The sequence below is a fragment of the Miniopterus schreibersii genome, assembly GCF_964146895.1.
Source record: "Miniopterus schreibersii genome assembly, chromosome: X".
In the NCBI taxonomy this organism is placed as follows: domain Eukaryota; kingdom Metazoa; phylum Chordata; class Mammalia; order Chiroptera; family Miniopteridae; genus Miniopterus; species Miniopterus schreibersii.
In genome coordinates, this window is record NC_138104.1 from 83,873,002 (window position 1) to 84,017,180 (window position 144,179).

At 37.2% G+C, this 144,179-nt stretch overlaps 1 protein-coding gene across 1 annotated transcript; it reads right to left on the reverse strand.

Moving 5' to 3' along the window:
* Nucleotides 1-5,707: 5,707 nt before the first annotated feature.
* On the reverse strand, nucleotides 5,708-107,170 carry PRRG1 (proline rich and Gla domain 1). The gene is given in 7 exon segments (XM_081125711.1): nucleotides 5,708-9,803; nucleotides 35,355-35,360; nucleotides 35,362-35,445; nucleotides 35,448-35,518; nucleotides 60,790-60,840; nucleotides 64,963-65,139; nucleotides 107,083-107,170. Coding segments are annotated over 5 exon segments (657 nt in total). The 5' UTR covers nucleotides 60,800-60,840; nucleotides 64,963-65,139; nucleotides 107,083-107,170; the 3' UTR covers nucleotides 5,708-9,317.
* Between the last annotated feature and the right edge of the window lie 37,009 nt (nucleotides 107,171-144,179).

Consider the following 144,179-nt stretch of genomic DNA (forward strand, 5'->3'; position numbering starts at 1 on the left):
GTCCCAACCTCGTCATGTAAGCTGTTGTATGGGTGCTGGCAAGGTAGGATAATATACAACTAAACTTCAAAGAAACAAGGGATATCTTACAAAATATCTTGACAGTCACAATGAAAACAACCCAAGTGAATATAGAACTGGGAGAGTGAAGGGAGAACACAAATTCTAGAGAAAAGAAAAAAAAAAAAAGCTTAAAAAAAAGAAAGGAAACGAAAGGAAAGCTTAGAGAGAGAGAAGTACATTGTCAATAGTGGCTAAAATTTAGAAAATAATAATAATAAACTACAATGTAAAAAATAGAGAAGATGCTGAAAGATAATAGAGGCAGAGAAAAGATTCTGAAAGAAGGGCCAGCAAACAATTAAGGGAGAGAATAAGAATAGGATAATAGTTGAAAATGAAAAACTAAAAATACATTAAACAGTATAAGAGAAACTAACAATCGAACAAAAAGACAGGAAGACAGAAGGGAGGAAAACCAAAGAAAGAAAAGAAGAAGAAAGAAAAAAAAAGTTATGCCAATGGATCAAGAGGAGAGAGAGACATAAAGCCTGAGCAGGGAGGGAGTCCAATAAGAGATTTGGGGGAAACTATAGAGAAAAGCAGTAAACTTGTTGGTTATAATGATAATGTCCCAGCCATTAAGCAGGAATATTGAGAAAGTCTTGATATTAGAGCCAAGGCTAAAACAAAACAAAGCAAAAAAACAAAACCAATCAGAGAAACAAAACAAAAAACAAGCTAAGCAAAACAAAATTCTTTAAAAAGTATAAAATATGAAAAAAAAATTATTTTTTTTTAATTTTTAAATTATTATAAAATTGAAAAAGAAGAAAAAACATACTTTTTCCCTTTCTCTTCTTCCTAAGGGAAAAAGAGAAACAAACAAACAAACAAAAAAGACATCCAATCAGGTGGGTTTCTTCTGGGCCACTTGTGTTGTCTGCTGCTTACTGTTTTGTATGCTGATTTCCGTTCTCCTGGGAGGTACTTGTGTATCAGCCAATGTGAGGAGCCGTCTAGGTTTGGCTCTGGTGTCCTTGGGTAGATGGTTGATCTGAGGCTCTCCGTGGACCACCTCCTCTTGTCAGCTATTTTGCAACTTTGTAGTTGCCTGGTCTTACTCCAGAGTCTTCTGTAGAGTCTTTAGGGTGCAGGACGGCTAGTGTAGCTCAGGGTATCACTCCCCTTAGAGGTTTCGGTGTCAGGCTCTCACTGTGAGGGAGTTAGTCTCTGCTCCACAGGGTCCCTACCCTGTCCTCTGATTCTAGTTCCCCATGCACTGGCCTGCTGCAGCTTCAGATTGATTTCAGTCTGTTGCCTTTTCTGTATGGGTCGTTTCAGCCGTTTGGGTTTAGTGGGTTCGATTAAAAAACATTCCAGTGAACCCTTTGCCTGCCCAGCCCCCAGCACGGGTTTTCAGCTTTTCCTCCAGTTCCCAAAAAATAGTCCCTTAGAGTCTTATTTTTGTAATATCCTCCTATGAGCTATTCTCCCTTCCCCTTCAGGACTGCGCCCTGCTGGGGATATCTGGGGCTTCAGTGAGCTGAACTAGCCGTTTTCCTGTTGGGGGTGGTGTTCCTCGGCTGCAGGAGAGGCAGACGTGCTCTCCCTCTCCCTTCCCAGATCTGGTTGGCTGGTTGCACCAGGCCGGCGCCTCAAACACTCTGCAGTGTAGACACAAGTCCCAGCTTTTGCTCGTTTGTCTCCCCAATGCAAGCCAGGAAGGTGGCAGCCAGTTCAGCGATAACTCAAAACTGCACAAAACAACACACAAGCAGAGAGTTAGCCCTGCAAGGTGCTGCCTTCCCCACACCAAGGCACCCAGCAGGAGGGGACACAAAGTCAGCTCCATGCAGCTCCCCAGCACAGCTGATCTCAGTAAAGCTGGGGTGGCTCCACAGCACCCCTCAGGGATGGTCAAAAATCCCAGACTCTCCTCCCCCAGCCCCGCCGAGAGGTCAGGGCGGGAGGCCTCTCTTCCCCTTCCCTGCATCACACAGATTAAATGCTTTCTGGGGCTCAACACAATGCCTTACAGTAAGGCAGAGGGTCTCTGTATGTGGCTGCTCAGTGCAGACCTCTGGTCCCTTACTACTTGGGTGCCACGTACTTTGGGACAGCCTTTCCTAAGGTCAGCATCCTGAGCATTAGACACTGGTCGCGGCCACCATTAGAAGCTTTGTTTCGCTATGAAGGCGCCATCCCCTCCTTACGGGAACACCCTTCCCTGGATCCCTCTGCTCTCCGCATGGGGAACTCCTTCCCTTCTCCACTCAGGGTTTGAGATTCCCGCTTTTGGATGCTGGTCTGCAGTCCCAAGGGGAGGGAACTTTGCAGCCTCTAAGCTTCAGGGCTTGGAGCCCAGCACAGGCTTCAGGGGGACTCGCCCTTTCTACACCCTCCTCTCTTGCCAGACTCTATGATGTTTCTTCAGTGATCCCTACTTGCAGTATGTCCACTCAGGTATGTCTCTCTGGTTTTTCCAAGCTGGTTACATAGTATTTTAGGAGTAAATCGAGTCCGTGGCTGGGAGCAGTGGTGCTCTGCTTCTTCTCACAGTGCCACCATCCTCCCTCCCCTCTCTCTGATTTTTTTCTACTGTCTTCTTATTCACTGATTTGATCCTCGTCTTCCTCTAATCTTTTGTTTATCCCTTCCAATGTGTACTTTATTTCTGCTATGTCGTTCTTCATTTCTAACTGGTCATTTTTCGTAGTTACTATATCTTTTCACATGCTGTTGATCATCCTTGTAATCATTGTCCTGAACTCTACATCTGATAGATTACTTATTTCCATTTCATTTAGCTCTTCTTCTGGAGTATTCTTTTTCTTTCATTTGGGGCTTTTTTGTTTCCCCATTTTGGCTCCCTGTTTGGGTTTGTTTCTATGTATTGGCTAGATCTGCTATGATTCCCTCTTTTTCAAGGGTCTCTGGTGCAGGGCAATGTCCTGTGCTGTTTGTGACTGGCCCTGAGTGCCCTGCTTGGAGCTATCAGCAATCCACAGCTTGTGACTCCCTGGGCTGTGGCTGGGTGTGTTTGGAAAGGACCAAGCTGCACACCAGGGTCTGCTTTTCCTAGCCCAGGGTACAGAAGCAGATCAGGCAGACTCAAAGCATCCAGAGATATGCCTCTTCCTGCAGGCTAATAGTTATTCTCAGTCTGTTAATGAATCATCTCACGCTATAAACCACAGCAAGGCATAATCTCCATAGGGTGGCCAAGAGGTTTTCCAACAGCATGGGGCAATTGCTTCCCCTATCCCCAGGCAAAAGCTGCCTGGATGGTAAAGGTCTGCCTGAGAAATATGTCCTCTGCAGTATGGGGGAATGACTCAGAACAGGAATTCAGGTGGCTGCCTTCTGTGCTCTATCCCCAGAGCCCCCAAACTTGGATTCTCCTCACACAGCTCTAGTCCACTCTGCCCTCCCTTTGCCAGAGCCCAAGGTGAGTGGCTTCACATGAAATTTTGTGCATTGGCTCTTTAAGAAGGTGCCTGCTTTTTCAGCCATCTCTCCCTGGCAGACAGAAACCCCACTGCTCTTTTCACAATCAGATGTTATGTGGGCACCTTTCTCAGTTCTGGTGCTCTGGGATGGGGAGCCCAGCTTGGGGTTTAGACCCAATAGTTCTCAGTGGGAACCCCCCACAGCTGAGATATCCCTCCAGAACTTCATCTGTGATCTGTGGGACCCTGGCCAGCCCTCTCGCGCCTTTGCAATTCCTACCAGTCTCTATGCGCTCTCTACTTTTCATCCTTGGTTATGAGGGTTCTCTCCGGCTGGTCTTCAGTTGATTTTTCAGGATGGTTTTTCTATATTTTAGTTGTAATTCCAGTTTGGTCTGGGAGAGTATCAGTGTAGCTTCCACTTAATCTACTGCCATCTTGGAATTAGAAAAATTTTTTGAAAATAGGTTTCCACCACCAAAATATTATAAAAATCACAACATACCCTAATATACATGAATTATTGTAAATACCATAGGACTTTGGGTAAAACAGAATCTTTGTAAACTGGAGTAGAATTAGGGTTTCACTAAATTAGATTAGAAGGTTATCCCAGTCTTAATCTGATTGCAAAATCCACAGGGACAAGGGCTGTAGGCACCATTACTTTCTAATCCTGTTAGTCTCTCACACAAGGTAAGCACTTTATAAATAGCTATCATCTGATCTATGGAGGGATATATGGTCTGATAAGCCTGTGGGACCACTTTATAATGAGTTTTGAAGTCTAAAAAAGGATAGAATGAAGTAATTAAAATTACTGTGAACAAAATGTCATCATACAAAGTTTAAGGAAATAGCAGGTGGTATGAATTATAGCAGAAAGACAAGGATTAAGAATACCAGCCAGGCTCTTGCCAGTTTTGCTCAGTGGTTAGAGCACTGGCCTGCAACTTAAGGGTCTCAGGTTCGATTCTTGTCAAGGGTATGAATCTCAATTCTAGGCTCAATCCCTGGCCCTGGTTGTGGTGTGTGTGGGAGGCAACCAATTGTTGTGATCCTCTTACATCGATGTTTCTCTCTCTCCCTTTGCCTTCTACTTTCTATGAAAAGCAATGGAAAAAATATCCTTTCTGTGTGTGTGTGTGTGTGGTGAGGATTAAAAAAAAATAAAGAATACTAACCAGAAAGCCACTGATGTTTTGGTCAATTCATAGTCTTTAAAAGCCCTCAATTTTAAGTATTTGGGCCAGTTAAAAGGATTAAACATAATTCTTGCCCTCAAAGAGCTTCAAGTGTGTACAAAAGACTTAGAGAGAATGAGTAGGTGATTTCAAGAAGGGCCAAGAGATGGAAGAACAGCTCTGGAACTTCTAGCTTGAACTTTCCTGAAATACCTTAAGAACTTAAAAAAGGAAAAGAGGCAAGTCCACATGGCCACATCCAAGTATAAAATTTTAAAAACTCAGTTACTGTATGCGAGAATAGTGTTATCTTTAAAGAAGGGGAATGAGGAAGCCTTCTTGGAGTGTCAGAAATGTCTTGATCTAGGTGTTGGGTTTCATAGATGTATTAATCAATATGTAATTTATATGTTTTAGAAATTGCTGTATGTTTTTAAAAGTACCCTGTTGTGATATTTGGGACAACTCTTTAGGGACTGACGCTTACAAAATGGATACTTAGACTTATAATTTACACTTAAAATTCCTCCTCAAATAATTGAAAAAAATTATACCATAAAAAAATCAAGTCATATTTACATTTGCTTGGTTAATGACATCACACCAGCTTTTAGTTTTTGAGGTAACTATACTTAAGCTTCCTTGTGGTTACAAATGTTTCCATCTTGTGATTTCCTTTCTCATTTTCTAAATGGCAAGTGCAAGCTGTTCTGCCAAGGAGGAAAAAAACCCCAGCTCCTTGATATCTTCAGACAACCCTATTCCCAGTACTTGACAAACTACAATCCTGCATGGAGTTCAGTCTATCCTTATGAAGCAAGTGTTCCCATTTTGTGTCATGCCAGCATCATTCAAAAGGGGAACAGAAAGTTCTTTCATGCTGAGACTACCTTGAGATTGTCAACAGGTAATTTCTGATTTCCTTACTGAGCAATATTCCCTAAATTTCTAAGAGAAAAAAAGACATGATTTTACCTTGTTAAAGAGACCATAATTAATAAGAAGTTATGCAGCGTGTTTATTAACTAATCATAATATAATTAACACAAGGTAGAAGAAATCTCTTGGGTTTAAAAATAGCTTTATTTAGCATACCAAAAACATAGAAACATAAGAAAAACCTTACCTAGTATAAACATAAAAATAGTTAAATACCATAATTTAATGTAAACCAAGTGTTTAAAAATGTGAAATATTATAATAAAATACATGCTATTTACACAGAACCAAGTTAAAGCAACCTCCACAGTTATATCAGGTCACCAATCTTGAAATCATAACTAACAATGAATCAAATACAGCATCAGTATTTGTATTGTTTAATAGGAAAAAAGAAATGTAATTTAAACAGATACTATTCATTGTGACATTCAAAGCAGAGAGGCAGATAGTGCCAGTTCTAGGATTCCAGGCACAACTACTGCATGTGGAGGTTTGGAAACTATTCCACTGGAAGACCTACCATTAAGCCCATTTGTTCATTTAAATGGAAACTGGTTGATTCAATTTAGTTTCTGCTTAAGAAAGGTACTAAATATATCTGCAAAAATAAACCTTTATTAAAAATGAACAAAGGTAAATGTAGTATCAATCAGGTAAGAAAGGCAAAAGCATAAAAATATATATTATTCCAGACAAGCCCCTTTAAGTATAACAAATGTTAAGAAACTCAGTTTATAAAACCAGATGGGGTAGCAAAAGGGTTTTTTAAAATGTAAAACCCAGAGCAAAATCAAACCAAATAAAATAAAAAAAACCCTAAGAGAATGCTACTTGAAGAAAGCAGTATTTTGTTTTTCCTGTCATCATGATGCCAATGCTGCCAGGAGATCTGTGGCTGATGCCAGTTATCACTATGGATTAGGAGTGCTTTCTTTAGCCAACAGTCTAGAAAGCTGTGGTCATTGATCAGTTTAAGTATTTGACTTTTGTTTCAATGATCAACATTCATTCATATACTGCAATTCAGGTGTCACTAAAAGGAAGCACTAAATCCTGTATCAGGAGTTTGAACTGTAAAATAAAGTTGCAAGAATATATACTTAGTAATAACATTCTGCTCCTTTGTCTAATCTTGTAATTTTGAAACTTTTGGTCTCCAAACTTCTTTATACTCTTAAAATTTATTGGGGATTTGGATTCCAAAGAGCTTTTGTTTATGGAGTTGACATCTATCATATTTCCCATATTAGAAAATGAAACTAAAAAAATAAAAAGTATTCATTTAAAAATTAAAAAGTCCATATATGTTAACATAAGTAACATTTTTAAGAAAATAACTATGTTTTCTAAAACAGAAAAAAGATCTGTGGGAAGATGGAATTATTTGACATTTTCAACTGTTTTGAGAGAGAGTGAAAAAACAAATAATGTCTTTGTATTATTATGAAAATAGTTTTGATCTCACAGATCCTCTGAAAGACTCTCAAGGAAACCCCACGGAGCTCATGGGTCACACTTTTGAAAACTGATGGGTTAATCTAAGGCCTGATATTAATGACCTAAAAATTCTACACAAAAGGAGCCTTAATTTTCATTTTAAAATAACCCAAAATATCCACACATATCCACACAAGTCACTGTATCAAAGACTTCAACTTTCAACTTCAACTTCAAAGACTTTTTACTCATGGCCAAATTCAAAACAATATTGTCATTTCTGCTGAGACCATGGTGAAGATTTATTCATTTGTAGCTCACAAAAGCTACAAAACCTATTAACTAAACACACATATTTTAGTTCTAACATTTGCTTAATCCTATTTGTGCTGAGCTGGCTGTCATCTTTAATTTGGCACAGCCTTGGTATAGACCAGAGAATGACAGGAGTTTAACAAATATCCTTCACACTTACATTAGGAACATGTTAGCCATTTATGGAGCACCCTACTCTATTTCTCACTATGTGAGAACTCTGATAAATTTTAGGGAAGCAGGGAAAAAATTCTCCCTTGAGGACAATAAGAACAATGCTATGATCTCTTCACATCTTACAAATTACTTTCATGCACACCATCTCATTAGATCCTTTGAAGCCACTAGAGAAGAACAGGACAAATGATTTCACTGCCATTTCAGAGTTAAGGAATTTGAGGGTCAGATATGGGACTTTCCCAAGGTACCATGGCAAGTATATTGCAGAAAGGGGTTAGAATTCATGTCATCTCACTCCTAGTTCAGGATTCTCCCCAGCATTCCCTCTTCCTCTGGTTCCAGGGCAGGATTAAAGGAGGGGTCAGTGGGGATGGAGATCGAGGCAGCAGTGTGTGACACTTCCGAAACCTCCATTCCATTGCCTCACCCACCATTTACCCAACACCAAGGAAGCTTGGGAGTGGCGGACATCTCTTTGACTGTTATAATGAATTTCCCACCAGTGCATACATTATGGAACTGCATACAAAAACAACTGTCTCACTTTTTCTTTTTGAGCCAGTTTATGTTGGCAGTTCATTCATAGTCTCTTCACTCTGATCCAAGGGAAAAGTAAAAATTCTGCAGTTAAAAATATCTGATTAAAATACAAAATGAAATAACAATAATGAGATCTCTGTGAAGCTATTATAACTAGATTTACTGTGCACCTGGCACAAGAGACTTTGCAATCTTCCTCCACCAACTGGAGAGCAATATAAAAATCATAGTTCTTAATTTAATGGGAAATTTCCTCAATCATCCTGAGGCAAATACTTCAGTCTATGCAGAAACATTAAGAAAATAATTTTAAGAATTTTATTTTAAATTCTTAGATGCTTGAAGATTCTGTGGTGGTAGGAGAAGGAGTAAACAGCAGAATAAAAGGCAATGAAACACGAGAAGAAAATAATTATTGTCACCAAAGAGCAAAGGAGTAATCTTTATTCACTGTCATTAATACATATATCTACTTTAAAAATTATTTTGTTGGCAGGAAATCCTCTCCACCAAGATGTTAATACAAATAGCATGAGACATTCAAAGAGAGTACGCAAACACTGTTTAATGGGGAGGGGGTAGTCAAGAACAACAAAACAACTCCCTCCTACAAAACTAGCCAAATGTCACACCAATGACCAATAATTTCTTTCTATACACTATAAGCGAGTTGCTGTTTACTGTGCTTTCCCTCTGTCTTTCTGAGATGTTCCAAAAATCAAGATGGACTACATGCATTTTTTTCCTTTTAAGGTAGTTGAAGAAAAAGGTTAACAACAGCCAGTAAGAATTAGAAAACATACTAAGTTCTTATTTACAAAATTGAACAGCATATTGCTATTACACCACTTGATGGTGTCTCCTCCTCCCCAATTTTGGTGAGTAATGTTCTCTTTACAGGTGATTTAGACATAAGTTAATGACTTTTTAAAAGTTTCACGTATGTTGGGCTGATGTACATACATGTATATATGTATATATGTATATGTGCATGAATACACACACACACGTATGTATAACTCATCACATCACATGAAGACCTGCACTGTTTTCCCCTCTTCACATGTTTTCATTACCTAAAATGAGCATGGATAATGATTTTATAGTAGGAAACAAAACTAATTAAAATCAAATCAGAAAATGTGAAGTGGTATGCCATCAAGAGTCCAATAAAATAAGTCAATGCACATTTATGTGGTGGTAAAGTGCTAGAAAGTTCTTTCATTAGTATTCTAAAAACGATTATAATAAAAAGAAGTTTGCAGTTTCACTTGATGGTGGTGACCACAGGCACCATAGCAATGGCACTGGCTGAGTTAGAGTTGATGATGTCCTCATACTCCGGGGGTGGGTCTAAATGAGGGTCTGTTTCACTGCTCTGAAGGTTCACCTGGCCAGTGGCTTCCTCATAGGTTGGTGGAGGATCACAGTTGGACAGGCGAGTGGAGACGGAATCTGAGCGCCCAACTACATATTCCAGAAAGCCTGGCGACATTCCACTGCTATCAAACACTTCGTCTGGTGGGGGAGGCGGAGTGATAATATTAAGGTGCTGAGGGAAAGGCATGTGACCTTCAGTCACTGTCTGTCTGCGAGTTTTGTTTCTTAAGAAGCATCTCCAGATTAGGAAAATGACAAGGAGGATAATAAACAGGCCAAAGATTAATGGAAAGGTAAGGTAAAATTGAAACCAGTCACTTCCTCTGTTACTCTCCCCTTGTTGTGCCTTTGTATAGGTGTTCCAAAACTCTTTCTGAAAGTAAAAGACAAAATAAATTGAAAATCAGTATGATCAAAAGATACAAGATACCAAACAAAGAAATGTCTGGGGTCTATTAAACACCTTGCTGACCAAGCCAGAACTTGCCCATGTGGCCGGCTACTTTTCCACACTTGAACACTTGTGACCGGTCAGCAAGGTGTTAAAAATTACTTATATTAATGTAAGTGCAGACACAAGTTAACTTGTGACCAGTCAGCAATATTCAGATATGGAAACACATGTATACTTGTGACTGGTCAGCAATTTGTTAACATAATGAAAAAAACCAAAACCAGATTTGTTGGTTTAAATGACCTTATAGCCTACATTTTCCATGACAAGAAATTACAAATAAATCATGGTGCTCACTCTGGATCCTTCCTAAAATAGAACATGAGTCTTCTTCAACACTTGGAGTAATTTATATTTTCAGCTATAACATTTTTTTTTCCACTTATAGAATTTTTTAAAATCTTTCAGTTAGAGTTGACATACACTATTTTATTAATTTCAGGAGTAGTGATTAGACATTTATATAACTTAAAAAGTGATCACCCCAATAAGTCTATTACCTATCTGACAACATACATAGTTATTACAATATTACTGGCTATATTCCCTATCCTATACTTTACACCCCTGTAACTGTTTTTTATAACTGGAAATTTGTACTTCTTAATCTCTTCACCTTTTTCACCCATCCTCTCCAAACCCGCTCCCATCTGGCAATCATCAATTTTTTTTCTCTGTATCCATGAGTTTGTTTCTGTTTTATTTGTTCATTTATTTTGTTTTTTTAGATTCCACGTGTAAGTGAAATCATGTGGTATTCGTCTTTCTCCATCTGACTTATTTCACTTAACATAATACTGTCTAGGTCCATACATACTGTAAAAGACAAGATTTATTTCTTTTTTATGGCCAAGTAATATTCCACTGTATATGTATACCAACTCTTCTTTACCCATTCATCCATCAATGGACATTTAAGTTTGCTTCCATATCTTAACTATTGTAAATAATTGTGAATATATCATTTTAAATTAGTGTTTTTGTATTTCTTCAGATAAATACCCAGAATTAGATTTGCTATGCCATATGGTAGTTCTATTCTTAATTTTTTGAGGTTTCTTCATACTGTTTTCCATAGTGGCTGTAATAATTTACATTCCCACCATCATTGTGTGAGGTTTCCCTTTTCTACACATCCTCTCCAACACTTGTCATTTCTTGTCATTTTGATGAGAGATTCTAACAGGTGTATTACATTGTGCTTTTCATTTGCATTTCCTAGTAACTGACGATATTGACTAGATTTTCACATGCCTGTTGGCCATGTGTATGTCTTCCTCAAAAAATGTCTATTCAGATCCTCTGATCATTTTTTAAAAACCCTTACCCAACAATATATTTTTCATTGATTTTAGAGAGATGAATGGGGGGAAAGGAGAGGGAGAGAAGGAAGGAGGGAGAGAGAGGGAGGGGGAGGGGGGGGGAGGGAGGGAGGGAGGGAGGGAGGGAGGGAGGGAGGGAGGGAGGGAGGAACACTGATCAGTTGCATCCCACACGTGCCTCAACTGGGGATCAAGCCCACAACCCAGGCATGTGCCCTGACTGGGAATCCAATTATGAGCTCTTGGTTCCTGGGTCGACACTCAACCACTGAGCCACACCGGCTAAGCAAAACACAACAGATTTTTGTATACTGATTTGGTGCCTAATAACTTGACTCTATTTGTTTATTATTTCTAATATTTTTTTTGGTGGTTTTTAGGGTTTTCTATAAGTAAAATCATGTCATCTGCAAATAGTGACAGCTTTACTTCTTCCTTTCCAATTTGGATGCCTTTTATTTCTATTTCTGCCTGACTACTCTCTCTACAACTTCCAATACTATGTTGCATAACAGTGATAAGAGTGGGCATCCTTGTTTTGTTCCTGATATTAAATGAAAAGCTTTGTTTTTCACTGTTGAGTATGATACTAGCTGTGGGTTTGTCACATATGGCATTTATTTTGTTTAGGTACTTTCCTCTATACCCATTTATTGAGATTTATTTTTATCATAAACTAATGTTGAATTGTTTAAATGCTTTTACTACATCTCCTGAGATGATCATATGATTTTTTATACTTCATTTTGTTAAAGTGATGTGTCACATTGACTGATTTGCAGATGTTAAACCATCCTTACACATCATTGAACTAAATTCCACAAGATCATGGTATATGATCCTTTTAATATATTGCTGCATTTGGTTTGCTAATATTTTGTTGAGAATTTTTACATGTTCATCAATGATATTGGCCAGGATTTTCCTTTCTTGTGTGTGTTTTGTCCTAGTCTGGTTTTAGTATTAGGGCAATGTGGTGCTCCTGAAATGAATTGGGAAGCAGTCCTTCCTCTTAAGTTTTTTGGAAGAGTTTCAGGAAGACAGATATTAAATCTTTGAATGCCTGGTAGAATTCACCACTGAAGCCATGTGGTCCTGAACTGTTGGTTTTTAGGCATTTTTTGATGTAGTTTCAACTCTGGAAGGTGGTACGATTCTAGAAATTTATCCATTTCCTCTAGATTTATAATATGTTGGTGCATATGTGTTTATAGTAGTCTCTTATGATCCTTTGCATTTCTGTGGTAGCTACTGTAACTTCTCTTTTGTTTCTGATTTTAGTTATTTGAGCCTTCTCTTTTGTTTTTTTCTTTAGAGAGTCTAGGTAAAGGTTTATCAAATTCATTTATCTTTTCAGAATAACACCTCTTAGTTTCATTGATTTTTTTCTATTGTGATTTTTTGTGTCTGTTTTATTTATTTCCACTGTGATTTTTATTATTTCTTTCCTTCTACTGACTTTGAGCTTCGTTTGTTCTTTTATTCTAGTTCTTAAGGTGTAAGATTAGAGTGTTTGAAATTTTTCATGTTTTTTGAGGTAGGCCTGTATTGCTATAAGCTTCCCTCTTGGTATTGCTTTTCCTGCATCTCATACATTTTGGTATTTTGTAATTTCATTTTCATTTGTCTCCATGTACTTTTTAGAATTTCTTCTTTTTTTGTTGAGCCAATAAATTGTTCAGTAGCATGTTCTTTAATCTCTAGATATTCTTTATTTTTCCAGGTTTCTTCTCATAGTTGGCTTCTAGTTTCATACCATTATGGTCAGAAAATATGATTTCATTTTTCTTAAATTTGTTGAGACTTGTTTTCTGTCCTAAAATCTGGTCTATCCTTGAGAATGTTCTGTATACACTTAAGAAGGATGTATATTCTGTTGCTTTTGGAGGGACTGTTTTGTATATCTATTAGGTACCTCTATTCTAACTGCCACTTAAGCTCGCTGTTTCCTTGTTGACTTTCTGCCTACATGATCTACCTACTGACATAAATGGGGTGTTAAAGTCCCCCTACTATTATTGTGTTGCTGTGAATTTCTCCCTTTAGGTATGTTAATAGTTGCTTTATGTATTTTGGTGTTCCTATGCTGGGTACATACATAAACCGTGGGTATTGCCACAGTTCCTAGAACCACAGGTCACAGGTGCTGCTGCTGCCAAGGGTACCAGGTTCTTAGATGCAGCCCCTGCTACTAGGAAGGGCTGAGGTTGCAGTCACCACCACTGGTGGAGGGCGGCATGGATCTTGGGTGTGGACGTGGTCCCTGGAGCCTCCAGTTATGGGCTCTACCACTGCTGTTCCTCTTGTTCCATGCCCTCCATGAGGTCCAATCTACCCACCTTCATATGTATGGATCTCTTGGGCATCCTGGTGTGTTGTGCAGAGGATCCTATGTTGGGCTATGGATGTCCTACTGGTTGTAATTGAAAGGGGAGAGACAAAGGAAATGACTCACTTCTCCAGATGCTGACATCACTCCAGGAAATAAAATTTTAATCATGTACTTACAGAGACCTACCAAATATCTCATTTGTGCTCAATTTTTTTTTTATCTTCAGATGAGAATTTCCTCTACCACTTCCTAATCTCTCAGATTATCGTCCCTTTTTCTCTCATTTAATCCTATCCATGAAAATAAACAAGTATGTGATTTCAAACAATTTTATAATTCTAACCTTAGATAAACACATTAAAAAGTGGCACTTTTAGCCCTAGCTGGTTTGGCTCAGTGGTTAGAGCACTGGCCTGTGGACTGAGGGGTCCCGATTTGATTCCAGCCAAGGGCACATACCTCAGTTGCAGGCTCGATCCCCGGCCCTGGTCGGGGCACATGCAGGAAGCAACCAGTCGATGTGTCTCTTTCACATAGATGTTTCTCTCTCTCTCTCCCTTCCATTCTCTCTGAAAAGCAATGGAAAAAATATCGTCGGATAAGGATTAAAAAAAAAAGTGGCTTTTTTATATTATCTACATCACCTTGGTATAATCAAGCATCAGTAATGCACATGAAAATGGGTTTTTTTCATGGTTGGCTGTGTAATTAAATTTCTCTGGTTTCTTTGACATGCTGGAAATAAAATATATACGACTAAAAGAAAATAAACAGATTTTTATTTTGAATGGTTAAAAAGAAAGCCTAGACAAAAATGGAATCATAAAACCAGATTTTTACTTTACCTGTAGTAATTCAATCCACATTCAGTAATGAATGTATAATTACCATCTCCATTTGCAGATGAGGAAATGGAGGCTCACAGAAGTTAACTGATAATATACTCAAGGTCATTTAACATGAAACGTTGGAGCTGGAATTTGAAACCAAGAGGCCTGGCATTCGAGCAAACCAAAAAGCAATCTGCCTTAATGTATAAGGCATTTTGGCCATATCTGGCTACTTTCCTAGAAAATTCAATCCATCATGTTAAATTTTAGTCAAAAGCTCAGTTTATAAATTAAATATTTTCAATTAAAGTAACATTGATTGGACAGAAAGGTACTTACTGACAGATTTCTTTGGGAACTAGACTTACTTTATTCTTTAGGCCAGAGAATCATATGAAAATGCACTTAAAATCAACCCTAATATAATTGTCATTCAAAAAAAAATTAAACTCAGCTTATGTCTCTGTATGCTATTTTTTAAAAATGTCTTTATCTTAGTGAAAGCAGCCAAAGATATTCAGGAAGAGAAAATAATTCTAAGACTAGGAAAGCAGTGTTTTAGAGGGAATGAAAATTTGTTGAAGAAAAATATCATTAAAGGTTCTCAGTAATTTTAGATCAGGCTAACAGTATACAAATAATAAATGTGATCTGAATGTTCTAGAGAGGTCTGAACCATCTGAGAGGGAATAAGCCAAGAGGTAGGTGTTTCATCACAGAAAATGAGTTTTAGGATGAAATTCAGTATGTACAGGATTCTATCAAGCGATATTAGCTGCTCTTTTATAAAATATGTTTTTCTGATTTGAATTTTCTCACTGGCATTTATTAGAATTTGAGTGACCTACTCCTAATTCAAAGTAGAGCTAAGAATGTTTTATAATCTGATTAATTAGCTCAGAACCTACCCTGTGAAGTTTGGAAATGGGTGATGCTGCCCAATAGCATTTATATACAGCACTCACATGGCTTCTCTCTTTCCTTGAACAAGTATGACAGGAAAGGGAAGGAAAGATTATCAGAGATGAGGGACAAAAGCCACAATCCTAACTCAAAAAGCTGCCTAACTGAGAACAAGTTGGGGCATTTCAGCAAGAGGTTTTCTAAAAATTTTAAGATTCTTTATCAAGATGGATGTTCTGGGGAAAATGGCTGGAGTGAAACAAGTCAACATTTTTGAGTTAATTTTTGTCTAGAGGATAGGAATATGTAGATATAACTTCTGAGAAAATAGAAAAAACATTTGTAAATTACTATATAAAAAGTAAGGGATTATTTTGAAAACTGCCACTAGGGTATAGACAAGTTGACAAGAAACAATATTTATGCTGACTACAGTGCCAATTCAGTTTATTTTATGATAAAGTTGAAAATGATACAGCTAGAAGATGAAGAAGAGGGTATGGTTTTGTGTGTTTTTAAAAGTAAGTATGAGGACTATTATTTTTGCAAGGTAGCAAACAGCTTACATAAAGTAAAACTTCTATAAGTTAGATATAATTTTTTAGAAAATGTTAATGTTTGGATTGGCATAGTTGAGGGGGAAATGGATATCTGTACTGGTATAAAAGGCAGCAGGAGGAATTTCAAGTCCCAAAATATCCCCCATGACCAGTATTCAAAACTGACTGCTAAAAATTCACTCTTTCAGGGTTCTAGTATAAGACAGCAATATACAAAGATCCTGAACATAACTCCTCCCAAGGACATACCAAATCTACAGTTACATATGGAACAAATTCCTGTGAAAAAAACTAAGAACTACCTGAGCAACTCCTACACATTGGGTGAAAGGAAAAAAAAAACATCTAAGCAGGCAGGAGAGACTGAGACAAGTTCTCACCATAAATCCAAACTCTGGTGCATGGACCCGTAATCAGGAGGGAACTCAAAACTATGAGCTTTTCCCTGAGGAGCAAAGAGCCACATCAGGCACCCCAAATTTTAAGATATGCACCAGAAAGATGAACCCCTAAAGCATCTAGCTTTGAAAGCCAATGAGGCTCACTTCCAGGAGACCCACAAGGCTATAGCAAACTGAGAAATGGTTCTTAAAGTGTTCATGAGAGCAGACTCATCTAGCACTAGGAACCAACTGAAAGGCACCCAGACTCTGAGTGAAAGACATTTACTTGCTTACCTTAAAGATTTGGCCTGCGGGTCAGGCATTTAACTTAACACACGTACAGGGGTCTACTGAGGTACTCTCTGGAGATAGAGGACAGCAGCGTCAACTTTGCACTCTCCCTCTGCCTTGCTTCAGCTTACTGGTCTCTCCCAGAGAGGAGCCTGTACCCTCCTCTGACACCCTGATTTTTGCAGCTATCATCCAGAAGTCATCTGGCTCTGGTGGCGAGCAGGGCTTATGCTCATAGGTCCCACAAGACTGTAACTAATGAGAGAAATAACTCTTAACCAGCTACCACCCCCAGGACACAGCAAGACTCAACAGACTGAGGTGCTAAGTCTTTCTGTGAAATAGGCCAATTAGCTTATCTTCACAGTTGCAGCCTGAGGGGCAAGATTCTAATTAAACACACATCTGAGGGCTGACTGTAACCAAGTAAAAGGTAGGAAAATATAAAGAAAGGAGAATTCAGGAAAAAAAAAAAAATAATAGGCAATGTAAATAAAACCAAACATAGATTCTTTGAGACTAAAAAGAAGACAGATCAAGACTGGAAGATATGGCACTGTGACAAGAAGCACAGCGCCCTTACTCCCAGCCACGAACTTGATTTACCACCAAAATACTGTGTAAGCAGTTTGGAAAAAACAGAAAAATATATCTGAGGGGACGTATTTTGAGTAGGGAGCACTAAAGAAACATCATACAGTCTGAATCTTTTCTCTGCCCCTTCTACCTCCCAGAAACTTCTCTATTTTTTACTTTTTATTTTATTATTATTTATTTTTCAATACTATTAGCAATAATGTCCTTTCCTCTCATTCTATTTTTTCATTCTCTCCGTTTTATTTTTTGTTTTGTTTTTTGCTTTAGCATTTGTGTTCTCCCTTCATTCTCCCAATTCTTCTTTCACTTGGGATGTTTTCATTGTGATTGGCAGGATATTTTGTAAGATACTGCCTGTTTCCTGGCAGTTTTGTTGTGTACTGTCTTGTCTTGCTAGCACCCGTACAACAGCTCACATGATGTGGTTGGGGCTGAGTCACACAGCTAGCTAACCTGAGAGGAGAGTCCTCCCAAGAACAGGTCAACAATAATCTAGACTCAGCCACAACAGGGGAGCCCAAAGAACCCACAAAAGAGTCACACACAAAAGAGACACTCTAGAGCAAATGGCTCAGAAGCATAAGGAAAACACACCTCTGGGCTCCACTGGATGTACACTACAAAATCCCACCCCACAAGACTGGGGGACAGCAAATATATCTAACATACAGATACAAACACTAAGAGCCACCAAAATGGAGACAAAGAAACCCATAAACTAAAGAAAAGGAAAAATCGCCAGAAAAAGTCCTTAATGAGATGGAGTTAAGCAAGCTATGAGAAATAGAGTTGAGAGTAATGGTTATAAAGATGCTCAAGGAAATTAATGAGAACAACAAGACAATGGAAAGGTCGAAAAACTTATTTTTGATATTTAGCTCTTTTTTTCATGTTTTCAATAAGAACCAAGCAGAAATGAAGAATACTATATCTGCTATCAAGAATACACTGGAAGGAATTAAAAACAGGCTCAATGAAGCAGAGGATAGAATAAGTGACTTAGAAGATAAGGTAGGAAAAAACCCTCAACCAGAGCAGCAGAAAGAAAACACACTTAAAAAGCATGAGGACAGTCTAAGGGAGCTTTGGGACAACATGAAGAGAAACAACATTCACATCATAGGGGAAGCAGAGGGGGAGGAAAGAAAGCAAGGGATAGAGAACTTGGTGGAGGAAATAATGACAGAAAACTTCCCTAGGATGGCACGGGAGAAAGCCACACAAGCTCAGGAAGCACAGAGGGTTCCAAGCAAGAAGAACCCAAAAAGACCCACTCCAGGACACATCATAATTAAATGGCAAATGGCAAGGACAAAGAGAATACTAAGGGCTGCAAGAGACAGACAAGCAGTGACCTACAAGGGAACCCACATAATGCTGACAGCTGATTTCTCAACAGAAACACTTCAGGCCAAAAGGCAGTGGCATGACGTTCTCAAAGTAATGAAAAGCAAGAACCTGCAACCAAGATTGCTTTATCCAGCAAGGCTATCATTTAAAATTGAAGGTGAAACAAAAAGCTTCCCAGACAAAAGAAGGCTAAAGGAGTTCAGTACCACTAATCCAGCATTGCAAGAAATGCTAAAAGGACTGCTTTAAGAAAAAGAAGAAATATTGAGAGAAAGGTACGTCAGAATAAAGGGGAAAAATGGCATTAATTAAGTATATATCAATAACCTTAAATTTAAATGGAATAAATGGTCCAATCAAGAGACATAGGGTAGTTGAATGGAAAAGAAAACAGGACCCAAATATATGCTGTCTACAAGAGACCCACCTGACAGCAAAAGATTCACACAAGCTAAAAGTACAGGGATGGAAAAAAATATTCTATGCAAATGGAACCGAAAAAAAAAAAGCTGGAGGAGCAATACTTATTTCTGACAAAATAGACTTCAAAATAAAGACCATAACAAGAGACAAAGATGGTCACTACATAATACTAAAGGGATCAATCCAACAGGAGCAAATAACCCTTATAAATATATATGCACCCAATAGACGAGCACCTAAATACATAAAAAATGTTTTGGTGGACTTTAAGGGGGAGACTGACAGCAACACAATCATACTGGGGGACTTTAACACCCCACTATCTTCACTGGACAGATCATCAAGACAAAAAAATCAACAGGGAAGCACAGACCTTAAATGACACACAAGATCTAATGGATTTAATTGACATTTACAGAACATTGCATTGCAAAGCAGCAGAATACACATTCTTCTCGAGTGCACATGGAACATTCTCAAAAATGTTCCATGTTAGGGCACAAGGCAAGTATCTACAAATACGAGGAAACTGAAATCATATAAAGCACCTTCTCGGATCACAATGCCTTGAAACAAGAAATCAACCACAATAAAAAAACTCAAAAATATTCAAACGCATGGAGGCTAAATAGCATGTTATTCAACAATGAATGGGTTACCAATGAGAGCAAGGAAGAAATCAAACACTTTATGGAAAAAAATGAAAATGAACAGACAACAACCCAAAATCTATGGGACACAGCGAAAGCAGTCCTGAGAGGAAAGTTCACAGCAATACAGGTATACCTCAAGAAACAGGAAAAAGCTCTACTAAACCATCTAACACAACAACTAAAAAAACTGGAATGAGAACAGCAAAAGCCCTGAGGAGTAGAAGGAAGGAAATAATAAAGATCAGAGCAGAAATTAATGACATAGAGACTAAAAAAACAATATATAAAATCAATGAAACCAAGAGCTGGTTCTTTGAAAACATCAATAAGATTGGTGAACTTTTAGCCAGACTCACTAACAAAGAAAGAGGACCCAAATAAATAAAATCAGAAATGAAAGATGTGATATAACAACTGTCCCAACAGAAATGCAAAGGATTGTAAGAAAATACTATGAACAACAATACACCAACAAACTGGAAAACATGGGTGAAATGGACAAATTCCTAGAAGCACACAATCTTCCAAAGCTGAATCAGGAAGAGGCAGAAAACCTGAATAAGCTGATAACATCTAATGAAATTGAAGCAGTAATCAAAAAACTCCCAGCAAACAAAAGTCCCGGACCAAATGGATTTACAGGCGAGTTTTACCAAACATTCAAAAAAGAATTAACACCTATTCTACTAAAACTATTCCAGAAAATTCAAGAGGAGGGAAAATTTCCGAACACTTTTTATGAGGCCAGCATCATCCTAATCCCGACACCAAATAAAGACACTACAAAGTAAGAAAATTACAGGCCAATATTCCTGATGAACATAGATGTTAAAATCCTCAACAAGATACTAGCAAACCAGATCCAGCAATATATTAAAGGATCACACAACACAACCAAGTGGGAATTATTCCAGGGATGCAAGGCTAGTATAATATTAGCAAATCAATAAACGTGATATATCACATAAACAAATTGGACAAAAATCATATGATCATATCAATAGATGCAGAAAAAGCATTAGACAAAATCCAGCATACCGATTTCTGATAAAAACTCTCAGCAAAGTGGGAATAGAGCGATCATACCTCATCATAATAAAGGCCATATATGACAAACCTACAGCCAACATCATACTCAATGGGCAAAAACTAAAACCACTTCCCTTAACCTTTATCCGATGTTTAGTTCCCGGCAAGGAGTGGGTCCCGCTGGCCGAATTTAAATGCTGATGGAATTTAAATGCCGTCTTTTAAAGGTTAAATACTCAGAAACCTAAGCACATACGTTCTTTTTTACTGGCAAAAGGAAAGAAACAATTATTTGTACAGTTGATCCTGGAAAATATATGGAGTTTGCATGATGCTGTCTTTTAAATGCCGTCTCTTAAAGGTTAAAAACAGGAAGAAGACAGGGATGTCCGTTTTCACCACTCTTTTTCTACATAGTATTGGAAATCCTAGCCACAGCCATCAGACAGGAAGAAAATATAAAAGGTATCCAAATTGGAAAGGAGGAATTAAAACTGTCATTATTTGCAGATGTCATGATATTGTACATAGAAAGCCCTAAAGACTCCATCAAAGTACTACTAGATTTGATAAATGAATTTGGCAAGGTAGCTGGATACAAAATTAACATCCATAAATCAATGGCATTTTTATACAACAAAAATGAACTCTCAGAAAGATAAACTAAATAAGCAATATCATTTACCACTGCACCTAAAAAAATAAGATACCTAGGAATAAACTTATCCAAAGATGTAACAGACCTGTACTCGAAAAACTCCAGGACACTGAAAAAAGAAACAGAGGAACATATAAACAAGTGGAAGAATATACCATGTTCACGGATTGGAAGAATGAATATCATTAAAATGCCCATACTACCCAAAGCAATTTATAGATTCAATGCAATTCCTATTAAAATACCAACAACATATTTCGCAGAACTAGAACAAATATTCCAAAAATTTATATGGAATCAAAAATGACCCCAAATAGCTGCAGCCATGTTGACAAAGAAGAACAGAGTGTGTGTGGGGGGTCATTTTACTGGATATCAAACTGTACTACAAAGCTACTGTAATCAAAACAGCCTGGTATTGGTACAATAACAAACATATATAGATCAATGGAACAGAACAGAGACCCCAGAAATGGACCCACGCCATGATGGTCAGTTAATATTTGACAGTGGAGGCAAGAGCATACAGTGGAATAAAGACAGTCTCTTCAATAAATGGTGCTGGGAAAATTGGACAGCTACATGCAAAAAAATGAAGCTAGACCACCAACTTTCACCATACACAAAAATAAACTCAAAATGGATAAAAGACTTAAATGTAAGTTGCAAAACAATAAAAATCCTCGAAGAAAACATAGGCAGTAAAGTCACAGACATTTCATGTAGTGGAATTTTCAGTGATACATCTCCTAGGGCAAGAGAAACAAAAGAAAAAATAAACGGGACTACATTAAAAAGCTTCTGCGCAGTGAAAGAAATCAGCCTCAAAATACAAAGGAAACCCACAGTCTAGAAAAACAGATTTGCCAAGGATGTATCTGATAAGGGGCTAATTTCCAAAGTGTACAAAGAACTCATACAACTCAACAAGAGGAAGACAAAGAATCCAATTAAAAATTGGGCAAAGGACCTGAATAGAGACTTCTCCAAAGAGGTATACAGATGGCCAAGAGACATATGAGAAAATGCTCAATGTCACTAATCATCAGAGAGATGTAAATTAAAACCACCATGAGGTATCACTTCACACCTGTCAGAATGGCTACCATCAACAAAGCAACAAATGACGTGCTGGCGAGGATGTGGAGAAAGGGGAACCCTGTACATTACTGGTGGGAATGCAGACTGGTGCAGCCACTATGGAAAAGAGCATGGAGGTTCCTCAAAAAATTAAAAATGGAACTGCCTTTTGACCCAGTGATCCCACTTCTAGGAATATATCCTAAGAATCCTGAAATGCTAATCAGAGAGAATAGATGTTCACCTATGTTCATAGCAGCACAATTTACAACAGCTAAGATCTGGAAACAGCCCAAGTGCCCATCAGTAGATGAGTGGATAAAAAAGCTGTGGGACATTTACACCATGGAATACTACGCAGCTGTAATGAAGAGGGATCTCATACCCTTTGGGACAGTAAGAATGGACCTGGAGAATATTATGCTAAGCGAAATAAGCCAGGCAGAGAAGACAAACATCACATGATCTCACTTATATGTGGAATCTAAAGAACTTAATAAACTGATGAAAAGGATAGATTAAATGCCACAGAAGTATGAATCAGACTGAGGAATCTCAGAGGGAAGAAGCGGGGTGTGGGTGGGTGGGGGAGAGATTAACCAAAGAATTTATATGCATATATGTGCATAAGCAAAGGACACAAACAATAGTTTAGTTAGGGACTGGGCTGGGGGGGTGAAAGGGGTCAATAGGGAGAAAAAGGGACATCTGTAATATTTTGAACAAAAATAAATAAACAATAAATAAATAAAGATAAATCTCTAGGTACACTGATCAAGAAATAAAGAGAGAAGGCATAAATTATCACTATCAACAATGAGAGAGAAGATATTACTACAGATAATGAAAAGGGAATAATACTGTCAGGACTGACTTAGACTAATGATTTGTTTAAATTGATTTCAGAGGAAGGGAGGGAGGAAGGGAGACAGAGAGAGACAGGAAGAGATACAAAGAGAGGGAGAGGGAGAAACATCAATGTGAGAGAGAAAAATTGATTGGTTGCCTCTTGCACGTGGCTTGACAGGGATCGAATCCTCCACCTAGGTATGTCCTCTGTCTGACAGGGAATCACACCCGCTACCTTTTGGTGTATAGGACAACACTCCAACCAACTGAGCCACCCAATCAAGGCACAGACTAATGATTTACCTCTAGCAGCTGGGTATATTACAGTTGGGCATATTATCACAAAATTGTTGTTCTTTTAGCAAGAAAACGGGGATAAAATGATTTTTAAATCACTAATCAACAGTGTCTGCCATACTTTTCTTCATTAACAAATTAGAATATATTAATTCAGGCAATTTCTTTTCTCTGCAAGAATATTTGTGATAGGGCAATCCATAATCAAAACTGCAATGAGCACAGGATTTCTAGGATAATGGAAGTAATACAAAATGTGGTAGAGTGGAGAAAGCAAATAGAATGTTGTATTCTGGAACAAAGTGTCTTTTTTGTAGTAAATTAAAGGATACTAAAATCCCTAGTAGATAATTATTTATCTCTGTTTTGTCTAGAGTTTGCCCTAAATTTTAATAGTTTAAAATGGAAAACAGCAAAGTGGAATGTAACAGTTTTAATGAAGAACTAATATAAATTCTAGGTTTATGGGGAATTATTATTTTTATTAGTTTATCTCTTCAGTTATTAGTATGCACCTGGATCTTTATAATGTAATCTATCTAAGTAATAAAAATGAATCTCTGTAGAATTGAAGTTTCATTAACTTTTTATAGAACTAATTCTTTATCATCTCCTCTACCTCTTCAGATATTATTCTAGAATTATAATGAAACCTAATCAATTTATTTAGCTTAAAGACAGCTTCCTTGAAAATGATTTCACCATCAAACCAAATAAGTTCAAAATTGTCTAAAAGTTCAGGTTGCCACTTCTCAGATAATAACAAGAAATCTCACCCTACTCCTACACTCCTTCCTAATTGGCTCAATTATATTGCAAGTTCTATTGTTTTCTTCTCTTTGAGACATCCTGCCATATCTATGTGTGACAGCTACATGGTATGATGCTCTTGAGTGCTAGATTAGGAATCAAAAGCCAGGAGTTCCAATTCCACTTGGAAATCAGGCATATCATTGGTCTTTTGGGCACTCACACTATTTATCTAAAGATGGAAAGAAAGTCACCTCCTTTGCTTGTCCCAATTGTTGTTCTAAAGCATTTTAAAACAGCAAAAATAATACAGCAAAGAATGGGTGGGTACCAGCAACTAATTTTTCATTTCAATCATATCTGGGCTTAAATAAGTTATTGTGATGTGCCTTTATTAATATCCTAATAAAAACAAGCCTAAGAAATCTAGAAGTAAACTGTTTCATTGTACAAACCTTGGCATAACCATCAGCAGTTAAATTAGGAGGGAACTGTGTTCAGTGCGAAGGGGAGAAAAGACAATGAATTAGGACATTGGGTCCCATTTCTGGCTGCACCAATCAGTAACTTGCTATGGGAAAATGAGAAAATGAACAATTTCTCTGGGACTGTTATTTGTGAAATGAAGAGCTTGATCTATTTGGTTTTTATGGACCCTATCAGTTATAAAGATGATTCGAGCCTATCCCATCAGTCTTTCTTCAACAATGAAATGGAAAGGAGAATCAACCTTTATTCATAATGAGCAGTGATTGGTATCAAACATTAGCTTGGGAATGAGATAATATCTTAACATTCAAATAATAATGCTATTTTAAGTTATGACTTAGTTTGACCCTCTAAAGCATAAAATTGAAGAAAAGGCAGAGCCCTCTTCACTCTGCTGGTTGCTTTATGTGTAATGGGGGAATAAATCTGTTTTCAGCTTGATGGTAACAAAGACCTAGGGCTCACTATCACAAAGTTCCAATTTCCTTTGCCACAATTTTATTGTACCTCGGAAGTGGCTAGACTGAATCTTATTTCTATAGTTACTAATACTCCAATCATAAGAACCATCTATGGTCAGAAGCCTTGCTCTGGGAGGACTGTGCCCTAGCACTGGGGGAAAGAACCAGTGACAGCCCCCAATATTAAAGGACTCAGCAGCTACCCACTGTAATAGAAATTGATTTAAAGTGGTGGGCCCACCTAGAAGGGAATCTTTGAGGAGTGGACAGGGGTGGTGTCTGGTTGCTGTATTTTATCAAATATACCATGGATTGAATAGCATACTGTTTTATGTATTTAAAAAAAAAATGCTTCCAACTAATCCATGACATGTCAGTGATTATAAACTGTACCTCAACTTAAAAGAAGTTAAAATGTGAATAAATGATCAGAGAATCAATGAAATACTGTAATATTTATTGGGTTTTGTCATCCACTTGCCTGAATACATTTATCAAAGTAGTTACTTTTTTTAATATTTATACTTTTTGGTAATTAATTTGTGGCCTCAATAATCTACAGTATTATGTACAATGATAGAAATCATTAATAAAGAAAAAAATTGGCATTTTCTGTTAGATAGTGTGTCATTTAACACTTCAGCCTCATCTTAGAATAGGTGGTTTCTTCCTTTTCCTTTTATGGAGGTAGAAGTTTAGTTATTAGGCTAAGGAATGTAATTCCTCTGGTTAACAGGTAAACAAACCCCTGTTCTCTAAATTCAGAGCTACCCCCCCCCCCCCAGTATGCTATGGGTGGCATGTGACATTATTATTTCATATGAAATAATAGATGCATGAAACATTTACCAAGCAAAATTGCTGATCTAGGGTTCTAATCAGATCCCAATTTGAACGTGAAGGTTTTATTCTCATCAATCCCACTGACTGACTGCGGCTCACTGTTGGATAATATGAGCATTCCTAACAATGACAGTACTGTCCATCAAGTCGTCAAGCATCCCAAAGCAGCAGCACAGTAGCTGACAGTGCTGCTAGGATGACTAATGCACTTGCTAGGTTGGCTTGTCACACTTTCATAAATTCAAAGTTACTGTTTATCCCTAAGACTTTAAACTATTGAGGGGAGCTCCAATAAAGCCAGTTGTAGGGTACTGCCATTTCATTCCGAGTAGATATCCACTTAGGCAGTGGACTGATTGGCTGATGTGCCTCACTCCTTCCCCCTGTTCCCATATGAAGGGCAGGGTACATTTGAGGAAAAGTGGGGTAGAGAATGGGCTCAACAATGGAACATATCCTTTCCAAGGATTAAAACAAGGTGTACAAATTTCCCATACGTTAGGTGGATACTGTGGAAAGCTTGAGCCACATTGCTGCTACTTTGCCTCAGAGGGCTGTTTGCCAGGCAAAGGGCCCCCAAAACAAGGAAGTGAGGTATGCATGTCAGTATAGAAGCCAGCTGGGGAATAAGGCAAAAGAGGCCCACATGAGTCACAACTCCTATTTCTGGAACTGTTGTGGGGAGGCTTCTTCTAGGTCCCTTTGAACATGGTGCATTTCCCACCCAATTTACAATTAGACCCACCAAAAAATTAGTTACAACCAAGAAAGGGCTATAGCAGTACCAGTGAAGTTAGAGACATCTGTCTCCTTTCCCCTTCCTTCCCTCCAGTCCTCAAAATACCAGAGAATAGAGAAATGGAGGGGGTAAGGGATAAAGAGGAGATCATATCTCTCTCTTCACTCCAAGACCTTAAGGTCAAGCTTTAGAAGGACTGGAGGAGTGGAGGAGGAAATGCTGAGCATAAAGCGAATTCAACACTAAAGTTTTGAATGGAAGAGAGTGGACAGGAGTTTTTATCCCCAAAGTGCCTAAAAAGGTATGAGACCTGCCTGTCTCTAAGGAACAGAAGTTTAGACTGTCTAAGTAGAGTGGCTATACAAGTCAAGGTCTTTTTATACACGTGACTCGTTTATTTGACCTTAAACGCTGGTGCAATATTGCCATGGAATCCTTGGGATTCTACCAGATCTATTAGAAGAACTCTGGCAAATTAATTCCAACAAGGAGCAATGATGAATTATGAAATTCTATGTGTGTCTTCAGTGCAATCATGGGTAAACAGCAGCATATTTGTAGGTTACACTAAGTAGACACTGCTGTCTATAATATGCATATTTATATTACAGCTATGGTACAAATGATTCTACAAGTGACAAAAAATGGACTCATCAGTCCCACAGTACCCAGTCTCTCAGGGGAGGCCTGAAAAAGATGAACTGGCACTGGGAGAGGAAATCTGATGAGGTAACTTCAGGGCAAGGTTCACTGATTGCTAGCATGGGCAGGAGAGACCCACACTGGAGCCAAGTCCACTGCTTTGGGAGGAATATACAGACTGAAACCCTCCAAATTAAGTTACTATCATAACCTGAAAAGAATAATTGAGACTACATAGGACGTATAAGCCCGGCCAGGTGTGGCTCAGTGCTTGAGCGTCGACCTAGGATCCAGGCGATTGGGGTTCAATTCCCGGTCAGGGCACATGCCCGGGTTGCGGGCTTGATCCCCAGTCGGGGCATGCAGGAGGCAGCTGATCGATGACTCTCATCATTGATGTTTCTATCTCTCTCTCCCCCTCTCCTTTCCTCTCTCTGAAATCAATAAAGATATATTAAAAAAAAATAGCCCAGCTGCCACAGAATAAAGTTCACTACTAATTTAAAAACATCAACAATATAATCAATAAAAATTTAATATAAATGATCATATAATGGACAGTGATACCTGCCTATATATGTCAGACCTTCCTCATTTCTCTAGTAGCTCAGAATACCAATTGCATGAAATAACATACTTTGGTCCTATTTAACTTATTCTCATGAGATCCCTAAAATAAATAGACAGAAAGCCTGTGGGAGCCCTAGGAAACCACCTTCATGTGACTGAAGGGAAACTTCATATTTGGCTCTTTCCCCAGGAGGGTCTGGGATGGGTCTAGCAAAGGGAAAGTGTGGGAAGACTTGAATGGAAATGCATAGAGTATGGCTGGGAGATAGCCACACCGCCACCCCATGTTTTCCTCCCACCTCCCTTCCTTCCTGAATTCCCTCATCCTTCAAAGAGCAAAGTTCTGAATCAGTGGCTAGAGTGCCATCAATGGATCATGGAAAGCTAAGTAAAATATGAGTTTCCCTAACAATCCCAAAGAAAATGAGTTTTTGCCTGTAAGAGTAATGAGTAATCTCTAGGAAACTAGTGATTAAACTCTTAAATACCTGAGACATTGAGCATCTCTTGTAATCACTATCTCTACCTACAATTGTCAACATGCTAGTTCCTGCCAGAGGCTCTGAACTCAGAGATTTCCAATGTAGCTTTTGTAACATATCCTTGTATGAAGGGGCACTGCATATCTCTTTCCTCAGTTTCTTTTTCAACAATTTCTACAATAAACAAATTTAAATGGCAGCACTTTGGAATGAGAGGTATTATCTAAAAAGGAATCTCTGGACTTAGATCTAAAATCCTTGGATATTATTAACTAAGTTTCTAAAATGCAATCACAACTTGGGGGTGGAATAGAGCATGGGGTGCACAGGGACTAGAATAAAGACTTGGGATGATGCACCCAGACAGGAAAGTCATCCATAACCCCAGAAATACCACTCACTGCAAAGCTCTTTGAGAATTTTAACTAAGCAGTTTTAGTTAAACCCCTTACTTTACACTCTAATGAAATGTTATCTGCTGATTACCTACATTAAAATCCCCAAGACTGCTCAACAAAGCAGCTTCCATGGCCCCAAGAGATCTGTGGACCTTAGACTGTGCATTTTTAAAATAAACTTTATTTATTTTGGAAAAATTTTAGATTTACAGCAAAATTGCAAAGATATCACAGAGCATTCCCCTGTACCCTTCACCTAGTACTTTCTAATGTTAGCATCTTACATTGGGATGGTACATTTGTTATTATTAATGAACCAACAGCGGTCCATTAGTATTAACAACTGATCACCAGTTTTACCACCTTTTGTTCCAGAATCCAATCGCCATTGCATTTAATCATGTCTCTTTAGTCCCCTCTAGTCTATGACAGTTTCTTAGTCTTTGACAGTTTTGAGGAGTCAACTATTTTGAAGACTGTCTCTCAATTTGGATGTCTTTGGTAATTTTCTCATGGTCCCCCTGAGATCATGTTATGGGATTTTTGGGGAGAAAATACTAGAGAAGTGAAGTCCCTTCTCATCATATGATATATATGACTTATCACTGACTATACTAATCTTAATCACCTGGTCAAGGCAGTGTTTTCCAGCTTTCTCCACCGTGAACATATTTCTTCTCATTTTCCATACTCTATTATTTGGAAGCAGATCATCAAGTTCAAGTCTCACTCAAAGGAAGCAGATAATTAAGCTCTGCCTCCTAGGAAGAGGAGTATTTACAAAGATAATTTGGAATTCTTGTTTACTGTAGAATTATCTCTACTCTTCCATCCATTCATTCATTCATTTGTATCATTATGGACTCCTGTATTTATTGTACACTTTGAGTTACAATCCAATACTATAATCTTATAATCCAATGCCAAAACTGTTCCAGCTTTGGCCATGGAGAGCTCCTTAAGGATGGCCTTGTGTCCCTTTGTCATGCTCCCATTATTTGTTTCTTTGAGCATTTCCTTCCTTTCTGGTACTATAATATGTTCCAGCTCATCTTGTATTCTCCTTGCACCAGGCCAAAATCAACCATTTCCCAAAAGTTTTGGCCTCTCTTATTGTGGAATGGTATTAGAAACCCAGAACTGGGCACTGAGTAGGACTATGCAGTTTTGATAAGCAGCCAAGATGATCCATGTACACTCTGAAGTTTGAGGAAAGCATTTTGGAAAGTCAAGTACAAATAAAATAGAAATAACTTGTAAAGAAAAGTTCTGAAATAGTTGTTTTTAAAAATTACTAAGTTAGTTTAACATGAAAAGTTCCAAAATGCAAAGAACCCTCGTGGACCCATAGAGATGAAGAGAGCTCCGGAGCAATGGTAGAAATAAAAAAAATCATTCTAAAATAAAGCGGCTCTAATTCAGCACCTAAAAACCAGAACAAAATATATGTACTGAAGGCTTTCTCTGTGCACAGCATCAAACCAAATGCTGTAGGTATAATTTCTCCCTTTTATTTTTTTTCACTGTAAAATTGTTTTTGTTTTTTTAATGGCAGGTCAAATATCCTAAAACATACATATTTTGATAATCTTCTAATCCCAGTTGAGTTCAAATATTAAAGTAATATTTTTCCCTTTTAGAAGATACAGAAATTGAGGCCTAGAAAGGTTAAAAGTTTAGTAAGCAATACAGTCAGTAGGTGGCAGAGCTGAGATATAAAATCAGATCCATCTGATTCTCAAAACAGAGGATTTTGCCATGGCATTCTGATTAACTATGGCTTATATAAGCCTTTGTGTGTATGTCTACTGTCTCTACCAGATCTCAAATACCATGAGGAAGGGTCAGTTTATTCATTGTCCTGTGTCTGTTTCATAGCAAGCACTCAGCAGATAATGTCTGAAATCTGATCAAATTTCTAGGTGGCGAAAATGAGAACTGCAAAGTACAATACACTTTCTCCCACCATATAACATAATTAGACTTCTGTTCCAAATTAGGCTAAAAAAATTACAAAAAAAATTCCAACATATTATACTGGAAACAGACTTCTAAATTCACATAATCCAGATTTAGGTATGATGAACATATACATGTATGCATAAACTTCTACGTGATATATTTTAGTAAACAAATAGTTAATAAGTAGTCTAAGAGTTGAAAGAAAATTCCAAAAGCCAATCATTTTCTTTACTGCCAGGATTAATCAATCATAAACTTCAAAGATGAAATTGCGTTGTTCAATGCTTCTTAACATAGAGCAGATTCTTTTTAACATGTAACAAACACTATTCTTAAATAGTTTTTCTGAAATAGATCAAGGATCAAAATGCCGTTTCTATTACACTTATGAGACCAAAAACCCTTGGGCACACCTTATTGTCAATGCTATGGATTTAATGGCATAAAGCAAACTCAGATGATAGGTTTTAAACCATAAATAAGGGGAGAAACATAACAACAAATAATTTAAAAATTTTAAATTAAGTCCACATCTTATCAGCTAACTTTAAATCACTTCTTCCAATGAATTAAATGTATACTTTGTAATACGCCAATCCATTTGATCATTTCTTCACTGTTTAATCAAATATTTAATTCCTATTACATGCCAGCACTGTTTTATATGCTAAAGACCATAGGTATGAACAAAGTAGAAGGGAAATCCCGCTGTCATACAGCTAACAGTTCTGGGGGGAGAGCAACAATAAACAAATACAACAAACAGATGTCAGATGGTGATGTGCTGGAAAGAAAAAAAATTCACAGAAGGGGAAAATATTGCAATTTAAGGTAGGATAGATGAGAGAGTGATGGTGGCTTGGGTGTAAAGTGGTAACAAGTAGAGAAACTGAGAGGTGATTAGATTCTAAATATACTTTCATGTCAGAACCAACACTATTGGCAGGTGGGGTATGGGATATGAAAAAAAGGGAAGAGTCAGGGATTACAACAAGGCTAAGGGCTTAGCAAAGAAATGTATGGACAGTTACCACTTACTGAGATCAGGCTGTGGTAGAAGCAAATTTGGGGCGAAGGGGCCCAAATCTGTCTATGTTTAGCTTGAGAACCATATTCAATTCAAAGAGGAGATGCTGAGTAGGCAGTTAGTCATGCAGGTCTGCAGTCCAGGATACAAGTAAATCTGGGAATTATTAACATTTCAAGCCCCGAGAGTAGGAAAACTCACCAAGGAATGAGTAGAGAGAAATGAGTTTCAAGAAATGAGGTGGTTGCTGGAGGGTGTGGGGTGAAGAGTCCCCATCCTCTAAAAGATGTGTAGGGTAATGAGAATGAGGAAAAGGTGATGCTGGAGAGTGCAAAGAACTGCTTGAGCAATTGTTGAAGGACTGGTTTCAAAGATTGCTGAAATGCAGCATCCTATCTCTGCGGACAGGAAAGGATACATAGAAGCACTGAAGTGCATAAAGGACAGAGAGGTAAGCAGTAAAACCACTGTTCACCTTGAGAGTCAGTGGTAAAACTAACTCAAACAATAAAAGAAGTCAGTAAGGTAGTAAGATATACAATTAACACAAAAACCAACAGCCTACAAAACACACATCTGACAATGGACCAGTATCTAGAACATATAAAGAACTCTCAAAATTCAATAATAAAAGAAAACAAATAACCCAATTAGAAAATAATAAAAAGAGTGGTTGCCAGATGTGGGGCATGGGAGATAGGTAAAATGGGTAAAGGGAGTCAAAAAGGACAGATGATTGCTAGAATTAATGGGGTGATCACATTGTAAGGTATAAAAATGTCAAATAACTCTGTTGTACACCTGAAACTAATATAATCAATATAAGATTATATACCAACTATACTTAAAAAGTAAATTTTTAAAACGTACAAACTTTTAGTTATAAAATAAATAAGTAATGGGGAAGTAGCGTACAGCATGGCGACAGTGACTATAGTTAATAAATACTATACTGAATATTTGAAAAGTTGCTAAGAGAGTAGATCTTAAAAGTTCTCATCACACAAAAAAATAATAAAAATTGTGGGCTGATGGATGTTAACTAAACTTATTGAGGCAATAATTTTATAATATATATACATATATATATATAGTCATTATATACAATGTTGTGTGTTATTTATATCTCAATTTTTTAAAATTAATGTAAAACAAGAAAACAAGCAGAAGACAGGAAGGGAGATTTCATGAAAGGGAATGTACAAATATCAAATAAGCACATGAAAAGTTGTTTGACATCATTAGCCATTAAGGAAATGGAAATTAAAATGTGGTATCTCTACACACCTATTAGAATGACTAAAATAAAACATAGTAACAACATCAAGTGCTGGCAAATATGCAGAGAAACTGGATACTCAAATACTGCTGGAGGGGATATAAAATGGTAATTTGTACAATGACAGATTAGTTTGCCAGTGTCCTAAAGAACTACACAAACACTTATCATATAACCCAACAATTGTACTCCTGGGGATTTACAGTCCCAGAGAAATAAAAACTTATGCCCACATGAAAACCTTTACATAAATATAGCAGCTTTATTTGTAGTAGCCCCAAACTGGAAACAACCCAGATGTCCCTGAAGGACTGAATGGTTCAAACAACTGTGATAGATCTATACCATAGAATACTACTCAGCAATGAAAAAGAACGAACTATTGATACACACCACAACTTGGATGAATCTCAAGACTACAATGCTGAGTGTAAAAAGCCAGTATCATAAGGTTCCATATTAAATGATTCCATTTCTGTCTTGCAATGACAGAATTACAGAGGTGAGGGAACAGATTAGCGATTACCAGAGGTTAGGGAGGGTGGGTCAGGGATGGGGGGTATGACTAATAAGGAAGAATTTTGTGGCAGTAAAAGAATTCTGCATCTTTATTATTAGTGGTGATTATAGGATCTACACACGTGATAAAATGACATAAAACTATACACAGTGTAGCAATGCCAGTTTCCTGTTTTTGATATTGTACTACAATTATGTAAGATATAACCATTGGGGAGGACTAAGTAAAAGTTACAAGGGGGCTTTCTATATTATATTTGCAATATTTTTTGTGAATCTATAATTATCTCTAAATAAAAAATTTAAAAACACATAATGTACCCTTGGAAGTATAACTTAGACCATGAGATTTCTTAGAACTCAAGTCAAAATAAATATATGGTTATTTAATTAACAAATTAATAGTCTAGTACATAAGTGTTCATAGCAGCTTTATTTGTAATAGCCCCAAACTGGAAACCACCCCAATGTCCATATACATACAATGATACACTACTAAGCAATAAAAACTAATGAACTGTTGGTACATACAATATGGATGCATCTGAACATAGTTATGTTGAGTGAAGAAGTCAGACAAAAGAGTGTACAATGTATGACTTCATTTATAGAAAATTCTAGAAAATATAAACTAATCTATAGTGACAAAAATCAGATCAATCAATGCCTGGGGGATGCTGTTTGTGGGGAGAGGTGAGAAGAAGGAATTATATGGGGCAAGAAGGAACTTTTGGGGATGATGAATTTATTCACTATCTTGACTGTGGTGATGGTTTCTTGGGTGTATATATATGTCAAAACTTACCAAATTGTACACATGAAACAAGTATGGTTAATGGTATGTCAATTATAATCCAATAAGGTTTAAAAAGATCAGTAGCTTACACAAATAATGACCAGTTAGAATATATCATGGAAAAGAACACTCCATTTACAATAGCAACAGACCAATACTTAGGAATCAACCTAAGAAATGTACAAAACCTTGAGTTCTTAAACCTTGAGCTCTTTCCTCTTAGTCATGGGTCCTTCTCAATCTATCACGAGATCAAAGCCCCTTTCTTTAAAACTTCTGCAATAAAATGTTACTTCTGTAATAAAATTTGATGACCCTCTAACACATGTGACATCCCTTGTTTAGCATCAAGTGTTATTTTTATGGTGCATTGGAATGGATCTTTATATAATGGCTACCTCTGGCAACGTAATTTACAACTGCAGAGCAGTTCTATAGAATTTATACTTCTGCCTTGTGCTTTCCCATCCCTGCTCTTCTTGAATAGCATGCAGACTAAAGAGAAGTGAAGAGGACTATTCTCACAGAATGGGGAGAGGAGTTCAGGTATGTATTTTCTTTGGTAGGAGAAGTAAACCATTTTAAAGTAGTGTCAGCATCTATTAGCTTCCTCCACACTTTCTCTCTGATTAGGCAGAGTAAGGGGATGATATCTATAATTTTCCCCGGACAAAGCTTCCTGTGAAACAAGTGCTTCCCTTTGCTAAGATGACAAATCTCAGTTCAGCAGAGTCCTATGGAAATGGGATCTGCAAAGACAGATTAACATATAGGAACGTGAATCTAGCCCTCTACCCACACAGTAGTTTCAGTTAGATGCCACTTTCAGAGTTCTTCACAAGGGTAATTTTTAATTGCTAGCAATGCACACCACTTGGGAATGCAGATTTCAAACATACATCAAAAAGGTAGGCAAATCTGTGAAAAAAATTTTGAAAAGCTGCCAATATACTTACAGTTTTTTTCATTATTTTCAAAAGCTTCTCTTGCTTCTTCAAATGTGCAGAATTCTTCTTTGCATTCACGTTCAATGTTGCCTTGTCTTATATTTCCTCAAAAAGTCCATTAGCTCTTGGGTAGTGTTTTAGTACTGAATTGGCTTTTGCTCCTGTGAGGAAAACTAAAAAGAGATATAAAAATAAGCATACATTTGTAATAAAAAATGTGGAAAGTTAATATAAAAGATGAAAACTGCTAGATGCTCTTTAGAAAAGAGCCAACATCCTAAATCTCTTTCTGTGAGTCAGCAATGAAGTAACATTTAGCTCCAAATCACCACATCTGCCATCTTCCTCATCATGTGAGTATGTCTTTTCAGTAGCAGTTGCCATGGGCAGTGACGGTGACATAGTTAACTATGTTATATTCAGACTTTAGCACATTCCTGCCAACCATGGGTGTTTAAATACAGGAACAATGATACCACCACTTATACCTATTATTATAAGTGGATACCCTGAGGCATTCTGCTGCTGGCCAGCAGCAAGCAAATCAAAATCCAGTATCTAGACTATCAGTCTTTGTCCCTTAACTAAAAAAAACAAAAAACCCACACAAATAAAACTCCAGTTGTACCTAATGATATAAACCCAGAGGAGCCTTACTTGTATGAAAAAGAAGAGGTGACAAAACAACATCCAGAAATTAAGATAAATTTGGCCATGATCCATTCCAAGGAATAATAGTTTTGTTCTAAATTCACTTAAGTTAAATATATTGTGAAACTTCAATATATCAATGCAATTTCACTGTCCTTCAGAAAAAGAAAATTCTGCGTGACTTACAGGGGCATTTCATATAAACATTCAAAATGCACATTTATGATACCTAATAAAATAAATAAGGCAAGTTATATGCACAGTTATGGGGAATTATTTTTATTTTTACATACAGATTCATTTTAAACTAGACTTCAATTACATTTTCCTAAAAGTGTCATGCTTGTTTGCAGGGATAAATATAATGCTACTAGAAATTAATCTCCACTAATGCAAAGAAATTAGAAAAAATCTCTAATCTGATAAGACTTCTGACATGGGCGAAGGCACATTACAGATCCTTCAAGATATTTAAAAACATCTATATTTTGCAAAGAACATTTTGAAGTAAATGAAAAACAGCAAATGCTCTTTTAAAAATGACAAAAATAGCAATGAATTTAAGGTTTACTTCATTTTAGACATGTGTTTCACTTTATATGAGATATGGATTTATTACTGAGGATTCTTTAAAATACCCAAATTTACACCAGCTAGATGCACCTATACTAGGTTGAAAACTATGTTGGCCTTCCATAAGTGTTTCCTTCCTTCTGTACCTCAGAAGGGTAACCATCTATAAAATGAATCAAAGAGTGATAAAGTATCATTAGAAGGAATATTTAAATTGTGGTAAGTGCTACGAAGGGAACTAAAAGAGTGCTACTGAGATTAAGAATACCAGTGGAGCCCGGCCGGGCATGGCTCAGCGGTTGAACATCAACCTGGGATCCAGGAGATCAGGGTTCGATTCCTGGTCAGGGCACATGCCCAGGTTGTGGGCTGCAGCCAATCAATGACTCTCTCATCATTGATGTTTCTATCCCTCTCTCTCCCTCTCCTTTCCTCTCTCTGAAATCAATAAAGATATATTAAAAAAGAATACCAGTGGAATTTTCTGGCAGTGCTTCTCACAGTTTAGCATCATCAGAATCCCCTAGAGGACTAATTATCACAAAGATTGCTGGACCCAGCTCCCAGAGTTTCTGATTCCATAGGTCTGGGTGGGGCCACGCAGTTGCATTTCTAATAAGTTCCCAGGTTATGCTAGTGCTGCTGGTCCTACTAACACAGTTTGTGAACCACTATCCAACTGTGTGTTACTGAGAAGGGATTAATATATTTAAAATATATTTTAAAATATATTTTACTGTATGACTTTTAGGGCCCTTAACACCTTGCTGACCAGCTATTTCGAGCCAGAACTCACCTGTGTGGCTGGCTACTTTTCCATACTTGAATATTAAATGAAAGCATCTGAATAAACTTAAATGTACTTTATTTTGTCATATCTTATATTACCATATGTTGAAATTAAACATATTTCATGTATTTTAATATTTTTAAATATTTTACTATTGTAATATGTTTTTGAATGTGATATATTGTGTAACATGTATTTACATGTAATGGTACTAAACAAGTTTTACATACATATTGTTTCACTATGCTTTCCCTTAGAAGAATACACTTTACGCACCCTAGTGAGATTTTTTTAAAACGCTGGTTACTATTTTTTGTAAAACATGATCTTGCACCTCTTATAATCTGAGCCTCAACAGAGATAACTAAGAAAACAGTCTAGAATGCTCTTTTAAAACTACATTGCTTTCAGACCTTACAATTACTTAAATTAATGTAAATGCAGACATGAGTTATCTCATGACCAGTCAATGACATTTGGGAATGGAAACATCAGTTAACTCTTAACTGGTCAGCAAGGTGTTTTAATATATGTTTAATATATAGTTGTAAATCTCCAGAAAAAGAACATGACCCATGCATCTGTCATATTTATTTGACTATGGCACCCTTTTTTGAGGGACGTTTCACTTAATTAACAACTACCTAGCCATTGGTCTTATGTCCTCTAAAATGACATACAAGTCTTCTCTACATAATAAAGCTAACTAATACATGAAGACAGTAACTGATTTCCCTTGAGTATTCTATTTTCCAGGATAAATATATCCAGTTCCTTCATGTAATGCTCATATAAAATGTGTAAGAGTTTCTACATCATCTGTATCTCATAAAATATAGTGTCCTAAACTGAGTGCAATATTCTAAGTGTGGTCTGATAAGTGTAAAACTGATCGGGACTATCTATCTGCTTCCTTGTTATAAAACACAATAGATATGTTAATGTAGTCTAACATATCCCTGACTTTTGGGACAGTTTTCCTGAAGATAAACCAAACAAACAATAATGTATTTTGAGCTTTTAAGAGAAAAAAATGAAATTCTCCTAAGAGAAAATAATTTTCTTATGTGCTATCTACATGGAAAAGGGTAATCAAGGAATGTAGCTAACTCTTGTAACCAGAAAGCAGGCTAATTAGGGTGAAGCAACTATAAGTTAATATAGCAAGACGTATCATCTAATCCCAGCCTAATCAAATTACCAAGAGCATTCCACAAACACCTTTGGTGTATTTCTTATACTTGGAAGCAAAGTAATATAATAGTGAGAACTCTAGTTAGAATAAGCTGGCAAGTAGATTTTAACTCACTTGCTAAATCTGGTCAACTAGAAGTACCACCTGGAGTAAGAATATGACCAGTAGTGAAGATATTGTTATAGATTAGCTATGTCTGCCATATAATAAGGAACAGGAAGCTGTGGCAGAGTATTTACCAGTCCTCATCGAAGTAATTTGTAAATCTAATGGATGATAACAGAATTAGAATATTTTTAATGTGGAAACAAAAAATAAAGGGGAAAGGGGCAACTTGGACCCATAGGATAAGATTAGACTATCTCTTTCTAAAACACTAGGCAATTTCCATGCTGTAAGGGCTTCTAAAACTAAAGCAATGATGTTTGAAACTAAAGCTCATCCCTTCCCTCTGCTTCCTTCTCATCAAATTGTGTGAGTTAGTCCACACAAAGTAGCCCTTTGAGGGCCATTATTCCCACCATCAAGAATCATGTGTACACCTTCATCAGAGATTACATGATGTGACAAGTATACAGAATATGAATGTGCTTTGAGAACACGAAATTGAACTGTTATTCAAAACATGTACTTTTCTTGCCCTGGCCAATGTGGCTCAGTTGGCTGGGCATTGTCCCATGCACCAGAAGGTTGCTGGTTCGATTCCCGTGAGGGCACATGCCTGAGTTGCAGCTGGGTCCCCAGTAGGGATCGTGCAGAAGGCAACTGATCGATATTTTGTTCTCACAATCGATGTTTCTCTCTCTCTACTTCTCTCTTCCTCTCTCTCTAAAAATAAATAAAAAATCTTTAAAAACAAACAAAAAAACATGTACTTCTCTCATTAAAGGAAATAAAGACAAATGTAAACTGCTTTCTTTAGATAGTTAGAAAACATCCTTACTAAAGAAAATATTTAAACTCTAAGACTGATACACACATATACACCCACAAAATAAGTACATATACTCAAAAAATATTACTACTTTTTCATAATTTCAAAATAAATAGCTGTCACCTATACTTTCTCTTCAAAACAAAAGAATAAAAATAGATGAAATAAGATGGCTTCTCAAGGAACTCCCTAAGTTACTGCCTTAAACCAAACTATGCAGTTGTGTAATATATTTTTAATGCATTGCAGGATACTAAACTCATATTTTAATGACAATAATCTTTAGCTAAGTGAAATCCTGTCCATACATTTGCTGAAAAAACAGCAGATGATAAGGTCTGAAAATTAACAGCTGATTTGGAAAATTCTTTACTCCAATTATATAATCAGTTTTCTCCCCTTGGGTCTTATTTCAATAAAGGAGACACCATTCAAAGTTGCACATGTTTACATTTTTCTTTTAAGTGAACAAAATTCTTTTTCTTAAGACATATTTACTGAGCACAGACCATGTACAATGAGATCACAAAGTTACAAAGATGAGTAGCAGATGGCTTCTGGCCTCAAGGTTTGCCAGTGCAAGAGATAATGAAGATAAAAGATACACAAAGAGCTCCAATGCAAGAATGAACATGGTGGATGCTTTTTTGAGGTCAAAAGGCAGGTATATTTCTAACGGATAAGGTGTGTTTGGGGTGGGGGAGGAAGCTGAAGACAGACCCTTAAAAAGTGTATTTGAGCTGGCATTTTAAGATTGGCAGGATTAAGACTAGGAAAGACATTCTAGGAAAACAAAACAGTAAGTGAAGACTTGAAATTAAATAAAGCAAGGGTCATAAATGAGGAAGTGAGCTGGTCAGCAGGGCCAGAGTACAAGATTCAAAATAGAAAGAGCAAGAAATTAAACTGGAAACAGGCCCACAGCAATGTCATAAAGGCACTTAATGTTAGGGTAAGATACTGAAACTATTTGACAGCACTCAAGATTTTAGACCAATTCTTCAGAGAGAATAACCTAGAAAACTATTATATCTATAATACATATAACATGTATGTATATATATGTATAATATATATGCATAGCCTTTTTAAAAAATATGTCTATTGATTTCAGAGAGAGGAAGGGAGAGGGAAAGAGGGAGATAGAAACATCAATGATGAGTCATTGATTGGCTGCCTCCTGCACATCCACTGCTGGGGGTCAAGCCCAAAACCCAAGCATGTGCCCTGACTGGGAATCGAACCTCAATTTCCTGGATCACAGGTCTACACTCAACTGCTGAGCCACGTCGGCCGGGCTATACATAGCCTTTTACTGGCCTTTAGCCTTTTCCCCTCCATTTTCTCCTCCTCCTACCCCAAAATGGAGGGGAAAAGGCCAGGGAAAAGGCTACTTACAATAGACCAGGTTAAGAAATAGAGATTATGCATTAGAATGGTGGTAATAGGAATGGAAAGAAAGGGACAAATGTGAAAGATGCAGATATTAGGTGATTTCTTCGGCCACTACACTCATAATGCATCTTATTCCTCAGTAAAACCAAATGTTACCATTCTCCAAACAGGCTCTTTAATACTTCCGTAATTTTGTACCTAATATTTCATCTGCCTAGTGAACTCTTAGTCCATCCAGATATAACATTCTCTAAAAACCTTCCCTAGAGTGTACTCCCCAGTTCATTAGACAGAGCTGCTATAGACTGTCAGTATTTACATATACTTAAATTATTGCAATTAATTAAGCTGTATTATGATTTTTGGTACACCTATCTGGTTCTCCCTCAAGACTAAGGTTCTCAAAGGCAGGCCCCATGTCATTAATATTTTGATCCAATCTCTGTCTTTCATAACATCTAGTAAATAACTTGATACAGAATAAGAATCGATAAGTACGGAATAAATGAAAAGGTAGAATGGGAGAAACTTGAAGGCTGAGTAGTGACTGGAAGCTGGGAAACCATGGACTATGCCTCTAATTATGAAACAGCATGCCAAACTTACTATATGATTGTGAAATGAATACATTAACAGCAAAGTTTCTAGGGAGACAGTACTTGAATATCCTACTTTTAACAAAAGAAACTACCTTTTGAAATTTGTAAAATACTTCTACTTGTGCTCCGCTTGGATCAGACATTTTTTGTTCTGTAAGAATCATTTGATTTTCCCTAATAGTTGTGCGGAGGTAGACTAGCCAAACACCTACTGTTCTGTGAACTAGCTCCTCGATCCCCAAAGTGTACACCAAGATGTGTGTCTATTACTAGACATAAGGAATTAATCATGTATAGCATAGTGTTAGTTTGCTTGCCAGCACCAATCACAGCTCTTTCAAAGCAACTTATGTAATCCTTTTGAAAGCACCCCTTTTTCTGCCTTTATAAACTCTTGATTTCCCCCTCAGAACACAGTTGGGGTTTATACCCAAAACTGTGTTTCCTGAATTACAATTCCTGAAAAAGACCCCCAAATAAAGCTTTTGTTCGCCTTGCAGTTCTTGGTCAAAATTGATTGACAACAATTTCATCATTAGATAATTCTATATTCATTTCCTTTGTGAAGTTGGATTTTTGGCTGTGATTTTTTAAAAAAGTGCTGTGTGAAAAATCAATGTGGAATAGGAAATGGAGGTGGTATCCACCCATATCCAATATGCTCCACTATCCAATCTGATCTCAAGGTTTGAGAAGTTGTGCAGTGCACATCAGGCACATATATCCTATTAGTAAGTAACTGCATGGCTATTTAAGGGTGAAATAAAAATATTGCTTTCTTGCAATTTATGTATATTATTTTTCAAATGGCTACTAAGCTGTCAGGATATAAATACTTATTAAGTTGTTTGGACCTAACTACTTAATAAATAAACCTATTAAGTATTTATTTTGGCCTACAGCTGCTATGAAAAAATCACTGTGACAACTAAGGGCACTGTAAATTCAGAAAGTTTGAGAACCTCTGACGTAGGGGTTCTGGAGACAGATGTAGTCTTGCCACTCTCTCTCTCAAATCCATTTGGCACACCAAGCTTAAATGGGCTGGGAAGTTCCTTCTGTGAGAAAAGAAACCCAAGATCCCTTTTCAAAGTTCAACGTTACCAAAACCTGTCAGATAGGTAACTGCTGTCCTGATAAGAGATACAAATATCAGGAAAAGAACACAGTGTAGTCCTCTACGCTATATTACATCACTCAGTTGCTGGTTATTCTCAATTAGCTCCTCTGGTTCTATGAGCTTGGGGAACAGGCCAGGAATATGAAAACTGAAACGACAAGGCCACCAATTAGCTGAAACATTGGGAAATCAGGCCTATTGTATTATGGAGTGAGCAAAAGTGAGGGAAATGCTAGGTAGAAAGATGCCCTCCTCTTTTCCAAGCCCAGCTGGGGCCACCTATACCTCAGTTACTGTAGTGATTCCTTAAGTGTCCTTGGAACTATTCTGGATACCAGAAAGCCTGGTTTGAGCTCCCAGGTTTTGATGTAAGACTATACACCAGCAACAGTGGCAAGAATATCAAGAGCAAGAGAGAATGGAGACTTTCTACAAATAGAAATAAACCTAGCATTTCATTATTTTTTTTCTTTAATGCAAGAGTCAGAGCCTACTCCTCTAGACTTAATATGCAACCGTAGAGTTCTTGTATTTCTCATAGGAACAGGGTTGGTTAGGGAAGGAAGAACTATATTCTTGTATTACCAAGGGCTGTGGTGGTTTAATTTGAGTAACAAATGTGAACTGTAACAAATGTGATCACTTTGGTATCCCAAGCTTGTTAAGTGGTGCACATCAGTTATACATTTTGAAAGTAAGAAAAAGAGTAGTTAGAGCAAATAGCTATGTGAGGAAAACAAAAACCCTGAGCTTCCCTTCTTCATCTGTAACACTGGAATAACAACACCAATCTCATAGTTATAAATGAATAATGTACATAAAGTACTTCGCTCAGGGCTTGGCAAAGAATGGGTGCTTAACAGATTTGTTGCCACGGTAATAAAGATAGTTATTCAATGAAAGGATAAACACAAGATTTACCAAGCTGATAATAAAAATGCACGTAGAAAATACAGAATAAATGAGTAAGGATAAAGTTAATTTGCACTGAGTCTGTATGCTTAACTCCAAGGATGCCTGGGAGTTTGGTCCCCTTGGTCAAGTTTGAGATGAAATGTACTAGAGCTTTATAAAGTGCTTTTAAAGTCTGAAACTCCCTTGGAGACACACTGTACTAGCCTGTCTATACTGTTTACTGAAAATGTATAGATTGTGGATTGCATCTGATTTAATTGAGTATACAGACTACTTTCAGCTACATGACCAGCGGGGTATCAAAGATTCTCAGTAGACCTGCGCTTTGGCTCCCCTGAAACCAAGATTATCTTGTACATACATTGGTGGTTCACACTGAGAAGACAAAGCATGTCCTCTGTGACTAAAAATGGCCTTAGAAGCCATCTTTCTCCTGCTGCACTGGAACTTTAGCCATTATTAAAGCCTTATGGGAGTCTCATAGGTCTTTTCAATTATCTAATGTTGTACAGTGGCTATAATATACTTTGATGATTCATAAATATTTGGGGGTTATCATGAGAGTTTAGAATTTCAGAAATTCTTCAGAAAGTAAATTAAGGCCTATTTCTGGTCCTTATTTATAAGGACCTGATACCTGTAACAAACTCCAAGGAAGCATCTTTTACCATAACTTATGTGCTTACTTTTATTAGCTTCAATTTTGGTCAAATGTATGTTCATAAGCTATCATCATTAGAATTTTAACAACAGACCACAAAGAAGCTCTTAAGAAGAAAAGGTTAAGAAATGAAAATTATATATATATGATAGATACATATGTTTATAGAAGCATGAGTACCTACAACAAAGTACACTAAATAATCATTTTCTATTGATTTTTTAGGTTATCTGATAGTTCAGGTACCTGTTCCAATATTTTATATAATTAATTAATTGTAGATATTAATGACAATAATATATCATTATGAAGAAGTCACTCAAATAAACCCAGTTTCATGAACTTAGAAACAAGAAATGACCAAGGTTATGCATTACAAGTTATCTTATGCTTTACCTACAAGGGAGCCTCAGCTCCCTCAGGCTAATCAAGGACTAATTTATTCAACTCTCATCCACAAGCCTGGCTATGAGACTTGGAAGCCTCACTGCACATTATTGTTGAAAAGTAGAAGGGCAAGGATAGGCTGAACTAGATCAACATATTGACAGCAACAAGAAGTGAAACTTGATTAATCTGAAGGCAAGGGAACTGAGAGACAGATGCCTTTTGAGAGTCATTTACAGTAGGCTCTAACCACCCTCAGAGCTCCCAAAGCTGTAGACATCAATGATTATATTCAAAATGGTGAATCTGAGTCACCAAGAAAGGACCATATGATGTTCAGGATATTGTTTAGGAAGGCAGTAAATTATATGATCTATTTTCATAAAATTACTTTTTTTTAAAGCTTTTCATTTAAAAGGTGAGCATGAACACTCTGCAAAATGTATTTATCTAAATGGAAAGTCTGTTCCTATACATTGTTGTATAAATGATGGTGTATCAGACAATCTGTAACAAGTCCACACGCTAACTAGGAAGCTTTTTTTCCTCTCCTGAATAAATCTCTATCTTGTTTACTTGTGAATTTCTCATAAAGACTGCAGAACATACTAAGCTACTGACTTAACTGAGCCTTCTGTTTGTCACATGAAAACTGCCTTTTGAAGCTATCTTGTTGAAGTCTTAGAAAAACCAATATTCATTCACCACTTTCACCCACCCTGTACTGAGACAAATGAAATTGCAGGAAAAAAGAAGAGTGCAGTATGGTGAAAAGGTCCTGAATTTGTACTCAGAATATGCAGATTTCCGTTCTAGCTCTGGCACTAAACCATGATTCTGCATTTGTTGCTTAATTTATCTAGGCCTGTGTCCTAATTTGTGAAGCTAAGGAGTTGTATATGACTTCTTAGGTTCTTTTAGTTGTAACAGTGAACAGTTTTATAATTGGAAAGATGTTTGTTCAGTGGAAGTAGTGTATCGTATCCAAATTCTTTAGGGATATGAACACACTATTTTCCAGCCAACCAACCACCCCCCCCCAAACCAACAACAAAAAATAAACAAGAGAAAATCAACAAGTCACACTCCCCACCCAACCCTGTGCTCAGCTTTATATTTAAAAATCTTATGAAGTGTCACACTCATAATTCCTTGTTTTCTTGTTTCTATGCTATTTTTTTTAATATATCTTTATTGATTTCAGAGAGAGGATGGGAGAGGGAGAGAAAGGGATAGAAACATCAATGATGACACAGTGACTGATCGGCTGCCTCCTGCACGCCCCTGACTGGGGATCGAGCCTGCAACCCGGGCATGTGCCCTGACCAGGAATCGAACCCCGATCGCCTGGATCCTAAGGCGACGCTCAACCACTGAGCCATGCCCGGCCGGGCTCTAAGCTATTTTGATACTATTATTTACTCAGTTGTGCCTGTATACAATGCCTTCAGGGTTGTTGTTGTTTTTTTAACTGAAATAAATATAAAATGGGTACTTCTTATCACAGATTGATGAAAATAACTTTCCCTAGAAAAATAAAGCCTCAAATTCTAAAGTGACACTTCATTCACAAAAAAGATGCTATTTGGATCCTCTTCCTATTATTTAGGAAGGTGGAAAAAATAGAATATTTCTATACAATAAATATTGTATTTAACCACTGTAACCTATTTGTGGAAAATAAAGGTTAATTTTTTTCATAGCAAGTAGGTTTATAATTCAGAATTTGTTGTATGGTGGTGTTCATGTACTCAATCAGGTTGTTACAAACTTACAGCTTAATTAGAATGGCATGTAGTATGTGTTCACAGCAATTAGTGAGCTGAAACCCACTCAAGAGCTCAGATAGTTAAAATATAATTTAAAGTTAAAAGATTGAGCTACTGTGAGTGAGAAGTCTCAGGGTTTGAGAGAAGAATAATTGCTATTAATATCTTTAATATCCTGAATCTGCTTCTTAGGGACAATGTAATGGTTATGATCACTACCTAAGACTTTTAAAAATGAATATCTTTATGCTACCGGAGGTAATGCAATGAAATGACAGGTGCTAACAGGCAGGTTTCGGGAATAAGTGTGGAGAAAATGCCAGAAATGGATTTCTATACAAGAGAAGACAAAAGAGGTAATGTACAAAGTCAATATTCTTTGAAAACAAAACAAACATGTCCGCCACAGTGAGTCTAACTAACTCAATATGGTTTTCTTAAAAGCTAAATTTTGGATCAAGTATTCAGATATCTCTTGTCTAATAATTTTATGCTTCATAGGGAATAATAAGAATCAGAGAAATGGTCTAATAGTTTCTTCCACAAAGGAAGATAAACAGCCAAATTTTCTTTGACAGAGTTTTACAATTTATAACTCCTTCTTATCCAAAATAATTCTTCATTACATGGCAGATGATTGCAATCAAGTTGCTAACAATGGCAACAACTGATTTAAATGTATGATACTCTAACACATGATTATTTCTAGACTGGGGGCTATGCCTTACCACAAGAAACAAATATGGAATTACCAAATGGTCTAATTTGCCCCAAATTAAGTGCATAATGATGTGGAATCATGAAAACAGGAAAATTCCAAAGATGGGTATTTCTCCTGTCACTATTGCTTCAATGGTATTTGTTACAAACATAAAACTTTCTTTTTAGTTTATGGATCCTACTAACACTGATTATGGTTCTGTCTGGAAATAACTATAACTAATAATCACCATTTAATATGGAAAAAGCAGATAGAACTCACCAAAATGAAATGCAGTTATAAATTCATAACTCTATGTTATAATGAATACTTTACAACTTGTCAACATAGACACTATGATATTATCTATGTAATCGTTTCCTGTAATCTGCACTCTAGGAGTGGATAACTGTCCTGATATAACACATACTGCATTTAATCAAAAACCCACATTCCAGAGTGGGATTCAGATAGCATTTAAAGATAGCATTCAGCTTTCTGTCCTCCCACAAGAGCAGAAAACAGAAAGGATTTAAGAAATGTAGTCTCAGGAGATTAAAAATGGCGGCAGACTGAGTGGAAGCTACACTGATACTCTCCCAGGACCAAACTGGAATTACAACTAAAATATAGAAAAACCATCCTGAATAATCAACTGCAACTGAAGACGAGCTGGAGAGCACCCTCATAACCAAGGAGGAAAGTGGAAACCGCACAGAGACTACCATGGTAGGAAGTGTGGAGGCGCAAGAGGCTGGCTGGGCTCCCATAGGCAGCAGCTGAAGGTCCGGAGGGAGATCTCAGCTGTGGGGGTTCCCACGGAGGGACCCTGGGGTCTAAACCCCAGACTGGGCTCCCAGCCAAGAGCCTGAGGACTGAGAAAGGTGCCCACATAACATTTGGCTGAGAAAAGCAGCCAGGTTTCTGTCTGCCAGGGAGAGATGGCTAGAAATGCAGGCACCCTCTTAATGAGCCAATGCACAAAGTTTCATGTGCAGCCACTCACCTTGGGTTCCAGCAGAGGGAGGGCAGAGTAGACTGGAGCTGTGTGAAGAGAATCTAGGGTTGTGTAAGCTCTGGAGATAGAGCTCATAGGGCATCCCTCTGGATTCCTGAGCCAATTTATTCCCCCATACTACAGAGGACATCTTTCTCAGATGTACATTTTGCTGCTTTTGCCTGGGGAGGGAAGCAACTGCCCCACCCTGCTGGAAAACCTCTCACCCTACCCAGAGGAGTTTCTACAGCCTCAGGCTCATGAAGAGACTCAGATTAATCATCTGCAGCCAGAGGTGGGCCTCAGAGTGCTTTGAGTTTTGCCTGATCTGCTACTGGAACTGGGCCTTGGAAAAGCAGACTTTGGTGTGCATCTAGGTCCTGTCCAAATGCATTCATCCCCAACAGAGGGGACCTCAAGCGAAGGGTGGTTGATAGCTCCAAGTAGGGTATAGAGGGCCAGTCACGAACTGCATCTGATATTGGCCGGCACCAGAGACGCTCCAAAAACACTGAGAGTCCTAGCACATCTACCTAATACATAGAAACAAACCCAAACAGGCAGCCAAATGGGGAGACCAAAAACAAGCCCCAAATGAAAGAACAAGAGAAGTCTCCAGAAAAAAAGCTAAATAGAGAAAAGCAGTCTATCAGATATAGAGTTCAGAATACTGATTGTAAGGATGCTCAACAGCATGAAAAAAGATGTGGAAACTATGAAGGAAATTAAGAATGACACAGCAGAAATAAAGAACACATTGGAAGGAATAAACAACAGATTAGAGAAAGATGAGGATCAGATCAGCGAATTAGAAGACAAGGTAGAAAAAAAATCACTCAATCAGAGATCCAAAAAGAAAAAACAATTAAGAAACAGGAAGACGGTTTAAGGGAGCTGTGGGACAACATGAAACATAATTATATTCACTTCATAGGAGTGCCAGAAGGGGTGAAAAGTAAGCAAGGGTTAGAGAACCTGTTTGAAGAAATAATGGCAGAAAACTTCCCTAACCTGGTGAAGGAAAGGGTGACACAAGTTCAGGGGGCACAGAGAGTCCCAAGCAAGAAGAATCCAAAGAGGCCCATGGCCATACACATCATAATTAAAATGCCAGAAATTTAAGACAGAGAATCTTAACGGTAGCAAGAGGAAAGCAATCTGTTACCTACAAAGGAGCCCCATAAGGCTGTCAGCTGACTTCTCATCAGAAACTCTACAGGCCAGAAGGGAATGGCATGTAGTATTCAAGGTAATGTAAAACAAGGATCTGAAAGCAAGGCTATTCTATCCAGCAAGGCTACCATTCAAAATAGGTGGTGAAATAAAGAGCTTCCCAGAGAAAAAAAAGGCTAAAGGAGTTTATCACCACCAAACCAGCTTTGCAGGAAATGTTAAAAGGACTGCTGTAATAATAAGAAATAGACAGAAAAACATAGGCATAAAGAATTAAATGGCAATAACTAAGGACCTATCAATAATAACCTTAAGGACTTTAAGGGAGAGATCAACAACAAAACAGTCATAGTCATGGACATTAACAGCCCACTGACTTCATTGGATAGATCTTCCAGACAAAAAGTCAACACAGAAACAGTGACTCTAAACAGCACACTAGATCAGATGGCTTTAATTCATATTTACAGAATATTTCACCCCAAAGCTGCAGAATATACATTCCTCTCAAGTGCACATGGGTCATGCTCAAAGACAAACCACATGTTAGGACACAAAACAAGTCTCTACAACTTCAAGAAGATTGAAACCATATCAAGCATCTCAGATCACAATGGCATAAAATTAGAAATCAACTACAGTATAAACACTCAAAAACATTCTAACACATAGAGGCCAAATAACATGTTATCAAACAATGAATGGGTTATCAATAAGATCAGGAAAGAAATCAAAAAATTCCTGGAAACAAATGAAAATGAACACACAACAACCGTAAATCTGTGGGGCACAGTGAAAGCAGTCCTAAGAGGAAAATTCATAGCACTACAAGCCTACCTCAAAAAGCTAGAAATTTTTTAGTAGACTAATTTGCCCTACAACTTAAAGAATTAGAAAGCTCCCCTATGAAGTCGTCCAGACTAGGGCTTTTGTTTGCTGGGAGGTTTTTTATTACTGTTTCGATTTCATCAGTTGTTATTAGCCTATTCAGGTTTTATGATTCTTCTTGCTTTAGTTTTACATGATCTCACTCATATGTGGAATCTAATAAAATAGACTGAGGAACAAAATAGATCCAGAAACATAGAAGCATGAAACAGACTGATAAATCTCAGTGGGAAGGCAGGGGTGAGGGAGTGGGTGAGAAAAGATTAATCAAAACACTTGTATGCATATATGCATAATCCATGGATACAAACAATAGTGTGGGGTAGGCCTGGGTGGGAGGTAGATGCAGGTTGGAGGGGATCAATGGGGGGGGGGGTATCTGTAATACTTTTAACAATAAAGATAAATTTTAAAAAAAGAAATGGAGTCTCATTAACAAATTAGTGCCTTTGTTAATTAGCACATGAATTTCAGAAATGACTTTTCACTGGTGAAATCAGTTATTTATGCATGAACTTGCTCTAGAAATGATAACAGAATTCAAACTTGTCAGGGCCTGGGAGAGGGAGGAATAGTGACTTACACCTTAATGGGTCCAGGGTCTCCTCTGGAGGTAACGAAAATGCTTTGGAACTAGATGCTTGCACATCATTGTGAATGTACTAAATGCCACTGAACTGTACACTTTAACATGGTAAATTTTATGTTTTGTGACATTTGCTCAATTTAAAATTGTCAATAGTGCTGAGGTTGAGAAAAATTCTAAATGTATGTACCAAAGGTTATTTTCATCTTAAATAGGTTAAAATCATAAAGGATTCCATCAAAGACAAAAAGCATCAAGCATTATAATGAGTTGCTTTTCTTTTTAAGTAGTCTGACCCTTAAAGTATTAATTACTTCATTTCTTTTTTTCTGGTGGGAAAGACTTGCCAGGAAAAAAGAATGGCCGTTTTCAGCCACAAGCCAATTTGACACTACTGCTATAAAATTATGAAGATAAGAATTTATGATAAATTGGTGACATCACCTGAACAGCAGAGGCATGAATATGCTACTATAATAGAGATTATCGGATTTAGCATAGGCCAGAAAATGAAATAATTGTCTTTAAATGTGTGCCTGCATTTGAAGTATAAACCAGGAAGCTGTCAAATCAAATTAGGCACTACATTATGAGATAGTCACTTTACAAGGCTTATCAGTGTGAACATTCATTCCCCATTTGAAAACATGGTGCTATATGCTTAAAGTTCAGTATTGGCCTCACCTCAACAGTAAAGTTTGGCAATGAATCAAAGAGCTTAGAGATTTATTGTGGTAGCTATAAATCATCTTTTCTTCCACAAAGTCTTGATAAGTAGGGGGACATGATTGGGTTCCTTGGGTTAAAGAGCCAGGCACATCCAGGGATCCAAAGGAATAATGCTGCTATGTTTTATAAACACACACACACACACTTGCACACAAAGACTGTACCTGGCAGCACTGCCACTGTTTCTCTACAGCATGGCAATTTGTTCATGCATATTAGACCATCAAGAGCATGTCACCATTAAGTATAAAAAAGGAAAATCGAAATTGACTTTTCAGATTAAGATTTTTATAGACCTAGGATTTTTTTCTAGGCTACGTAAAAGTTATTTCCAAAGACTAAATACTGGAAGAGGAAAAAAGAAAAAATGCTGTTATCTTCGTATTTTATCTTAATTATTCTCCACAAATAAAACCTGTAAGCTTGCTTTGATCCAGCTATTCCAGATATTATTTTCTATACAACAAAGTAAAATTAATCCTTTTGAATATTCATGGCTAAATTGTTATTCCTGTTTGTAAAAAAGGAGTAGGAGTATCATGTGGTCAGTTATGATTGAAACAGCCTGATGAATTTCTTCCAGAAGCTGTGTTCTTAAGTTAGATAGTGAAATTAGGCATCAATAACTGTATATTAGGCTATTAAATACCATAAACTGCTGCTATAGCACTAAGAATGTGCACTAAGAGAAGTGTGTTCTGACAGAAAAATTCAGGTGGAAAACAGGTATGCTTTAAAAATCAAATTATATTCAAACATTGAAACATAAACAATATCCTCAAAATTTTTAGCAAGAAAACTCCCAAGATACTGCTTTGTGGATTACTGCAACTTTTGACATTAATATATGCCAGCTGCTAGGGAGTGGTGAGGTAGGAATGAAAAGATAGGCTAAAGTTTTAATTTCCATCTGAAGATAATTGAAGATAAATACTCAAGTATATACATACTCATTTGTAAAAATACATTCTTTCCTTTGTGAAAATGTTAATTCTCTACTAAAATCTTACACATAATTTTATTTATGCATGCTGTTCTTTTTTGTAACAGTATCTCCCCTTGTCATCTCACTATTCTGGTGTTCCACAGTGTATTATATTCTTTGTGTTAAGAAAAACTACAAAGATAAAAACCTATTAATGCAGAAGGGTGACTTTCACCAGGTAAGTGTCTCTGGCCCCTTAGTTTAGGCACTGCCCACTGTGGGTTCTGTACAGCAAGCTTCTGACTTGAGCTATCTTGTTACATGCCTTGGTGATTGCCAATCAGTATAACTGCCTTTGCAGCCATGGACCCCCACTGCTCTGAGAATTTGAAATTTGAGGTAATCCACTAACTAGTACACATGTGTTTTAGCTGTTACTATAAATAGTGATGAACACTGAGCCATTTCTCTTTGCCTATCTGTCCAATCCCCCATGTTATGAGAAATATATGAACATCATCATAGATCTTAGAAAATATTTTCATTCACACCTTCTACAGCAACAGATAACTCATAAATTTTTAATCTACTTTTATACATTACTGATGACTCTAGGGTATTCAAAACATGGTTTATTGGATGAAAATAAAAACTAGATATGGCATAAGGAGACCTAGGTTTACATTTTGGCTTTCCATTTATAGGCTGTGGACTTTACATAAGACTTTCTCTCACAACCCTCAGTTTTGTAATAAAATGAAGATAATAATCTCTATGTAAATCAAAGGGTTGTCTTACAACTCAAATAAAGTAGAATGAATTATGCAGTGACGTCAGAAAAATGGTGGTGTGAGATACCCTGGCCTCTCCCCCTTAAATATCAACAAGTTAACCAACGACAATTCAACAAAGAATCCCCCTACCCAATACAGAGGCATGCCTGAGAGATCCGCACACTGAAACATCTAAAGGTGGGCAACCGGGAATAAGCAGGGAGACAAGAAGGGAGGAAAGCACAGATGGCCCACAGACACAGCCATATAGCCAGGAGCTCGTTGTGGAGGCTGGAAGAGGGGAGGAAGCCAGTGGTAGCAGGTGATTCCTTCAGCCGGCTGGTAGGAACAGAGAGTCCAGTAGGGCGAATTGAGTGAACAGTGACTGAGCCAGCAGACACTTGACAGAGTGCAGGGTTCTGCCACGTGGCTGTCACTGTCAGACGGGGGTGTTTCTGACAAAGAAATGGAACCAAAGAGACCTGACACCCCTTGGACTCCCAAAACTTGACTCCCACTGCCCTCAGTGTTGGGTCAAGGAACATTTTATTTGTAAACCAAGAGCTATTGCAGTGGAACCAGTTTCCCGCTATGACAGATCCCTGGGTTTGGTGCTTGGGGCAGGACCCCACAAAGGCTGGGGTTGCCATTACAGTGAGGGCAAAACAAACCCCACCCCTAAGCAACAGGGCTGTACTGGCTTACAGAAGACCTTGGAGGTCAAGACTGGGAGATCAGAGGAAAAAAAAATTATGTGATTTAGCACCATCTACTGGAAAATAGGAGAAAGACCTTTTCAGAGAATGTTGCTATAGAAGGGACATTTATGCCTAGACAGAGGAAATAAGCAAAAACCATGAACAAGGATGATCAGAAAGAAAATGAAAAATCCCAAAAAAGCAAGCTGGAACACATGGAAGTATGTGATATAAATGAAAGATTTCAAAATTGCAGTTCTGAAAATACTCAATGAGATGCAAAAAAATACAGGCAATTCAGTGCACTCAGAAAACAAATCAATGTGAAAAACAAGTACTTTACCAAAGAGATTGAAACTTGAAAAAAAAAACACAATGAAAAATCCTGGAAATAAAGCAGGCAATTAAGGAGATTAGGAATGAGCTACTGAGCACAGAAAACTGTGCCTGCCATATAGAGGAAAGAATAACTGATACTGAAGACAGAAATCTAGAAACGATGCAGCGGGAAGAAGAGAGGACCTGAGAATAAAGAAAAATGAAAAGGGCCTGAGCCTGCTTGGCTCAGGGGTTAGAGCATCGGCCTGCAGAATGAAGGGTTTGATTCTGGCAAGGGAAAGTACCTCGGTTGCAGGCTCGATCCCTGCCACAGTTGGGGCATGTGGGAGGAAATCAATCAATGTGTCTCTCTCGCATCAATGTTTCTTTCTCTCTCCCTCTCTCCCTTTCACTCTCTCTAAAAAGCAATGTAAAAAATATTCTTGGGTGAGGAAAAACGAAATTTAAAGAGCTCTACAAGATCTGACTCCATCAGAAAAAGCAATATTAGAATAATATGCATTCTGGAAGAAGAAGAGAGGGAGAAGGGAACAGAGTGTCTATTCAAACAAATAGTGGGTGAGAAATTCCCAAATCTATGGAAAGAACTAGATCCTTGAACCCAAGAAGCAAACAGAACCCCTAGTTACCTCAATTCAAAGAGGCCCTCTTCAAGGCACATTGTATTAAAACTGTCAAAAATTAATGACAAAGAATTATCAAAGCAGCCAGGGAAAAGAAAGAAGTGACCTACAAAGGAAAACCCATCAGAACTTCATTGACTTCTCAGAAGAAAGTCTACAAGCCAGAAGAGAGTGGAACCAAATATTCATATGTCTAAAAGAGAGAAATTACTAGCCATGAATAATATATCCAGCAAAATTATCCTTTAAGTATGAAGGAGAAATAAAGACATTCCCAGCCATATAGAAGCTGAGAGAATTTATCACCAGGAAACCTCCACTGCAGGAAATACTCAAAGGAGTTATTCTACCTGAAACAAAGAATATAAGGTCACAACACACGAGTAAGATCACCAAAAACACTTACAGCATAGCCCGGCCCATGTGAGCATCAACCTATGATCCAGGAGATCGCAGTTCGATTTCCAGTCAGGGCGCATGCCCGGGTTGCAGGCTCCATCCCCAGTGGGGGGGGCGTGCAGGAGGCAGCTGATCAATGACTCTTCATCACTGATTTTTCTATCTCTCCCTCTCCTTTCCTCTCTCTGAAATCAATGGAGACATATTTAAAAAAAAAAAACACCCAAAAAACTTAGAACATAAAAAGCGGTAATTTTTGACAACAAAAACATAAAAGGGGAGAGGGTAAACGTCTGAACTGGCAAAGGAGGGTGAACATCAGATGCACTCAAAAGAAAAAAACTATTGTAAATATGCGATTTTATTTTTTATAAACCTAATGGGTAACCACACACAAAAATCCTGGAACCAGGAGACATAGTTTAAAAAAAAAGAGGACACAGAGGAAAGAAGTATGAAACACCACGAAACAAAAACAACAAACAGAAGTACAAAGGAAAAAAATCAATGGAGGCACAGAGCTACCAGAAAACAAAAGATAAAATGGCTATAGCAAGCCCTCATACATCAATAATTAACTTAAACATAAATGGTCTTAATTCACCAATAAAGGGGCACAGAGTAGCAGAGTAGATCAAAAAATAAAACCCAACCATACGATGCCTACAAAAGACACATCTAAGCTGCAAACACAAAGGTAGATTCAAAGTAAAAGGGTAGAAAATGATTCTTGAAGGAAATTACATCTACCAAAAAGCAGGTGTAGCCACACTTTTATCTGACAAAACAGATTTCAAGACAAAAAAGATAATGAGACAAAGAGGGACACTTTAAAATGATAAAGGGGACACTACATCAAGAAAACATAATACTTTTTAATGTTTATGTACCCAATCACAGAGCACCGAAATATATAAAGCAACTACTCACAGAACTAAAGGGAGAAACAGATCAAAACACAATCATAGTTTGGGACATTAATACTCCATTAACAGCTCTGGACAGGTCTACCAAACAGAAAATCAATAAAGAAATATCGGCCTTAAATGAAACGCTAGACCAAATGGACATAATTGACATTTAAATAGCCTTTCATCCCAAAACATCAGATTATACATTCTTCTCCAGTGCACATGCAACATTCTCAAGGACAGACCATATGTTGGGTCACAGAACTAGTGTCAACAAATTCCAGAAGACTGAAATTATACCAAACATATTCTCTGACCATGATGCATTGAAATTAGAAATCGACTGCAAAAAGGAAGTAAAGAAACCCACAAATACAAGGAGATTCAACAACATATTACTAAAAAATGACCGGGTCAAAGAAGAAATCAAAAGATGAAATCAAAAGATATACAGAGGCAAGTGAGAATGACAATACAACATATCAAAACTTCTGGGATGCAGCAAAAGCAGTAACAAGAGGGAAGTTTATATCATTACAGGCCTATCTCAGGAAACAAGAGAAATCCCAAGTAAACAACCCAACATCACATCTTAAAGAACTAGGAAAAGAAGAATAAAAGCAACCCACAGTCAGCAGAAGAAAGGAACTAATACAAATTAGAGCAGAACTGAATGAAACAGAGAACAAAAAGACTATACAAAAAATTAATAAAACGAAGAACTGGTTCTGTGAAAAGATTAATAAAATTGACAAACCCCTGGCTAGACTCATTAAGGAAAAAAGGGAAAAGACCCATATAAACAAAATCAGAAATGAGAGAGAAATCACCACAGACATCACAGATATACAAAGGATCATACTAGAATATTAGGACAGACTATATGCTACCAAATTCAATAACCTAGAAGAAATGGATATGTTCCTAGAAACATGTAACCTTCCTAGACTAAATCATAAAGAATTGGAAAATCTAAATAGACTGATCAGTGAGGCAACTGAAACAACCATCAAAAACCTGCCAATAATAAATGTCCAGAAACAGATGGCTTCACCAGTGAATTCTACAAAATATTCAAAGAAGACGTGATACCTATCCTTCTCAAAATCCTCCAAAATAGTGAAGAGGCAGCATTTCCTAACTCATTTTATTAAGCCAACATAACCCTGATGCCAAAACCTGGTGAGAGTAACACAAAAAAAGAAAGCTACAGATCAATATCTCTGATGAATACAGATGCAAAAATCCTAACAAAATACTAGCAAATCTAATACAGTAGTACATAAAAAAAATACACCAAGATCAAGTGTGGTTCATTCCAGGGGCACAGGGATAGCTCAACATATGTAAATCAAAGTAATACACCACATTAACAAAAGAAAGGATAAAAATCATATAACCTTATCAATAAATGCAGAAAAAGCATTTGATAAGATACAACATCCATTTATGATTAAAGCACTCAATAAAACAGGAATAGAAGGAAATTATCTTAACATAATAAAGACCATATATGAAAAACCTTCAGCTAATATCATACTCAATGGTGAAAAACTGAAACCTTTTCCTCTAAGATCAGGAACAAGAACAAGGATGTCCAATCTCACCACTCTTACTCAACATAGTTCTGGAAGTCCTAGCCAGAGCAATAAGGCAAGAGAAAGAAATTGAAGGCATCTAAATAGGGAAGGAAGAAGTAAAACTGTCACTTTTTACAGAGGACATGATTCTGCATGTCCTAAAGACCCCTAAAGAAACCCTAAAGACTCCACCAAAAAAACTATTAGAAACAATAAACAAATATAGTAAAGTTGCAGGATAAAAAAATCAAGGACCAAAAATCCATTGCCTTCCTGTATACTAAAAACAAAACTTCAAAAAAAGAAATTAAAAAACAATTCCTTTTGAAATTACAACGAAAAGAATAAAGTACCTAGGAATAAACTTAACAAAGAACGTGAAAGACCTATATACTGAAAACTACAAAGCATTATTAAAAGAGACTGAAAAAGATACAACAAAATGGAAAAATATCCCATGTTCATGGATTAGAAGAATCAACAGTTAAAATGGCCATATTACCCAAAGCAATGTACAGAGTTAATGCAATTCCCATCAAAATACCAATGTCACTTTTTAAAGAAATAGAACCAGAAATCATCAAATTTGTATGGAACCACAAAAGACCCTGAATAGCCAAAGCAATCTTGAGAAAAAAGAATGAAGCTAGAGGTATCATGCTACCTGACTTCAAATTATACTACAGAGCTATGATAATCAAAACAGCATGGTACTGATACAGAAACAGATACACAGATCAGTGGAACAGAACAGAGAGCCCAGATATAAAACCACATGTATATGGGCAGATAATTTTCAACAAAGGAAGCAGAAACACACAATGGAATAAAGATAGTCTCTTCAATAAATGGTGCTGGGAAAACTGGAAAGCCACATGCAAAAGAGTGAAACTGGATTACAGTTTGTCGCCATGTACAAAAATTAACTCAAAATGGATCAAAGACCAAAATGTGAGACTTGAAACAATAAGTTACATAGAAGAAAACATAGGTACCAAACTAATGGACCTTGGTCGTAGAGAACATTTTATGAACTTGACCTCAAAGGCAAGAGAAGTAAAAGCAAAAATAAATGAATGGGACTGTATCAGACTAAAAAGCTTTTGCACAGCAAAAGAAACTGACAACCAAAGAAAGAGGGAGTCATCCAGATGGGAGATGATATTTGCAAACAGTAGCTCCAACAAAGGTTTGATTTCCAAAATATATAAAGAACTCATAAAACTCAACACCAAACAAACAACTCAATCAAAAAGGGGGCAGAGGCCCTGAACCTCTCCCAAGAAGACATAAGAACAGCCAATAGATACATGAAAAGATGTTGGACGAACCTCACTAGCAGTTAGGGGAATGCAAATCAAAAGTACAATGAGATACCACCTCACACCTATTAAGAGTGGCTATGTTCAACAAGACAAGCAATAATAAGTGCTGGAGAGGTAGTGGCGAAAAGGGAACCCTCATTCACTGCTGCTGGGAATGTAGACTGGTACAACCACTATGGAAAGAAGTCTGGCGATTCCTCAAGAAATTAAGAATAGAGCTACCATAAGACCCAGCAATCCTACTCCTGGGTATATACCTGGAAAACCCGAAAACATGTATTCGCAAAGATATATGCACCCCTATAGTCATTGTAGCATTATTCATGGTGGCCAAGACATGGAAACAACCAAAGTGTCCTGCGATAGATGACTGGATAAAGAAAATGTGGTGCATGTACACAATGGAATACTACTCAGCCATAAGAAAGGATGAAATACTGCCATTTGTAACAACATGGATGGACCAAACAGGATGAGTTACTCTGGAAGCTTCTGTTGACAACTAACTTGGAGTTAGGACACGGCATGAATTAGTCCCAAAATTCTGACAAGATTTTTTAATTTATTCATATTTTAAAATTTCTAAACTATCAGAGATTGGCATCTTTTGTGAAGTTTGGGAAAGAACCAGAATTTCTGGCGTTAATCTCCAAGGAAAGTTCTGGGGGGAAAAATAAAGAACAGGCAAAATCTGATTCAGTAGGTTCAGGAAGATATCTTCCATGATTAATTGAGGGCCTACCAGGGCCCATACTAAGATGGGGCAAACAAAATGTCTAGAGCACAAAAAAAAAGGAGGCATTCTCTGTCACTTGCACAACTCTAGTGTCAGCCCTGCTAATCAAATAACTTCATTTTAACTACTAAAAGACAGAACCAATGAAGGTATACTTATTCAATAAAGACAGCAATGTGAAGATACCACTCCTCTCTTCTACTGTACTTTATAGAGTTCTCAACACGCTTATCATATGTATTATCACATTATGCCAACCTCAACTTCCTGAGGCTAGAAACACAGAATGTATTAATCCCACCTCAGATGTGAACAAACAAGTTTAGGTAAGCTCAAGGATTTGGTGAAGGTAGTAGAGGTAGAACTTGAATTCGGGCCTTTGATTCTCCATATCCAGTACTCTTCTCACTACACACCAAGACTCTCTGTGAGGTCCTTTATAGCATCTGATTTTATAGTCTACATTGATTAGAATTATTTATGAAGTCACTAGTGGCTGGTTTATATTAACAATAAAATGATCTTCAATTTGTCTATTAGTTACCCTAAGTCGCCTTATAAGAAAGGAAAAGAACAAAAGGAACTCATCTAATAGTTCTTAATGCCAGGCTTTAACATTTTTGGGGAAATCAAAACCATTTATAAATCAACCTCACAGATAAAATTTTTAATACTGTCACTGGTTGCATAGAATGATTGTTTTTGTTTACGTTATTATGAAAAAGACTTAGAAACCATTAGAAGCATATGGGTAATTTTGTTAAGAGTTGTAAAGAAGCTGGGATTAGGGCAGGTCTATATAGTATCAAGTTAGGGCCTTCTCCCCTTGTACTGGGAGATGTCCAGAAATGAGCAGAAGAGAAAAAAAAAGACCCTTGCCTGTGAGCAACATGTGGTCTGTTGGTCTTTCTCTACAGAGGCCTGATTCAGACAGAAACTTTCTAACACCAACCAGAAATACAATTTAGGCATCCACCAAAAAAAAACCCCTTTGAGTTGCAAATCTAATTTCCTGGATACAGTGGATTAATATGGAGAGAGTCTAAATTATTTAAAAGCGAAGAGAAACTTACTCCTCCCCATGTTTTCTTGTGGTCTCTGGGAGGTCCCTAGATGATGATTCCCTGTAAAAACACAGCACATACACACAGTCAGATTCACAGAGGCTGAGTCACTACATCAAATAAGTTCCACTAAAGCTTATGATATCAACTTGAGCATTTCATTTCAGTGTACGCTAATCTTGCCTCTTTACATAAATGTTTTCTCCATCAAAAACAGATATCTAACTTCAGAGGACAGAAACATAGTATTCTGGAAACACTATGACTTTATTTATCTGGCATTAGTTCCTGCCCTTGTCAAATTAAACCCATCAAATTGGTCACATGCTTATCTCTTAGGAGAAGGCAGTGATATCAATAAAAAATAGTGGACAAAAATGCCAAAAGGTCCAATTTTAATAACCAGGCTACCATGTTATTAGTTTGTCTATCCTTGGCTTTTCTTCAATGTCATTCTGTGACAAATCCAATACCCTTTACAGGGTAACATTTTCCATACCTCTAATCAAATTATCCCAGAGGCAAAGCAGCCCATTCAGAATTATTACCCATAAAAAGTACGAAGCAATAACCACAAAAACTTTGGAGGAAAAAAACACATATTGCAAATGCAAGTATGCATGGAGGAGCAACATTTGTGTTTTCAAAAGATGAAAATACAGCCCGGCCGGGCGTGGCTCAGCGGTTGAGCGTCGACCTAGGATCCAGGCAATCCGGGTTTGATTCCCGGTCAGGGCACATGCCCGGGTTGTGGGCTCGATCAATGACTCTCTCATCATTGATGTTTCTATCTTGCTTGCTCCCTCTCCTGTCCTCTCTCTGAAATCAATAAAGATATATTAAAAAAAAATTTTTTTTTAAAGATGAAAATACATACACAGAAGCTATTTCATAACACAATGCTTCATTTTCTGACAGGTTTCGATCACAGAAGCACCACATTTACTGTTCACCTGCCACATTCCCAATATGGAGCTAAGTACCAGAGAGGCAAAATTATAAGATATAATCTATCAGTCCATTAAGGAATGCATAACCTACTGAAGGCTAAGCACATAGAGGAGAGTGATGTCATCAAGATGGCCACATAGGTCTCCTTCATAGGCCAACTTTGGTCCCTCTCACAGGAAGACCAGTTAGCAACTATCCATAGAAAAGACATCACTGTGAAAATCCCACACTAGAAGGGTAAGAGGACTACATTCACTCTGACCACACTGTTCCTCCCCTACACTGGCACAGTGCCATACCAAGAGGCCACCCGAGCCTGTGGTTTCTATAATGGGAAGAGAGCCTGAGGTGTACATCCAGCTCCTCCAGCATGTGGGACACTTCCCAAGGAAGCCCACTCATGTCTTGCCTCATGGGAGTCACTGGAGGAATCTGCAGGGCTTTCATAGAGGTGGATAGGGGGTGGGGCTTACAGCAACCAGGGTTCAGGTCTTGGCAGACAGCATTCCTGCTTGCAGCAATACCCGATCAGAGATCCCAGCCAGAAGCTCTGGCAATCTGCAGAGTGGAGCCAGTGACTCCTGTGGCTAGGGAGCTCAGTTGGCAGTTCTCCCTGATTTGGATCTGCAGTCTGTGGGCCATATGAGCAGTGGGGCCTGTTCTACCAACCTGCTCAGGGAAGGAAGCAAACTCCTAGCATCACCCAAGTGCTGAGCATAGCCTCCAGTTGTGCCAACCCAGGAGGCCTAGCCAGAGAACTAAAGCAGCCCTGGAGCCCAATCCTACAACCCTGCTTGGTCAGGGAGGCAAGCTAGTAGCCCCACCAAACTCTTAAGCATAGCCTCTGGCCCTACTTAACCAGGAAGTCTGAACAGTGACCCTGGGCAACACAGGAACCCAGCCTACATCCCACCCAACCTGGGAGCCCAGTCTACAACTCTAATAAGCAGAGAAGGCCAGCCTATGAACCTGCCCAATTGCTGAACATGACCCGTGGCTTTCTGCAGGCAGGAAGCTCAGCCAGTAACCCTGTCCATTTAGGCGCATAAACTGTGGTAGGCAGTTAGACAGACATGAGCAAAGCAAGGATGATGGACCAGGTACAGAAGGTCACCAGGGTAGAAAACCTTGGATGCCTAGCAAAGAACAAATGTAGGGTGGGACCTCGCCCCCAGGGTGATCTTTTCTCCCCTAGCATATCACTAGTCATTCGGTTTAGACCCCCTGACCTTTCCTCCCTAGAGATAATATTTAGACCTTAGTTGTATTTCAGCTCCATGTCCAGAAAAGCTGCAAAACCAGACAAGCAACGCCACAGATGACCTCAGGACCAGCTGCATTGGAAAATGACCCCCTACCCTGGCACTGACCAATCAGTGGAGAGCTAGACCCTGAAAGGACACACCTGGAAAGCTGCTGAATATTCTATTGAGATCTTCTCCCTAGGACTTCCCCTAAGATCTCTACCCTTAAAACCCTTAGGAGTACTGAGCCTTTCCCTTCCCCCTCTCCCTCCCCCAGGTACTTACCATTACCTTCCTCACTCCCCAGCTCCAAGGGCCCTTCCTCTACCTCTATAACTTGTTTCCTAAGCCCCTTTCTTCTACAAATTACTTCTACCTCTGTGATTTTATAAATAAATGTCCTGTAAAAGTTTGAGTCTTGGCTCTGAATTCTCCCCTAGCCAGAACTAAGTACAGAGGTTGCTGAACCCAGGTCCAGTGTGACCCAACCTGTGTAACACCTGGGGCCATTCCCACTGCCTACAACATAACCTACCACCCCAGCCAACAGAAAAGCCAGACACTGACCTTGCCTATCAGCAGAGCACAGGCAATGGCTTAGGTGATCACAAAGACCAGCATGCAGCCCCACTTAACTTCAGGGCAGTTTGCGGCCCTGCTTGATGCCAGAGCACAGCCTGAGGCTACATCTGACTACTAAATCCTGCCTTCAGTCCCACCTAAACACAGAGTCCAGGCAGTGGCACCATCTGGTTGTGGAGCACAATCTGAGATCCCACACAATCAGGGCGACTGCAGAGCACAGTCCATAGATCTGCCCAATTGTAGAATTCAACCAGTGGTACCATCCTGCCAGCGAACATAGCCTAGGACTGGACCCAAACAGAGGTGATTGCAGAGCTCAGCTAGTGGCCCCACCTCACTTGCAGAGCACAATCAATAGCCCCACACAAACAGGGATATGGTTGCCCAGTGGTTCTGCTTGAATATGATCCACGCAGCTGTAGAGCCTAGCCAGAAGCATTCCCCAAACCTCAGAGCATGAGCAGTGGTCTCACCCAACTACAGACCCCAATAACAAACCCAGCCTTCTTTCTTACTCTTTGAGACAGCATGGAGGGACCTGGAGAGTATTATGCTAAGTGAAATAAGCCAGTCAGAGAAAGACAAGTATCACATAATCTCACTTTTATGTGGAATCTAATGAACAAAATAAACTGATGAACAAAATAGACCTAGAGACATAGAAGCATGCAACAGACTGAGGTATACCAGAGGGAAGGGGTGGGGGAGATTAACCAAATAACTTATATGTATATATGCATAAAAATGGATACAGACAGCAGTGAAGTGAAAGCCTGGAGGGGGCTGGAGCGGGGCAGAGGGGGTCAATGAGGGGAAAAGGGGGACATGTGTAATACTTTCAACGATAAAAATAAGTTTAAAAAAACAACAACCCCTGCCTACCAAGGGAAGCTACCAAATGACCTATCCAGTACCCCCAAGCTGCAGTGACTGGTGAAGGTCTTCCTCTACAGAAGTGAATATGTAAAGTCTTGGTGAGGAGGCCACTTAACCAAATGCACAAATACCAACACAAGGAGTCAAGGATCACAAAGAAATAGGTAAACATTACACCACCAAAAGAAACTAATAAAGCTCCAATAACTGACCCTAAATAAATAAATATCTGAAAAGGAATTCAAAATAATCCTCTTAAAAGAGAACTTCAGTGAACTATGAAACACAGACAGACACCTAAACAAAATTAGGAAAACAATGCGTGAACAAAATTAGAAGTTCAATAAAGAAATAGAAACCATAAAAAAAAAAAAAACTACTCAGAAATTTTAGAACTAAAGAATACAGTAACTGAAGAATTCAATAGAACTAAACAACAGTTATAAGTGATTACCTATCAATAATTACTTTAAACATAAATAGATTAAATTCTTCAATCAAAAGAAACAGAATGGGCCTGGCTTGCCTGGCTTAGCAGTTGAGCATCAATCTGATCCAGGAGATCGTGGTTCAATTCCTGGTCAGGGCACATGGCCGGTTGTAGGTTCGATTCCCAGTGGAGACGTGCAGGAGGCAGCCGATCAATGACTCTCTCATCATTGATGTTTCTCTCTCCCTCTCTCTCCCTCTCCTTTCCTGTTCTCTGAAATGAATAAAGATATTTTTTAAAAATATAGAAACAGAATGGTTAAATGACTAAAAAACAAGATCCCACCACATGCTGCCTACAAGAGATCCACTTTAGCTTTAAGGATACATATAGAATGAAGTAAAGGGATGGACCAGACATTCTAAACAAATGGTAACCAAAGAAAGCAGGGATAGCCATACTTATATCAGACAAGATAGATTTTAAACTAAAAAATGGTCACAAGAGACAAAGGAGGCCATTATATAATGAAAATAGGTCAATTCATCAAGAAGATATAACAATTGTAAATATTTATGCACACAACTTTGGAGCACCAACATATAAAGAATACTAACACAGCTAAAAGGAGAGATAAACAGCAATACAATATTAGTTGGGGATTTTAATATCCCACTCTCAACAATGGATAGATCACCCTGGCAGAGAATCAATTAGGAAATAGCAGATTTAAACAACACTATAGATCATATGGACAGAACAAACACACAAAGAACATCCTATCCAACAGCAGCAGAATTCACATTCTCAAGCTCACTTGGAAGCTTTTCTAGGGTAGGCCACAAAATAAGTCTCAACAAATTCAAGAAGACAGAAATTATATCAAGTATCTTTTAACACCACGATGGTATGAACTAGAAATCAATAATGAAAGGAAAACTGAATATTCTTAAATACATGAAAATCGAGCACTCCTGACCAACTAATAGATCAAAAAATAAATAAAAATATATCTTGACACATACAAAAATGGAAACACAACATAAGAAAACAAATGGGATAAGAAAACAGCAGTAAAAGCAGTTCTAAGAGGGAATTTTACAGAGATAAACTTTCAAGAGAAAAAGAAAGATCTCAAAGAAATACCTAATTTTACACTTCAAGGAACTAGTAAAAGAATAAACTAATTTCAAAGTTAGCAGAGGAAGAAAATACTAAATATTGAAGCAAAAGTAAATAAAATATAAAATAGGAAAATAAGAGAAGAGATTAACAAAACTAAAAGTTGGTTCATTGAAAAGATGAACAAAATTGACAAACCTTTAGCTAGACCAAGAAAAAAAGAGAACCCAAATAAATAAAATCAGAAATGAAAAAGGAGAAAAAGGGATCATGAGATTACTATGAACAAATATACACCAATGAATTGGACAACCTAGAAGTGGATCAGTTCCCAGAAACATACAACTCACCCAAACTGAATAATGAAAAAATGGAAAATCTAAACAGAGCAATAAGCCCGGCCGAGCGTGGCTCAGCGGTTGAGCGTCGACCTAGGATCCAAGCAATCGGGGTTCGATTCCCGGTCAGGGCACATGCCTGGGTTGTGGGCTCGATCAATGACTCTCATCATTGATGTTTCTATCTCTCTCTCTCTCCCTCTCCTTTCCTCTCTCTGAAATCAACAAAGATATATTTAAAAAATAAAAATAAAAAAATAAACAGAACAATAACAAGGAAACTGAATCAGTAATTAACCCCCCCTCCCCCCAATGAAAAAGTAAAGCCCAGGACCAGATGCTTTCCCTGGTAAATTCTACCAAAAATTTAAAGACACCACTCTTCTCAAACTCTTTAAAAAACTGAATAGAAAGGAACTTCTAAATTCATTTTATGAGGACAGCATTACCATGATAAAAATGCCAGATGAGGACACTACAAGAAAACCACAGAACAATATCCCTAATGAATACAGGTATAAAAATCCATAACAAAATACTAGCAAAACAAATTCAACAACACATTTGTAACAATAAAGTCCATATCAGAGAAGCCCACAGCGAACATCATACTCAATAAAAGGTTGAATGCTTTTCCTCTAAGATCAGGAACAGGACAAGGGTGCCCTCGCTCACCACTACTACTCAGCATAGTACTATAAGTTCTAGCCAGAGCAAGAAGAAGAAATAAAAACATCTAACCCGGAAAGGAAGGAGTAAAATTCTCTGTTTGCAGATGACATGATTTTTGTATATAGAAAATCCTAAAGACTTCACCAAAAACTGCTTGAATAAAAGCATTCAGTAAAGTTGCAGGATAAAAAAATCAACATACAAGTATCAATTGTGTTTCTATACATTAACAATAATTATCTGAAAAAGAAATCCCATTCATAATAGCATCAAAAAGAATAAAATACCTAGAAAAAATTTAACCAAGGAGGTGAATGGTCTATACCCTGAAAACTATAAGATGAAACCACACTGCTGAAAGAAATCAAAAGAAGGCACAAATAAATGGAAAGATAGCCCATGTTCATGGATTGGAAGAGTACTGTTAAAATGTGCATACTGCCCAGCCGGCGTGGCTCAGAGGTTGAGCATCAACCTATGACCCAGGAGACCAAGGTTTCATTCCATGTCAGGGCACATGCCCAGGTTTTGGGCTCGATCCCCAGTAGGGGACATGCAGGAGGCAGCCGATCAATGACTCTCCCATCATTGATGTTTCTAGCTCGCTCTCTCTCCCTCTCCCTTCCTCTCTCTGAAATCAATAAAGATGTACTTTAAAAATATATTTTTTTACATGTGCATAGTACCCAAAGCCATCTACAGATTCAATGCAATAACAAAACTCCAATGGCAATTTTTATAGAAATAGAAAAAACAATCCTAAAATTTATATGTAACCATAAAAGACCCTGTATAACAAAAGCAATCCTGAGGGGGGAGGGGAGAGCTAGAGATATCATACTTCCTGTTTTCAAACTATATTACAAAGCTATAGTAATGAAAACAGTATGGTACTGGCATAAAAGCAGACAAATAGACCAAAAGAACAGAATACTGAACCCAGAAATAAACCCATGCATATAAGGTCAACTAATATTTGACAAGGGCGGCAAGAAAACTCCATGGGGAAAAGACAGTCTCTTCAATAAATGGTACTGGGAAAATTAGATAGTCACATGTAAAAGAATGAAACTGAACGCCTACCTTACAACTCTGACAAAAATTAACTCAAAATGGATTAAAGACTTAAATGTAAGACCTAAACCCATAAAACTCCTAGAGGAAAACAAAGGGGGAAAGCTCCTTGACATTGATCTTGGCAATGATTTTTTTGGACATGACACTAAAACCACAAGCAACAAAAGCACAAATAAATGAGACTACATCAAACTAAAAAGCTTCTGCACATCAAAAGATGATCAACAAAATTAAAGGACAACTGAAGGAATAGGAGAGTATATTTGTAAACTACATATCTGATAAGGGGTTAAAATCTAAAATATACAATGAACTTATTATACAGCTCAATAGCAAAAAACAAATAACCAAATTTTAAAATGGGCAATGGACTTGAGTAGACGTTTTTCAAAAGAAGACATACAAATAGCAAACAAGTATAAAAAAAGGGGCTCAACATCACCTGATTTGCATCAGGGAAATACAAATCAAAACCACAATGATACCACCTCATACCTGTTAGAAAGTTTATTTCCAAAATGACAAGGGATAACAAATGCTAGCGAGGATGCAGAGAAAGGGGAACACTTGCACTCTGTTGGTGGGGAATGCAACTTGGTACAGCCACTATGGAAAACAGTATGGAAGTTCCCCAAGAAAGAAAAAAAAAAAAAAGAATTATCATATGATCCAGCAATTCTACTTTGGGGTATATATCTGATGGAAATAACTGGAACATGGTAGATACTACCATGTTCATTGCAGCATTATTTGACTATTGTCAAGACATAGAAACAACTAAATATCTATTGACAGGTGAATGGATAAAGAAAATGTGATACACACACACACACAAAACCACACAACATAATATTATTCAGCCATAAAAAAAGCAAACTGTAATTTGTGACAGCATGGATGAAACTTGAGGGCATTATGCTAAGTGAAATAGTCAGATATTAAATGACAAATACTGTATGATCTCACATGCAGAACCTAAAAAAACAAACTCATAAACAGAGACTAGACTGGTGGTTTGCCAGGGGTGGAGGGAATGGGTAAAGGTGGTCAAAAGGTACAAACTTCCAGTTTAAAGATGAATAAGTTCATGGATCTAATGTATATCATAGTGACTATCATTATCTATATTTGAAAGATGCTAAGTGAGTAGATCTTAAAAGTTCTCAACATGCACACAAAAAATTATAACTATGTGAAGTGATGATCTGTTAACTAATTTTACTGTAGCAATTATGTCACAATATATGGTATACCTGTAACCATCACATCATATACCTTAAACTTACGCAATGTTACATGTCAATTAAATCTTAATAAAAGCTGGGGGGAAATTTTAGCATATATGAACAGAGGCAATCAGGGAATAAATGAGACTGATACCTGGTAACTAGTTATGTCACACTGAAAAATCATTTTCTATCTCAAATTCCTTGCAAAAGGAGGGCGATGAACTAGATGGGTGTTTCCCAAATTGACTTCTGCAGGATGTTCAAAGGTGCATTACTCAAAAACAGGGCTCTGATCAAATAAATGTAAGAAATACTGTCTTAAAGTTAAACAGGTATCTTTATTATAAGGCTTTTCAGAACCTTAAAAATGCTAATTAGCAATGTGACAAAAGTATACTCTCAATATATTTGCCTACATAATCCTTTTTTGTAAGCAATCAATATTTCTCAGGAGTCCTATTCTTTGGAGCTCAGTTTGGGAAACTAGACAAGATAATTGCTAAAATCTCTTGAGCTCTGAAATTTCATTATTTTCTAACAAGGTATTAATTGTGTGAAACAAAATTAATATAACTTGAATCAAGAAAGAAGTCAAGGGGGTTGGATTCTCAGAATTCTGGAGCCAAAAGAAATTTTAGAAATCATCTAATGATTTCTCATCTCCCCACCATTTATTTAAAGCATCGGATTACTCCTAAAAAATCTTATGTACAACAAAAAATATATATAATTGGTTAAGGATGAATTATCTGCTGCTTTGGACCTTACAATCCTGTAACAGAACGATACTCTCTTCCATTATACTCAATTAAGATTCATCAGTCTACAGTTTCAGGATTTCTTTTGTGTGTGGATTTTCTTCTATATGGAAGGCATGCTGGCACTGAGCAGATTTCCAGTACCATGGCCTCTTAAATAATGGCAAGTTATATACATCCTGACAAGAGTTCCACCAACAGGTCAGAGAATGGGCTTTGCCACCATACGTACCCGGGTTTGAGGCCTGCTGTGCCAGTTACTAACAGACCTTGGCCAAGCTATTTAATCTCTTTAAGCCTCAGTTTCTTTATCTATATTGGGGTTATCAGTGGTAGCCCTAATTTCATATGCTTTGAAGGAGGACTGAATGAGAATAGTTAGAATCATACTTGATAACCATAAATGCACAGCAAGTGGATGATAAAGATCTTCTTTTCCCCAAATGTCTTATTTCAATCTAGTTCTGGTAGTTTATTTTCTAGTTGTCAATCTGATTCAATATATTAAGTGTAACTATTACTACTTAAGACAGAGGGTAGTATAATGTATATTTTATAAGCTGAGTTTTTAAAAATAAAATTTAATTTTAAAGTTTTAGCTTCAGATGCATGTAGTATTTATGTTTGGAATATGTACCGTAAGTTCTTTAAGAGCTTCCTTTCCCATTTTTACGTCCCTTACGTGCACTTGCCCCTCTTTTGCCAGCCTTTCAGTCACCATCATAGCCTGGAAACTCCTAATCCTGGCAGTGATTCTTCTCCTAGTATTGCTATGAGATTCAATTATATCTAGCTCTTTATTAGTTTTGAAATGCTGCAGGATACATTTTAATTTGTAGAGAAGCACTTCAATGTTGGCTTTATTTTTCAGCGACATGGCTCTGTTATGGCTGGTTAGGTAGGTCAGTCATTTCACTGACCTCCGCTGTGCTCAGATAAATTATTCCAGTAATTTGCCAGTCTCCTGCTCTTCCCCAAATGCCAAGGGCCTTCTATTTTTAAAGGTAAGAGGGTCTAAGCAACCTGTGGCACACTCTAGAGATGATATGAAGTCCATTTTTTCTTCATGATGTGTCTTAAAGCCCCAGCTCTCTTCAGTTGCTTAGGACTCTTCTGGAAAACACAGGTTTACTCCACTAGGTTTCTGAGCACTTTCCCTCCACACCTTCTCTTCTTCCACATCCTTTAAATAATAAACATTCAATTGGTATATGTTGTGTGTCTACATGATAAGTCATTTTCACGTATGTCATCTTATGCAACAACCTTATGAGGTAGTTACAATAATACCTACTAATAAATGATAAAACTAAATTTCAGATAAACTGACTCATTCACATCCACATAATTAGTAAGTGGGGGTATCCCAGGATTGTTGTTTTTAACTTGTCAATATATTTACATCAAAAGTGCTCATGTTATAACTGTGACATCTCAATGACTTCACAAACACACCTGTGAACCTGGCATCCAGATCAGAATATGTCCCAGGGTTATAATCTAGGATTTCTAACACCAAGTCCAGTGCTCTTTCAATAATGTATGTAGTCATTCAACAAACTGACTTACTGCTACATATAAGTAATTTTGCTAAGTACTGGGGATTTAATGGTGAATAAGATAGATGTGACCGCTGCCCTAAAAGAGCATAAAGACTATGAGAAGTTATAATATTTTTAAATTATACATAAAAGAACTTAAGGTATTAGAGAGATTTAAACAATTTCAGTATGGCTTCAGCACGGCAAGCAAGAGAGAAGATAGAAGTTGAAGATAGAGACGAATGGTCAAATCATACAAGTCTTTACTGGGGGAAGAGTTTGGATTTTATTTTAAATATAGTGGGAAACCACTAAACAATACCTCTGCATTCATAAAACAACCTATTCCCAAAGAGTTTGCTTAATTCTTCAATTACTCTAAATTTTAGATACTTACTATATGTCATTCACTTTGCTATGCACATTAACCTCAATGTACAAATATAATAACTGACACAAAGGTTTGAGAAGAATATATTAAAATATATAAATATTACCTACTAATATATTATAAAATTAATAAATTATAAAATCAGAATACCATAATATGAAATAATTAAAAAAAAAACACTGCTGCGTGGCTCAGTAGTTGAGCATCAGCCTGGGATCCAGGAGACTGCAGTTCGATTCTCGGTCGGGGCACATGCCCAGGTTGTGGGTTCAAACCCCAGTCAGGGGCATGCAGGAGGCAGCCGATCAATGACTCTCTCATCATTGATGTTTCTATCTCTCTCTCCCCCTCTCCCTTCCTCTCTCTGAAGTCAATAAAGATATATTTTTAAAAATATATGTAATGTTAATATTTTTACATGATGTTCCTCTCACTGACCTATACAAGACAGCAGCATTAAAAGCACTCTTGTTCTACATTCTTTTCAAATGTACATGGAACATTTTCCAGGATAGACCACATGTTAGGACACAAAACAAGTCTTGATAAATTTAAGAAAACTGAAATTATATCAAGCATCTTTTCTGACCATAATGGTATGAAACTAGAAATCAACCACAAGAAAAAAACTGAAAAACACACAAAGACATTGAAGCTAAATAATGTTACAAAACCATAAATGGGTTAACAATGATATCAAGCAAGAAATAAAAATGTACTTTGAAATAAATGAAAACAAGAACACAACAACCCCAAATCTATGGGACACAGCAAAAATAGTCCTAAGAGGGAAATTCATAGCATTGCAGAATTTCCTACCTCAAGAAACTAAAAATCTCAAATAAAAAATCTTTACCTTACACACATAAAGGAACTAGAAAAAGAACAACAAACAAAGCCCAAATTGAGTAGAAGGAAATAATAAAGATCAGAGCAGAGATTTAGAGCAGAAAAAATAGAGCCTGAAAAGGAAACCAATACAAAAGGTCAATGAAGCCAAGAGCTAGTTCTTTGAAAAGATAAACAAGACTGATAAAACTTTAACAAGACTCATCAAGAAAAAAAGAGGACCAAATAAATAAAATCAGAAATTAAAGAAAAATAAAAACTGATACCACAGAAATACAAATGATCATAAGAAATCACTACAAAAAACTTTATTCCAATAAATTGGACAATCTGGAAGAAACGGATAAATTCTTATAAACATACAATCAAGACTGAATCAAGAAGAAAAAATAATCTGACAGACTGGTTATAACCAATGGAATTGAAGCAGTAATAAAAAAAACTTGCAACACACAAATGTCCTGGACTGGATGGCATCACAGGTGAGTTTTATCAAACATTCAAAAAAGAATTAACACCTATCCTTCTCAAACTATTCCAAAAAAATTCAAGAGGAGGGAAGACTCCAAAGCTTATTTTACAAGGCCAGCAATATCCCAATTCCAAAACCATATAAAGACACTAAAAAGAAAACATTAGAGACGAATATCCCTGATGAACATAGGTGTAAAAATCCTCTACAAAATATTAGAAAACAGAATTCAGCAATACCTTAAAAAGATCATACAACATGATCAAGTGGGATTTATCCCTGGGATTCAAGGTTGGTACAATATCCGAAAATAAATTTATGCGATATGTTACCTAAACAAAATGAAGGATAAAAATCGTATGATCATATCAATATATGCAGAAAAGCATTAGACAAAATTCAGCACTCATTTATAATAAAAACTCTAAGCAAAGTGGGAATAGAGAGATCATATCTCAACATAATAAAGGTCATATATGGAAAACCTACAGCCAACATCATACTCAATAGGCAAAAACTAAACGTGTTTCTCTTCAGAACAGGAACAAGACAGGGATGTCCACTTATACCACTCTTATTTAACATAGTACTGGAAGTCCTAGCCACAGCAGTCAGACAAGAAGAAATAAAAGATATCCAAATTGGACAGGAAGAAGGAAAACTGTCATTATTTGTGGATGACATGATTCTGTATATAGGTAACCCTCAAGATTTCACTAAAAACTTTACTAGAACTGAAAAATAAATTCAGTAAAGTAGCAGGACACAGAATAAATATTCAGAAATCAGTTGCACTTTTATACACCAATAATGAACTATCAGAAATGGAAACTAAGAAAACAATCCCATTAACAATTGCCTCACAAAAATAAAATACATAAGAATAAATTTAACCAAGGAGGTAAAAGACCTGTGCCTGGAAAATTATAAGATACTGAAGAAAGAAAAGGAAAAAGATACAAATAAGTGGAAGTATATACCATGCTCATGGATAGGAATAATTAATATCATCAAAATGTCCATACTACCCACAGAAGTTTATAGATTCAGTGCAATCCCTATTAAAATACCAATGGCATATTTCACAGATCTAGAACGAATATTCCAAAAATTTATATGGAACCAAAAAAGACCCTGAATGGCCTCAGCAAACTTGAGAAAGAACAAAGTTGGAGGGATCACAATACCAGATATCAAACTATATTACAAGGTCATAGTAATCAAAACAGCATTGTACTGTCATAAAAACAGACACATAGATCAATGGAACAGAAGAGAGGCTAGAAATATACCCATGCCTTTATGATTAATTATTATTTGACAAAGGAGGCGAGAACATACAATGGGGTAAATTAATAAATGGGGTTGGGAAGATTGCACAGATACATGCATAAAATGAAATTAGACCACCTTCTTACACTATATACAACAATAAACTCAAAATGGATTAAAGACTTAAATAGAGGACTTAAAACCATAAAACTCCTAGAAGAAAAACATAGGCAGTAAAATCTCTGATATTTCTCTTAGCAGTATTTTTTCTGACATATCTCCTTGGGCAAGGGAAACAAAAGAAAAAATAAATGGGACTACATCAAACTAAAAAGGTTTTACACAACAAAGAAAACCATTTAAAAACAACAACAAAAAGACAACCCACTAAATGGGAGAACATGTTTGCAATGATACATCTGATAAGGGGTTAATATCCAAAATTTATAAAGAACTCATAACACTCAACACCAAAAACATCCAATTGAAAAATGGGCAGTGGATGGGCAAGAGACATATGAAAAGATGCTCAACATTACTAACCATCAGAGAAATGAAATTAAAACCACAATGAAATATCACCTCACACCTGTGAGAATGGCTATCATCAATAAATCAACAAATATCAAATGTTGTCAAGGATGTGGAGAAAAGGGAACCCCCGTGCACTGTTGGTGGGATTGATGCAGCCACTATGGAAAACAGTATAAAAGGTCCTCAAAAACTTAAAAATGGAACTGCCTTATGACCCGGTGATTCTACTTCTGGTTATATATCCGAAGAAACCCAAAAGACTAATTTGAAAGAATATATGCACCCCTATGTTCATTGCAGGATTATTTACAATAGCCAAGATATAGAAGCAACCCAAGTGCCCATCAATAAATGATGGATAAGAAAGCAGTGGTACATATATACAATGGAGTATTACTTAGCCATCAAAAATAATGAAATCTTGCCATATGTGACAGCATGGATGAACCTAGAGGGCATTACACTAGGTGAAATAAGTCAGAAAGAGAAAGACAAATACCCTATGATTTCACTTATATCTGGAATCTAACAAACAATATAAACAAAGAAACAAAACAGAGACTCATAGATACAAAGAACAGATTTAGGGGGGTCAGATGGGAGGGATTTGGGGGTGTGGGTAGAAAAAGTGAAGGGATTAAGAAGTACTAATTGGTAGCTACAAAATAGTCAAAAGGATGTAAAGTACAGTACAGGGAATATAGTCAATAATATTGTAATAACTATGTTGGTGCCAGGTGGGTACTTGAATTTTGGGGGGGGAATACGTTGTAAAGTATATGATTGTCTGTGCTGCACACCTGAAACTAATACAAAGTAACAATGAATATATACTATAACTGAAAAAAATGTTCAGTGCTGTCATATATTGAATTCCTTGGCTGCTTACCTTTTATAATCTGGACAATAAAGTTAGGCAAGTTATGCAAATGAAGAAAGTACACTTTCTTTCAGTCTGCTGTCCAATTATCCTCAGATTTTAGGTAAAGTAATATATAGCAGATTCAGCACAGTCATCTTTTCAATTCACCAAATATATACTGTGTGACTATTAAAATACACATTGTGTTTCTACTACATACCTAGATGCTGGGGATACAGCAGCAAAATGAAGAGACAAAAATCCCTGTCCTCATGAAAGCTACACTCTAAATGGGAAGAAAAGCAGTGGTACATATATACAATGGATGTTTAACCTATGCATGTTTAAACAATCAAAATGTCTAATATGTTAAATCATGATAAATAGTGGTACATACCAAAGAGAAAAAAAAATAAGTCAGGAAAAGAGGACAGGAATTATTTAAATGATGACTGCCTATGTAAGACAAGCACTTTATAAACACTTGTCTTTTAGTAGTTTATCAATGATACATCTGTTGCTATATATCAGGGGTCAACAAACTCCTTCTGTAAAGGGCCAGAAAGTAAATATTTTAAGCTTTGTGAGCCATACGGTCTCTGTCACAACTACTCAACTCTGCTGTTATAGCACAAAAGCAGCCACAGAAATAAATCTGTGTGCCTACATTCTAATAAAACTTTGTTTATGGATACTGAAATTGAAGTTGTGTCATGAAATTTTCTTTTAAATATTTTCAACCATTTAAAAGTATAAAGCCTATTCTCAGTTCATGGGCTATACAAAAACAGGCAGTAAGGCATTATTTGCCAACCTCTGGAGTACACAATGAAATGACTTACTGACTTTTCATAAATCAACAAGTTAAAAGAAATATAAGTAAGCCTAGGATAAATATTAGTAAAACAGAAAGATCTGGCACTATCAATAATAACAGAAAATTCTCTAATAACCTTAGAGATATTAATTTTATATGATAGTGAGACTTATAATTCAAGTACACGATAAAATATTAAAGATAATGGTGCAACTATCTAAATAAATCATGCTAAAACTACAGAAGTACCTCAGTGAATAAAAAGTCATCACAAAGTACATCAAATAATCTAGATGTCCTATAAAATGACTTGATGAAGTCAACTATATTCCCTAACAGAAATAGTTTGTTTCATCCATAGTGATGTTTCAATTATCACTTCCATCCCAACAAAACACAAAGCTATATACACAGCCTTGACCTTTCCCCTAAATTCCACAGTTCCAAATGCCTCAGAGAAATCTACACCTGAATCATCAAAGATCTAAGGTCAAATATTTTCTCCATTACATATATAAAATAGCTTCTCCTCTAAATTCCATAATATTAATGACATCTTCATTATCTCATTCAACCCAAGTGTGTAGTAAGATGATATTTTTAAATATTTAAAGTTTTATTTCTCTCAAGAGTTCACTTTTTGCCTTCTTTTCTTACTCCTCACCTACCACCTCTCCCAAAAGTAGCTAAGCCATTCTGTGCTCATTGGTCCAAATGAAAGATAAGCTTGGATAAGACAAAGACAAAAAAAAAATTTTTCTAACTTTGCCTTCCAATGTACTTGGGGGAAACAAGAGGTCTTCTAGCAGAGACAATATTATTGAAGAAAATAATGAGAGCAAGGGTTTCACCTCCAATCCCATCCAGTCATTTCTCCTTCCCAGGCTAGGAAGACTCCCCTGGGTTAAAGGGAGGAGAAAAGTCAGTGAGGCCTAGTATAGAAAGGCCACACCTGGAGGGACCAAATACATTAAAAATGATGGGTCATTTTAAGTGAGGAGCATTGCTTGAATGCCCAGAAATCCCTTAGGAGTGAGTTTAGCATCAACAGACCTTAACAGCAAGCATGTGAACAGAATCTTTCCTGGTAGTGTATGGTAAAGGCTTCTCTTGGACAGCAGTCATTCCTTGCTGATGACCTTCCTGCTAGAAGAGTTCCTATCCATGTCTGAGGCTTTATTTGGTCCCCATCCAATTTGCTCCATGTAGACAGCCCTCTTTGCAACTTCCTTGGACCATAAGCACTAAAGAACAACAGAGCCCTGGACACTCTATGAGGGTGGTGGTGATGAGAGCAAGCCCTGTACTTGGAATGAGCAAGATAAAGGGGAGATAGGCACTAATAACCACTAGCCTGATTTCTTACACCATAGATGAGTTTTGCATATTTTTTTTATCTTTATACAAATGGACTCATAGTGTATAATCTTGGAGCTAACTTCTGCAGCTCAGCTTCATGTTTGTGAACTTCATCTATATTGTATGTGATTGTAGTACATTCATTCTCACTACTGACTCTCTATTAGATATACATTCCAATCTATTTATTCATTCTACCACTGATGGACATTTGGGTTGTTTCCACACATCCATGACATAGGTTCACCACAGTGGCAGCATTCTTAGTCAGTAAAACCTACTCACTCTTCCTTTGCTGTATCTGTAATACCTGACCCCAGTTTTTCCATACTCACTACTACAAAATCTAAATCATATTTCTTCAAGTTGATAGCTTCACAAGAACAGGAAATATTCCAATTCTTTGGATCTTTCATAAGACATACACTTTGTATATATTCAAGGAATAGCTACTGTACATGTATAATCACTACTATCACAATGATCACTAACAACTTTCAATATAGAAATGCAAGTGGCACTCTAACATCTTGACTTATAAGGTCTTGGGATTTTTTAAAGCATCCTATTTTAGGTCTCTCTCAGCACATGAAATGTCCCTAAGATATTATCTAAATAATAAAGAATCTAGCATTTAAAACATACCTTTCCTCATCTTTAGCAGTGAGCTCAGAGGGAGGTGATACAGAAGTAGGAGTGAAAGGAAGAGGTACTGTATGTGCTTGTAGGATACTTGAACGCAGGGTTCTATCAACTCATAGTTTTAATATCATCAGGAAAGTTAGAACCTAGGCTTTTAGCATAATAACCCAGGAGAATAACAATAGCAGACAATAACATGGTGCTTCATTATGTATATTACTTATGTATATTAATTCCTTTAATCTTTGCAATTTTATAAGTTAGATATAGGACAATCATTAGTACTAGAGGCACAGATAAGAAATTTGATGCAAAGTAGTTAAGCAATTTGCTCAAGGTCCTACAGCTTGTAAAGTGGCAGAGCTAAGATTCTAACCCAGGCAATCTGGCTTGCATATTCTTGACTGGGGTGGGATGGGGTGGGGACTTTTTTTCCAAATTGGGTAAGTGTTCTATAATTCAAAAAAACTGATTATCAGTATATGTATGTATTTTAAAGATACTTTATATGTGTAAGTAAAGCTTTTCAGCCATAAAAAGGATGAGAGGAAGGATTATTATAAAGGGACAGGAAGAAACTTTTTGGAGTGATAGATTACTTGTTATCTTGATTGTGATGACAATTTCATGGGTGTATACATACATAAAAATCTATCCAGTTGTACACTTTAAATATGTGCATGTGTGTCAATAGTATGTCAAGTATACCTCAATAAAGCTATATGCAAAAGGGATGAGAGAGATAAAAACACATATGTAAACACATACAATGTAATCCATGGCGTTTTTTTTTTTTAGCTTGCGGTAATAGAAGGACCTTTCACTGAGGCTTCTGTCAACAAATAGGTGACTGAGCCACCTTGAAGCAAATCCTCCAGTCCCATTCTAGCTTTCACATAACTGCAGGCCCCAGCTGACATATTGATAGCAACCTCATGAGAGACCCTGAGCCAAAACCACCCACCTTAGCTGCCCCTGGATTGCAGACTCTCAGAAACTGTGTGAAATGATAAATGCTTCGTATTTTAAGCTGCTAGGTTTGGGGGTAATTTGTTATGTAGGAATAGAAAGATAATACAGCATTTACTACACTTTTATATAAAATATTAAAATACAGCATACATACAGAAAAGTACACAAATCATAAGTATATATCTTGTTGACTTTCATAAAGTGAGCACACCCATGTAATGAGTACCCAGATCAGGACACTGAAAAAAACATTACCAGCCCCCCAGGAGTCCCATTGTGCCCCTGTCCAGTTATTACCTACCAAGAACGGTAGCCGCTAGCCTGATTTCCTAAAGCATAGATGAGTTTTGTGTGGTTTTGAAATTCATATAAGTGGAATCATAGTTTATACTCATTTGGGTCTAGCTTCTTTTACTCAACATCATGTTTGTAAGATTCATCCAAATTGTTGCATGTAGTTATAGTTCATTCATTCTCACTACTGATTCCATGTTTGGTATATACCCCCATTAATGTATTCATTTACTACTGATGCACATTTGGGTTGTCTCAAGTTTAGGTTTATTACAGTTTGTAAACATTCTTGTACATGTCTTTTTATGGACCTATATACCTTATTTCAGTGGTTTATGTGCCTAGAGGGAATAGTATTCAGCCCTACTCATTATTTGATAAATAGTTTTTCAATTTGGTTGCACCAATATACACTCTGAACAGCTGTACAGAGGAGTTCCAGTTGCTCCACATTCTTGCAGACTCTTGGTATTGTCTTTTTCATCTTTGCTATTCTGGTGGGTGGTAGCGGTACTGCACTGTATATTTTTCTGATATGTGTATGTTGATTGGCCATTTGGACATCTTTTGTGAAGTGCCTGTTTCAGGTCTTTTGTTCATTTAAGCAAATATTATTTTTTATATTTTTTAAAGTAATTTTACTTTTTCTAAATTAATGGGTTCTCTGTGGTACTGTGAAAACAGTGCCTTAGTAGAAAAGAGTCATGAAAAAGAAAAAGAAAGATAGAACTAATAGCAGGAATATGGTTAGATACCTCTTCTAAATCTAGCATTGTTCTGAGAAGAGAAACAAGAAAAGCAGCAAGGCAGAAAGAACCCTCAACTTAGGAATGAGACAAAAAGGGAGAAGCCATTATGAAGATGATGCATGTTGACAGGATTTGCTTCTTTTTGATGAATGGAAAGTACAGCACACACAGGACATAGCTCAAGTATCATGATAACCACAGTCACTGTCTAGAAAAGCTTTTCTGAAGAAAACAAGGGGCACAGATGTGCTTTAAGCCTATTATATACTTCTATATAATTCAAGGCAGTTCAGTGCTAATAGGAAAAACTAAATATTCTGCAAAAAATGTATATCACCTATAAGTATGGAACCATTATAGCATACTTCTTAAGAGAGGGAAATGGTAATTTATACGTACCCTAAAATAGCCAATAAATATATACTCACCTTCCTTTAACCTCACAAGCCTACATTAGGCTTTACTTTCTTTTTTTCATTTATGAGCTACCAGAATGCACTATGGCATTAGCTGCTTATTTTTAGTTTACTGATTAAATTTTAATAAGATTCTTCAGATAGCAGAACAATCTGTTAAAGAAAGTTAATATTGCTGGACAAGATCAATGCATAAAGGACATCATGTGTGAGAGAAAGAGTAGAAAAATAAACAATGTGGCTTTGGTTGTACTATCTTAGGCATACACAGCATAGGATTTTAGCCCCAAATGTAACAAACTGGTGCTTTAAATGTGATTGTATAAGAAGTTTAGGTATTACATATTTTTAATTAAATGAGGTCAGATATACTAAATAACTTGGAGAGCTCAACACTGATAAATCAATCAGAAAAAAATAGGTTCTCAAATATTTAATACTCCCATTGTCCTACTGTGCATGTACATCATACCAAAAAAAATGGCATTGAGAACTCGTCATAAATAGTATGTGGAACAAATCTAATATAACTCTTAGGCTTTCAAAGGAAGAATTCTATGACATATAATAATGTTGCATCACTACTTAACAAAGCAAATCACTGAAGTGAACATGTTTCAAGAATGTTACATTAAAGCTATTGGGAAAACCAAAATTTTATAGTCGGACACAAGACAATTAAAACATTAACCTAAATTCTAAAGAAGATATATTTTTCAGGATGAAGTTCTTAAATAAACAAGATCTATAGCTTCTTCAATAAAATTACTTCCGAGTATAGGTCCATTTTCTGTAAGTATCATTCAAATTTTTAAAGGAAATTTGTCTCAAGAACAAAGTTAATTTATAACACTACACAACAATAAGATTACATTCTATAAAAGCATAAGCATGGGTTTGTTTGTAAGGTAAAATAAGAAGGCCCATGTAGAAATGCTTTTCTCCTGCAGAAGCAGTCCAGACAAAAAATCACAACGGGTGGATTCCTAGGAGAAGCTATTACACTGATGTCATTGGACAACACTGACCACATTAGGTTAAAAAATCTAAAGGTGATAGGGAACACTAGGCTTGAATTGTTTTTAAACTCTACTGATCAATCTAATTGAACTAGAGAGCTATGAATTCTCAGACAAAAAGCAAATGAGAAATGAAACCAAGGTCCTGGAAAGTTCATGAAATAGAAAATTAACTTAATCACATCTGACTAGAAATAATCAATCCCCAAAAGGAGATTAATTTCATAACGATGTCTTATTATGTTTAATGCTGGCAGGGATAATGTATATCTTGTTTGATGCTACTATATGCTCAAACTCATCACTACACTTGACACATACTAGACATGCAAAATTTATTGAATAAAAAATGTATTGAATAAATCTTGTATTTTAACAAGTTGAGCTATGATATTCCATTTTGTGCCTGACTTTTTTCATTCATACACTGTAGTAATCTTCCTATGAAATTAAATACTTCACAAACATGATTCTTAATGAATGATATTCATGTATCATAATTTAACCATTCCCTAAATATTCAATCATTCAGAAATAAACTTTGTTACAGCCATACAATAAAAAATTATGCAACCACTTAGGAATTAATTCTATTTTTTGCTGTCATAAATATTGTAGCAGTATATATTTTAAAATATACAGTGTTATTCACATGTCTGATTAGTTCCTTGGGACAGATAGGAGACTTCGATTCACATATCTAGAGAGAACATTATCCTTTGGGGAAAACAAGTGTATATTGCTGGCAAAATCAGAGGGTGTTATTAGCTCTTCACACATGTGTAAATTAATCAGATTGCTTCTTAATACCTAGCTGAAATAGACTACAAAAATTGGAGTTTTACTGCATAAAGTAGAAAAGGTATAACAGTGAAAGATTTGGACCATATAAGGTATGTGTGGGAAAATTGATCCTGACCAAGGAATATGCACTGGGCTAGTCCTTCATTCCATTACTTCGTCAGTTGTGAGATATTTCTGGGACTCTCTTTCCTTGCTTTCCTATAAAAGGCTTCCAGGTGAAACAAACTGAGGCTCAAAGAACCTTGAGAGTAAAGAGCTAAGGTATAACCTGTGCATACTTTGAGGAATTCATTACAGGAGTTATTAATAGGCATATGATCACTTCATGCTACTTTATCTAAACGTTCAGTTGTTGTGTACTTCTGGATATCACCTAATTTGGTACCCTAATCATCACCAAATCATGATAAACAAAATAACAAAAAAAGCAAAATGGATACCAATTCAATACGTTAAACCCAACATTTCAGAATAAAATTAATTTTATTTACTCTTACCCTACCTAAGTTCTGGAAAGAACTGAGGATAATTTATATAAAATCGCATAATAAGATAGTAATATAAAATAAAATTAAAAATAAAAAGCATTTAAGGAAAATGTGACAAAGGGAAAATAAAAAATAGAAGTTTCAGGATAACATAACCTGAATAGAGAGGACTCAGATTTGTATACCAAAAATAAATAGATAAACAATAAATAAATAATTGCTGAAAGGTCCTGTTTCTTTGTTAAAGGAACAGATAAACCTCCTAGTAGTCAATGCCAAGAGAAAAACATGATTAGTTACATGAGCCATGTGTCCTTAAGATAAAAACAAACCAGTTGCCCAGAAGTCTAATTACTTATGATTTTCAGATTAGAGAGAAAAATTATTCCTAGTGTTCTCAAAAGAAGAAATGTAATGAATATCTTCAACACCCATACAGTAAATACAAGAAGGTATTTTATAGGATTTCTTATAGATTCTTTGTTATAAGTAGGCCAATGGCAAGACAGAACAGAAGCAATGTACCCTATATTTGTATAATATATTTAGAAATTGACTCACTAAAATGGCTTCCTAAAACTGCCCAGATACAATTAAAAAGACACCAGCCCAGTGGAATGCCTGTGCCAAAGGAAACTCATTGTACCTGGTTGATCCAGACAAATATCCTGATGGCCACTCTATAAACAAAACAAAAAAGATCTGACTCACTCTGCTGGCCATCCTCCAAAAAAGAGCAGCAGCCCTGAAAGAAATGCTGATAAGCAATCCCATGGGCCAAGAGAATTCAGAATATCATTCCATTCTAAATAATTAAGGATGAGGGACTATAGTTCACCTGGGGGTAGCCTTAGGTCCCTCAGAATTACTACTCCCTGGAAGTACATTGTGGAAAGCTTGCCAAGTTGATTTATCAAATCAGTATAGTCCTGGAATCAATCAGACAAAACAAAAGAGACGTTTGTTATGATATAGTGATGGCTAAAAAAGTAACCCCAAAACCTTATCCTGGAGTCCAGCTGTCTGGGGACAAAGCACTCAAGACTCTGGTACATGGGGGAGGGGGTCAGATGATGTTTCTGGACTCTGATCACTTCAGTACTCAATTTTCAGGTGGATTCAATTTCTCTATAAATCCTTTACTTCTTTTAGATACATACCTTTTCATCAGAGTTGAGGAAAGGGAGCAGAGGGTACAGAGGAGGTTCTATCTGAAGATTTTTCTTTGTTTCCCTAAGCACTGCATCAAGAAGAATCTTTAGCCGGGCCTGTGTGGCTCAGTGGTTGAGTGTTGACCTAAAAACCAGGAGTTCAATTCCTGGTCAGGGCACATGCCCAGGTTGCAGGCTTGATCCCCAGTAGGGGGCATGCAGGAGGCAGCCGATCAATGACTCTCTCTCATCATTGATGTCTCTCTCTCTTTCTCCCTCTCACCTTCCTCTCTTTGAAATAAAATAAAAAAAAATTAAAAAGAAAAAGAATCTTTACATCATTTTAACTTGATCTTCACATTAGAAATCCTGTGGGTCTAATAAGGTGAATAATATCATACTTGTCTTACAGAGGAAGCACCCAACCAAGGCTTTTATTTGGTTACAGAGTGTCTACTTGGTAGAACCTGTAGCATATTCCAGGTCTGAGTCTCACTCTTATGCTATCCCCACTATAGTAATGAACCAAGAATGGAAATTTTTCAGCTCTCAGCTTAATTTCCTGTCCTACAGTGGATTTTCTAATACTAAAATGGCCATTTTGGCAACTTGCAATTAAAAGCAATAATTACAACTGCATCCAAATCTGAATCAGAGGTCCTAAAACAAAGTTGACATTCCAGGCTGTGTTCTGGCACCTTTTATTTGCTTTTCCACTCCAATAAGAATCCTACAAATCAAATCAAGTTAGCTTTCTACAAATGCTATATACTTCCCCACTTCCAACACTTTGCTCAGATCATTCTCCTTAATTTAAATATGATGTCCTTTACTTTTGGCTTCTTTAAATCCAAATGCCATTGTTAATGAGAGCATAATTCCCCACCTCCTTAGCAATCAGGGTGTCCCAAAAACATGTATACACACTTTGAATAATTATAAAGTCACTGTTTAACATACAGTTCATTTTCAAAATTTAAAAGTATCTACAGAAATGAATAATTTTTTTTGGTCAATGTCTGTTTTCAAGCTGATCACCATTCTGGTCCAGGCACTGCTGATAACGAGAAGCAACTGAATCGCAAGCATCAAGATTCATTTCGTTCTATTTGTGTGCCCTCAATTCGTTGACTGTTGCCGGTTTTGAATCATAAACTTTATCTTTTATGTAGTCCCATAAAAAAAAAGTTAGTGGCACTTTAGGATAAATTTTCTGTTTTCAAGCTTATTCTGGCTTCAACCATTATTTTAAAACAGTTAAACCTGAAAAGGAGTGAAAATTAAGTGAGTTATCAGCTGGTAAAGTGTGTATACATTTGGGGGGAACAACTTATATACCTCTATCAGCTCTGCAGGACATAATTTCTCTGTCCTCTGGGTTTCTATAGCATTCAAATGTGTAGTATTCATTTATCAAATATTAATCTCTCTTGTTTGCTCACCAATTTTCCAACTGTGTGCGTATTACCTCCCCAAGATTGCAAGCTTCTTGAGGGATGAAGCCATCACTTGGCCTTTCTGCACTGATGATAGCATCCGGCACCCAGATGACACAGAGAAAACACTCTGATGGCTAAGAAACCAAGTCCCCTGAAAAATCTAAACAAATCAGCTGCCTATTTTACTGTCTTTCTTTCACTATAAACTCAACCAATCTTTTAACATCCCATTTCTCCTTTACCTTTCTTTTCTATTTTAACTGTCTATAACACAAAAACCAAATTATGTTTTAACATTGGATGGACTACAGATTCTTGCATGACATGTATAGGAAATATTTTCTATTCACTGAACTGATATATACTTGAGGACAACTTGGAGCATGCATAAATGTTTATTGCTGCTTCATAATCCATTATATAAATATTTACCATTTATTTAACCAGTCCTCTATTGGTGTTCAATTAAGATAGTTCCATTTCTTTATTATAAATAATGTTGATAAATGTAACTACCTAAATTTTTATGCACATCTCATTATTTTCTGATATTAAATTCCTAGGGTAATTGATACATGTTGCTAACTTGTGCTCCAGAAAGTTTGAAGCAATTCATTTTCATCACCAGTGTACAAAAGTGCTTGTTTGAGGAGAGTGGTTGCCTCAGGTTGGCTTTAGGGGGATTGAAAGTGAAGGAAGGAGAAAGAAAGGGAACCAGATAGGGAGGGTTAGGTCTTTTCAAAAAGATGTGAAATAAAATGATGGAGATAGGAGTTTTTATTATATTGGCCTCTCTACTTTTTGGTATACTTCATCTTCTATAATAATTTAATAATAAACTTTTAAAGACTGCCTATTCCCCATACTCATCAGCAAACAGAACATTTTGTTTTTCAAATTTGTGAACTTGATAATTTAAAAATGGTATCTCGCTGCTTTAAGTTTACAATTCCTTGATCACACGTCAGGTTCAATAGATAATATGTAATGTAGTGTATGAGCTAGCTGTATTTCTTCTTTTACAAACCTATAGATTAGTTAAACTTTCATGCTCTGTTCTTTATCCACGTGTGCACTGTGTCTTTTAATTTCCAAAGCATGAATAAAGAACATTTTCTATCAAAAATAAAACTCATACCCCAAAAAACTGTCCTCTAAGTGAGATCTTTACACATGTGGTCCTAATTTAATCTCTTCCTCCTTATATATGTGGCCCTAAAAGGAAAGAGTTTCTCCACTACCGAATTGCACATAAATTTCCTAGAAGCTGTTAAAATATAGAGAGGCCTTCAGAAAAGTTCCTACCTTTCCTAGAATAATTAAATGGAAGGTCTGTGGAGGAGAGCTTGGTTTCTGAGGAAAGGGATTCATCTAGTAGATATGACTGTAGGGTTTTCCTGTTGCTGTGGTAAATAAGGACAAGAGAATTCATGGCTGAAAACAAATGTTCTGTATTCAGATAAAGAAAGAGACATTATAACTCACAACTAACTAGAGAATGCAGTAAGGGGCACATGTAAACTCAAAAATCACAGGAAGGAGGACCCTAAGAAGGCAATAGATTATAAGAGCAGGGGGCTGCACTAAAGATTAGAGGATCCTAAGGGTTCCCAGCTGCCCTCAGCTTCATTCCATCCAATTTAAAGAGGACACCCAAAAGTTCTTCGTTGGTATGAAAATTAAATAAACTCATACTACAAATACAGGAACCCATCAAGTGCTGCAGCCCCTACCTCTATCAAATGCAATTCACATAAGGAATAAGGAATTAAATGCTCAAGGATATCTGGAAATCACAGAATCCTAGGAAGCAGAAAGATGATTTGTGAAATCCATCACTTACAGAGTTAAATGGTTTCCATATTGCTGGGGCCAAGTTCCTGTAACCACATTCTCTTGTAAAACTGCTTATTTCCACCTCCGACCATATCCTACATCTTAAAAATGGCCAAAGTAAGTTTAATTTGAAACCGTGAGCCAGACCACACTTTTAAAATAGATACAAAGAATCTGAAGAAATAGCAAAGAAACAGATTTTGTCCTTGGTACTTAAGATGGTAAGCCTACTGTTAAAATATGTTCAATGTGTGACACAATTAATTACACATGTGCCGGGACATTTTAAAAGGCGACCCCAATCATGAACATGACATTGCAGACTACCTACACAAATGCCATCCACAATGCCTTTGGCCCCTCTCTTTCTATAGAAGAAGGGCTGGAAAAGTTCTCTGACTCCCTTGCAACTAAGGGTGGCCATGTGACCCAATTCTAGCCAAAGTGATGTAAGAGGAAAGTCTCTTTATGAAGAACAAACATGTCTGACAAACCCTTCTGTCATTTTCCCTTTTCTTCCTACATGGACTACTGGTGTGAGGTGTGGCGTATAGATGTTGTACCATCATGAGAATGAAAACCACATGCTAAGCTTGGTGAACTGGAAAAAAAACAGATATGTGTCCTTGAAGACATCCACTCTAAATTGCCTACCTCCAAGTTTATTTTGTGAGATAACTACACCCTTGTCCAAGCCTCTACTAATTGCATTACTGGCTACTTGCAGCCAAATTCATTCCTACTAAGATGTCAGGGGTGGGCAGACAAATAGAAATTGAGCTCTCCACTGTGGTAGAAAGAGGCAGAGACACATAAAAACTGCAATAAAAATGTCATAGATGCTATAATAGAAGGATACATTAAGGGAAGTGGGCTTGGGCAAATTGTACCCAGAAAAGATATGAAGTCTTCACAGACAAGGCAACACTTGAGAGTTTTGAAATATAAAGACTTGTTTGCCAGGGGCAGAAGGGAAAGACTATCCTGCCTTGCTTTCTGTCCAACACTGCCGCCTCTATTCTAAAACAAGTAAAGAAACCTAGGACATAGCAATACAATGTAATTCCCACTCTTCCAACAAAAGTGTATAAAGATCTACCACAACCAGGCATTGTACTGGACTCAATGATTACTAAAATGACATAAAACCTGCCCTCATATTGCTTACAGTCTAATGGACATTTTCAAGGCCATCTCAATAAAACAAGTACTCACAATTCAGTGGATGCATAACTGTATCTTAGACATACTGCTGTGTTTGGCCTATAAGAAGTCTGACATTCTAAACTAAAACCTACTCCAGATCATCCAGGAATTGCCTCTCTCCTAGAGTAAAGGGAAGGACATCATGTTGTCATTTGTGATCATTAAAAATCTCAGCACAATTACAACCTGGCAAAGATTCCAGGAGATCAAAACAGTCTATTTTGTAACAGCTTCAAAGCCTCCAGAGACATTCAGGATCCAAGTACTTAAGAAAATTACCTCACCATCTATTCACCTCCTTAGAAACTGTTTCTGAAACGTCTAGCTACAGCTTTAGCTACCAAGAAAGTCAATCTTAGGGAAGGCACCTTCCATACACCAATTTAGTTACTAATTTGAGAAGAAAATTCTCTTTGGAAAAGCATTTCACCAAATTTCATATATGCTTTATAGGATTTTAATACCTCATGCAGCTTATTCTAAAACAGACTTTCTCCCTGTCCTTTTTATCACACAGACACTGTGAAACATGAGACAGTTACCTTGAAAATACAGTTCCTTACCTACCATTCAATTTAAGTATCATCTACCTCAGGGATGTGAGAGTAAGACAAAGGATAACAATTAATGTGGCCTGGTACAGAGCCATCAGGAATGCATCTGGGTGCTCAGAAGAATCAAACATAAATTTGTTAAATTATAAATGAATCTTTCAGATTAATCTGGAAAAAACCTGAATCCTGCTAGCAACATGCATGAATATCCATGAAAACATTCTTTGGCCTTACTTTGCCTTGTTGTTCTGGTATACTATTGTTTTCACATTTTTAGTGCTCACTCATGCAATTAAGGCCTCAAAGCAGCTTTGGGGCACTGGATTTCAATCCAAGTTACCTGAGTAAGAAAGAGGCTGCATACAGAGGTATTCATAGTTATGGGTCACTAAAGCGGACAGCAAATAGCTACCACAGCCCCTTAGAAATCCTAAGCCTTCTCAGGGTTCACCAGTCTGCCTATAGAACTGAGTAAATGGAAACCTAGGGTAGAAAACTAAAGGGAGTTTCTGAGTTATGATACTGAATACTTGGATTAATCTCAGGAAATAATTCCATACTCTATTTCTTTCACAAGAATCACACTGACAAATCAATGCCAAATCTCCAACTTTACTGTCAAACATGGCTGCTTTGATCTCATTCTTATTCAATAGTGAGCAGCACCAATAGTACAGTCTGTGATTTACCATAATGATATCAAGGCCCCATATAATCTCTTACATGTGAATTAAGAAGAGTGTAATGAGCCAAAAGAGCTACACATTGTATTTTGATGAATTTTGTACTTTGTGTGTAGACATACTGTCCAGAACACTTTAACCCCGATATTAAAGAAATTTTAATTCTTTGCTATTCTATAGCCTAAATTCCTTGATGATGTCTATAAACCTAATTACTATATATATTCTTAAGGTGTACAAGATTCTACCTTACCAACAACATTCACTAAAGGAACACATGGTCTTATTTTCTAAGGTTATTCAGTAAAGTACATTGGTTTTTGTTGTTCTCATGGAAATACTCCTGAAAACATTCCATTTCTGGGTATGATAAACTCAGAACCTAGAGGACTCTCTTCCTCCTCCACACACATATACATACACACAGAAAACAACTACAAAACCTGGATATACTAGAAAGGGAAATGAACTTAAGGTACTGGATGGTGAACAATAGCATACAGACTCTCACAGGAACTCAAAATTGCTGGGAGAAATAGAGACAGGGAACTATACAAATAGGTTTTCATCACCATGGCTTTTACCTGAGGCTAAGTGCAGCACTTGTGGTAAACAGCAGCTAGCAGAGGAGGGGACAAAAAAAACCCCACAATCATTATTCTGGCTTAGGGAACCAGAAAACTTGATTTGGTAAAACACTGAAGGAAGTTGGAAAATCCCAGAAGGAAGAGAGCCAGAGAGGAAATCCCCAAACACTGTCTACTCACATCTCTAACTGAACCCTGAACCACGCTGGTGTAGAACAAATGCAAAGCAAAATAACAAATTCAGAATTAAGACTATAGTTGCCACTCAGAAGGTGCTGGTGAGTGACGAGAAGCAGACAGACACTGGCAGAAAGTGTACACTCACTTCGAAGATGGGAGATGGTATGCCTCTTAATATGGGACTAAGTGCAGTCCAAGCACTCACAGCAAAGTGAGCACATGTGAAAAACCCAGTCATCCAGGCCTGGAAAAACAGATATAAAGAATCCAGGAAACCGTGAGCATTTAAGAGAAAGAGCCAAAGAGTACATGCATAAGCCCTGATTACCCACATCTCTGACTAAACACTGAACAATGCTTGCACAGATTAGACTCCTACAGCCCATCCAAAAACAACAGATCTGAACAAAGACAAGAGCTACTGCACAAGAAAGAGTTAGCTGTTCAAGCCCAGCCAAAAAACTAGCTGCTAAAACAAAGGAAATAATACTTATTGGATAAAAATAACATAGTTCAGAATCCAACAGTACCCAACATACAAAGAATCAAGAAAATATAACACATTATCAGAAAAAAAAGAAAGTCATTCTAGTCCAACTCCAAGATGAACCAGATATTGAAAGTAACAGACGAGGGTGTTTAAGTGGCTATCCTCAGTGAAACACAAGGAGGGATGTTTTCAATTCATATAAACCTGACTTCTGGTTTTTGGCCTGGCATACAAGAACCTTGGAAGTCATCATTCCCATTCTTCTAATAAGAAAAAAGGTGAACAAACTGAAAATGAACAAATTCTTCCCAGATCCAGCAGAGGATTGAGTTCACAGGGCAAACCACTGCCCCCAAAACTGTAGAGACAATAGGTGGACACAGAAAATCCAAATTACCAAAGCAGAAGCCAAAGGTAGGAAAACCTAAACTGTCATTGATTGCTGGAGGCTCAGTGTGGACAAGTTTGAGAGTTAAACACTCTAGGAAGTCCAATATTAGGGGGAACTTCACACTTTGGTGAGTTTTACCTGTAGGAACTCTACCAGGTTCAACAGTGAAGATCAAAGAAAATTCCCTCAGACTTTCAGCAGCAGGAGGGAATAAGGAGCCATTTTATAATATGTCCAGAACATTCTCTTCTTCATAAGACCTGACCTCAAGAGAAACTATTCATCAGAACCTAACCAACCTTGGGGAAGTGAAATACCCAAATCATATTAAAATATCCAAATATCCAGTTGGTTCTAACCCATCTCTAGCCTTTGATGTGGGGTAAGTACCCAATTCCAGCCCCCCATTTAGCCTCCCTGCCTCAAGCAAGGGGAAAAAAACAAAACAAACTGAGCACTTGTGAAGGTCACAACTCATTAAAGCCTAACCTCTCACCAGATAAACATCAAACCTCACACTAAAGGCTGATTTACCTCAATTCCTTTTACCCAGTACATCACGTGCAGCCTTCAACAAAAATATCAAGGCATAGTAATGTCCCCCGCATAAAACAGTGATGAGACAGGAAAATCATCAGAACCAGACTTAATTATGGCAGAGATAGCAGAATGATCAATTCATGAAAACCTCAGCAGAGAAACTGGAAGTCTTAGCAGAGAAACAGAAACAATAAAAAATAAAATTTTAGAATAAAAAATATATATAATTTCTGAAAAAAATAACTAGATTGCCTTAACAGCCAAACGGACATGACAGATAAATGACTAAGTGACCTTAAAGATAGATCAATGGAAATTTCAGAAGGTGAGGAATAGAAAAATTGAAACAAAATGAACAGAAGCTCAGAGACCTGTTAGGTGATATTAAACAGTCATAAATAAATGTAATTAGAATACCAGATGAAGAGAAGAGAGAAAATGTTTGAAAAAATAATGGATGAAAATTTCCCTATAATTGACGAAAGACAGAAATTCACAGATACAAAATACTAAAATAAATACAAAGCAGAATAAACACAGAGAAGCCCAGCTAAAGGACATAATAAATCATTGCAAGCCAAAGATAAAGATCAAACCTTGAGACCAACAAGAGAAAAATGACTATCACAGTCAAGAGAACAATGATCTACTGCTCAGCTTCTCATCAGAAACCAAGGAGGACAGAAAGACTGGAACAACACCTTGAAAGCCTTGGAGGGAAAAGAAATGTTAACCCAGAATTCTACACTCATTAAAAATATCGCTGAAGATATTTTCATATAAAACTAAAAGCATTAGTCACTGGCAGACCTGCACTATAAGTGCATTTGTTGGCAGCAGACTTGCACTGTAAGAAATGCTAGAAGTTATTTAGATGGAAGAGAAATGAAACCAGATGGAATTGGGATACAAATAAATAAATAAATAAATAGCATCAGAAATGGTAAATGGCTAAGTAAATACAAAATACCGTATTTTGCTTTGTTTCTCTAAATTTCATTATAAACCAATAATTGTTTAAAACTAAAATAATAACAATGTCTTGTGTGTGTGCTTATAACAACTATAATAAAAAGGATAGCCATGTGGGCCTATAAATTTGTAAGATTTCCATGTTTTACTTGAAATAGTACACTATTAACTAATGTACTAAGTAGTACTTTATTAACTAATTAAGTGGACTGTGAAAAGTTGTGTTTTTATATTGTTATCCCTAGTGCAGCCACTATAAAAACAGTAAAAAAAAAAAAAAGAATAGCTAAAATAATATTAGGCCTAAGCCCAATCACGTCAGTAAATACATTAAAGTTTATTGGACTAAATATATTCCCGTTAAGAAACAGAGATTGGCCCAGCCAGCATGGCTCAGCTGTTGAGCATCGACCTATGATTCAGGAGATCATGGTTCGATTCCTGGTCAGGAGGCAGCCAATCAATGACTCCCTCATCACTGATGTTTCTATCTCTCTCCCTCTCTTCCTTTCTCTCTCTCTGAAATCAATCAATCAATAAATATATATATATATACACACACATATACATATATATATACACACACACATATACATATATGTATATGTATATATATACACACACACACACATACATATATATGTATATATGTATATGTATATATGTATATGTATGTGTGTGTGTATATATATATATATATATGCGCAGAGATTGTCAGAAGGCAAAAATAAAACAAACACACACAAGTATACACTGTTTACAGGATACTCATCTTAAGTAGAAATGTACAGACAGGTTATAAGTGAAGAGATGAAAAATATATACCTTGAAAAGAGTAAGCAAAAGGCTGGTATGGCCATTAATATCACAAGACAAAGTTCAAACCCACATGCATTACCAGAGATAAAAACAGGGCTCTTCATAATGATAAAGGAGTCAATTCAATAGGAAGACACTATCCCAAATGTGTATATATCCCACAACAGAGTTTCAAAATATATGAAATCAGAATTGACAAAACTGAAGGGAGAAATAGAGAATTCCCCAATCATAGCTGGGGACTTTAATGCTCCTGTCTCAGCAATGGACTGAACTAGGGGGGAAAATCTGCAAAGACATAGAAGATCTGAACAACATTATCAGCCACTTTACTTAATTGATATTTAAAGAAAAATATACCAAATAATGGCAGAATACACATTCTTTTCCGGTTTACATGGTACGCTTAGCAGGAGAGATCACATTCTAAGCTATAAAACAAGTCTCAATAATTTTTTTAAGAAAAACTGAAATCTGACCACAATAGAATTAAATTAGAATACAGTTTTAGGGCACACAGGACCACCCTCAAGTTCGTAATTCACCAGAAGGACTCAACAGTAGGTTATTCTCAGAGCTAAGATTCATTTATCACAGCAAAGGGTACAGAGTAAAAGCAGCAGTTTCCAGGTTCCCTTAGAGACATGAAGGAGTTAGCAACCACACCTGCTAGGTTAACATTTCCCCCACTAATACCAATACCAGGAAAACCATATATATTTGGAAAATAAACAATAAACTCTAAATATTAACCACTAGATCAAAAAATAAACTACAAAGAAGTTAGACAATATTTTGAACTAAATGGTAATGAAAATACAATATTAAAATCTGTGAAATGCAGTTAGAGTAGTGCTTAGAGGGAAATTTATATCCTTAAATGTCTACATTAAAAAAGATCATAATGTAAAATCAACAAGTACTGTAGAAAATTTTTCAAAAATATGAAAGTAGAAATTACCATCCATACTGTCTTCTATTTTTCCCAGATCTAATACCAGAATAAGAATGTTTTACACATGCTTATATGGAGAAACATTTGTTTTCTTTGGAAACCAAAATGCTACAGACTGAAGAGACCACATGATCTATGAGCAGGAGGCACCCACCTCTTGAGTGGGAATGCACCATTTAAGGTATACCATTCTGCCCGGCCAGGCGTGGCTTAGCGGTTGAGCATCGACCTAGGATCCAGGTGATCGGGGTTCGATTCCCGGTCAGGGCACAGGCACGGGTTGCAGTCGGGGGCATGCAGGAGGCAGCCAATCAATGATTCTCTCATCATTGATGTTTCTATCTCTCTCTCCCTCTCCTTTACTCTCTCTGAAATCAATAAAGATATATTTAAAAAATAAAATAAAAAAATAAAGTATACCATTCTGAGTAGGCCCAAACACTGTGATTACGCTTTGTTCCCTACCACACTTATGTGTGTGTATAGTAGGGAGCTTCAGAATTTGTGTGGTCTTTCTAGTTGTATAGATAATATTTTCTAACGACCAGGGTTGGTATTTTCCTTGGCTTTGCAAAGTGAGAAAAGGATAATTCCAATAGAAAGGACTGGCTTCTGTCTACCTGAAAACTGGGGTCCCCTTCTGCCCAGGGACAAGTAGACGGTTCAAAGAGCATGCTATGGTACATGTAGCAGCTGAGTGTTTGGCCTGTAAAAGCCCCACTGCGTCACAGAGACAAACATTCCCAAAGCAGCAACACAGTGGCTAACAGGGCCACAATTATTACTATAGCTGTTAGGTTGGCTTACCACACTTCCATAGTTTCAGCTGGTAAGGATTCAGACAATTTATTACTTACATAAATAGCAAAAGCAAAATCAGCATGTCAGTAAACCAAGTCCCTAGTTCCATATGATGACATCAAATATGAGGGATCAGATAACAGATGGTCCAAGAGATGTGGCATGCTGCTGCTGCTGATCCACCTCTAAACTAAACCCAAGCAGTTTTATAGACTTACAGGCACCTGAAGTTGTACCCTACAGAGTATAAGGTGGAAAGTCCTGCATTCAACTGAAACTAAGAGATGGGTGAGAAATGTCCTTATGGAAGTTTCCCACAGGGTATGTTATGAGAAACTGCCCCATGGCAGCTCCTCACCAGGCTGCTTATCTCCCCTTGCTCTAAGAGGAATCACAGGGCATTTTGTCTAGTCTTGAGTCAGAATATGGTCAAGCATTGTCCCAGTGGCCTGAATGAAGACGAGCAAGGTTGCCAGGGTGCCGCACAGAAAAGCTTTTCTACAATATGTTGTACTTATTTGCTTCTCCATAAGCCAGAATTACTGGAATGATATTCAATGCCAAAATTTTTGAAGCATGTAGTAAGGGGTGATACTGAGTATTTCAGCTGGGCCCTGAATTAATTAAAAGGAAGCGATGGTGGAGTAAGGTAAGTGTGAAGTTTTTAACAGAATAATCCTGTCATCTACCCATACCAGCTAATGGAATTAACCACTCCAAATACAGGCACCCTTAAAGCAGGGGGCCAATCTGTGGGAAGTACGTGTAGTGCACAATGAAGGAAGCACTGCATCAGCTATATGAATTCCCTAACCACTCACCTTTGGTTCTAGAGAAGGGTCTGGTAATATTCCCTGGAATTAGTGCTGCTGCTTCTAGTCAAATAGAGTAAGGTCAGATCAAAGACTATGGTACTAAAACACCCAGTGCACTATATAATCAGAAACATCTACCCCAGGCAGTAATAGAACCTTAGGCTATAAACCAACCCATATCAGTGCTCTCTGAGGCAGTCTACCTTAGTCCTGGCTAGCTGGAGAACCTACAACAAAGTGAGTTTGAACTATATTTCTTTAAATACCGATATGGACAATGAATGATCATAAAACAACTAAGATTTACGTATGAAAAATGGAATCTAGAAGAGCATTAACTTTGGATCATCTTAATAGATTCCATAGCTTCCAGAAATACTACATAAGGAGTTATATTAAACAGTTTTGGAATAAAAAGAATGGAATACTAACTATACATTTTTCTTTAAGATGACTAAATGTAGGAAAGAAATGCTTAAGATTTCTTTGCCAGCATTATACAGAGAACATCTGACTTAAGGCTATTTGAAGACAATTCATATATTGTTTTAGACAAACAGGCCCTGCCCAGTGTGTGATGAAGGAAAAAAGAAGAAAAACCACATGCCACTGTAGTACTGTAACAGGAAAAAACATAACACAATCAGTTGAAGTCCAGTAACTATAGCACAAAAAGGGGAAATGATGGACAATCCCAAGAAGTAGGTAAGAGTTAACTGCACATAGTTCACAAAACAACTTATGGTCTATTATCCAGGTAGGACAGAAACAGACCGTGGAGGATGGGGCAGGTGGAAATCCACAAAAACCTTGAGAGAGTTCTACAGATGTGAAACTGCAATGAAAATTCAAGACAATATAATTCTCTATACTAATTAAGGGCTATAGATAAACACTGGGGTAAGCTAAACCTATAATATAGTATGAACTCTCAAAGTAATTTACTAAGTTATATGATTATTGTAGTCAATTAAATGTTGTATGAAAAACAAGATTTTGATCCCAAAATTGTATTTTGGATAAAATTTAGAATGAGACTTGTTATAAATGATAATCAGAGCATATTCTCTCATATGTGATGCTTGCTAAAAGGAGGTAATGAGAAAGAGGCCTCTCTCTCTTGCCATCCCTGCTTGCTTCAGTAAAGAGTAGTAGAAAGTCAACTGGCACAGAACAGCACTGAAAGACAAAAACCCCTTTGGAGAGGGTGATGCAGACTACTGTAAGCCCCTTAATTTAGAGCTTTTAAATTCTAGGATGAGGTTTGTGATTTCTCCAGCGCAGTGGCTAAGGGAACCTCATGTGGTCACATTCGTGTTTATACGCAGGCTGCTTTTTACCCCAAGGTCTTCATTTTGAAAACAGAGTTTCCTTCCCTTTTAACAATATGGAACACAAAGAAGCAGCAGCAGATTATATACATAGGGTAGTGGGCAGAAAGAGAAGTTCCGTTTAAGACATTTTAAGGTAGATACTCATTTATAGGACCCTGGATCTTCAAGGAAAAATTATGACTGGATAGAGCTATGGGAATTGTCAGTATGCAGAATGAAACTGAAGTCATGGAAATGGATGGCATTATCCAGGGAAAGGGCCGAAGTCAAGGAAGGAATTTTAGGAAGTGAATGAGTAAGAGATCCAGTAAGATGAAGTGTGTAAAGAAAACCTTCTTATGGAAGTCAAGTTCATCATATGATATCAGTTATTCTTTAGGGGAATCCAAAGGAAAAATCGTCCATTAAAGCCCATCTTTTCTTCACCAGAAGACTAGATCTATGATTCAAATACTTATATTCATCATCATCTGTTTTAATAAAAGATTACAACTGATAATCTAATTAATTCAATGACATTTAAATGGATAAGCTCAATTCAACAAATATTTTTGAGTATCTACCATATGCCTGCCACTGTGTTAAACACAGGGAGATAACCCTTTCTGATGAATTTACATGGTATCCTGTCATTCATTCATTCGTTTGTTCATTCAACATTCATTAAGCACTTAATGCTCACTAGACCATGTTTGATGCTTGAAATGCACACATTATCACTATGTGTTTACTGTATAAAACAGACAATGGGAAGAGGCAGCCCCAAAACATGCTTCATGCAATGGGGCCTCCTGAAAAATGCTCCAAGACTTAGTGTCAGAAAGACCTAGATTAGAATTCCAACTCCATCACATATCCCAAAGTGAAATGGGGCACTTAACCTCTCTGAACTGCAGTGTCCTACCTTTAAAGTGGGGATAAATGTCATGTACCATACAAGGTAATAAAAATAATGAAAGAAAAATATCTAGTATAATTTAGCAGGGTTATTTTCATTGCTGCTGTTGTTATTATTACTATTACTAAGGAAGATAATCCATGTACTGTAGTTTCTTGATAGATGAGAAGAAAAAATAATTTGGGCAATCTTCCGAATAAGGAACTCACTATACTCCTGTGAAGGACAAAGCTTCCAAGACTGGATTTGGATTTCAGAGAAAAAACAAAACCCCATTCTACACAGGATTTTCCACAGTCCCCGTCCTGGTCTTCTGAGGGCCCTGCTATCATCTTCTTCTTATCAGCCCTGATGAAGTAGGCTAAAGTCAATCCACTACAATGGCAAGCATCCTGATTCCTGGTGCTGGGAACCAGGCAGAGACCAAGTAGATAAAAACAATATGGAAGCCCCTACCCCTCACTAATGAGGCTGAGAATCTGGCAGAGAACTAGCCCCAATTAAATGTTTAAGAACTGAAATGCAAATGAGGAATACAAACAGAAAAAGTGGAAGCCAACTCAGAAAGATTAGGCATAAACAACCTTTAAGAAAGTGGTTAGGTCTACAGAGGTGGATGGGGCTTTCTAAAAGCACTGTGAAGGGTAGTGCCTGCAAATTGGAGGCTTTCAGCATCTGTGGATGGGCAGATTTGGGTTAAGGACTGGTAATAAATGACTGGAGAGACCAGTAGAAAGGACATGATTATAGTGTGAGGAAAGAAGTAATAAACCCCGAACTTGGACAATAGCAGTGGGAATAGACTATTCAAAACATTGCAAAGGTCAAGTCTATAAACTAGATGAGCATTCATAGTTTAAAGAAAGGAATATAAGGTAAATGCTAATAATAAATACTAATGTCTACATTTTCACTTTAAAGAAACTTTAAAATTCAAAGAACATATTGATTTTTGCAATATAGCTCATAGTATTACAATGAAAACATTTGTATTTTTAGACTGACTGATTATGAGTCTAAGGAAAAACAATTTTTACTTCTGTATGTAATAATATTTTTGCGATACATCCTAGGGGAAAAATGAGTAAGATACTGAAGTATGATAAAATTACACAGGAAAGTAAATATATCCTTGCCAAAATCATTATTTACTAGGAATTATAAATCCTAGTAAAAAATGAGGAATATAGCCTAGGTGGCATGGCTCAGCAGTTGAGCACTGACCTATGATCCAGGAGATCGTGGTTCAATTCCCGGTCAGGGCACATGCCCAGGTTGCAGGCTTGATCCTCAAGTAGGGGGCGGGGCAGGAGGCAACCGATCAATGACTCTCTCTCATCATTGATGTTTCTATCTCTCTCTCTCCCTCTCTCTGAAATCGATAAAGATATATTTAAAAAAAGAAAAAGGAAATATATATATATAAAAAAAACTAGGCATATACTCCATTAACTTTTTTTTTGCAGTGACAGCAAATTTTAAAACTAGTCATATGTTTCTAACTTTGCCAGCTTTCTCCCTGAAGCAAACATGTCAGAGAGGATTACTGTGGCAAGCTAGTCATATGGATTTTTTTTTTTTTTCCACAAAATTGGAATGCATAACATTAGAAACCAAACCACAAAGAACAGACATGCTGGAGACAGACTGAAGCAGATACACAGAACATACAGTGCTCTGAATAACAAGACTTTGTCACACAAATAGAAGAGTTTGGTTACCTAGCATTCCAGAAAATAACACATATCTTCTAAAGATAGAGTTTTAAAAGAAGGGAAAAAATAGAACACAAGGAACTTAGTTCAAGCCAAGAATGTAAAATACAACGGATTTTCCTAAAGAAATCTAAGGTACCTAAGAAGTTCAAATCTTTATATAAATTCTGGCCCATTTAATTGCCAAACCTTTCAAGAAGATAATGAGTGCTACCAAAAATTCAACATCAACACCTGAAACCAAAACAAAACAAAACTGAAAGTAAATTGTAAAAAAATGTTTGCTGTTGGAAATGCTGTTATTCTAAGTGACCCCAGGGTGAACACTTTGTAAGATACATGTCTAATCACTATATTGTGCACCTGAAACTAATATAATACTGCACATCAACTGTAACTGAAAAATAAATTTTAAAAAATAAAAATTCTTCATCAATATGTGAATGAGCTTGAAAATAAATATATCAGTTACTACCACTCAATAATGGAGAAAGTAAAGCAACCACTGAGCATTTTTAAGAGCTCTGATTATCCCTGCCTTGTGGCAATTTGATTCTCAGTTCATTGGGCTCAATAACATTCTTGAGAAGTATTTATGTTTCTACTTTAAAAAGGGTAAAGCTAGTACACACACCTTTTACACAGCAAAGGTGTTCAATAAATGCTGAGTTAAAGCTTGACATGTATTGTATAAAGCCATTTCCTGGGGAGACTGTAAAAGTCAACTTGCACTGACTGTATTATTTCTATGGTCCCCAAGATTTTCAGGATAACCAAATAAATCACTTTGCCATTGTAGGAAAGGTGGTTGTCTTATAAGCCCTGTGAATAGAAAAAAAAATCTAAACCAAACACTACACTTATTATTTCCTGTCAAAAGCCCTAAAAGAAAGCTTTACATCTTTTGTTACTCACATACATATCTAAGTGAGCACACACATGCATCCATTTGTCCTTTTTAATTTTGCCTTACCTAAAAGTTACCTGTACAGAATAGAGTTAACAAAGCCTTACTTACAACTAAAGATGCAATGTGAGAAATTTTACAGGACCATATTGCTAATATTTTATTCAAATACGATCTTCAAGTTACTATGTTGATGACAATATCCACCTCAAATATGAAATAACTAGCTCCCAATTCTGGAAAATGATACCTGACAGACAATTAAAGGACTGTTTTCTATATTTTTCCTCTTCCAGGAGAAAACTCATACAGGAAGTGACCTGGAGTATTCAAAGCATATTAAGCAATTGAAAATGGAATGAACTGATGCCTTATTACTCCAAGTATTGTCCATTGAAGAGCAACATCAGCATCATATTGGAGCTTGTTAGAAAGGCAGAATCTCGAGCTCAACCCCAGACCTCCTAAATCAGAATCTGCATTTTAACAAGATCTCCAGGGGATGGATGCATGCCCATACCAATGTTTGAGAAGTATCAAACTAATGGATTTATCCCACAAATGCAATGATGAGCAAAGGAAGTATGTATATATGGATGATACCATTTATATAAAGTTAAGAACAGGCAAAAATAGCATATTTAGGGACAGTTAGGTGGTAAAGTCTCAAGAAAAGCAACAGGGGACTTCAGGTTTCCAATCTGACATGTAAGGAGCTTAGAAGTCTCAATTCTCACCTAACAAGTAAAAAGATGACAAAACTGAAAAACAACAACTGTTCTTAAGTCCATCAGAGAAATGAAGTCATGGGACAAACCCTGCCCCCTAAACTGGAGAGAGATATGCAGATACAGAGAGTCACAACTTGACCAAGCAGAAACCCATGAGCAGAAACCTCTGAGGGAACCAGTGCCAAGGCAGGTTAACTTGAACTGTAATTGATTAATTGCTGAGGCACAGTATTGACAAGAGAGTTAAAATCTTCCGCTGGAACCAGTTATGGGGGACCACACTTTTGTTAGATTTACCTTCAGGAGCTGGACCTGGTTCTCACATTAAATATTGAAGAAAAATCCCCACCTGCTCCTGGTGGGGAAGAGGGAAATGAACCATTTTTAAATACACCAGAACATTCTGTTCTTCTTGACAAGGACTGCCCTCAGGAGAACCTATTTTACCAGAGCACTGCAACTTAGGGTACTATCATAGCCTAACCCAGGACAGAGAAGTGAAATATACAACTCCAGCCCCCTCTAGCCATCCTGTACCACTTAGAGGGGAGAACAAACTGAGAAGCATTGGTAAAGTTCACAGTCCAGGGGAGCAGGTTCACCAAACACTGAGACCAAATCACAAGACTATAGAATGCTTCCCCTACCTCCACACCTTACTACAACATTACTGAAGACCTATCTACTGCAGTTCCTTTTACCCAATACATTATATTCACTATTCAACAAAAAATTGCAAGGCATACAAAAAGGCAAAAAAGGCAATTTGAAGAGACTGAACAAACATCACAACTAGTCAGATATGGCAGGAATGTTGAAATTATCAGATCAGGAATGTAAAAATACTAGGTTTAGTATGCTATGGGCTTTAATGGCAAAAGTAAACAATATGCAAGAACAAGAAGGATAATATAAGCAGAGAGGTGGAAATTCTAAAAAAATAATAAAAAAGAAATGCTACCAATAAAAAATGCTGTAACAGGAATAAATGCTCTTTGAAAGGATCATTAGTAGATTGGACATGGCTGAGGAAAAGAATCTCTAAGCCTGAAGGTATGACACTAGAAACTTCCAAAACTGAAAAGACAAAACAGAATGTCCATGAACTGTGGGACAACTATAAAAGGTATGTATGCATAATGAGAAAAAGATGAATCACCTATTATAGTTGTAGACTTTAACACTCCTCCAATAGAAATGGACAGATCCAGCAGGCATAAATTCAGTAAGTACATAGTTGAACTCAACAGTATCATCAATCAATTGATTATAATTGATATCTATAGACTATTTTACCCAACAAGAGCATAATTCACATTTTTCTCTAGGTCAATTGAATATACACAAAGATAGACCACATGCTGGGACATAAAACACACCTTAACAAATAGAAATCACGCAATGTCTGAGAGCAGGTCACAGTGGAATTAAACTAGAAATCAATAACACAACAAGATAACTAAAAAATACCAAAATACATGGTGATTAAACAACTCACTTCTAAATAACATATGAGTCAAAGAACTCACAAGAAAAATTTTAAAATATTTTGAACTAAATGAAAATACAATTTATCAAATACTGAGGAATGCAGTGAAAGCAGTGCTAAGAGGGAAATTTATAGCACTGAATCTAATATAAAAGGAAGAAAGATCTAAAATCAACAATCTATGCTTCCACCTTAGAAAACTAGAAAAAGAGCAAATTTAATTCTAAGTAATCAAAAGAAAAGAAATAAAAATTAAAGCAGATATCAAAGAAATTGAAAACAAGCAATCAATAGAGAAAACCAACAAAACCAAAACTTGATTATTTGAAAAGATCTATGAAATCAATAACCCTCTAGCTAGGCTAAGACAAAAAGAGAGAAGACATGTGTTCCATTTCCTGAGCACCAATGCTCAAAGAAGTGGTTCTTATGACCAGGGTGCCCATCAAAATCTCCTGGAACTTTTTCATGCCCAAATTCTACACTCAGAAATTCTGGTTTAATGGGTTTAGATTAGGGGGAGGAACACTAAATATAAGTATGCGGGTGAAAACAGCTTCCTAAGAGAGTCTAATGCACACCACGGATTAAGAACCATTATCTCAAATACCTGTCATATATGTTTTTCTAGTCATAATAATGACAATGTTCCATCAACTGGGTCCATAATTAAACCAACCCTCTGAACCTGACATATACCAAAAACAAACACAAATCCAAATGTGTTCTCTTAGACCTATCCTTTGGAAACTTTACAAGATATCTGATACAATCAGGTTTAAGCATACTCTGCTCTTTGATAAACTTTGGTCTTTTGGTCTTTTCTCCCTTACTCCCTGAAAACTTGTCTGAATTTCACTTGGTCAGTGACACTCAGTGTGACAGAGGGCCAAGAGCTATCATTTGGAAACTTGTTAGATATGAAAATTCTCAGGCCTCATCCCAAACATCAGAAACTCTGATGGGGCCCAGAAATTTGCACATTCTTGTGATTACTGTGCACACTGATGTTTGAAAACCACTTTGCTAAGCCATTTGTTGAAGATATATAGGAGGAATCTACAAATATAGGACTGGAGCTTGAACAGGGTATGAGATGTCAATACATACACATTTTGAAGTTAATTGCTACTGAAATTGTTTCTTATAAGAAACAGCAAATAAAAATAGCTACCATCTTTAGGTATTGTGATACCACATTTTGATATTATGATAAGCTGTTAATATACCTGATCTCAATGATCAGGTATTATAATTAGCATTTTACAGATAAGGAAACTGACACTTAGAGAAAGAAGTTTAATATGTTGCCTCCAAATTCCATGCCCTTGATCACCACATTATTGTCCCTTGCATAAAGTGGGAAAGAAAGTCTTGGACAAAACCCTAAGAAGAAGACTCAATGGAAATGACTGAGGTTTACCAGTCAAAGAATTAGAGAAAAAGCCCAAAATATGGGAAGGAAGTCTAGGTGAGGAAAGTTTTAAGAAGGAAGCTGCTATAATCACAGTGGCTTGGATTTTTTTCAGTGAGTCTAAAGACCACAGAAAATGTAGAACTTTTTTTTTAAAAAAAAAAAGTGCTTTTACATTTAGATAGAGAAGGGATAAATTAAGTGGGGGGGGGGGGGGGGATAGAAGTTACTAACAGCCAAGATAGGTTCTCTGCTTTTCAGGCACAGAAACCTGTTCACTTCATGCTCGGATTGGGTGGAATTGTGCCTTTAAATACACTTCAGATCTGAAAGTAAATGTTTATAAAAGAATTCACAATCAAGGGAAAGGGGTGGAGGAGGAGGAAGTTCAGTTTTTGTTGTATTAAGTTAAACAAATGAGTAAAAAATCAACATCCATTCTTGAGAACACATGTATTATTTTTCATAAAGATCCTAAGTTTGAAAATGAAAGCCATGGAGCCTTATCAAATATTACAATATTTGCCCTAACGTTTTATATTCCCAGTATCATTTTTAAGAGTTCTAAAGTGAGTCTGCCCAAAAACTTGGCAGCACACACACACACCCTCAATCAACTTTTCACTTACCCTGACTTGAGCACCTTCGCATCCTTCAAGGTCTGGCTTTATTTATACTATGTCTATCACAAAACATTAATTTAGCTCTAAGTTTTGAAACCACCTCTTCACCCTTCCGTTCAATTATTTCCTCTTAAATGCCATTAGCCTCACATTTATCCTGAAGGGACACTTCAAGAATACATCAACAGCCCAATTACAAAACCTACGGCTGCAGCCAGAGTCTGAACACACAAATTCCCAATCATATCTCTCTCTCAAGGCTGTTCCTACCACTGAACAACATCAGCGGACCAGGAAGAAAATAAAAAAAAAAAAAAAAAAAAACTGAGGCAAGAAGGTCTTTTCCTTCCTTCCACTTCCACCATGCCTGCCCCACACCCACCCCGTTTTCCCACTGCCCGGGGCCACACCACGACCTCGTTCTACCCCGCCCCCGCTGTCACTCGCCACGGCTTAGAAAACAGTCATTGCCTTTGTTAAAATGTCCATGAGCACAATAGACCAGAAGACGGACACATTCCCTGGGACCAGGAGAAGGAAAGTCACAGGAAAGCAACACCTTCCTTGGCACTGGCCTGGGGCGACAGCCCATGTTCCCTAAATCCTCACCGGCGTGACGAGGAACGTTCCTGGCAACTCTGCACTCTGAGACCGCAGCGCGGGGGAAGGGATGGCCTGGGACCCGGCTCAGGGGCACCGAGCGGGGGGTACTGAACTTGAAGCTGGGACACTCTCCAGGGCGCCTTAACAAGCCTCGGGGTTCTGCCAAGCCTCAGGACGCACTTCAGCCTCCGGAGCCCTTTCCTTCAATTCTGCTGCTCACACGTAGCCTCACCCGCTCCCGCCACCGCGCACTCCGCTTCCCACGAGGCCGGGGCCGCTGACACCCTCAGGCGGCGCGGCCAAGCCTGCAGCCTCCCGTGTGGCTGATTTCTCCTCACGGTACCCAAGGCTCCCGGAACGGTCACCCGCGCCCATCCCAAACCCTCCCAAGAAGCTCAGCCCAAACCTCGTTCCTCAGCCGCGAGCCCCACGGGGCCACCTCACTCGCTAGGCGTCCCGCGCGCCGCTACTCGCTGCTCCGAAAAATCTCCAGCCGCGCCTGCGCGCTCCCAATGCCGCCAAGCCCAGCCGGAGCCGCGAGCCCGGAGCGGATGGGCGGGGCCGTGGGAAGCGGCGGGGGCGGGGCCAGGGAGGGGTTAGGAAAGGGACCGGGCCCGACTGGGTGGGAAACGGAGTGGCGGGGCCTCCGCTGCCTTGGTCCAGAAGACCAAGCGTTCAGGGCACCCGGCCTACAGCTTTTTCTACGTTGAGGCCTGTTTCTAACACTGGCAGAGAAGTCGTCGAGGTCCCTGGGTGCACCTCCACACTCACCGTCTAGAAAGCCCGGCTTGGCTGGGCCAAGCTTGCCAGCCCCCGAGCACCATACCTTTACCTGGAGCCACCTTGGGTCCTCACTAGCCTTTCACTCCTCTGCTTACCTAGCTCCCACACCTTATCCGCTCCACCCCAGGGCATTTCTCCTTATCGCCAGCAGTCCTCAGCCCTCCAGAGATGAGGGGCTTGGAGATTTTTCACCCCCAGACCGCCTGTGCAGGGCATCCTAGTTAACCCGCCTCTGCTGTGTGAGAGCCCAGAACTTGGTTGGTGATTATTCAACCACAGCCCGCAGTTACAACTCAGCCCTTAACCGTGAGAACAAATTCTATTGCTGCTGTTTCTGGACTTCTGGTGACAACAATCTGCTTTTTACTTTTAAAAAGAGTCTTGAACAAACATATCCGAATATCTTGGGGAAGAGAACATGGGTTGTCAAATAAGATTTATCTTTGACCCTGCTTTTTAGGTAGCCACCTTAGAATGTGAGCCTTCTAAAAGCCTCTCTAAGAAAAAGAATACTCGGCCTGTGTTGTTGTTTGGACTTTGCCCTAATGGTTACAGGTTTTCTGGCATTTAGCATTTTAAGAAGCCTAACTTGATTATTATTCCATGCTGCATGCGTGCTTAGTTTTAAGTTCTATGCTTTTCTGCTTGGAATCTGGTCAGCTGTGGGATCTCACATGCCTTCAGATCAGCTATTAAAAGAAACACACCTGAGTGAATACAAAGTGAATTGGCCTGTGGGCCTAAGTGATTTATTCCAAATTATTTCCCCTTCTTTTTACTTTAGTTATGATGGAACTGAGAAACATTTGGCTTATTAAGAATAAAGGAATTACCACAGGGCCAACCAACAGTCCTTCCAAGCAAGTGTTTTGACTGTGACTGGAGCATTTTGGGGGGAAAGACTGGTAATTGCCCTTAAAGATCTGAATATCTTGAAATTATTCCCATTAAACCTCTGTGGTCCTTCCATTTGTGTATTTTATGAATGAGACATTCTTTTCTTTTTAATCCTCACCCAAGGATATTCCCACTGATTTGAGGGAGAAAAAGGGAGAGGAGAGAGACAGAGAGACAGAGAGACAGAGAGTCAGAGAGACAGAGAGATCAGCCACCTCTCACAGAAGCCCTGACAGGGGATTGAACCCACTACCTTTTGGAGTATGGGGACATTGGCACTCCAACCAACTGAGCCACCTGGCCAGGACTGAACCAGATTTTCTGGAACTCATTTTTATTTAGAATTTGTCAAGTAAGCATAGGACATTGCAATGAGGACAGATTGCAAGACAGTATGTATATTGGTAAATGTAGACACAGACTTGGGAGAATGATGAATAAATCTGTAAGTGCCAAGAAGTAGGGCTCTGTCCCTATTCACTTCACTAATAAAATGTTTCATATACAGAAAGTGCTATAAGAAACACTGAGTTAATAAAGGTAATTTTTGCCTTCTTAATATATGTGTATGTATATTTGTTAACTTTCATTTGATTACTGGGTTTATTTTCTTATTTTATGTCTGAGTTTATCAGGATATTTTGTTTGAAGTCACCAAAAGTAAAATGAAGTGGCTTAGGCAAAAAGAGAAAGTTACTGTGTAACTCAAGTTGCAAAAGGGAAAGTCTATGATTGGCCTTAGGAATAAACTGAACTAGTAACTGGAATGCTTCAAATTCCGGGTTAGACTTTCAACCTGGCCTCTCCCAGCAGGGTCATTCTTTCAGAACCTCTGAAAGTCATGTTCTGTAGGCTTAGAACCATGACCTCTGACAAATCGTGGGCTCACAACTACCAAGTTGTTACCAGACAGAAAGTGCCTCTCTTCCCTCAGTTCCAGTTTCTGTACCACCAGATAAAGAGCATGATTGGGTAAGACTGAATAACAACCATTCTTGGAGAAAGAGTATGTGTGTGACATAAGAGCTATGATAAATTTGTGTTGTATTAAGCCATCAAGTTTGTGGTAATTCTTTTTACAGCAGCCACAGAAAACCAATATAGAGACATTATTAAGAAGAATGGTTAATACTTGAATAAGAGAGAGATAAAAGATAATTCCAAGGCTGTATTCCTTAAATACAGGTGTTCCATGGTGAAAATTTTTTTTTCTGTCCAGCACTTTTCTCTTCTTCTGAAAAAGCATCTCCCACTACACTCTGTTTCAGAGTTGAGTTCCTTTATGGAGGCTCTAAGGGAGAATCCTTTTTCTTGACTGTTCCACATTCTAGAGGCCACCCACTTTCCTTGGTTCATTGTCCCCTTCAATCCTCAAAGCCAGTAATTAAGTTAACAGTGACACAGACAATTCTGCCTACCTCTTCCACATGTAAGGACCCTTGGGATTACATTGGGCCCATTCAGATAATCCAAAATAATCTCCCTATTTTAAGGTTGGTTATTAGAAACCTTAATTCCATCTGTAATTTTATTTCCCCTTTGCTATGTAACATAGAATTTCCACAGGTTCTGGGTACTAGCACATGTGCATTGAGGGGGAGATGGCATTATTATCCCTACCATAGTCTTTCTTTTTATAAAAACAATTGAGTGTAAGTCATTGGCCCCAAACTGGAACACTTGTAAAAAATACTAATGAGTGGCTAGCACCCCTATATATTATTTAATTGGCCTGGTGGCCATTGGCCCTCTTAGCACACACACACACACACACACACACACACACACACACACACACTTGATTAGATCAGGATAGAGCATCTCACCCATGTTTGGGCCAATCAGAGAATTTCCCTAGGGATTTAGAATGGGAAGTGAGAATTAGCAACTGGGTGTCTGGAGCTATAATATCAATTTAGGAGCTTATGGCATCAGGAGAAGTAAGAAAAAAACAAGTCGGGGAGCAATGGAAGAGACAGAGAAAAGGTGTAGACAGAGTGGAGCTGAGCTTAGATCCTCAATGGTTATCTGCCTCCTAGGTAGCATTCTTAATTTAGGCTTCTATGAGGTACTACTACATTATTTAAAAATCTCCTATTTTACTGAAGCCAGCTCAAATTGTTTTCTCTTGCATAAACCCCAAAATGTTATAATTAATATATAATGTGAGTTTACAATATGCCTCTTGAGAAATAAGGAAAGTTTAAGAACCAAACTGTCAGACTTGGTATTCCAAATATGCCTACTTCATTAGCACCCACTCTCCTGGTATCCCATATTCTTCCACTCATCCTTCCTCTTAATAGTTACTCAAAGGCCCAGAAGGAGCCTCACAAATGATCTCAGCCTAAGCCTCATTTAATAGTCCACTCTCCCTAATACACACAAGTTGACGGTAGATCCAGTTCTCTGCTCTCTGCTTGACTGATGTCAAGTAAATATTAATGACCTGCAAATCAATTCTCTAGCCCTTACCCTTCTTATCTTCAGATCTATAGTTACAGGTGACTAATGGATCATTCCTCCTCAATTTATAAGAAACCAAACTCAATTTTTCTTCCAAACTCTGCCTGTCCTCCTGCATTTTCTTTCCTTCTTAATGAAACCATTATGCATCCCATGACACATATTAGAAATATGTGTCACTCATGACTTCGTCTTTCTATCCTCAGTTGCTGATTGATTCTACCTCGTACATGTCTCACATATTAATTCCTCTGTCCTGCCTCACTTCAGATTCCTCATCAATCATCTGACCTATAACATGGTCTCCCAACTAGTTTCCCTGTCTTTAGTTTCTCCCAATTACAACCCCCCTTCTCAAATCTGCCAAATATCTTTATAAACCCAAAATATGATTAAGCCACTGTACTTCTTTAAAACATGCAATGACTTGAACTCACTTTAACATAAAATACAAACTCCTTAAGCACAAATTTTCTAATTATCTGGCTCTAGCACATCTTTGCAAACTCATTCCCCTACTTATCATATACATCCTAAGCTACTCTCTGTATTTGCCTTATACTTTCAACCTGCTAGGACTTTTCTAATCTCTCTGTATGGCAGACACATTCTTGAAGACCCAGCTCAAAAGACACCCACTGTGTAAGGTCTTCCTAGTGCCACTCCACGCAAAATAAATTAGTTACTGCTATTCCCCTTGCTATCTTAGTACTTGCATCCTCCATATTCTTAAGGCTTATGCCTTAATACATTTATGCTTGAATCTCTATCTCCTTGAGGGGAAGGACGATGTAGCTCTAATATTTATCACAACGTCTGATACATACTAGATCAGGAAAAAATTCTTGTGGGGGAAAAAAGGAAGGAGATTTCATGCTGTCTTCTGCTCATGATTTGCCAGACCATTTTTAATCCCCTGTGTTAACAATCATTCCACATATTAGTTATCCAACTTCCAATCCAATAGTTTATGCCCAACACTTGATTCAAGAATTAGTTCAAACACTCATGTCCAGAAAGAGTTTAGTGGTGCACACCCTGATTGAATCCTTACTCTGACAAATAGTTTCCTTTAGTACTTTTTATCACCTATGTGGTTAATCCATACTGATGATATAATTTTAGTTTATCCTGACTTTCTCATATTGTTCCATATGTTTACATATTTAACTCCTTTGTGGTTTGTAAACTGCAAGAAAGAAGGGTTTAATTTTGTATTTCTTTTGTATCGTCTCAAAAAATCTTGGTAAACATATAGGTAGCACGATAGCTCATATGATGGGCCATAAAATCAGACTCAATAAACTTAAAAGAAGTGAAATCATATAGAGTATGTGCTGTCACTACAATAAAATTAAATTAGAAATAAATATAATATGTCTGACAAAATCCATATTTGGAAAATAAATAATATAAAAATCACTTATCGCCCAGCTGGTGTGGCTCAGTGGTTGAGCAACAACCCAAGAACCAGGAGGTCATGGTTCAATTCCAAGTTAGGGCATATGCCTGGGTTTCAGGCTAGACCCCCAGTAGGGGGTGTGCAGGAGGCAGCAAATCAATGACTCTCTCATCATTGATGTTTCTCTCTCTCTCTCCCTCTCTCTTCCTCTCTCTGAAATCAATTTAAAAAAACATATTAAAAAAATTTTTTAAGAGAAATGGAAACAAATATATACAAAACAGACTAGTACAAGAAGGTTCATAGCAGTCTGAAATTGGAAACACAGGTGTCTATCAGTAAGACAATGGGTAACAAACTGAGGTATCTTCAAACAATGAGATTCTACTCAGCGATAAAAAGGAATGAACTACTGAAACAAGTAGCAATGTTGATGAAACTTTTAAAAAATATGCTGAATAAAGAAAGCCTTATATGAAAAAGTATGTATGATTCCATTCACATCACTTTTTTTTTTTTTAATATATCTTTATTGATTTCAGAGAGAGGAAAGGAGAGGGAGAGAGACAGAAACATCAATGATGAGAGAGTCATTGATAGAGCCCGCAACCTGACCGGGAATCGAACCCCGATCGCCTGAATCCCAGGTCCACGCTCAACCCCTGGGCCACGCCCGCCGGGCCATTCACATCACTTTCTAGAGCAGGCAAACATAACCAATGGTGGAGAGAAAGAAAATGGTATTTTCCTGTGAAGTGTTGGGAAATTGACTGAGCACTAGTAGGGGGGCACAAGATAACTTTATGAAGTGATATTAACATTCCGGATTCTGGTTGTACAGATGTGTGCATTTTTGGAAACTTCTTGAGTGGTACACTCAAGACATTTGCATTATACAGAAATTTTACCCCAATATTAAACTCTAATCAATCCTAGTGTATTTTAGGGGAACTATACTGATATATACAATGTATTTTCAAATGCATTAAAAATCATTTGAACTGATGCAAGGATAGAGAAATGAATTGTTGAACAGATAAATATAATAAAGCAAATAAAGTTAAACGTTATTTGTAGAACCTAGGTGGTGAGTGTTCACTGTACAGTTCTTCCCACTTTTCTGTATGGTTGAAAATTTTTGCATTAAAATGTTAGAAAAATACTCAGTAAAGTATGGCATACTTAGGAGATGTTAAACAAACGTTTTTGGCTATTCATATTTTTGGCTGCAGAGTAACAGTTTCATAATAACTATGACTGCCTTTTATGTGGAATTAACTTACTTAAATCTTTAGATTATCCAGTGAACTAATATTCATATTTTTAAAAATATCTTAAGATGAATTTGAAATTTCAATATGTATCTGCAGAATTCAGTCTGTCTGTCTATATATTTCTGTAAAAATATACTTGAAACAATATCCTCTGGTTTACTGTCATGATGAACAGGGTGTAGCTTTAAATTTCTAATGTCCATGACTTGTTTTGATTACAAGTTTCATTACATCACAGAGTAATTCAAAAACATCTATCATCCTCTTGAATTCAGTAAAAAGGATATGTAGAAAACATTTCATTTTCAATGAATATTTTATATATCTTGCTGATGTGAAAGTTATATTTTAAATAATCCTTCATCACATTCAGGATGTCTGAAGTGATTCATCATTCATTACAACTGGGCAGTACAGAGCCTCTTGGCATATACTTAGCAATAGGGATACAATGCTTATCCTCAAAGAACCTGAAAACTAATAGGCAATGCTGTTTTTGTGTGTAACACATGCTAGCAATAACAAAAATATGACTTCAAAATTATGAATTTTAATTCAATGCAAAATATGAGTGAAATTTTATGGTTAGGTACCTCAGCAATTTTAGTGCCAACTTTATTGTTATATTTGGGAACACAGGAAAGAATATTTACATAATTGTCTCTAAAGAAGTTAGAGACAATTAAGTTGAAGTAAATCAACTTTTCAATATATATATATTTAAATCCTTTACTACAATTTATAATTTGTTACTTAAAATTAAAAACTCAAGAATTTGGCAATATATATTCAAGAAAAGATATAAAAGCTTTAAATGATAAAAATTTTAAATTATGCAAGGGCGTGAAAAATTGGAAAAACTCTTATTCTAATAAAATGCAGGGTATCCCCCAAAAAATGTATACACACTTTAACAACTGATAACTCAATTTTGAAAATGAAATGCACTTTAATAAACACTGCTTTTGTAATTATTCAAAGTATGTGTATACATTTTTGGGACATCCTGTATGTTGGGGGAATGTATATTATTGTAGCTTTCTTTTCAGCCATTTGGGTATACCACCTAGATCTTCCTTCAAGAAAGAAAACTGTTGTTCAGCTACAATGAGTAGAGTTTGGTGGCAGACTCCAGCTTGCCGGAGCCCGCAGGCAGAGTCGAACGGTCCTGAGAGTAGGGGTGAGGATGGAGAAAAGACAGACACAAAAAAGATGGGATCGGGAGGACTGCAGCTCGTGAGGGCAGCAGCCCCGAGTTTATTTTCCAAGCTCAATTTATGCTGGGTCGCTGTTGTTTTTGCTGAATAGCACCCTGCCCCGCATTCCTTCCCCTTGCCCGATACAAAGTAGTTCTCTCCAGGCCGCACAAACACACCTTCAGGTAAACATCCTGCCTCCTGCAGGAGCTCAGACCTTGGTAGCTATCTTTGTCTCGGCTTCTAATAGGAACTTGTTGGGAAGGATTGAGTCCTTGGCGTGGTGTGTAGCTTGACTGTCCCTTAACCCTTCAGGCCAGGGCCAGCTTCCTAATGAGCCTTTCTAGAATTTAAGGCCGCAAGCTAAATTAGTATCGCCTTGGTGCCTCAAGGTCTGGGTCAGGGAGCAGGAGAGCACCTCTGCAGCTCACCCAGGCAGCTCCTCTGTGCCTGGGGCCACAGCAGCTCACCCACATCTCCCAGGGAGCAGGGGAGCACATCTGCAGCTCACCCAGGCAGCTCCTCTGTGCCTGGGGCCTCAGCAGCTCACCCACATCTCCCAGGGAGCAGGGGAGCACATCTGCAGCTCACCCAGGCAGCCCCTCTGTGCCTGGGGCCACAACGGCTCCCCACACCAGCTATACCACCTTCAGGATGCACCTCAACTTGGGGGAGGGAGTTTCCATACGAACTCCCACCAAATGCTTGAGCATTTGACCACCCTGCCTAATGCAGGATTCCTTTAATGAGCAATCTTTGCTGTGGATCTCCCTCTTGGGTTGTCAGAGATTTTATCAGATCTGCATTTTGGTCTGAAGTTTGTCCTGACCTGCTTCCTACCCACTTTCCTTTCAAAAGTATCAAGTCAGCATCTTAAGCTCAATGGTTTCTCTGCCCAATCCTGCTTCTTCCCCCATTTACCTTTCACAAATATTACATCTCCTCCCTTCCCCCAAATCTCATGGGATCCTGATTGTTTCAGAGTCTGTTTCCTGGAGGACCCACACAGGTACTCTAAACCCTAACTTCATTGAATTTGAATAATCTCTTTGGTAGCTAAACAGTTCCCAATTGTTGGGGAAGAATAATCAATATTCATACCATATTTCCAATATTAGAAAAGATTAAATAAGTACCATAAATACATTTCTGCATATTTTTTTATTCTCAAGGCTAATTGTTTCATTTATGTTTAGACAGAAAGAGTATTACACAAAAGGTATTCTAAGACCTTGGTCCTTCATATAAAAGAACAAGATCTGTGATGAGAATTTGTTTGGCTAGGCTGTGGTCACCTGGGACTTTGCTCTAGGGTACCAACAATTCTTCAGAGGCTAAAAAAGTTGTAAATTATAACTTATAAAAAATAGCTGCCTTTCAATGAGTTAAATGCTGCCAATTCTAATACTCATTCCATTCTACTAGTCTCCCTAACCTCCTCCCTAACAAATGAATAAGTGAACTACAGCTAATATTTGTTGAGCACTTGTATGCCAGACACAGTGTTCTTTATGTTATTCCATGTAATCATCACTTCTACCCATAAGAGTTTGGTTCTGTTTTGCAAATAGTGAATCCAAGGCTAGGAATGGTTAAGCACCATGCCCAATGTCACGGCTGGTAAGGGTCAGGCCTAGATTAAAACCCAGTACTTGTCTGGTCCCAGTTCACTCTGTGAGATGAAGTGTCTTCACTTTAATATGTGATAGAGATGGGACTAGAATCCAGGTCTTCTGATACCTTACTATCTAAACCATGAGTATCCCTTTTAATGGTAAAAGTTATGATTTTTAATCTAATATTTTTTATTGAATCCTGAATTCCTCTAGTCAAACAAACATCCATCTTTCAGACAGCAAAAAAAGTGGCAACATTTAGTAATTTTCTTTTTGCTTTCTATTTAGTCTAAATGTTTGTTGGCCATTTGGTCTTCAGCTTTAATAAATCTTTAGTTTCATCACAATGTGAGTGAACTTTACTAAATCTATTATTGCTAGGAGAAGAGAAGCCAAGTCCACTTTAATCCCTGGGAAGAAGCTCAACAGAACCCCACCTTAATAAATATTATTGTATGATATTTCCTCCTTCCCATTTAGTATTCCCTTTAAAAAAAAAAAAAAAAACAGCTATAGACTTTGGGGTATTTTTCCCCAATCTGATCCAAAAAATGGGGAACATTTTTCTCCTTAAATAATTACAAATTTCCAATATAAAACATTTGAGAAAACCCAATTCCTAATTATTAAAATATTGAGATGATTCTATCAGAAGCAACCTGGGATTCCACCACCCTCTTCACTTCAGCCCTTTATTAACTAACCAGACTAGTTATTAAGTTATTGTAATACCAAATAAGAAAAAGGAAATTCTGTTTCTTTTGTCAGGAGGTAGTGAAGCATTTCCCTCATTTCTGGTTGGTAGGCCCCTCTGGGTGACCCAGGCAATACAATAGACTAGGTCAGAATAGTTCTACCACCATCTACTTCAATATGATCCTGTAAGGTAACATAACAACAGAGGTGCAATAGCACTGAAAGGTTTGAAAGAGGCAAAGGGAATCCTCCTGTACCAGCCACAGAAGGTAGTCTCAGCTTGAAAGGAGCATGGCCCTTACTACATAAGATGAACAGTACATGGATAGTGAAGAGCAGAGCCAGAGTGATGCAGAATGCTGTGGGCCAAAGGCAGATTGTTTTATTGTTTTAGACTCTTAATCTTTAAAAAATGTATGTGAAGAAAGGGTTGAGTAACATGATAATTATATGTCATAGGAACTGTGAATTTCATAAGATTTGGGTCTTCTATATGTGTTTTTAAAATAATAATTCACAGAAAAATAAACCAACCTATAGGAGAATCCCTCATCAGAAGCTATTAGGATTGGAAGTGGTTTGTTAATTGGCAAAGCTGGCTAAAGTGGAGAATTGAAAATGCTGTTTTAACATAAAACTATATTTGCATTTAGTTATCAGTCTTTTCACATAAGGCCCAGGACTCTTCTTTGAGTATGGCTCCAACAGCAGATGTCCCAGATAGTCATTCTTGAGTAAACCACATACATAATAGCAGTAATAATAGTTGAGCAATTACTATGTGTTGGGCACTTTTAATCTTTCCAGTATCTCTTTGAGGTAGCAATTACCATCCTCATTTTGCATATGAGATTAAGAAACTTGCCTAAGATCACACAGTCAGCAAATGGTAGAGATAAGGTTAAAACACAGGCTGTCTGGCTCCCAAATTTACACTTTACCCAACACAGCATCATCTCTAATTTCCATTTCTGGGTGTCCTTAGAGAAGGGCTTTTAGAAGAAACTAAAGACATCTGTGAAGCAATCTAAATAAAGAATCCTTCCAGATTTCCAGATTTTTGTAATTTTTTCCCAAACTTTTAAGTTGTCTCTCCCATACATACTTTAACATCAGTTTCATTAGCAATTCACTTGGAATTAGCAATTCTGAAACATTTTCATAAAACAGGTTTCTTTTCTAACTTATATTTCATCAGTTTATGATATATTTTGTCAAATTATGGAGTTAAATTGTCCATATAGAATTATAATATGTGATTAAATTATGGCTGTATAATTGAAATAAATTGGTTTGGAAACAAACACAGCTATTCTTAGAGCAGACAACTTAACTGGTGGGATCAGAAACGGGCATGATTAGTATTACCCAAGGGTAGTCAATATGCTGTGGCATTGGTTAGTATGTTTTACAGTTGAAATGTAGGTCATAAATTAATGGAGGCAAAGGGAATCCCCCTGTACCAGCCACAGAAGGCAGTTTAAGAGAGTTTCTGCCATCTGCCTTCTTTAAATTTCATCTGTGTTTTATCACAATCACAAGTGGTGTAGTAATCATGTCTCAGCCCCTGGGCTAAGACTGAGTGTAGTTTAAGTCATATAGTGGTATTGCCTATCACAACAGTATCTTCAGATGATTCCAGAGTAATGTGTAGTATTTTCCATTTTTATTAAAAGTCTAGCATGTCAGATATTTGACTTCATATATATGTAGATATTTATATGAATAGACTTTTTATATATGAATATATCAATAGCTTTTAATATATATAGCCTTTATATATGCTTATATATGAATATGAATATATATAGCCCCTTTAATTAGCTTTCAGATCTATTCAAACTGGCTTGCTGTATTAGTTTCCTATCTTACTGTAATAAATCACCACAAATATACTGACCTAAAACAACATAAAAAGTCTAAAGTCATGTTATTGAAAGGGTTGTATTCTTTCTGGAGACTTCAGTGGAGAATTTGTTTCTTTTCCTTTTCCAGCTTTTGGAGTTCATCTATATTGTTTGGCTAGTGGCCCCTTTCATGATATGCCTCATATCACTCCAATCTCTTGCTTCTCTCCAACCTCTTGCTTCCATTGTGGCATTTCCTTTATTGTTGCCAAATCTTCTGCATTCCTCTTATAGGAGCCCTTGTGGTTACATTTAAGGCCTACTTAAATAATGCAGGCTAATCTCCCCATCTCAAGATCCTTAACTTAATCAGATCTGCATAGACCCTTTTACCATGTTAGATAATATATTCATAGGTTCCTGGGATTAGGATATGGATATCTTTAGGGGTCATTATTCAGCCTGCCACACTTGGCTTAATTAGAGACTAAAGAACTAATTTCCAAAAGTAAACTGAAAAACTAATCAGGCCAGTGTTTTAAACAGGTATGTCTAAAATGCCTCAACTGTAAGAAATTAAACAGTAATTTAACATTTAAAAGTCATTTAAGAACCTTGCTAATGGAGAATTTCAGATTGAATTTGGGAATGGATTGCTCATTCCTTTTTAAAATAAAATCTATTTAAAGCTTAAGAAAAAATCCTGCCTCCCACCTGCCTTCCTCTTTCCCTTCTTTGCTCTTATCTTCTTCCCAGTTTTTTCCCTTTCTTCTCTCAGTTATGTTCCTTTATAAATTATTTAAAGATTCTATATAAGTTCTTGAGCTTTTACGGTAATTTCTTATTCAATTTTGAACTCAATAATAAATAAAACCCCCGCTTGAATGTGCATTTGTCTGTTATCAATCATAAATGGAAGGGCAGTTCTTATTTGAAAAAGGTGCTAGACTTGGATATAAAATATATAACAAAAATATAAACAGAATAATTTATTTTTCTTATATCTAGTGAGGAAATTGCAAGTTTGGGCCATAAAATTAGATTAATTAGTTTTACCTCATGCTGTTGATTTCCATTTAGAAAAACACTCTGAGGCACTTTGGCTACTCTGAAGTCCCACAGGGCTCTTAGGGCTAATGTTATTAGTCTTTGGAGTGACATCAGGTTTTCTGTATTGGGGGCTTATCAAGTATCTCTCGATTTTTTTCTACCAAGGAAATAGCACTAGATATTTTTCTTGATCTAAGGGATTTTGCTTGTGGCTTATCACTTTCTTTCCCCTTAAAAATGTTAGAACTACATACTTTTATAATATTTTTAGTCCTTTTTATTTAGTTGTTCTATGCTTTTCTAATGTCAATGTCTCAAATCTTCCATTCTCTCCATTTCTATGGACTGCTTCCTCAGCTAACCAGCTGTTCATGACTTTGTAGTGGATTTGCTTTCTATCTACTTACAATAATCATTAAGTTTTCAGTGCAAAAGTTTTCTAAATTGTAAACAGTAACTGAATGATGAGACTATGAGTGATTTTTAATTTTAAAATTTTGGGGTATTTTCATATACTTTGTATTGTACAAATTCTAGAAAATATGACATATAATTTATAACATTAATTTAATTTATTTATTTATATTATAATGTATTATGTAATGTTATATAATATATACTTCTAGAAAATATTATCTATTAAATTAAAATATTTTTGCTAAAATTATCTATTGTAAAAGAGATATTGGCTATTTCAGAAAATATTTTTATAATTTCTGCACAAAAATACTGCATTATATATAGAAGTCTCTGTCTATTCCTGTATCTTTTAGTTTCTCTCTCTACTTCTCCCCCTCTTTCTATATATTTTCGAAAGGACCTAAAAGAACAAAACCAAGTATGTTAAATATTTACTTAGCAAAATTGAAGAGTTTAAATTTAGATAGTTACAATAATACAGAGAAACCCACCAGATAAACTATGAAAGATTAGCTGAGAAATTCTAAAATTTCTAAAAAAATTAAAACCCAAGTATAACAATAAAGCAACCCATGCAGAGTAAGTCCAAAATCCAATGTAGGAAATACTTTTAAAGGGAGAATCAGTGATCAGTAGAGAACCTTTTAGACTTTGGGTTATTGAATGGATTACATGTAGGCTTCTCCCACAAGTTAGGACAGAGAGCCCCAAGAGTGAAAGGTTCAAGCCCAGTCCACTAGCCTCCCTTGGGATAAAGAGCAATCAGCATGAAGGCAGTTCCAGCTGCACCACCCCTCAGTGGCAGGTCCCCAGTGCTCCTACCCTCCATATAGGCTATAAATTACTTTCTTGTATATAAAAACTACATGTACTATCTCTAATTATACAACAACCACACTCTATATTACCCTTGTACTGTAAAGCAGGTTGCTAAGACCACTGAGAAAAGGGAGCAGAAATAACATCTTTTAAAACACCAGAAATTCCCCAAATATAATTCTGCCTATAAACAAATATATTATTCTCCATTGTAAGTAGGCCCCTTTGCTCCCTTTGGATCAACTACAAAAATAAGTTCCTGTGGTAATCTTGGTCCTATCGATATTCTTTTTTTTTAGAAAATATTTTCAGTATTTTGGCTTTGCAGCCACTTTTTAAAAAACTGTTTTTATTGATTTCAGGGAGAGGAAGGGAGGGAGAGATAGAAACATCCATGAGAAACATCAATCGGCTGCCTCCTGCACGTGCCCTACTGGGGATCGAGCCAGCAACCCGGGCATGTGCCCTGACCAGGAATCGAACCAGCAACCTCCTGGTACATGAGAAGATGTTCAACCAACTAAGCCACACCGGCCGGGCTTAATATTTTTGTAATATGCAAGAAGTAACAACCGTAGAAGACAGTAGTATTTTTCTCTTATTAAGAAAAGAAATGTGGACTAAAACTCGTATCTTTTTTTCTTTTTTAAAAATATATCTTTATTGATTTCGGAGAGAGGAAAGGAGAGAGAGATAGAAACATCAATGATGAGAGAGTCATTGATCGAGCCCGCAACCCGGGCATGTGCCTGACCGGGAATCAAACCCCGAATGCCTGGATCCCAGGTCGACGCTCAACCGCTCAGCCACACCCGACCAGGCTCATACCTTTTTTTCTAAAAGCAGGATGTGGCATCCACAATGCTATGTGCTTACCATACCATTTTCTTTTCTCAGAAACACAGAAAGACAACATTCCCAAACTCCCTTCCAGATGGGTTGGGACCATTTCACTGAATTCTAGCCAATGGGATGTAGACAAAAGTGGCATGCCATTTCATGCTATAAAAAACCTGAGTGCAAGCAACTCTGTTTCTTTCCCTATAGCAGGGAAACATCACAATATGGTGGGAACCTGGATCCCTGAGTCATTAAATGGAAGAGAGCCCCTGCCAACCCACATCAGACTTTGAGGAAGGAAACCTGTACTGAGATCCAATATCTTTATCTATAATGGCTTAGAATCAAGGCCAGTCTTTGTATTTACTTCTTACTTTATGTCTTCTGTAATGCCACTTATTATTCTTTTACAGTTATAATATTTAAAATCCCACAGAGCTATAAAGCTTTGCTATTAGTATAGCAAAGTGGCTCTACTAAAGCCAATCCTGCTATAGGAAGCAACTGGAAATTCTGGAAAAGTACCAAAAATAACACAAAACAGTAACTGAGAGGCACAGGAGAATAAACAACAAAAAGATAGATGCTGGAGAGGCTTTGACACTTGGAAGAAGCAACAGGGCACAGTGCCAGTTTTCCATCTTTTAGCTGATAGAAAATATGCCGTATTCGTGGCCTAAAGAACTAGAGAACAGAATCCAGGGCAACCACAGCCACTGGAAAGTAAAGAGTGACACTGGAGACAGGGGAGCAGTGCACTAATTTCTCTCCACAAACGTTGCTCAATTCTGTGGCTCACCCCTGAACCACACGCGTGCTGAGGTAGGCTCAAATTAATACAGCTAAATCTAGAAGAACTTAAATTTGAGATACTGTGACCTCAGGAGAGTCAGACCATGAGGTCTTAAGTCAACCAAATGATATACCTGATTTAAAAACAAACATACAAACAAAATATAAAAATCAACTCATCAGGAGACTATAATAGAATCAAGAGTCTCCAAGATGTAACACAATATCCAGGGTAAAATCCAAAATTACATAACAAAACAGAAAAACTTGTCTAATTTTTAGGAGAAAAGACAATCAACAGAGAGCAACCCTAAGATGACCCAGTTGTTTAAATTATTCGACAAGGATATTAAAGGAGCTATTTTAATTATGCTCAGGGAAGTAAATAACAATATCCTCACAATGAATGAGAAAAGTCTGAGGGTTTAGGGAGAAAAATCTAAGTAAGGAGTAATTGATTTGCTTCCCTTTGTTAAAGGAGTTTAAAGTCTTAGTAGAAAGTATGCTGTGAAGCTAAATCCACTCACCTGTATTATGAGAAATGTAACAGAAATAAAAATGTGGGTTCTTTTACAAATGATTTATATATTCTAACTGAGCTGAGTATTGGGAAATAATTCTTTTTATGACTATTAAAATTCTTTGAGAGACACAATTATTGGTCATATCACTTCTATTTTAATGACAGATCATTTCAGTGGGCTTACACATTACAATTAGAGTAACTACATGCCAGTGATAAAAATCTATTTTCCTCAAGCTATTTATCATTCTCACTACCTTTCTTCTTTTAATCCTATCCTCTTGCAACTTTTAATCAAAACCCACTTCCCCTTAAGGCCAGTCTTTTAACTTCTCTTCCTTTAAGAAGTCATGTAGTTTGCAGGGGAAAAATGAAGTTAATTCTAAAGCAGTAAGTGAGCAGCAAGGGGAAAAACGGGGGGGGGGGGGGGGGGGGCAGAAGCTAGGGATGCATAAATGTCACAGGAATCATAGAGAAAAGGAAAAGAGTTTTGAGCCATACTCTTAATAGATTAAATCTCTTTCTTAAATTATTACTCATTTTCTGGGAACACTCCATGAAACTACATAAAATTGTTAAACACTGTCATAACATTGCACTTTATGCATACTGAAAAATCACATTGCTTTAAAGGATGAGAAAAAATTACGGTGCTTAGAAGATATACAACGCATTATTGTTTTCCAACATTTTATATTGTGTTGCAGCTCTTAATAACATTTATTATGGAATTTGCATTTTAATCCTATATGATGACAGGCATCTTTTTTTTAATGTGATGATTTCAATGAACACTGTGCTTGATTCTTTTCTTTTGTTTTTAATTCCATTTCAAAACATATTGTTTTAGTGTTTTCCCTTCCTTTGTTCACAAATATTCATAGTCCTCCAACACCTAAAAAGAAGATTAGGCAAAACACATAGTGATGTAGTAGTGAAGGTGATGTTATTGTAATTTTAAAAGAAGATATTCATTAATGACATGATCCCTGTCTATCTCTGTCCACTTTCTCCCTAGGCTGATATTTTTGGAAGTTCACAGAGATTTGCCTATGGCGTCTTAGATTTTTTTCCTGGCAATTCTCAGAACAAAGAATAATTGTGCCCAAGGCTAAAGGAACAATGCTACTTCTGCTTATTTTTCTGTTGTGTGCATTCACTGATTCCCTTCCAGAGTTTCTTACTGTGTAAAATGTGTGTTGCAAGCTGATGTATTGAAATCACAGATTGCAAATCTATTTGGAGTTTTATTTATCTTGTCAGAACAGGGGTGAGACACCAAGTCGTTCCACAACTTTCTGATGAAAAACATTATCTCAGTTCTGCTTTTTAAATTAAAGCCTGTAAAATGCCCATGGAAAGTGGCTGTGCTGTGAGTCTCCAGGGTCACTCCCACATTTGGAGAGTCACTAGAAGGACACATGGGACACAGGATATAGTTGTACATATGGCTAATATTTATTGCAGTGATATAATATGGATAGATAGCCAGATCAAGAGGGGAAAAGACACAAGCAGAACCTGGAGGGATCCATGTGTGGGCTTTCTTTTGCTCTCTTCTTCTGATGAGGGGTCACTCAGAGCACATCTTTCTCTCAGCAACAAAAATGAAGCAACACGCACGTGATGTTTCTGCCCAGGGCAGCCCATAAGAGACTCAGCTGCTGGGTTTTTTATTAGGGGCTGGTCACATAGGTTCCTTCTGCCAATCATATCAAAATTCACCACTCCCCAAAGGAAAGCAGGAGTTCAGCATAAAACAATTGCTTTCATAAACAGTTTAGACACAATGAGCCATCCTTATCAGTTCTGGAAATGATGGAACCCTCCTGAAATCCAGGTTCCCAGATGCCAAACAAGGGCCAACTTTATAATCAGGCCATTCTTAGGATAGCAGTCACAGATACGGTATTTTAACTCTTTTCTGCACAGTGGCTAACTAAGCTAGCCTGGCAAATAGATAATCCTTGAACACCAGCAATTTACCTAAAAATAAAGCCCTTTATACTGTAAGCTACCTACCTCAGCAAAGTTATTATAATAACAATTTATTTTCTGGTTACAAATATAAATTTACCAATGTAAATTTTTAAAAATTTACCTTTATTGTTGAAAGCATTACAGATGTCCCCTTTTTTCCCCATTGACCCCTTCCACCTGCACCCACTCCCTGCCCCAGGCCTTCACCACACAATTTTTGTGTCCATGGGTTATGCATATATGCATATAATTTATCAGCTTTTCTTTATGAAGGGAATATAAATTGAAAAACTACAATAGGAAAAAATTGATCTCACATTCTCCTGTCAATGGCCTCATTAACCACTTGGTCAAGGTATTCAATTAACAGGATACTGGAATTAATCTGACTTAAGATGTAATTCCTCTCTGATACTACTGAAAATGAAAAGCTTATTATGACACTTTGGATACTATAAGTCTCTTGGCTTGCCTGGATGTTCACTGTTTAATAGGTGAGTTGAAGCTACAGCACATTTTTGCTGATCATCTCTACATATAATAAATAATCCTTTGACATACCTCTCTGTTTAACTGAATTGTTTTTTAGTTATTTTTCCTTTAACACTACGAATCCAGCTGCTTATCTTTAAGCACAACTGTTTTTTCATTCTTTTAACATGAAAATCCTGCTACTCACTACTTATATACTTGAAACAGAGATATTGTATTAGACTCATTCTTCTAGTGGGTAGATGATAAATGACCCTTTGGGGGCAAGTTATATCTATTTTTATCTCAAAACCATCCCATTTCACTTTATGGGGCTTGGTCAGAGACTCAACTTTAAGTGGCATTTATGAGCACTGACTGTGGTGCCAGGAGGACTGGGATGTAAGTGCTCTCTCTGCCACTTACTGTGTGACCCTAGTTAAGTTCCTTAGCCCATCTTCAATCTCCAAATGTGTAAAATAGGGGGGGAAATAATAGCTCCTCCTTCTGAGCACTGAAAAGATAAGTACATAAAACAGTAAATTAAGAGATTGCTTTGATGATGATGATGATTCCATAATTATGCATAAGTCAGAGCCGACTCTAAATGCAAACATTGGTAATACCAGTTGTATTAAGTTTAAAAAAACAGTCCATGCTTACAACCTAGTAAACTTGACTTTCTCAAAAATATACTTCCTATTCAAAGTACATTTTAAGGAGTTACTTTGGTAAAACAATTTAAATACATATATGCACACACTGAACACCAGTAACAAAACACATCACAGATAAATGTATTTTACGAGTTATATATCTATGAATTTGGAATAATAAAAACAAATTCAGGAAAAAGTTCCATTTATCTCTTCATCGTCCTAAAGTGGGAATGAGACTGCTGTTTTTCTGCAGGTCTGTCTTAAACATCTGAAATGTTTGAAAATCATACTATTCTGCTTATGGTTATGGCTTTGGAAAAGTATGCTGATTATATAAACATTAAAGACTGAAAAATTGAATTTATATAATTTTCAGAACCGAGATGATTGGTTTCAGATTGATTTGTGTTTCTATACTGTTAAATATTAAATATTTTTAATTATTTCTTTTGAAGCAACAGTTTATGGTTTTTGGAATATGGTTTCAAAGATTTAATGTACCCCACTAGTATAGACATCTGACCTGCTTTAGCCAAAGGAATGTTGAATAGAAGTGACTCATTTCTGGGCTACAGATTTAAGAGTCAGTACAAGATTTGCTTGTCTTCTTTGTCATGTGCCATGGTGACAGTGCAGCAACTCTCCAGATGCTGGCTGTTCTATCAGCCTAAATCAGCCAGAGAAGAGAGCTATGGAGTAGGGGCCCAGTCTCCCTATGACAGACATGTTACGTGAGCAGGAAATAAGCCTTTGTTGCTATACATCACTACAATGCTGAGCTTTGTTTTTGTTTTGTTTTTTAAATTTATCTTTATTGTTGAAAGTATTACAGATGTCGCCTTTTTCCCCCATTGACCCCCTCCAACTCCTTCCTGCCCCGTCCCCAGGCCTCCATCATATTATTGTCTGTGTCTATGGGTTATGCATATACACATAAAAGTTCTTTAGTTAATCTCTTCCTGACACCCCCCCCCCAGCCCTACCCTCTGAGATTCATCAGTCTGTTGCATGCTTCCATGTCTTTATATCTATTCTGTTTGTTTTGTCCATTAGATTCCACATATAAGTGAGATCATGTGATACTTGTCTTTCTCTGACTGGCTTATTTTGCTTAGCATAATACTCTCCAGTGCCCTCCATGCTGTCCAAAAGGGTAAGAGATCCTTCTTTTTTACAGCTGCATAGTATTCCATGGTGTGAATGTCCCACAGCTTTTTTATCCACTCATCTACTGATGGGCACTTGGGCTGTTTCCAGATCTTAGCTATTGTAAATAGTGCTGCTATGAACATAGGGGTGCCTATATTATTTCTGATTGGTGTTTCTGGATTCTTAGGATATATTCCTAGAAGTGGGATCACTGGGTCAAACGGCAGTTTAGTTTTTAATTTTTTGAGGAAAGTCCATACTGTTTTCCATCGTGGCTGCACCAATATGCATTCCCTCCAGCAGTGTACTAGGGTTCCCTTTTCTCCACATCTTCACCAGCATTTGTCGGATTTGTTGGGCTTCTTTTTTACTGCACAAGACTGCCTATCCTGACTGATGTAGTCTGTACATTATTTTGGAATGATTTAAAATTTGTTTTTGCTAGTTTCTACATTTTCTATTTCTAAATGCTAAAAGGCCACATTTCCAGGTCATTAAAGTAACTCTTTGTTATTCTTTACTTTCCTGCCATTTTGTTAGTGAATCCAGAGCCACTGAGAGAAGATAGAGGATGCTGGGCATACAGATAGGGTGTGGCATTTTGGGGAATCTCGATGTTTATTTCACCTCCTATCAATAGCCTCTTTCTTCTTCCATAGTTATGCTTACTGGGCATGTGGTACATATTGGGTGAGGGATGGGAAGTCTGTTAAAGAGAAAATCACAGGCCTAAAATGGCATCGCTCGTGCTAAAAGTTCATGATACCAAACCTACATTTAATACCTGATCTAACTGCAGTTTCAACTTCTCCCAGAAACATAATCTTAATCCACCAGTCTGGAATTTTCTGGACCAGCACCAGTAAAATAATCTGTCACATGGGCCCTCTCCATCCTCCATAGAAAGAAGAAGCATTCTGCATGATAAAAGCCCTTCCCCCAAAGAAGATGCCCCAAAATAATTATTTCTTTTTTCAATAGCTCCCTTGTCCTATCTTTCTTTCTATAAAAACCTTCCCTTTTTCACAACCCTTCAGAGGACCCTATATGTTCCCTGATTCATTAATCGCTTAATAAAACCAATTAGATCTTCAAATTTACTTGGTTGAATTTGTTTTTTAACAAGTGAAAGATGCAAGGCAAGGAAAACAACCACAACAGCAATAATAATTTTCCTTTGTTGTGTGCCTATCCTATGCAGGGCATAATCATAAGTGCTTGACATTTATGAACTCAATTAATCTTTAAAATTACCCAATGTAGTAAGAACTATTATATTTACATGTCATAGATGAGGCACTGAGATGCTAAGTGACCTGGCCAAGCTTACCGAGTTTAGAAATGGTAAAGCTGGAGTTCCAAGCAGCTGTAAGGGAACATGTTTTAACAGTTGCTACTTGGGTATATCAAAATATGAATGTACAAACATCGAGAAAAATCATTCTTTTGGTTAGTACTTCCAGATCAACCAACAAACAAAACAAAGAAGAGCAGAAACCAAAGCATATAGTCTCAGTGAAAGGGGAGTCAATCATTATTTAGCAAGGAAAGATACAGAGGACAGTCTCAATTCCTTTAAACATGGTTCACTACTATCTTCTTTTTTTTATTGTTCAAAATATTACAGATGTCTCCTTTTTTCCCCATTGACCCCTTCCATCCTGCACTCACTCCCCTCCCCAGGCCTTCACCACACTATTGTTTGTGTCCACGGGTTATGTATATTTGCATATAGATTCTTTGGTTAATCTCTCCCCACCCACCCACCCCCACCTTCCCTCTGAGATTTGTCAGTCTGACTATGCTTCCATGTCACTGAATCTATTTTGTTCATCAGTTTATTATGTTAGAGGCCAGGCCAATATATGAATTCAACCATGTCCTTGACCTTTTCCACTCCCTCTGCTTCCTGCATTCACTCACAATAAATTTGTTCAATTTCTGATGTGCTGGGCAGCTTGCCAACTCACATCCAAGTTCAGCCAAAGGAGAAACTGGACTCACTGTTGCTGTTTAGATTCTTACTTTTATTCATTACTACTCATTTAGCAGCCAAATTGGTAACACTGCCCTCTACACCTTGGGTCATGAGTGAAACATTGGTAGATCTGAAGGACTTGACTTAAATGATTTAGGAATATATTAAATTCAGGTTGAAAATTTGGGTGGAATACTAAAGTTAACCCTCTTTCCTTGGCTTTCATCAGGAGGAGAGAAATGATGAAACTGATCAAAATCTCCTTGGGGATATTTTTCAAAATTTAAATATTCCTGCCCAGGGCACTAAGCATAACCTAGATTATTTAGATTGAAAATGTCCCCAGAGATTCTGGGCAATGAAAACTCCTGTTATAGAGAAAATGTTCAAATTTGGTGTTAGGAAACTGTGTCTTGTTTATAAACTTCTAGAGAAAATAATTCTATACCCACATCTCCTTGGAAAATTAGTCACACAGTGTTATGCATAAAAGGTAATTGAGAATTTCTATGATTCTTTTAGATTATATCCTTACCTCCTTTACATACATGTCTTTTTCAGTTTATTGTGTAATGTGGTGGCCCTAACAAAAGGGCAACCCACAAAAGAGCAAACCTGTCTTTCCTTTCTCCCCATTATCTTGAGAGCAGCCTTCTTTAGAAAAGTGGACCACTTTGAAATTACCTTCCTGGAGAGCAGGTTCAAACAGGGACAGCTGAGACCTATCCTCAGGGTTTCTGAATCAGTAAGTCTAGGGTGGAGCCCTAAACTTACATTTCCAACAAGTCCTTAGGTGATGCTTATGGTACAGGGATCACACTTAGGGAATTACAGTCTTGGACCTATTCTAGCTCCAGGCAGGAGTTACTGCAGCAAGTTCAGAATCATCACCCAGAAGCACCTTGTCACAATTTACATGTGGTGGGCCTCAGTTTTGTGGAATGTTGCCCCCTTCCTTCCATTTCCCATGAGCACTATTTTGATAATTATGCTCCTGTGCTGGAGTTTTCTGGGCACTATACATATCCTCTTACCCATTTATCCTGCCTTGGAAATAAGAGACTTGGATATTTATTTTTGCTATATGATTTTGATGTTATAGAACACTGTTAGTAAAAGAAATGAAAGAAATGAGTGCCAGCCAGAAGCTGGAGACTCTCACGCATCAGCTCTCACCAGAGGAGTTTATTCTTTAAGTACAGCCCAAGATTCTGCCCACCCGTTTCACCACCTGTATAGGCATAATTTTGGGAGATGCAAGGCAGGGAGGCCTTATACTCAAGTAAATAAGCCTCAAGTACCTGATAATAAACATTTAAAAAAGCAATTCAAGTATACATTTTCAAAAAAAAAAAGAATGTGGTAGGCAGCATTCTAACAGTGACTTCACTTCTCCAACATTTCCCTTTCCTGGTTATTCACTCAAATTCTAATCTAAGTACTGCTGTGAAGGGACTTTGAAGATGTAATTAATCAGTTTATTATAGTTATTGCAGTTTATTACAATTATCAGTTTATGAATTACTGATGAACAGTTTGTAGTCAGTTCATTTAAAATAGGGAGACTGTCCTGGATTATCTATGTGGGCCCAATATAACCAAATGAATCCAGAAAAGTAAAAGAGAGGTGCAGGAGAGCATGGAAGAGAGATGCTATAGAGGTGAAGGTCAGAGAAATTCAAAGTGTGAGAGGTACTGAACCCCAATAGGGGGGGTTTGCTGGCTTTGAAGATAAAGTGGACACACACCAGAGAATGTGGGCAGCCCCCAGAAGCTACAAACAACTAACACACAACAGCCAGCAAGAAAACAGGGACCTCAGTCCTGAGACAGCATGAAACTGAATTCTGCTAAGAACAGAAATGTGCCTAGAAGGGGAATATCTCCCAGAGCCTCTAGATAAGTGCCCAGGCCACTCAATACCTTGATTTCAGCTTTGTGGGAACCAGAGTAGATAAACCTGTTGATCCAACCAATGCTTTTGACCTACAGAACTGTTAGATAATAAATTTAAGTTCTGCCCAGCCGGGCGTGGCTCAGCGGTTGAGCATTGACCTAGGATCCAGGCGATCGGGGTTCGATTCCTGGTCAGGGCACATGCCCGGGTTGTGGGCTGCAGCCGATCAATGACTCTCTCATCATTGATGTTTCTATCTCCTTCTCTCCCTCTCCTTTCCTCTCTCTGAAATCAATAAAGATATATTTACAATATATAAATAAATAAATAAATAAATAAATAAATAAATTTAAGTTCTTTTAAGCTGCTAAGTTTGGGGCAATCTGCTATGTGAGCAAAAGAAAACTAATATTGGAAGTAACAAAAATCAAAGTGAAATATACATTAAAAAAGATATTCAAGCATATATTTTGAAAAAAGGGAAAGTCACAGATAACAAGGCAAATAGAAGGGAGCCAGAGTCTTCATTAAGAAGGGGTGATTTTGAATATATATAAAGGGTTCAAAGTGTTTGTTCAAGAGTATAAAGCAGTGATTTTCAACCTTTTTCATTTCATGACACAGAACCTAATTACTGAAATTCTGCAGCACACAAAATATATTTTTTTGCCTATCTGACAAAAGAATGGGTATAATTTTGATTCATTCATACTGGATGGCATTGTTGTGTAGGCTGTTGTAATTTTTTAATTTGACAATCTAAAGGAAAAGAGGTCAATGCCCCTGACTAAATAGGTATAGCATATTTTTTAAATTCTTGTGGCACACCACTTGAAAATAGCTGATAGCATTAAGGAACCCTTTTGTTCACTGAGGTTTTACCTGAACTTGTGATTACCTGGCTGCTACACTCTTCAGCCCCAGTTTATAGAGCTAGATTTCTGTCCACCATGATGTGAACAGACAGCTCCAGCTTTATGACATTTGCCAAGGGTCAAGATGAGACATGAACTAAAGCTACAAATACAAGGTGTCCCAAAAACATGCATACATACTTTAATAGCTGATAGTTCAACTGATGTTTCTTTCTTTTCAGCCAGACTAAGCTTTGAACAAAGGAAATTCATCCTAAAATGCCACCAGAAGTTTGAAAACGCAGTTGAAGTACAAACACTGTCTATAATTATTCAAAGTGCATACACATTTTTGGGGGATGTAGGGTGTCCCCCCAAAAATGCATATACACTTTAACAGCTGATAACTCATTTAATTTTCACTCCTTTTCAGGTTTAACTGATTTGAAATAATGGGTGAAGCCAGACTAAGCTTTGAGCAAAGAAAATTTATCCACTAGACTTTTTTATGGGGATACATAAAAGATAAAGTTTATGGTACAAAACCAGCAACAGTTGACAAATTGAGGGGGCACAAATACTGAATGAAATGATTCTTTTTTGTTGCTATTGTTAATCCTCACCCGAGGATATATTTTCCATTGATTTTTACAGAGAGTAGAAGGGAGGGAGGGCGGGAGAGAGGAAAAGAAGGAGAGAAACATTGATATGAGAGAGACACATCGATTGCTTGTCTCCTACATGCTCCTCAACCTGGGCCAGTGAATGAACCTGAAAACCAGGTATGTGCCCCTGACCGGGAATAGAACCCATGACCCTTCAGTGCAGGTTGACACTCTACCACTGAGCCACACTGGTCAACGTAAAATGATTCTTGATATTTGCTATTCCATTGCATCATGTTATCAGCAGTGCCTGGACCAGAACGGTCATCGGTTTGAAAACAGGCACTGACAAAAAATTATTCATTTCTGTAGATTCTTTTAAATTTTGAAAATGAACTGTATGTTCATAAAGACTGACTTTATAATCATTCAAAGTGCATATACACTTTTGAGGACATCCTATATATGTTTGTAATATAAATGAAGAGCAAAAATGGTTTACCACCACACCAACTGATCCTCATAGGGAATACCTGCTTTGAAAATTAAAAGTTTCCAAAGAAAAGCTATGCAAAATATGTAAGTGCCCCACTATAAACACTAAGCAAGCAGAAAACATTACGCCTGATTCTTTTGTTTCAGCAAAAAGGAGAAACATGGCTTCTCATTCAGCCTTTTGCACAGTAACAGAAATTGCCTGAAGCAGCCCACACTCCAGTAAAAATACAAGAGACGTAGATGTTAACTGTAACTTACTTTGCTGAAGGAGGACAACTTTTCCTGAAGTGTGAAGATCTAAGACATAAGCCAAATTCACATATGTGAGGATTCTGTTGCCATTCCCTCCTGCACGGTGATGGAAATATAGCCCCTGATGCTACTATATCACCCCAATGTAGAAAAATGGTCCTCACTTCTGAGTCAGGAAAAATAAGACTAAACAAATTAAGGCAGGAAAGAAGTTAATAAACAATCATTTCAAATGTCTGGCTTGTGTCCAATGCTCACAGCATTCACTGTTTTCTGCTGTACTCATTTTCCTCATTGTTCTAAATAATGACTATGATAGAATACTCTGGTTTCCTGATCTGAGAACTATGCCTATGAGAAGCTTTATTTCAAAGGCAGCTTCTGTCTTTTGTCATGTAGTCATTCAACTATAAAAATTGCCCTGTCATTTTTCTGTAATAAGAATTTGAAACCACTGGGCAGAGGATATATGGGAAATTGCTGTATCTTTCTATCAATTTTTTATGAACCTAAAACTGCTCTAAAATATAATTTTTAAAAAGTTTTTATACAATCGAATAATTATGAAGAATCTGCATCAACTGAATATAACTGAACCCTACATTTTGTTGGGGTTTTACAATTGAAGACTTACATTTTCTCAATACTTTCACACTCTTGGGACCAGAGTATCATGTTAATATTGAATTTTTACAAGGTATAGTGAAATGTTCCTTAAGATCCTAGAAGAAATTATTTTCATTTTGGTTTAGAAGAGTGTTGTTTGTGTGTGTGTGTGTGTGTGTGTGTGTGTGTGTATGCAACCTAAGTAAATGATTCCCAGATTTTGATATGAGAAGAGTTTTATTCATTTAACAAATTATTTATTGAGTACATTCTAGTGGAGGGGCAGGCAATAAACTCTAAGCATAATAACTTGATTATTTATTGATAGAATCTGTCATGTATCTATTAATCAATCATTACCAATCCATCTACTTTAGGGTATGAAAATGCTATATAGCAAGAAGAAAATTAAAATGGAGAGACAAGTTTCAGGGAGGTGTATAGATATGGGCCACATATTTAAAAGGAATGGAAAAGACATGGAAGGCCTATGGAGAAGTTAAATTTTGAGAAAAGACTTTCAAAGAAGGAGAAAGCAAGCAATGTGGATGTCGGAAGGAAGAGGGCTTCAGACAGACTAAACAAGTTCAGAGACCAAGAAATGTCAGAATTGCCTGAGAAACAGTGAGAAGGGCATCTTAGCAAGAGCTCAGGGCAAGTGTGTGGAGAGTGGGGACAAGATGCCAGAGCAGAGGCAGATCCAGGTTTTCTGAGGCCTGAATTTTATATAACTTTGGGTTCCTCCTTAAGAGAAACAATTCAATTGTAAAAATACAAAATTAGGTATAAAATAAAATATTTCTGCAGAATGACAAAAAAAATGTGATAAATTACAAACCTCAAAAAGGCATCAAGTCCTGGCTGGTGTAGCACAGTGGTTAGAGCATTGGCCACACACCAAAAGATCACAGGCTCAATTCTTGGTCAAGGACACATATCTGGGTTGCAGGTTGATCCCCAGCCTTGATAAGGGCACATGCAAGAGGCTATAAATTGATATGTCTCTCTCACATCGGTCTCTCTCTCTCTCTCTCTCTCTCTCTCTCTCCCCCCTTCCTTCCTCCATTCTACTCTCTCTAAAAAGTAAATGGAAAAAATACCCTCAGGTGAGTCTTAATAACAAAGCAAAACAAAAAGCCATAAGATACCACAATGACCTTCCTCCCCTCTGAATTCCCAAAGTGATTCTTAGCTCAGAATGTCACATAGACCTCATTTTTCCCTTTCCATATCTGAATCTCTCATGTATGTGGTGTCTCTGACTCTCTTGTGTATGCAGGTTCCCATATATATTTATGTAATTGAATGTGGTCATTTTCTCTTATTAATCTATCTCTTGTCTATGATTATTAGAGCAGCTGAAAGAACCCTGAGGATAAATGAAAGTTTCTTCTTCCTCTACAGTATAATATGAGGAGTTCTGGTCAGCTAAGACTAAAGAACTTCCTGGTGTTCACTGAAATTACATCTAAAATTTAATAGGGTTTCCCATAGAGGTAGTGTCTTGATGTTTGTCACATACTCCTTAAAGATTAATTCTAGGGGTAGAAATTTCAAGCATGGATATTGTAAATGAAAAAAGTTTTATATTAAGGAGTAACATCAGAGGAATGGCAGCATGAGAGGCCCCCTTAGTCTCTCCCTTAGAAGTTTCAACAATTGAACTGCTGTAATTCAACAAAGGATTCCCAGCTCAACTCACAAACACATCTGACAGATCTGCACATTGAAAGACCTGAAGGTGGGTAAGTGGGAGTGCACCAGGGATGTGGGAAGGGAGAAGAGCTAAGATGGTGCAGGGACACAACATGGAGCCCATTGTAAGTTTCAGCCTGGAGAGGGGAGGAATGAGGTTACCACTGGCATTCCCTTCAACCAGGAGGAGCAGAAAAATGTAGTGAGAATTCCTGCAGGAGTGGGCAATATGTGCTACAGATGAGCCCAGTGACTGGGGCACAGGGACTAAGCACAGAGGTGTGGCCACAGTTGTCTGTTAATCACCACTCCAGACAAAGAAACAAAGCCATGGAGCCTGGCTCCTCCCCTCACCCTCCTAGATATTTCCTTCTCTTACCCTCCCAGAGCTTAGAGCTCACAGCAGGCCACAATAGAAGCTATAGCAGTGAGTGTCAGGATGCAGAACACAGTATCTGGAAACCTGAGAATCGGTACTATGGAAATATCCCCCCCCCCCCCCCGAGCAACAGGTGCACTCTGAAACTAATCCCAGGGTCATGGGGAGATTAAGAGGGGAAGTCACTGAGGTCTGCCAGTCAGATTGCTGGGAGAACAAAGCAACAAAGGCAGTGGCCAGCTTCTACCACCTCACTCCACCTCCACTCATCATTGCTGCACTGCTGGCAGCATCTGGCTTCAGGGGACAGCACTGGGATTTCATGTATTTGGAACTCCACTGACCACCACATTGCCAGGTGGGATTGGTTCCCTGATACCAAGGTGATGAGAACACAGAGAAACCCTCCCAGGGAACAAAGGATATTTTCCACCACCCCACACAGATGTGAAAAGCCAGAGCAGTGCAAGAGAACTAAAAAACTTGTGCTTCAGCATTTCCAACAAGAAAACAATAGAAATACTTCTTCTTATCAATCTACTAAAGATATGCCACTCACACATAGATGCCTGGACAGAGAAGGAATCCATTAAATACCATGAATAAACAAGGTAATGAGGCAGCTCAGAAAGAAAATGAAAAATCTCCAGAAAATAAATTTAAAGACATGGAAATATGTGATTTAAATGACATAGAATTCAAGATTGCATCTCTGAAAAAAACTCGATGAATTACAAGAAAACACAGATAGGCAGTTTAATGAACTCAGAAACCAGATCAATGAACAAAATGAGTACTTTACCAAAGAAATCAAAACTTAGAAATTCTAGAGATAAAGAACTGAATAAAAGAGTTAAAGAATGAACTAGGGAGCATAGAACATAGAGATGACCAGATGGAGGAAAGAATTAGTGATATCAAAGATAGAAATATAGAAATGATGCAGAGGGAAGAAGAGACAGATTTGAGTATAAAAACAAAGGGTCTCTATAAGAACTATCGGACTCCATCAGAAAGAGCAATATAAGATTAATAGGCATAGGGGAAGAAGAAGAGAAAGAGAAGGGAACAAAGAGCCTATTCAAATAAATAGTTGATGAGAACTTCACAAACTTATGGAAAGAGCTAGATCCCCAAATCCATGAAGCAAACAGAACACATAATTATCTCAATCCAAAAAGGCTTCCTCCAAGGCATATTGTATTAAAACTGTCAAAAATTGACAACAAAAAAAGAATTATCAATGCAGCCAAGGAAAAGAAGACAGTAACCTATAAAGGAAATCCCATTAGATTATTAACAGATTTCTCAGCAGATACCCTATAAGCTAGGAGAATGGAATCAAATATTCAAACTACAGAGAGAGAAATTACCAGCCAAGAATAATATATCCATCAAAGTTATCCTTTGGATATAAAGGAGAAATAAAAAAAATTCCAGACATATAGAAGCTGAGGAAATTTATTACCAGAAGACCTCCATTATAGGAAATACTCAAGGGGATTATTGTACCTGAAACAAAGGAAAAAGGTTACAAAACAATGAGTAAGATCACTAACATGCAGACAGAAGCAGGATATTACAATCCTTTTTTAGAATATGGTACTATACACTTAAATATCACATAAAGGTTAAAGGAGGTAATAACATTAAGAAAGAGGAAGAAGACAATAGCTACTGGAATTCAGAAATGAACTTACAGTGTAAATAGGGATAACTTGTGACAACAGCAACAACAAAAAACATAAAAAAGGAGGGGATGGAGGTCTGAATTTGCAAAGAATGATGGAAACTAGATGCATTCAGAAGAAAAATGACTATTGTATATAGGAAACTTTCATTTACATAAACCTAATGGTAACCACACACACATAAAAACCTAAAACTGAGACACATAACAGAGGAAACAAATATAGAATACCACCAAACAAAAATAACAGACAGAAACTCAGAGGGTAAAAAACCACTGGAGGCAGAGAGCTACCAGAAAACAAAAGGTAAAATGGCCATAGGAAATCCTCATACATCAATAATTATCCTAAAAGAAAATGGGCTGAAGTAACCAATAAAAAGGCACAGAATAGCAGATTGGATCAAAAAATAAAACCAAACCATATACTGCCTTCAAGAGACACATCTAAGCTACAAAGACAAATACAGACTCAAAATGAAAGGGTAGAAAATGATTTTCCAAGCAAATAGCATCCACAGAAAAGCAGGTGTAGCCTGCTTTTATCTGATTTATATCTGACAAAATAGATTTCAAGATAACAAACGTAATGAGATACAGATATGAACATTTTATAATGATAAAGGGGACACTAAATCAAGAAGATATAACATTTCTCAATATATATGCACTCAATCAGGGAGCACAGAAATATATAAAGCAACTACTAACAGAACTAAAGGGGGAAACTGACAAAAACACAACCAGAGTAGGGGAACTAAATACGCCACTGGCATTTCTAGAGAGATCATAAAAACCAAAATATCAATAAAGAAGTATCAGCCTTAAATGACACATTAGACCAAATGGACACAATTGACATTTACAGAGCCTTTCCATCCCAGAACATCAGATTATACATTCTTCTCCAGTGCACAGGGAACAATCTCAAGGATAGACCATATGTTGGGTCACAGAACTAGCTGCAACAAATTTAAAAAGATTGAAATTATAGCAAGCTTATTCTCTGACCACAATGCCTTGAAATTAGAAATCAACTACAAGAAGGAAGTAAAGAAACCCACAAATATATGGAGATTAAGCAACATACTACTGAAAATGACTGGGTCAAAGAAAAAATTAAAAGATACATAGGGGCAAATGAGAATGACAATACAACATATCAAAACTTCTAGGATGCAGTAAAAACAGTAATAAGAGGGAAGTTTATATCATTACAGGCGTATCTCAAGAAACAAGAGAAATCCCAAGTAAACAACCTAACATCACATCTTAAAGAACTAGAAAAAGAACAAAAGCAACCCACAGTCAGCAGAAGAAAGGAACTATTACAAATTAGAGCAGAATTGAATGAAACAGAGAACAAAAAGACTATACAAATTTTTTTTTTTTTTAAAGGGCTGGTTCTTTGAAAAGATTAATAAAAATTGACAAATCCCTGGCTTGACCCACTAAGGAAAAAAGCGAAAAGACCCATATAAGCAAAATCAGAAATGAGACAGGAGAAGTCACCATAGACATCACAGATATACAGATATTCTAGTATGACATATATCACATTAGAATACTGTGAAAGACTATACCACCAAATTCAATAACCTGGAAGAAATGGATAAATTCCTAGAAATATATAACCTTCCTAGACTAAATCATGAAGAACTGGAAAATCTAAATAGACCAATCAGCAGTGAGGAAATTGAAACAACCATAAAAAATCTCCCAAAAAATTAAAGTACAGGACCAGATAGCCTTAACAGTGAATTATACCAAACGTTCAAAGATTTAAAACCTATTCTCAAACTCTTTCAAAAAATTGAAGAAAAGGTAATACTTCATAACACACTATGAGACCAATATAACCCTGATACCAAAACCTAGCAAGGATAACACAAAATAAGAAAACTACAGACCAATATTTCTGACGAATACAGATGCAAAAGTCCTAAACAAAATACTAGCAAATCTAATACAGCAGTATATCAAAAAAATAATACACCACAATCAAATGGGGTTCATTCCAGGGACACAGGGATGGTTCAACATATGTAAATCAATCAATGTAATACACCATATCAACAAAAGAAAGAATAAAAATTATATGATCTTATCAATAGATGGAGAAAAAGCATTTGATAAGATACAATATCCATTTATGATTAAAGCACTCAATAAAACAGGAATAGAAGGAAAGCATCTTAACATAATAAAGGCCATATATGAAAAACCCTCAGCTAATATCATACTCAATGGTGAAAAACTGAAAGTTTTTCCTCTAAGATCAGGAACAAGACAAGGATGTCCACTCTCACCACTCTTATTCAACATAGTTCTGGCAGTCCTAGCCAGAGCAATAAAGCAAAAGAAAGAAATTAAAGGCATCCAAATAGGGAAGGAAGAAGTAAAACTCACTTTTTGTGGAGGACATGATTCTGTACATAGAAAACTCTACAGACTCGGCCAAAAAAAAAAAACTATTAGAAACAATAAACAAATATAGTAAAGTGCAGGATACAAAATAAATGTACAAGAATCCATTGCCTACCTGCATACTAACAAAACTTCAGAAAAAGAAATGAAAAACACAATTCACTTTCCAATTGCAACCAAAAGAATAAAAACCTAGGAATAAACCCAACAAAGAACGTGAAAGACCTATACACTGAAAACTACAAAGCATTATTAAAAGAGGTTGAAAAAGACACAACAAAATGGAAAAATATCCCATGTTGATGGATGGGAAGAAGCAACATAGTTAAAATGGCCATATTACCCAAAGCAATATACAGATTTAATGCAATCCCCATCAAAATACCAATGTCACTTTTTAAAGAAATAGAACCAGAAATCATTAGATTTGCATGAAACCACAAAAGACCCCAAATAGCCAAAGTGATCCTGAGCAAAAAGAATGAATCTGGAGGTATCCTGTTACCTGACTTCAAGTTATACTACAGAGCTCCGATAATCAAAACAGCATGGTATTGGCACAGAAACAGACACACAGATCAATGGAACAGAATAGAGAGCCCAGATATAAAACCACATGTATATGGGCAGATAATTTTCAACAAAGGAGGCAGAAACACACAATGGAATAAAGATAGTCTCTTTAATAAATGGTGCTGGGAAAACTGGAAAGCCACATGCAAAAGAGTGAAATTGGATTACAGTTTGTCCCCATGTACAAAAATTAACTCAAAATGGATCAAAGACCTAAATGTAGACCTGAAACAATAAGTTACATAGAAGAAAACATAGGTACCAAACTAATGGACCTTGGTCGTAGAGAACATTTTATGAACTTGACCTCAAAGGCAAGAGAAGTAAAGGCAAAAATAAATAAATGGAACTATATCAAACTAAAAAGCTTCTGCACAGCAAAAGAAACTGACAACAAAACAAAGAGGCAGCCAACCAGCTGGGAGATGGTATTTGCAAACAGTAGCTCCGACAAAGGTTCGATTTCCAGAATATATAAAGAACTCATAAAACTCAACAAACAAACAACCCAATAGAAACATGGGCAGAGGACCTGAACAGACACCTCTCCCAAGAAGACATGCAAACAGCCAATAGACATATGAAAAGATGTTCAACCTCACTAGCAATCAGGGAAATGCAAATCAAAATTACAATGAGATACCACCTCTAATGGGTATTAGAGTGGCTTGCACATGGATTTCTCCACACCCCACAAATTTCTTTTCCCCTTTGGATCTGTCCCTGTATCTTTATTACACGGCTGTGATAAATCTTAGCCCTGAACACTACTGCATAGTGAGTCTCATGAATCCCTTTCCGTGAGTCCTTGCATAAAATTCACAATTTCTGGCATCCAATAATAAATTACCAGGGTTTAAGAGGCAGTATCATGCTTCTCATAATGAACAGATGAATCAATCAATCAAAACCAATCTACAATTAACAGATGTTAGAATGAGCAGAAAAGGACACTAAAACAATCATTATGTCTATATTCCAAATGTTCAAAAAATTAAGTAGAGATGTGGAAAATCAAACTAAATCAAATTTCTAGAGATGAAAATTCAGAATGTGAGATTAGAAAATACATTATAAAGTATTAATGAAAGACTAGAAGAAAACATTACTGTACTTGAAGATTTAGCAAGAGATATGATCTGAAATGCAACACAGAGGGGAAAAAAAACATTTAAATGACCACAGTATCAATGAGTGGTAAAAAAAATTCAAGCAGCCTAATACACGGATAATCAACAAAGAAGCAGCAGGATGGAAAACATAATTTTGAATTTTGGCAATAGCTGCCCCGCCCACCCACACCCACATATACAAGCAAATTTGATGGAAACTACAAACACACAAATTCAAGATGTTCAACAAACCCCTAAGCACAAGAAAATTTTTTAAAATGACACCAGAGAGAACAGCCAGAGGAAAAAACGGACACATTTGTTACAAAGAAACAAAGAAACAAACATCAGGGTGAGGTTCGACTTCTAGTTGAAAACAAAGCAAGTGAGAAGAAAAAAAAAAAAATGGAGTCGTCTATTTTTAAAGTACTGCAGAACAAAAAGCACCACCTATCATCACAGACTTCCAAACACAGAGAAAACATCTTTAAAAATATTTTTAAAAACAAGGCAAAATAAGAAAAATGTTAGACATATAAGAGAAGAACAAATTGATCGCCAGTGAACATGTAGTACAGTACAGTACAGTACATATTCCAAAGGAAAATGATACCGCATGGAAATACTGATCTACACAAAGGAGTGAAGAATAATGAAATTTATAATTACCTGGGTAAATATATGAGTTTTATAAGTTAAAATCTATTTAAGATTTTTAAAGCAAAAGTAATTTTAAAAGTAGTATAAAGGTTTTAATATATATAAAAACTAATGAGGGTCAATATGCTATATACTAAATGTTTGTGTTGCCCCCAAATTTATATGTTGAAACTTAATTCCCAATGTGATGCTATCTGAAGGTAAGGACATTGGGGTGGGGGAGAAGAATGACTAGGACACAAGGGTAGATCCCTAATGAATGGGATTAGTGCCCTTATAAATGAGACCCTAGAAAGATCCTTCACCCCTTCTGCCATGTGAGGACCCAGAAAAAAATGGCTGTGTATGGACCGGACACCGAATCTGCCTATACCTTGAACTTGGACTTCCCAGACTCCAGAACTGTGAGAAACACAGTTCTGTTGTGTATAAGCCACCTACCTAGTCTATGGTGCTCTGTTATAGCAGCCTGAAGGACTAAGACAGAAATTGGTACCAAGAAGTGGGGCTGTGTTGTAAAAAATACCTAAAAATAAGGAAGTGGCTTTGGAATTGGATGGTTAGAGACTGGAAGAGTTTTGAGGTACATGCTGGGAAAAGCCTACATTAATGTGAGCAGATTGTTAAAGGCAACGCAACAATAGAACAAAGTTGGGAGGAGGAATCAATCAAATAGAAAAGAGAAAAATAATTGGGGAAAGTCAATGAAACAAACAAAAAAACACTATTTTTTTAAAGAGCAGTAAAATGTATTATTCTCCAGCTAGTCTGATTGGGGGGGGGGGGGAGGAAACACAAGAAAGAAGATACAAATGATAAATTCAACAATTGAAGAGGTGACATCACTCCAGATTCCATTGATATTTAGAGGATAACAAGAAAATAGGATGGACACTTTATGGCAATAATTTAGAAAACACAGATAAAACATATTACTTGAAATACACAAACTCATTCAAGAAAAATTAGATAATCTGAATATCCCTATATCTATTAAAGAAATTGAATTTGCGGTCAAAAATCTTTCCCACAAAGAAAATTGCAGGCCTGGATGGCTTCACTGGCGACTTCTACAAAAAATGTAAGAAAGAAACAATACAAATCCTACACTAATAGTTCCAGAAAATGAAGAGGATGGAATACTTCCCAAGTCATTCTATGAAGCCAGCATTACCCTGGTAATAAAGCTAAACAAAGGCATTAAAGGAAAAGAGACACTAAATATACTCCATGAACACCGATGAAAATATACTTTGGGATATTTTAGCAAACCTTATCTAACAGTATATATAAAGGATAATACATTGTGATCAAGTGAAGTGTGTTTCAGTAATTTGATAAAATAACAAATCAATGCAATTTATTATTTTAACAAGCTAAAAAGCAAAAGCCATATG